Source organism: Sinohyriopsis cumingii, unplaced genomic scaffold (assembly GCF_028554795.1).
Source record: "Sinohyriopsis cumingii isolate HCF-2022 unplaced genomic scaffold, ASM2855479v2 utg002028l, whole genome shotgun sequence".
Lineage (NCBI taxonomy): Eukaryota > Metazoa > Mollusca > Bivalvia > Unionida > Unionidae > Sinohyriopsis > Sinohyriopsis cumingii.
Window position 1 is genome coordinate 298,510 of NW_028316110.1, and position 123,197 is coordinate 421,706.

General features: G+C 36.5%; 1 protein-coding gene across 2 annotated transcripts; it reads left to right on the forward strand.

The window, feature by feature from the left end:
• The first annotated feature begins 26,747 nt into the window (after positions 1-26,747).
• Positions 26,748-86,376, forward strand: LOC149771214 (uncharacterized). 2 transcript variants are annotated; one of them, XM_089948717.1, is made up of 17 exons: positions 26,748-26,902; positions 27,285-27,371; positions 32,108-32,268; positions 33,195-33,316; positions 34,288-34,358; positions 37,506-37,619; positions 41,451-41,507; positions 42,148-42,327; positions 43,116-43,207; positions 44,792-44,839; positions 45,425-45,704; positions 48,713-48,811; positions 52,180-52,296; positions 53,381-53,484; positions 58,034-58,104; positions 79,196-80,260; positions 82,977-86,376. In XM_089948717.1, the coding sequence occupies exons 2-17, from the start codon at positions 27,348-27,350 to the stop codon at positions 83,651-83,653; spliced, it is 3,282 nt and encodes a 1,093-aa protein (XP_089804843.1). In that variant the 5' UTR covers positions 26,748-26,902; positions 27,285-27,347; the 3' UTR covers positions 83,654-86,376. The 2 variants fall into 2 exon arrangements, with proteins under 2 accessions (XP_089804843.1, XP_089804844.1); XM_089948718.1 differs by having other exon boundaries at positions 26,749-26,819.
• The last annotated feature ends 36,821 nt before the right edge of the window (positions 86,377-123,197 follow it).

Below are 123,197 nucleotides of genomic sequence, written 5' to 3' on the forward strand. Positions count from 1 at the left end.
GAGTGTTCACAGGTCCAATACACGACAATGACAATTACTGTTTGTGTGCGTGCTGTTTTTTATATTCGTTTGGTTAATGTTAGAATAATATAAACAAGTAACTTAATGTTTGTAGTCATAGCAGGAGGGCAGTCAGGTGAAGGGGGTCGGGAGTGATTTACATGGTTCGATACTGGGAGTGCGAGAGGATATTTCATATGAAAAAGATCGTTATTATTATTATTATTATTTCAGAACATACAGTACTTTTTTCAATGTTTGATCATTGTTAGTGGAAGAGATGGGAGACCAAATTTATACAGGAGAGAAATCGGTAAAGACCCGATTAATAGAAATGTATTATTCGTCTACTGACAAAGAGACACGCGAATAAATTATTAATTCATATTTTTAGACCAGACAGCATAATTCGATGTCTTATTGCTACGGTGGCTTTCGCGATGAGGATACAAATAAGTGTTGTTGATATTGTTATTTGCTGGGATGCCCACAGAGGGTTTTGCGTTATTGGCAAGAAATTGGGAGATGTACCAGAGATGGGAGAAAAGGTTATGCTTGTCTCCTACCTTACAGAACAAGCATGATGAAGACAACAACAGATGAAACCATGATCAAAATTGCCAAAGATAAGAAGAAAATAATCTTGATGCATTGTAAATGGATAGACTTTACAGAAGTCTTAATAGAATGTCAGACAGAAAGCTTGTGCTACAAATGTAACTGTTGTAAAAATTGTTGTATTACTTGTAATGCATTGGAAACAAGGGAAAAATAACATTTTCTCTAATCCAAATATAAATTGCGCACATGTTATAATTTATTGTATAACGTTATGTATGTATGTATGTATGTATGTATGTATGTATGCATGTGCCTGCATGTATTTATATCTATGTATTTATTGATCTAATTAGAAGTTGTGTTAAGTACTAACATGTATCTAAGTAATTATGCATACATTATGTACATATGCTTGTATGTATGTGTGTATGACTGATATTTAATACCATTGTAAATATTATTAAACATCACTGAAAATACTGCTATTAATAACAATAACAAATATTATGTATGTATGTATGCATGTATGCATTATTATTATTATTAATATTATTATTTTTAGCATATATTTTCAACTCATTACAGTTTTGACCTTAAATTTTTTTTATTTATCGTTCTCACGATCACGAATTTCCGACACGTCTGTCTCTGTCTGTCGCTCTGTCTCTCAAAATACTGCCGTGACGGCCAGACTTAACCCCAGTTCCGTCCCAACCATTAGATAGTTCATAGTGATATGGAATTAGGTCAATATTAGTTCAGTACCCAGGAATGTAGTTCATGTCTATTTTTAGAACATTTTTTCCTCTCTCATTTTGGTGGTAATAGACGAGTTTTATTTATGCATTTTTGGTAGAGATTTAAATGGTAACTGTTTATTTTTGATAATATGAGCTCAGGGTGGTGTTGTCTGTGTGGATTTCGGCGACAGTGCACAGTGAGTAATAAGGCCTTGGTGATGATCCAGAAGTGAAATCTGTGTTCTGTTTACATGCTGCTATGTTGACAGTCCAGAACCCCCAGAAAAGAGCAGGTCAACATTTGACAACAACTTCACCGTGAAGTCATCTTTGAAGGTATTTTAGATTAACATATGATTTGCATGGATTGTCACACATTGGAAAAGTCAGTACTGAGAAACAAAAGTAGAGAACATGTGGTAAAATTAATTGTGTTCTATGTCCATATGCTCCACACTAGAAGGTTTCCCGACGTTTTCCTTGCCATGGGGTAATGCTGCTTTCCACGCATGAGTCAGCAATTTAAAAGTAATGTCAGTAATAGATGCATGCATAGCTGTTCAGTTCTGACAGGGATTATTACTAAAAAGTGAGTGTTCTGAAGGATTTTATGCCATGGGTCAAAAGAAGAGGGATTTTATTTACCATCCGCATACCAAGGTTAGTCGAAATAAATGTATTAATTACGATAGTCAGAACTAATGTGGAGGTTAAAACAACATAAAACATCAGTATGAAACACGGCCAGGCAACGTTGTTCTCCACTGTCAGGAACAAAGCGGAGATTTGCTTGTTGGTCTAGTATGGCAAGATCTAATTTTGGTGTAATATAACACCTTTTCAGATATGTATGTTATATACCGTTAGTGTATACGTTCCAATTTTTCCTTCTTGTATTTACATAATTGTTGAATCTAGAAGAATAGAGTTGAATAGAAAACACTCGAAACCAATGACTTACTTCGTCTAAAGTATCGTCACAGTCTTTTGCATCATTCCTCTAACAAACAAAGTCACTAAAGGTCTTCAAATTCATGTCAAGCCTCACATCATGGACAAGAGCTCAACCATATTCAACGCAAGATGAAATAAAATAACCCATGATGCGACCATGAAACAAATTTAAGGAAAACTTAAATCATCAGTATCTAGTCAAATCAGCTGCCATCGTTGAACTAAAAGGGCAGTTGAATTCAGTTTCCAAAGAGGAACAATTGCAAACTCTAAATTAAACAAGTATCAACAAAGACTCTATGGAGAGCAAACTAAAGGCATAAAAAGAAAACTTAGAAGGCATGCTCTGCACCCAAACCACTCTTGTGAAGAAACTTCAACTGAGTAAATTAGGAACAAAAGTAAGAATACAAATAGCCGTAAATGGAAGAATACTAAGCGCTCTACAGCAGAAACATAAGTCAACTGCTACTAGCAAAGCTTTCAATATATCAAAGGTAGAACTATTGCCTCTCACAGGATTCCTTGCAGGGGTTTGAGGTCAGGATTTTTTTTCTTCAGATGGCTTGCCAGTCATGACCGGGAGAGTTAGTAGAATAACGGAAACTAAAGCTAATATTTACTAAGCCTTTTGAACAGAATCTTGTGACATATTTTCAGCTTCATTCGCATGACTAAACTTGCCGAAGTTTTATTAATATATATATATATATATATATATATATATATATATATATATATATATATATATATATATATATATATATATATATATATATATTCGCAGTATGATTTCCATGCAAGGGTCATGCGAACCACCTTAAGCTATGCCGCTGGTGCCTATGGGGAGAACTTACGAAGGCAGAAATAAAACTTTTATCGCGGGGCTTGAGTTTCAGTTCCAGCCCAAGGACATACGACAGAGGTAAGATGAGAAGGACACACTAGAGTTCAGCCGAAGACTAAGACTCAAGGCTCATTTTGTCCTGCAGAAATAAATGAATCAGAATGAAATATAAGCTGCCACCATCCGAAATTCAGAAAGAAATGTAGTTGGACCCCACCATAAAGTTAAGTTCCCAGTCTAGAAGTTTTATCAACTCGGTTGAAAACGTTACCCCCAAAAACATTAACCGTATTAAAAGATACTCTAACGTGACAAAATATGAAAACAATGCCCTACAATTATCACAAAGCATAATAAATAAGCATGCAAATAAAGGTTCCGCTGTGGTTGTTATGAATAGGGATACATGCGTGCAGAGAAGCATGGAAACAATAACCGTAGATAAGCCATCATCACTTCCTAGCCCAACTCCTGGAACTGGTCCTAAAATTCAATAACTTTGAAATTGAGAAAATTACCTCCAAATCAACGGAACCGCAATGAGTACAAAAATGGCCAGTTCGTATGCTAATATTTTTATGGGAAAACTGGACGGTCAACTGTTAGCAACGGTGAAACAGCAGCAGAGGGGGCGAATCGGACATTTTGTCCAATCGTCATTTGGTTTAATTAATACTTTCCTGCACTCAGCGGATCCAGCGTCGTCAGCGCCCGGTAAAAAAAAAACGACGTCGTCGTCGGGGGGTAAATCGAACGTCATTTAGTTTAATTGATACTTTCTGCACTCAGCGATCCAGTGTCGTCAGCGTCGGGTAAAAAAGCGCGACGACCGCGTTGATGTCATCGCCCCCTCTGCTGCTAAGGGGCTATTTACAATGAGAGTCCTTATGATCTTACAAACAGAGTGATCACTAACTCCTCCTCTTGTAGATCAATTAGGTTATTTGACTGATCGGTAAGTCTGAAATTAATTCTCGTTAAAAACCGATTATGGCGTCTCATATAGACCGGATTAATCGGACTCTCAACGATTAAAAATCCCGGAGGGGCTGTTGGTGAAAATGAATAAAGGATATACCCCTGTTGAGCCTGGTTTGATTGCTTGGTATCCACCTGGTAACTCCCTTCGATAACATCACACACTAGATTGATTGCTATCACCGATGCAATATTTACGTTGTACGGGGCAATATGCCTACCACCCTCTCCGTTATCGTGTCTGAGAATAGTTGATGGACCGAGAAAATCATTAAGAGACTTTTTTAGTTCTGGCGCGTTGTATCCTGGAAACTTGAAATCGGGTAAATCGGCTTCTGTGATATTATACTCGGTTAGGAATTTTTGTTTATTATCATCGCTGTTAGCAGATATTGTTTTAACGATTCGCTCATTAATATATTCCATGTCTGATATAAGTTGATTTAACACCTCAACGTGTTTTCGTGCTTTTGTTTTCCGTAGCTGTTCTAGTTGCAATTGGTAATTACGATTAATCTCGATAAAAGCACTAGCGATATCATTTAAATTAACTGTGACCACGGCGGACGATTAAGGAGTTTCCTTATACGGAAAATACCATTGCATGGTATTCCTGTTTTGAAATATAAACCTGCTGGGTAATAACGTGTTTTTTATAATAGACAAATCATCTCGATAACTGGGATTAATCTCGTGATACGATTGCGCATTCGTGTGCAAGTCCGTGGCGATTTCATGAGGTGGATTCTTAGGCCATCCTAGTATGAACTGTTATAAATATCAACCATATACCCCGGTGTGCTTATTTCAATCGTCGACGATAACGTCGGTTCATGAACCGTAATATCTATTTTTGATTCTTTTCCTGTGATCGATTTTATCCTGCGTTGAAATTCTTTATTGATTTGTTCTATTTGGTATGACCCAGTTGGTATTGTAACCTCCTTCCAGTCTGGGGTCCCATTGGGTTTATTTGTCCATGCAAAAACCAGCGAGTTATTAGGTTGTTGTCCGTTAAATGCGTCCGCTCGGATATTAGGCCAACTGTGATATACTCGCAATTTTGCCAGCGCTATTTCCTTCACTGGAACCGATGATGGGAAGTTCACACTGAATTCGGGTTTTGTTGACGTTATTGATATCATACTTGTTTGTACCGGAGTGGTGTTCTCCGCGATCCGTTGAAGTAATTGAAACCCTTCGGGGTTCAGCGACATTATTATTATTCGCTGTTTTTAGTGTTCAATTTCAACACCGAATATTAACAACTTGCTTGTTTTCAGGAGAATGTTTTAAGCCCATTGAAGTGGTTTCAGCGACGTGGTTTCCAGCTTCCAGTTGAAAATCCTCGATTTTTGACATCGCGGAGTCATACAACTGGACCATCGTGGAGAATTCAACATCGGATATAAACGAATTATCGATCGACAACGAGATCAACCCGGATAATTTCGAGTACGCGTCGGATACTATTTGATGTTTTACTGTATACTCGTTGAGCTTTTTCTGAGAACACGATGATATCTTTCTGGTGATTGCGTTGGCGACTCCAGCAATTGTTGTCGCCGCGGAGATAGCGATTGGAACAGCGATCGGGGCCATCATGGTCACCGTGGATAAAATAACACCGGTACCAGCTACTATACCGGACACCGAGTACACGGCCGCGTCGATGGCGGTTATTTTTCGACGGTATTTTTTTATTTTTACACGGTATTGTTCGGAAAGCGTTTTCAAATTCGCGGAGAATTCTTTTACGGTATCGAATCGATATTGATGTGACGTCGGTGATACCTCTGATTCAATTACCTTGGTGGTCATTTTTATTTTAAAAGAGCTAGTGTTTTTAATTACTTAAATCCACTACAAATTCCACATACCATGTAATGTTTGCCCTGACTAAATTTCTATCAACGGCTCTAATTGTAAACGGTTCAGTTGCGTCCTTGTCTATAATTGTTGATATTGTATTGTTAAACCCGGATGAACTCGACGATGATATATTAAACTGCATCATTGAAACCAGTGTCAATCGATAAATGCCCTTAACGGTTGCGGTAATATTTACTATATTCTGTGTAGAAGATGTCCAAGTGAATGATCCATGCCGAATTGTGTATACCGAGTTGATGGTGTTTTCATGAGGGATTTTTATTTTTTCAAATTTCCTTGTCACCTCCGGTAGTCTGTCTTTGATATCTGTAACCTCATTGTCGACTGCTTTTATTTTCCGTTCGTGCACGTCTATATTAGTCCTGATCGCTGTAATATTATTGTCGACTGCTTTTATTTCCCGTTCATACACGTCTACACTATTCTTGATCGCTGCAACATCAGTTTTGATCGTTCTTATTTCCCCTGTATGCGCGTCTATATTCCCTTTGTTTGCTGCAACATCAGTTTTGATTGTTCTTATTTCCCCTGTATGCGCGTCTATATTCCCTTTGTTTGCTGCAACATCAGTTTTGATCGTTCTTATTTCCCCTGTATGCGCGTCTACATTATTTATGATCGATGCAACACTAACGCCGATTGTTTCTATTCTACGTCCATGCGCGTCTATATTCCCTTTGTTCGCTGCAACATCAGTTTTGATTGTTCTTATTTCCCCTGTATGCGCGTCTATATTCCCTTTGTTCGCTGCAACATCAGTTTTGATTGTTTTTATTTCCTGTCCATACGCAGTGATATCATTTATAGTTGTTGTAATTTCATCCAGCTTGGTATTTTTTTTACCAAAGAATTTATCAAAGTTGTCATCGATCCTGTTAACATTTTTTCGTAACGTGTAAAATTGGCCCGACAGCGTTGTAAACTCCGAAATAGTACTTTTTATCCCTGCAAGATTTGGTTCGGTTACCGGGGGGTGGGGGGGTCCCAAAAAAACTAGCGGTAGTGAGTTGCATACCTGTGACAGACTTTTCCACCTCGGCGAATTTATTCACCTGCGTGTCAAGTTCGGTCACCAATCTATCTAACCTTATAAAACCGTCTTGGATTAATGTTACCCTATTCGTTATCGTCAGGATGGATTCACCCGGTTTGAGTCGTCCGTCGCTGGTATACAACGCGATAGTGTCCTCGGCGGCATCACGCTGTCGTATTAAAACGTCATCCAGCGACACATTACTGGATTTTAATTTACCCTGGCGGTCTTGAAATACAACTATTTCGCCCGGGTCAACACTGGTTAGATTTAACGTATCAGCGATTTCATCCTCGATTAGTTTTTTTATGTCATCGGTGGCGAGCGTTTCCGTGGATTCTTTCAGCGCCGAAACCGGTCGTCCCCAGATATCAATCATTATTATTGTAAAAAAACACAGTGTTTTTAATTAACCCGCCGGGCCTCTACGACCCCACTAGTGTATTCGTTTACAACCACATGAGGTGGTTTCCGCGATGATGAAATCGCCGCGAGTACGTTCAATACCTCACGGCCACATATCGGTGGGTCACTTAATTGCTGTGTTGGCAGCGTGGAATAAAAACCCGGGGCTGAACACGCCCGGATATACCGCATGAACTCGTTCGGCGGGGCTAACCCGTATGAATCAAAATAGACGATCGCACGCGGATCAATCGCGTATGCAACCCAATGAGTTCCCGCTCCGGAGGATTTATCGAGGTTAATTATACCGGTTTCAATATTCCTTGGTTTTGTTGGTAATTGATCCCTCATAAAAACACCTCTGAAGTTTTTTATCGCTAACGCGTCTGCGGCATCTATTAAATCAAAATTGGATAACGGAACCATAGACTCTTGCGTTAATAAACGGTTCCCGGTAGTCTTAGACCCTTCCCCGAGTACCATGAATACGGGGTTCCCGGTAGTCTTAGACCCTTTCCGGCTACGGGTCGTCCTGGTTTTTTTTTTTATAGCCTTTCCCGGTTGCCTTCTTCAATGCCATTCCCGCCTTTGTACCAACGGCCCCCAACGCCGCCGCCTTCGCCACTGCTGGGGCCGCCGCGGCAATCAACGCCGGAATCGCAGCTAACAACGGAAATATTCCACCGGTCTTTTCCATGTTTTTAATCGCTGCGGCCGAAAAATCTATTTGAACACCCTTTTTATTACTCATCGCATCATTGAAATGTTTTATTTGACGCGCCGTCAACGATATCTTATGCTTGCCACCAGTCATTTGTGACGGCTTTAACGTTATTGTGGTTCCACATTGTTTAGCGGACTTTGATCGTAATTTCTTGACTTGACCATCGGTCAACTCTACACTGACAACACTATACGACATTTTATTGTAAACGCGTTTGTGTTTTCAATTGCATATTTTCCACTGACGCATCAACGATTCTCATTCGTCCACCGACACCTTCCAACAGCATTGATTTATCGCTGAGAATGACAGCAACCGCTCTATAATTAACACCACCCGGGGGGCTATACGAGCTCGGAAGTGTATATCAACGACGGACTGTCTCGTTAAATCAAGATGTTCCAACGAAAAGTAATAAATCGGATACAGGTTTTTAAAATCAAGTTGTGATATTTGCAAACCAGTGTCGACGTTTTGATCACGACCCATATATGACAGCAATCGATGGTACACACGTGCGATATGGTTGTCGCCGTAATTAAGTTGTATATCCTCGGATGGTTCCTGTTGTCCGTTTATTCTCAGCGAAACATCCCTGACTCCTAATTGATCAAATATCATATGGCTGCGTTCTTGATTGCCCAATCGATCCCTATTCTGTAGCGCTATAAATATATGACGCGGGGCTGAAACACCTTGTTTTGATGCCAAGTGCCATGTAAATGTATCAGCGACATTATCCTCTTTAGCATCAGTTGTTACCGCTAGCCAACTCAATAATGATTTCCCCCCCGTTCCATAAATGATAACAATCGTGCTTCCGAGGTAACTGATGGAGTCAACACCGGCATCCACAATGCTATTTTAGTTAAAACGACTTTACCGTTAGTGACGCCAACAGCACGCCATATTGCATTGTTATCATCGCCCCTTCGCGTTAGCGCGATTGTATGCTTGGCCCCATAGATAACTTTTCTGACGTTTCTACAAAATCCGAATATGTGATGGAGCGGAATCGCGCATGAAAAATGTCGGCGTTGTCCTTGCAACATCCCTACTCGTGTTGCGAATCCTAGATTGAAATCACTGTTAGTACTTTTTATAACAGTGAACTCAGCGCCTGGTCTTGCCCTGCGGTCTGGATTGGCTGCTTCAGCCTGTGGGTCAACTGCGTTATCTCTTCCCGTCAGCACGTTAATGTACTGAATATGATCAGCGTTATTAGTGGTGTCCTTTGCGAACATCATAGATGGGCCCGCCGATCTTGTATAATCATCTGAGTATCTTGCTAGCCCAATTATCGTTGTTGCAACATCAACCTCGCGTTCTATTGATTCAATTTCTCGCCCGTCAATAAGATATCTGGCACTCTCAAATAACGCCATGATACCGTTGTTGACAAAACCAACTCGAACACGAGGGTCATCTGCGTACGGTGCATTATCGGCAGCATTTGTTACAAGTTCCCCTTCGATTTCGATAAACGCGTCACACGGCAAAAAGTATCTACTGGTATCTTGGACTTGAAGTTCAATTCGCGATCGTAGGTCGGCTTGTGGTGGTTGATAGGAATAAAATTGATAATCACGGACAGAATCATCCTTGCGCACCGGGGCGTCCATATCAAACGCGGGATCAGCGGTTCGCGCAAACATTTTATTATTTATCATGCTGATGTTTTCAATTGAAATCGCTTTGCAATTCATCAGCGTCGTCTTCGTTTCGGTTTAAGACCACTTCCCGCTATCGCGTTCATGAGCGCGTTGGTTGTTGCATCAGTGGACGGCTCCGCCATCAACGACGACGGGGTCGTTGGCGAAGCCATCATCGGCGAGGCCATCATCGGCGAAGCCATCGACGCTAGTTTTTTTTCCACCGCGTTATTTATTACCCTGCTGACATTTGCAGGCATCACTGTTGTAGAACGCAGCGGCGTTTGTTTTTTTCTTCTCACCAACGACATTAGTTTGTCCTTTGCTGCAGAAAACGCCTTTCCGGCAACATCTCCAATAGCGCTGATTCCCTTATCACGAATAACATCAATGGCCTTCATCGATAATTGTTTAGCTAACGGCGCCACTTTTGGGGCCATTCTTGTAAATAACCCCGCAATGGTGCTAACGAGACCATCTCCGTACCACGCGCGGTATACAGGCAATCGTGAGTTTACCACGTAGACGCTGACTGGTTTATCATGGTTGTAGTGTATGATCATCTTTATTATAAAAACACCAGTGTTTTCCAATTAGTGATTGATCACCAGTGATTGATCAATCGCTGTGATAACCGTCCACGAGTTCGTCTATGATACCACCGGCAAATAACCGCCTGCAAATATCAGCGGCCTCATTGATTATTTCCGGAGAGTTATTTCCGGCTCGTTTTCCTCCGATTAGTACTTCCAGCCGTGATATATCACTGAGAATATTACCAGGACAAGTAACGAAACCGTAGGATTCTTTACCAACGGAGTATCCTTTTCCTTTTTTTGGTTTCCTACTTTTAACCTTATCGAGGAATGCGTCGTAATTGGTATCACCACGTGGTTTTGTATCCTTATATATACTTGCTAAATACACTATTCTTGCCCAATCCTTCAACTCCCCTACACTTTTCTTGTAACCGCTATTGACATGCTCATCTCGTAAGCCCTTAGCAAAATTTGCAACAGTGAAATCGATCAATTCTTCCTCGCTGTCGAGGGCTCTAATTTGATCTATTGTGCTCTTTTTAAGTACATTACGGGGTGTATTCTCCCTTTTCTTTTTTTCTTCCGGTATTTCTTCCGGTATTTCTTCCGGTATTTCTTCTTCTGGTTCTCTTGCGGTGGCACCTAGTTCTTCTTCATCGGCAATTGTAACATAAGGTTCTTGTGGTTCGGTTATAGCGAGTGGTGGCGGCCTCTCCCTCCGTTGGTGTGTTGTAGCAACCGCTATTTTCGCAGGAAGTGTTTCTAAAGACCTTTTTGTTTGTTCAGTCTAAGCCGCTATCTTTTCAAGCGCACCGAGGACGGGCACAGTTGCGCTTTTTACCGGGGCAAAGAGTTGTTCGCTTCCAACAGCAAAATCAGTTTGTAGTTGTTGCCGCGTTTGAAGTTGTTTTCGGACCCTGTCTCGTAACGGTATGAACTTTTTAAGCGCTGCTAGCCGCTCTCTGGCTAGCCGAGTAGTAAGTGATTCACCTACCATTATTGCAAATTGCTCCGCAATTTCTAATTTCCCTGTGGCAGGAATATACCCGAACACCTGTCGCGTCAGACGCAATCGTCTTACTATTTTAGTATCGTTACCACGACCTATCGGGGAAAAAAAATGTATACAACGATGTGTCACTTCCGTTACGCTGGGGGCTCCACGGAGTTTTCGTCTATAATCTTTCTAATGTTTTTAATTTTGCTAGAAATCTCCTGGCGTCGTTCATAAACACGTCCAAGTTTTTTTCGTACTGTTTCAACGGCAGTGAATAGTCCAATGAATGCATTTACGTCATTGAGGTACAGGTTTTCATTAATCGTATGTTGTAATCGTTTTATAAAAGCGTACTCGCGGGCCAGGGTAAAACGCCCCCGTTTCAATTGTTCGTTAATAATCTCATAATCGGATAATATTCTTTCGCTGTTGAGACCATCGGATAATTCAATTCCTTGATTTTTTAATTTTGAATTCTCGGATAATATATTATTGATGTCTTCGATATTCATATTCTTATAAACATCTTATTTCTAATAAAAAAAAATATTTTACAAAATGAACTCTGCGTATCAATCCCGAGGTGTGTTATTTATTACTATTGATAGTATTTAAACATAAAAGAGGTATTACAGTTGGTTAAAAAGACAATTCGTCACGGCGACTTCGTCACGGCGACTTCGTCACTCGCTGATATACCATCACGAGTTATTCCCCTTGATGTTACATACAAAAATCGAAATCTGTGTCCGGTCCTTTTTGAGATCGCTGTTTGATATATTCGTTCTGCAACAAATCGTACTGAGGCGATACAAATGTCGAAATATTTTCCTGCCTCATTCATCGACTGAAATATTTTTTCCTCGTGCGTTGATGTATCAAACGATTTGACCCCCCTTGCTTGCTTTGAGAACTTACCAGTTTGGCCTTTTTTAATATTTTCGCTCTGAGAGATAGCTTGCAAATTACACAGTCTGTTATCTCGATAATTAGAATTAATGTGATCAATAACGAGACCATCCTTGATCAATCCGTGGAAGCATTCATAGATAATTCTGTGACAGAGATGGTTTTTCCCTCCAGCATTAAATATCAAATACCCCTGATTATTTTTCCATCCAACTGGTTTTTTTAGTCTACAATTTCTAACAACGCCGTCGCGAGATGCCTCGTAATTAACGAGCACAGGGTGAGGTCTGAACTCTTGGTTCATTTGTATAATAATACTACTTGTATAATTCATTATTTGGTTTAATTATAAACCTTTCAATGTAGTCCTGAGGAGTTTTGATGATTTTGTCCTTGACGGAGTCAGCGGTGGGGTCAATGACGGCGTTTTTTATTCGCTTGTCGTAATAACGTTTTAGTTCTCTGTATCGCTTTCCGCAACAATTGATACACAACTGCGATTTTCCTCTTACACCAACATGGCAAACCAAGCACGGGAGGGGGCCAAGAGAACCATTACGAACGCTTTGTAAATGATACCCGCAGAATTCACCTCTACATGATTTATTGCACGGGGTTGTCGACCCAATCATCAACCATTTCCATTTATTCATTATACTATATTCTTTTATTTAAATACTTGTTTTAATTGTATGGAGGAGGAGTTCAAGAAACTAGCAGCAATTAAGCCCTGGAAAAATGTTAGGTTTAATCTCGATAGAGCCCTCAAGGACGCACCAAAAGCGTTAATAAACGATAAAACCCTGTTGAATAAAATACGTGATTGTATCAATGAATTCAAGCGTGATGGTGCATCTCATAGTTGGTCAACATTTCGAATTGATGGCGTTGTTGATGCTACCATGAACGACAAACGCGCAGCAACGATAATATCACAACTTGACGGTAAAAAGTATTTTTTCAGAGTAAAATTCATTGTCCGGGTGGAATCAGGCAATTGGATCATACGTGATAAATTTGAACCAGTTCTCAGCGACAAAAAAATAGTCATTGTTAGCCGCGACTCCAAGCCGGGGTTGTTAACCGGAATTGACAAACCATACTATGAACGAGCGTATCCTGAAACAGCAGTTGTTTATGGAATATACCCGTTAAATAAGAAACCTGATATCGGAAAACTAGCGCCGATGAAACAGTCAACGGGGATAAATTGTGTAGCAGAACGAGTAATAGAGCATTTTAAAAATGCATGTCGAGGAAACAAATTGACTGATTTACGACGTAGCAAAATCAACCAGTGGGAGGAGACAGTGCGCGAGCGAGGAGCAACCATCAGCGACATAGCGAGATTAGAAACGTCGTTGAGATTTCCAATAACCGTTACAATGATAACCGGTGAAGTATTATACGAATCAAAGTATAAATCAAAGGGAGCCCCAATCAAAATTATTGATCATAACGAACACGCGTGGACGTCCGCGATCACAGTATTTCCACGGGATAGAACAGTAAAGTATATCCAGGGGGAATTTATACAGGATAGTTTTCTCGCGGAGAGGAAACTATTTGATGCTATTGCTTGTTTGTGTAAAAACGACCCTGTGTCAGTGTGGTTACTTCGCAGCGCTGAAAACGATGCGGATACCTTTGATCAGTTTGTAAGACCAAACGGTGAATTATATCGCACTGAAGCGTTTCACAACAAGATGAAAAAAACCGCCATGGAATTTGAAGAGCATGATGAACAACTGCTAACAAATTGTTTTACGATTCCATCGGTTGCAGCTCATGTTGCAGCAAAGAAAAATGCGTGGGGACCAACGCGCAAGGAATTTCTAGCGGATATACAATCCAGTTGTTTGGAATACTATCACGGTGGACTATGGAACACTGAATACAACCGCGACGCTATGATTTCCGTTGATATGGTTGCCTGTTATCCAGCGAGTTTTCTCGGGTATGGATCCGCCGCTGAGTACTTTAAACGATTTGGACACCCCAGACATGAAATGACTCGTGTTGCTATTAATGGACCACTGCCTGATTTCGATTTAAGTGGATTCGCTCGCATAGTATCATTTGAATTTTCGGCAGGACTTCATCGCTGTTGCTATATTTGGATCGGTAGACACATGACTGAAAAGAAGTGGTTGCCAATAGCGCTGCTACGGTATATGATTGATTGTAAAATGCTAATTTCTTTGATTGTCAGTGACGCGATTATATCATACCGGGCGCAGACTGAAGTCTGGTTTCCAGAACCGGAGCGTCTAGATAGCATAATTGACGAGTTCAGAAAACAGATTGATGCCGACGAGGAATATATCGTCGAATGGTCCAAAAAGATATTCAACCAACGAAACCGCGAGGCAAAAGATCTCGGTAGAAGAATAATTGGTAGGTTCACACAAGGTGGAAAAAACTGCGACTACAAACGATATTGCTCACGGCTGATTATAGATGACGCAGAATATGATTTCGTAATCAAGGACGCAGTGGCGAAAAATAGATACGTGAACTGTAAAACAGCTTTCTTGTCCAATGGAACAAGGTTGGGTACAGTTGTTACTTACAGCGATGGAGACAGCCCAGCATACCCGCATTTGAGGGCGTCTATGCTGGGTTACGCCGCTATCAATTTATTCTCGATGATAAATAGATTTCCCGACACCGCAGTTAGAGTAGCCGTTGATTCATTTTACATAGACGTAAAGTATAAGGGAAACATAGCCGAGTTTACTAGTCCGGACGAGAGTTGGGGTACATGGAGAATTAAAAATGAAATATGACGCGATTATTCCCCGTCAGCAGATGTCACCGTTGAGAACAACTACTTACGCGGTGATAATCTATCAGAATGGTCTAATGCACCACCGTGTTCTGATCCAATTTGTAGACACAAAACAGTTTATTTAAGCGGCTGTGGCGGGTCAGGAAAGACGAATCGGGCAATTGAATTATTTCGAACGCAGGCAAATATAATCGTGCTTACACCGACCCATAGACTAGCGCGAGAGATAAAACAACGAAATGTTAACGCCGTTACTTATCACAGCTTTTTTCGATACAGCGGCGGTGCGTGGACTCCTGATCGAATGGGTGAAAAATTTATTCCTGAGGTTATCATTTGGGATGAGATATGTACTGTTTCGTTAGATGTTTTACAAATGTTTCTTGAGTGGTTGCTGCGCGCGAATACAGCGGTGATAATGTGCGGAGTTCATGGTCAGCCACCACCATTTGTCGGCGAGGGTCCACATGATTGGTTAAAGGGTTTTGTGGACTATTATGAAGAAACCGATACTGATTACCGAGCACTTGATGAACAACTGCGCGAGGTTAAAAAATTAATCAGATTACAGCCGGATAGAGTTCAATGTGAAATAGTCCGCGAGGTGATTCCGGAAACGCCGTTAAATGAATTCTGGGAAACATGGAGACCAAACGATTTGATTGTAGCGAGTAGAAAGATAGTCAGAGACACACTTCAGCAAAAGTTGTTTACGTTGCATAAGGAAAAGTTTCCAACGCGCCCAGTGCCGTTATGTTATAGACCCGCGGACACACGGCGGCAGAACATTGAAGTTGAAATTCCAGGCCCGACAGCGTCAGGGACAAAAAAACAAATTCTTGTGCTGAATGATATCGTGCTCGTTGATATCAGCGTCGTCGAGGACGCGCTACGTGCTGATAAATCCCCGTGGACGCTAGGATACGCAACAACAATACATTCCTCGCAGGGACTGACTATCACGGATACAATTGTTTGGATAGTTGATAATCGCATCGAATGGTCAAATCTAGTCTATCTTGCAGTGTCCAGAGTACGGAGGATAAATCAGCTTCGAAGAATTGTTATTGACGAAGCCAGTGACAAAGTCACCGACAAAGTCACCGACAACGACATCATCGATGCAAGCGTCATTGATAGAAAACTCTCGGGTTACCGCCAACAGGATAAAAAAAACAGCGGCGTTTTGATATTGATGCCGAATTAATAATTGCGTTACGACAACAACAGAATAATCACTGCGCGAGTTGTAATTGTGTAATGCGTTGGCGTTATTCGGATAAAGACGCTCGCCAATTTACCGTGGACAGGATCGATAACAGTCTCGGTCATGTCAAAAACAATGTGAGGTTGACCTGTCTTGAGTGCAATAGACGCAACGGCGCTAGTTAAGACCACGCGGGGGTAATTGAGTATCGTCAGGTATCACTTGTAGTTGCTCGCGTGTAAACCCCCGCTGTGGGGCAGTTGAATCCAGTCTATAGATCGGTGGTCTACCAGTTGATCGTGTTATCGTTGATATGTTATGTGTGGTAACACTCCAGATAGGATCAGTAGCTCTTTTTTTACCGCCTTCAAGCTCTCCTGGTTCATACAGATATCTAACAGTGACATCGCCGAGAATCGGCTTGGAAACGCTATTTTTTTTTGATCTTCCGGGTATATACTTTTTTTTAATCGCGTCGCTGGGCTTCATGTTGATTGCTCGGGTAATCTCGTTATTTAACGCTGCAATTACGCCTGGCAACCTTTTGACCCATTCACGAGATCGTTTTTCTTGGATGAATTCCTTCGCGTATTGATACCCAAATAACCGTTCAGCAAGAGTCCGATTGAATCGTTCAACAATTGCCTGATCACGATGTAGCGCAGTATGACCTCGTAGTATCGCGACGCTATGCTGTTTCAACGCTGATAAAACAGCGCCGCGAAATTCACTACCAGGATCAACTTGTAATAGATTTGGCCAGCGCAGAGGGCCCCTTCGATAAATCCGCTCAAACGCATCGGCTACTTCAGTTGCTGACTTTGTTTTTAACGGTTCCGCTTGTTTGTATCGACTCGCAACATACACTACGGTTAGCGCGTATTTGTAACCGTTGTCATGCGGCAGAAATAGTATATCAGCCTGATGAACTTCATTAGGTACGCTGACATCAAAGCGCGAGAAGTTGATTTGTTTAGGCGGTGGTAGATAGATTTGCCATATAGCCTGTTTGGATAACCAATTAGCCGCAGTGGCCCTCGTTACTTTTGCAGCGCTTGCAAGCTTACCAATTGCGGCCTTCCCCTTCCAGTATCCTCTCGGAGAATAATAGATGGATTCCATGTTGTTATTAATTACCAGCGCCCATCATTAATTTACCTTTCATAGCCGATTTTACCAACCATGAGGCCAATTTTTCTTTGAAGGATTCATCAGGAATAGCATTTAACGCGTGAATTAATTTTACGTCCGCGATATGACGCTGTTGCAGATCGCTACTTTTGTAGTAAGCAACATCATGAGCATGACACGCCTTATCGATAGCGTTTATTGGATACTCACCAGGTTTGGGCTGATTTTGATCATCGAGTCTGATATCTAATCGTGTTCCGGGGCCACAGTAGCTATATCCTGGGAGGTGCTTTTCTCCTGGATACTTTGCCCACGGTGTTCCGGGGAGTTTTGATAACTTGGCTGCAATATCACCTCCTCGTTTTTTTTTAAAACATCCCCGGGTCTAATATAAATAAATCTAAATTTCTTTGTACCGCATTGTACACACTTACCAGTAAGTGCCGATCTGTTATTTCTTGTTGTAACGGTTGTCATATCATTTGTGCCAGTACGCACTCTACACTTCACACAATATAGATCCATAATTTATGTATAGAGATATGAATATAATTGATTTTTCGGCGACTAAAACAAGAGAACCAGTTAAGCATGTTGCAGCGTTACCAAACTCGATCCGGATGATTATCATCGGACCATCTGGATCCGGCAAGACGCAATTGTTACTTAATTTAATAATGAGATGGATGAAGTGGGACAAGTTGTATTTAATCGCCCCTAGCGTAGATGATCAACGATGCTACGAGGTGTTGAAAGATTTTAACGAGAATGCATCAGCGATCACTGAAAAAAATGTTATTGAGTTTATTACAGATATCAATGATGCACCAGGTATTGATGATATTGATGACGACGTTAACAATTTAGTCGTGTACGATGATCTTATGTTAGACAATCAAAAAAACCCAGCTAGGATATTTTCCAGAGGCAGGCATAAAAACACTGACGTGATATATGTCACTCAACGATACACTCAGATTCCAAAAGTAATCAGAGATAACTGTAATATTCTTGCTGTGTTCAACGGCGTTGATACACACACGCTACGAAATATTTGGCAGACATGGTGCGGCGGTGACATGGACTTTAATGTTTTTCGAAACTTTTTTAGTGATGCTCAGTCGACCCCACATGGATTTGTAACGATAAATTTACATGATCCTCGGACACGATATCGTATCGGACTTGACCAAATATTCGGTTAAATTGTAAATAACTCCTTAGCAGCAGAGGGGGCGATGACATCAACGCGGTCGTCGCGCTTTTCTACCCGACGCTGACGACACTGGGATCGGCGCACAGAAAGTATATTAAACTAAATGACGTTCGATTTACCCCCCCGACGACGACGTCGTTTTTTATTTACCGGGCGCTGACGACGCTGGATCCGCTGAGTGCAGAAAAGTATTAATTAAACCAAATGACGATTGGACAAAATGTCCGATTCGCCCCCTCTGCTGCTGAAACTTACACCATACAAGGGGGTATGCTTCATCGATGATACAGAAATTAAGTGGCAACATGGAAGAGAAAATCTGGAACTTTTAATATATAAAGCAAACAAATTCCATCCTTCAATACAATTCGTGTCAGAATTCTCCAAAGCAAGCCACGTTTCATGGACAGAACAACCAGACTGGAACAAAACTATCTCCATATAGACAATGACTCAAAACCAACCGACAAACGCCAGCATCTCCTCCCAACCAGCTGTGATCCAAAACACTGCGTTCGTTACATCTCATATAACCAGGCAATGAGGATACGCATAATTTGCACCGACGATGAAACGTTCCAACAAAGGTCTGAATAACTATTAAAATATTTGATTAACCGAGGCTACGACAAAGACCTGACAGCGGAGGCAGCCCAAAAGGCCAAACAAACCGCAATGACCTACTAAATTATGGAGATAAGGAAAAGATAGGACACCATTTACCCTGACCTACCATCCAGACGACCCCAAAATAGGTAAACATCTGGAAACGCTGGCCAATCGTTCAATCGTGTGATGCACTAAAGTTAATCCTCCCAAACAAACCTGCAGTAGCCTACTTGAGACCATAAAATGTCTAGGACACCCTAGTCAGGGCGAAGCTAACGCCAATCACTAACCTAAAACACCCTAGCAAATCTGACCCTTGTGGCGAGAAAAGGCGCAAAACCTGTCAACATATGATATACATCAGGACATTCCCTAGCACAGTGATTAGAGAAAAGCTACACGTACATGGATCAAACAAAACGTGCAAAAACAGAATGTAATTTATCTCATCAGATGTAAGATCTGTAGCCTTCATTATGTCGGAGAAACTGAAAAGCTACAGAAAAGGATCAACTTTCATAGATATGACTGGATGACACAGAAGCTGTACAGTAGCTCTTTTCTTCAGACCTTCCATAAATGATCATGCCCGCAAATTCCGATAAGAGCAAATTGTTTCATAAATTTATAAAAATGGAATCTAATCTCTAAATAACCTTTTATTCGTTGACATCTTCTACTGCACTAGCTGCTACCTCTGTACCAAGAAAAGCTGCATCTCCTAAAAATATAGTACAAAAGCAGAATATGTGTATCACAACGTTTAGTTGATGTTTCCAAATAAGAACTGGCAAGATTTAGTCCGTTGAGAACAGGGGCCAACAATCAGTGGAGACTATTTTCAGTATATTAATAGGAATAATTATATAAAATTCGTTTCAGGTTTTACCTCCTGAACAAAGATGTGACAGAAGCCATGCCACACCACCTCCTTTCTAATTACGGAAACAATATCTCCCTCCACGTCTGGCTAAACAATGTGATATTTTGTCACAAAATGTACCCAATGCAGTTCTGTGATTCAAAAATAGATCATTCAAAAAACACCTAATTGCATCAGCTATATCGTCTGGTAATGATTTTCAAACATTTTAAATATACTATACCTTTGGTCAATACAGAAAATACAGCAAATAATATGACATCGTCGCGTTCTTTCCCAAAATCTAACATCAAATTACGAATCAATCGATAGAAAGACATGCCCATTGAACAAGGAGTATTTCTACCCATGCTGATGGAATCATTGTTAAAAGTGACTACTGTTTTGTTACTATCAATAGCGGGACCTCTTTTAAAACGAGTGATGAGGCATCAACGCATTTTCAAGACAGGGCAGTTCTCAAGACTCCTAAAACAAGTTCATAGTTAATGTGAGCTCTTAAATTCTACTTGACACAATGTGATCAACACTCTTTGAAGTGGTTAATAGACAAGGCTAAACATTTCGTAACCAATTTTTCAAAGCAATTAAACATACATACATTAAGTGAAATTCCTGAAGCAAAAGAAATGTGAAAGAACGTATATGAAAATGGGTTGCAGATCAGTATAATCTCAAATTTACCGTGTTACGTGTTACGATATCGAAGCTTACAATTAACCGCATCGAATGTGCACCAGAAGTGACACCTGAAAACGAAATATTTCTGTCCCATCAATTGTTTGGAACGTCAAAATGCAAACAAAGAAAGAACTTTCAAACACCAGGGATTGAGTTTGCAATGGAAAAAACCCACAATTTTGACATAGGTTATTTACACAACTGGACAACATAATTGTTTCGTGTTGCAAGGTAAGTACCTGGATGTAATCCCTCTTTCTATTAATTTGCAGATATGAACGGAAAAGTATTTAAAGGTATGTTTTTGCAATCCTGAGTTTCAATGAATGATCAAGAAAGAAGAGGATAACAGAGTAGGACAACATTGATTCAGGGTGGCGAAGGTTCGTTGGGAAGGATATCCACCAACTTTCGATTCATAGATTGCTGAACAGGTCATTGACTTATAGAAAGAAAATAACCGCATTCACCTGAAAGAGAGATAAACTCGCTAAGAATAGCCGATACGTTTGTAAGAGATGGAGCAAGTAATAAAGAGCAAGGCAACATCGGCTGAAGAGATGATATAAAAAGAGCGCCATAGGTGGGAGACAACATTGCATCACTTCAACTAGAACTGGATTAGGGTGAAAAAGAGGATGCGACAAGGAAACATGAGCTGCAGCGGCAGCATCACATACAACAACATTCAGAACCTAAACAAGTGGGTGAGATGGAAGCCAATGACTCTCCTTTTAAGATACATCTCTCTATTCGACGAATAAGACCTGATGTGTCCGTGTTGCAGAGCCCTTCATGGGAGGTGAAATTGTTCTGGATATATACATAGACATCAATTATACATGACAAAACCAAACGATCTTTTTCAGGACAACCCAAATCTCTTCAAAATGAGATGTGGTGCTCAAATCTTGACACTGGAACCCATCAGTTCCTTGCATGTGAATATGTCATTCGGAACAATTTCTGTTCGAGGTGACCACATACGTCTTCCAAAAGTATTTTAAAAAAACAGATTGCGTTAGATTTTTGGAGATAGCATTTTAAACGATAGCCATCCTTTTGCCGTATATATTGGATATATAATCTTTCTTTGAAGGTTATAAACAATTACAAGTGGTGAAGGTCCCGGTGCGGTTCTGGTTGTATGAGGCTATTGGGGATCTGACGGAAATTAGCATTACCCCATAGGTTTTCATGGTGAGGCAGTATGAATGTATGAGTCAAATGTACCCATTTTTACTTTCTACATTGTGAATTTGGGTCTGTAAGTCCAAGATATGCATCAATCTAGGATACCTACAGATCATCACATGGTACAGCACATATCCTGTACGGTCATGCTTTGTAGCAGTATAAGTAAGGATCAAATGATCAACAAAGGACTTCTAGTCCACTTTCTGTTTGTTCTCAATAGTTTCGGACACACTTGACATGATACACTTCTCACAAGCACGATAAACTCTACTGGAGATATGGATATGAATGCCAGTCTCATGTGCGCATTCAAAGTAAAAATGATAGAATCTGCTGGTTTATTTTTGTTCTTGTCCATGTCTTTCTTGAAGTTTGACTTCAGTTCATTCTCATCTTTTTCCATCGGTCATGTTAACCTCGTTATTGATGGAAAGTATCAAACGATCGTCATCTTTAGCTTGGCTTTCTCGTTCAATGAGTCCCACAAATCTGTAATGATAATTGCTGCTATTTCTGGTGTCACTTCAGACTTAAATACTTAAATTGCACCATGTATGTGTAACCAGTGTTTCTAAATGTTCTGGAAGTTACTTTGTATGTCTCTCACATACGAAGATAATCTTCAGAACGAACGAAATCTCCGGGTTTTATGTATTTCTGTACAATACAACATGTAAATTCAAGCGACACAGTTATGTGAATTAATTCCAAAATAGTCCCAAATGTCCTCTCACAAGTCCAAAAATATTGAATGTTTCGAGTGAATTAAAGTAGTCTTCAATGTTCACAATGATGCAATCCATAATGTCTTTGAATGCGTTCTCAATAATGTCGATGAATTTGTCCAAAAGTCAAGGAACACTTTGTAATTCTAATAAGTAATTAAATTCAATAAAGCCTCTCGAATTATATCTGAACACAACTGTAAGTTCTTATCTTTATTCCTAAGTACTGGAAGGAACTTCTAAGTTCTCAAAATTATCTTTGATGGTAACAACAGCCTGGGAAACAACATGATGATGAAAAAACAGGTCATGTGCATAATGAGCACATAGGATTTCTCGTTGGTCAGAAGCGTCCTTCTGCCGCAATGAGACTTGGCCGCCTGAAATAAAGTAAATTCAGGTCCACTCATCATAATGAAACAGTACTTTACATCACAACACTCATCTCTAGAAATGGGATGTTCTAATCATTCTGCCAGAACAAACTTATGGTTTATGTTTTGAGTGTGTTTATATATGTCGTTGTCTATAAATATATCAAGATTGATGTTCTTGTAAAATGTATTTCGCTGGGTATTGTGTCTGTTTGTATGGGTATAGAGTGTACTTATAAACACTCTCTTACCAGTCAGTAAACCTATGAAAATATTGAGAAAATGCGTTCTTTCAAGTCCGCGTAATTTATTTTTCCTTATGTATTTGTGGGATGGATGTTTGACTTCACATCTGTGCTTAAAGTGTAGAAAGGGCTGTGTTTGCCTCTCTTGCAAGAACGGCAAACGTTGGCATGCTGAATATGACCATCAGCTTAATGGAAATATTTCAGTATCTCCTGGATCGGGTGGAATAATTAGTTATCTACACACCCCAAGTGACACTTGAAGAGAGAAATCATTTGTCTGAGAGTTGCAGAAATGATCGTCAAGGATGCGATGAAAGAAGTACTGAAGTTCAAAGCGACGTGGCCTCAGAAAAAAGGATGAAGGAGCAGGGGAAGGGAGAGAGAGGCCATTCCATTGCCTCAGTACCAACTGGATGAAGATCTAGGAAATATTCCGCCGATTGGGCAATCCAGAATGGATGCCGGCAGAGGAGAAGGAAGACTGTGAACAGAAACAAACGAGCTTTTTCTAGGCCCGTGGTGTCCGCCAAGATATGGTGAAGGACAAATGGGAAGAACTGCTGTGAGATTTGAAATGTCAAAGCCAGGAGGTGTGACCACTAAGGGAGAGCAGTGGCAAAATTCAGAATCTCTTCTCAGAGCCATCGAAATCTCACAAAAGAAAGAAATATAAATCATATTTGCAAAATTGTATGGTTGTGTTTTTGTATGTCTTTTTCTTTCTCCTCAGAAAAGAAACTTAAAACAATGGCCATTTCTCTTCCAATATTATTTTTTTGGAAGGGCATACTAGTAGTAGTACTTGTAGTATATAAACATATCATACCTTTGTTTTTGATAGTATGCTATTGTTTTTGTCAGCACAGAGCGTTTGCATAGACATTTATACAATTTGCGATGAATATTAGTGGTATTTTTGGATTGCTGTAAAAGGCGAGTACTGGATAATATATGTGGTGTGTTTGGATTATAATCGGAAGCTTACACCGGATTATATGGTGTGTGATTGGATTGTAATCAAGATGTCGATACTTGATTATATATGTGAAGTGTAGGATAGCAAAAATAAATTTCACATTACCTTTTCCGCTTGGCCCCATAAACACATTTTACCCTATATAAACCTTTGGCCATATAAACACATTGTATGCCCATAATATCGTTTCACGTTAAACCTATGGGGAATTTTAACATAGTATTTTCTATATGGCCCCATACAGCCTAACAATATAAACCTACTGGGTAAAGTTGATTTAATTAGCCCATAATAGGTTCAATCAACTAGTTGTCATGTATATAGCATCAACCACATACCTTTATGATAATTTGTACACAACAACCAGTTTCAAAATTCCATAGTCTTGTTCGAGTAGTGGTCCCACTGCCACATTTGTAGCATAATATTTCTTTGGGTGAAGCACTGTTACTATTTAACCAGTGCTAATAAGTCAATTTACATGAACATTATGAATGATTTCTTTTATGTATGGTCAATCGTGATTAGGTGAAAATCATTTTTGGTAATACATACTGTGTTGGGTCCCAGAAACCTGATGCACAAATTCAGTTCTAATTAGATTTTCTGCTTGCGTGTTTGTATTAATACCTTCGACTCAAGGTCTGTTAGATTCCTCTGACAATTCTGTCGGTCTTTTGCTGCGTGCCCACTTCAGATGTCCACCTTTACTTTTCTAGCAGCATATCTTGGTTCTTGTTTGATTTCGTTAGTCACTCTCCTCAATCGTGGCCACATAATCCATGATATCATTTAATTTAGATTCGGAGCATTTCTACTCATTAGTATACTTGCTTCTTCTTCTGTTCATTGTCCCATTCTTAGCCCGCTAGGCATTGCAGTGCATATACCAGTACCCCTCTGAAAAGATTCTAATTCTGACAACAAATGTAGACCATCATCAATTTTCTGACTTAGCCCTGGTCACTTGCACATTGTAGTTCTTCACCATTTAAGGCATCAACAAAGCAGTCTCTTCGTAGTTGTTCGCAAATATCTTGAGATAGTTCTGACTTTTGTCGAACTCCATTTTTCATCCAAGCTCCGTAAAGCTCTGAATGGTTTCTGGGCTCAAAACTCGCTATTAAAGCAAGTACAAGAAGAGGAAAGCTTCGACGCATTTCTGATCTCAAATCACAGAGTATGTCTTGTGAAGTCTCCATTAGACTGGTGGCTTATATCGTTTCTGTGTTTGTCCATTTGTTTATTTCAGAAATTCTTGCAAAAGGCACCCTGTCGTTCTTGAATTTGTTCGACCATCATAGGTTGCATGGTACTTCCCAGGTCTGGTATTCTCTCTTATCTTTCATGTGTGACAGGCCGCCGGATAAAGCCTGTATTCTGCTTCCCCTAAAATTCTAATTGATTAACCCGACTGATTGCATACCTCCATTGAGCTCTGACTTTGGCTCTCGCTAAAAGGCAATGACAGTCAGATATATTTGCCACGTCATGTTGTTTTACATTGTTTGTCCTTCTTATATCATCTGAATCCAGCTGCTGCATTAAGTCAATCTTTGTATAATGAAGAAACCGGCACACATCAATGTCACCGTTGTACCATGTGTTACATCACATCATGTGCTGCCTCTGCAACCAAATTTGTAATTTGGCCTAGGTTATTTCTGTTTCGTTGCTTGATGGAAAGACATAAGAAGTTGATATCTACGGGAAAACCACAACACCATTTGAATATGATATTGTGAATTATGATTACAATGTTGAGTTTAATGTAATATTTGTGAGTGTGGACAAGCGAACTAGAGAGAGAGAGAGAGAGAGAGAGAGAGAGAGAGAGAGAGAGAGAGCGAGGGAGAAGAAAGAGAGAGAGAATGAATGTAAATATGTAAATTGGTGTATGCAATGAAAGTGAAGAGAAATAAATATAAATCTAACAAATATTTTTACATTGGGGCCCAGATAATTATACATAGAAATAAATATATACAAATAATTTGGAAGACTGTACAGTGGAAATGTAACACAAACAATAGGTCCTTACTAGTATTATGCTTATAAAACCTATCAAACTAATAATATAAGCAATTTGGACAGAAACTGCAAGGGAAGAAACTGGAACTTCAACGTAACCATTCTGGATTAGAACTTACTTCCCCTGAGAAGCGCACTGTGGCAGTGAAATGGAAGTTATGCTAAACACGTTTAATACTGGCAAATGCCAAAGCTGTGGCTATTGGCTAACAATGTACGATGACAGGGTGCAAAATAACTGGCAAACTCTATGGTCTCTTGATAGTCACATTAAGATAGCCGAAGCACAACTCTCCAAATGCCAGCTAAGAATCATCTTATACCTTCGGAAACCAAACGACCATAAACCGAAGGAACCAAATACATTGTTCGATTTCGGGCTTGATTATATAGAACTTAGATGAAAAGAACAGAATATATCCAAATGTTAACCCAACTGGTTACACCCCAAAATGGAGGCATATGTAATCAGCCGTGCTGCAAACAAAGGAGAAAATGAGATAGTTTGGCAGCTACAGGTATTACATTGAATTAAATGTACGCAGAATCCAATAACAAACATTCCTACAGAATGATAGCAGGATACAAAGTTCGACATAAGGTAAATAATGCGAGTTTTATGATTTGGTAAGTGGTTTGGTAAAATCCACTCTATACAACTATGTTCATGTACAATGACATGCACAGGCACATATATGTTAAAGGGCATTTTAGGACAGAAGACGCGATTTAATGTGTGGATATATAACCGTCTATTTTAGCAGCTGCTGTACCATAAAAGTTGTTCTTATATTATTTTATTATATAAAATACCTTGCTGAAATAGCGATGTTTGCAACTTTGACATTAAGCATACTATTGTTTACCTGAAGATTGCAGACGTAACAGTCTTCAAGCGGCGTATACTGATTTTCAATCTTAAACATTAATTGGTACACATCTACAGCTCTGTTACAAAGTGAAACTATATATTCAATTTTCAGGCTGCCAAAACATGCTAAAATCTGTTATATCTCTTGGGAAATATTGTTGACAACCAGTACGAAATGGCGGACCTAAGTAAATGGAAGGCAAGTACAAACTTTGGTACTATGTTTCATCATATTTCAACAGCTTCTTAAAGCCTGCCCATTCAAAACATCTGCATCTTCTTTGTTTTCTTCTTCAGTTACAGCTGGAATCAGTATCATAAAAAAAAATCAGCAAACATTTCAATCTAATTTTTTTTCTTCAAAATTGTGTTTTCTTTTTAAAATTATATCTGCAATAATTTTGATACTCTGATTACTATATCCTGATTTTTGTATTATTTCCAAAATATAACTGTTCCACTTATTGTATTTCTTGACAGAAAAATATTCACAACTATACTTGATTTCAAGATGAACAAAAATAATGATATTTCAGGTTGGATGAGCACAATAGAATAGTGATAGTGTATAGCTGGATTAAATTTTTATAATGGCCACATACAATGTTCTTTTCAAGTGATTTTGGCATTACTTTATGTGCGCGTTAGTGCACAATGGTAACTATAGCGAGACACTGGTATTTACTTACGCCGTATAGGCTGCACAGGTAAGTCGCCAAAATTTACATGTGTCATATCAGCTACGTGTTGAAAACGTACTGTCACTATCTTTGCTAAGAAACACAGCTATTAAATCGATATATACCGAATAAATATTGACAACAAAAAAAATCGCTGTCATTTCCATTCAGTGTACAAGCTGGAACATTTGGATTATATCGGTGGACTCACATTGCACTAGGGCAACATATACACATTGTTACTAAAAGTAAAATATTTAAACGATCTAGCCATGTCTCCAAATACGTACTTGTGCACCATTAGCAGCATAGTGAGACACCGATATTGACCAATGTACACAAGGCGTACCATGGGGTACGCTAACATTTAACTATGTTGTACCTTACGTACAATAAGCCAAATGGATAATGGCATTATTGAAATTTGCTTATTCAAAACTATGAATGTACCCTTAATCGTGGTCCTTAAAATTATTGCTCAAAATGTAGCAAAAAGCAAATCAAGGATAATTCCAGTTCAGACCGGTAGTACCTATTACCTATCTACACTTTTTCTAACTACAGTGCAGCGATGTTATACTTATTAACATAAGCAAACAGATACATACACCCTATATATGCTTACATACATACATACGCACATTTACTGCACCCATCCCTACCCTCTTCCCCACCTCTTTGGGCGGCAGTGTATAATGTTGTACCTCATTTATACAGCGAATATGTTGGCGTCATTATTTTAGCCCTAGGCGTATTCCGTGGGTAATATTGGACATAATATCAAAAGTCATGAAAAATGGATTCTTCTAAATTGATAAATAATTTAATAGGAAAAAGGTATACACAAAGGTATATGACGGCCTCTGGTGGCCTAGTGGTTATTCTGTCAGCCTCGGATGCTGGAGGTAGCGGTTTCGAACCCTTGCTGAGTACTTTTACCCTGCGATATCTTAAAAAGTACATCTCTCATCACCTTTAGGTATTGTTGTCATGTACCGCATTCTTTTAGCACGGTTCTAGACAGTTTCTTTCACCAATCTTATGTTATTTCCATAATGTATTCAATACCAACGTCGGTTATGCATTTTCTCGCGCAAATGGCGCAGTGTTAATAATTTCTATTTAAAGCAGGTTCTGACAGTAAGAAATATATATTTATGTTCAACCGATGAGTTACATTGTATCTGGGATTCGCCGACTTTCATGTTATTAACGAGTCTCCGGTAGTAGGATAGCTTGATCTAGTCTTGAGTACGAACCCAAACCTCAATTAATGATACCCTCCCTGTCTCTGTCTCCCTCTCTCTCTCTCTCTCTCTCTCACGCACATACATGCGCTTATTTTCAGTACTATTTATTTGAGACAGTTGTAGATATGAAACTTTTCGCACTACATGCGACTCGGAGAATCACCTTCCATTATTTGCTGGCATGGTTTCCTATTCATATGAGTTTCTGCTCATGTCGGCATATGGAATATGTAATACTTTGCAATTAATAAGCGTATAACAAGACTTCCAACGCACGCAATTAGCAAAATATGTGTTTAACAAGTACAGTATGCACCAATATGTTACTGGCTGGAACGAGTTTAGAATAAAATAATAATAATAATAATAATAATAATAATAAAAATAACTTTTAATTTATGGATAAGGTGGTTCATTCATGAAACAAATTTGTCAAACGTCTCATGGAACACAAATCAATTTTGATGCGTCATCCACCACCACGTATCCTTCTACAAACAGTGGTAATCCACTTACTTGCTGTACAAAGATAGTCAATGTGGACCCGCTTCGTTTGTGAACGAAATTCCTTGCGAAGACGGTAGAATCGTGTTTGACTATTATAAAAGTCATTTTGTCATCTTCGAAGAAATGTTTGAATAGGACGAAGAAGAAATTATACTTTGGTTTACACGAAAAGGACATCCTAGTAAAGCACGTATCATTTACATAAATACAAATTTATTCAACAATGTAGAGCAGTTCCCACTGTCAGTCTCAATGCTCATTGTGTTTCTCTTTATGGAAAATCAAAGACAAATCTCAAGTTCACGGCCTCGCTAAACGTTTATGAGCACCTTGATTGAATTATATTAATGACTATGCCACTCAATGGCCTTATGCGTATTTACTGGTCGATTGTAAACCTACCACTCCAAATTTTTGAGATTGGTACGCATTGATTCGCGACTGGTGTCACGACGCCGGTTCAGTTATTTAATATCGCCTCGGTAGCTTTTATCATTTTAAAAATGTATATTAAACACAACGGATACCGCACTGACGTCCTGATCCTGATCTCACAGAGATTTCAGTCATAACGACAGTTACAATGGATCGAACAGAGTTGTCAGAAAATGAAACATTGCAGCAGTTTGGGGAATTATTGCAACACCTTTCCTTCCTTTGAAGTGCGAAGTCTAGGCCCAAAAGATGATGTTAACACCCTTGTCAGCAGAAGAAACAAAAAAAAAAAAAAAAAAAAAAAAATAGGAAAAAGGAAATGTAAGAGAAATCAAGAAAAAGAATGTGTAAAGAAAAACAGATGACTTCTGTGGAAACTTCCTATTCTAGTCCTATTGCTCATCGGACACATCAAACATCGCAATCCATAACACTACGCGAATATATTTAACGGTAGGTAACGTATTGAACATCAACACTATGGATACAGGTTTTGTCAGCATTTACTACGAAACTGTTTATGGAGCTGGCTCCGAAGGAATTCAAAAGTTGCATCATGATTCCAGCACCAAACTGCAACTGCAACTGATTCTAATGCCCCTGCTATTACTATTACAATTACTCATATTGCTAAATTTCCTGCTGAAACTATTATGGTTATCACTGCTGCCAAATAAGACAGACTTTTGTATTACTATTGCCGCAACCATTGTTACTATCACTACCACTATGACAAATATAACTATTACTGCTTACACTGCTGCAAATACTACAACTACTACAACTACTACTTCTTCGTCAACTGCTACCACTTCTACCACTGCGACCGCTGATGCTACTATACCGCAATCGTCATCCTACCGCTTTTCATCTTCTTGCTGTAGCTGGAGCTCATGCTACGCCGTTTGTAAGTCAAAAGCAACTATGTTGCCATTTTAACATCGAAGTCCAAGCCAGTAAGTCGTGTTCTCTTCAAGTTCCAAACAATACTTTAATTAGACCCAAAACCATTGGAAGTTCAAACATTTCCTCGTGTGTTTATTGTATGCCTTATTTGCTACTGATATGTGTTTGCCCTCGAAAGGAAAGTGACATTGTTTAATTTTAAGCACAGTATATGGAAATAATTTCCAGGCTATATTCTATTGCAGGTAATTTATTTACTTTAGCCGTCACATTATTGCCGAATGTACATGCAATATATTTCAACGCTTTCGTGATTTTGCAGAATGCGAGATCTTTTAATTTGTAGACGTTATGTTGTGCAAAATTAAGAATGTCAAATAGCTCCAAATAGCTGGGTAAATTATTGTTTCTGTTTGAAAAGTTCATACTTTTGTGAAAAATAATATAACAATAGACGTACATATTTACGCATTTAGAAACTCCGATACAATCGTACAAATACTCGAATAGTTTAGAAATTGTCGTTTCCATGAACACTTGACAGTATGGAAAGCAACATGTATTCATAAAAATATTTTTTTAAAATTGCAATTTGTTGTCTACTAGTTGAAAACCTGTCTTAGTTTTAAACTAAATTTTGTGTATGAAGTACTTGCGACACAACTAGTATGCGAATCAATTTTCAAAATGGTACAAACTTTGTAGACTCCAGTAAATGTTGTGGCCTATAAGAAATATGCACCATATGGTCGGTATTTAGCTTTATCAATAAATGAAACTTCCAGAAATAATTTTGAATACCAGATAAAAAGACAGCAAAAATAGGAATCAATACTAACAGTTGTGCGATTAACAATTTCGGGATTGTTGGATATGTTCTTTTTAGCTTTTAATTATTTCAATGTCCATTTTCAGCAACAATTTGATAACTTACGATCAATTTTTTTTGTTATTATCAGTAAATTCAAAGTATGTTTTTTCCTTACAATAGTTAGCAATTGCATATGCTTTAGATTAAAACTCTTATGTTATCCAGACTTAGTTTAACTACAAAACATTCAGAATTTCATCTCGCATTTGTAAATGAATATGACATTTTTTCCATTGCTCACATTTTGGCACTGCTATAAGCGACTTTGTTCCTTTTGATTATTCAGAGTGTGTTGGATCCGGTACATGGTGTGATAGAGCTAGATCCATTAGCTGTCCAAATCATTGACACAAGAGAGTTTCAAAGACTGCGGTTTGTGAAACAACTTGGTTGCACAGAATATGTTTACCCCGGTGCAACTCATACACGATTTGTGCACAGTATAGGGTTTGTATAATACTATAACACTGCAAAAATATTTATTTCATATAAGGCTGTTGTGGGTTATAATTGACAGAATTTTGTGATCCATTTTGTTGTGCATAACTATTTTTGCAGGATATCGCACTCGAAATCTTATTTCTGTCAGATATATTTTTTCTTTAATGTTACTGTTTTAGAATATATTATCGATTTGAAATGTTGATCTGCCCTTGATGATATTACGCTTTTGTGATAGTAGTTATGGGAACTATACACTCAAATGTGCTCCCAGAAAGGAGCATTTCATTTTGGAAACGTTACTAGGTTGAAGATTGCAGGTCACAGAGAGTTTAACATATTTTTGGTTTCAGAGAACAGTGAATACGTTAACCTTGTGGGATGGACTGTGGTAAATGCGAAGAGAAAAAGGAGAATTCAAAAGATGGAGAGACAGAAAAATACATCAAAGCTAAGAAATATGACACTAGAAAAAACAAATGGACTAATAATAATTGTACAAGACAAATGCACTCATAGTTTCACGTGGTATTTTCGTGAACTCGTTTTGGAACTAAGCGTGGCATACTTGACTGAAATACTTGTTCACTTAGCTTTATCAATCGGTCTTGATTTATTACGATTTTACAGGATTATAATTGTACTTTTACTGCAATGCCAGCCATTCAAAGAATTAGAATATAGACACCATAATCCCAAATGACTAACATAAAACTATATTATAAATTAACAAATATTACAGATATCCGTAACAGTATACAGAGATATGCACTTTACTTAGACAGGACAACAAAAGCAATGCAGCTGTTTAGTTCTACTAGGAAATAGAATTGGATCCCATTTGATTAAAAGGTTTTTTAAGTATATGACGTTGTAATCATAGTCGTCAATGAAATTCATGTCTTTAAAGGTTTGATATTTTAACATTGTAGCGTTTATCATCTCGCCTGCAAAATGATAGAAGGGTTAAGGAGATGGACCCACGATACCGACATAATGATGGCTGATTGGGAAGAGGAGTGTATACGAATTGCAGCACTGTGTCATGACTTAGGTACGTTTTCAAAATGTACAATTTTTAAATGAGGCGAGAATTATATTTTGTAGAAGGAATCTTGTCATATTTTTAAATTATTAACCGAAAATAACGAAATGAACAGTGCTTAAACAATTAAAGCATGTATGTCTTTATATTATTAAGTAAATATGATGGTGTGGAGACCACCCATTACCTTTAGAACACAAACTTTATAGATTTAGCTCATTTTTGTACAGTACTATACAGTTTTTGCTACACGAATTCGAATGCTTTTTATGCTATCTAAATACAGCCAAATGATGATACACACATTGATCAATATACTGTTATCAGCTCTTTATGTAGAAAACTCGTAGACATTTTATAGGCAGATATCAGAAAAGAAACATCATCTTTACATAACATGAATACATTTAATCATGGACAAACTTTGAATACTTGAATAAGTTATATCAGATCTTTTATTCATAGTTTTGTAAAATCAAATGAAAATAATACACAGTGTCTCCAAAGTAATAGTATGAATCCGATACATTCATAGGGGTGCTTGCAACAAATTAATTTAGTTACTGGATAAGAAAAAGAAATATATTCATCATTTAACAAATGTATATTACTACAAAAACAAAAACAAATATTTCATATGTAAAGAATCCAACATAATAATTATCAAACAAAGCTGAATAATTGTATTGTATTTTATGCCTCTAGACAAGTAATTACTGGAAAAACTTAATTAGATACGTAGATAATCACTCGGAAAAATCTTCCATTGTAAACGATCTAAATAAAACACGAGATTCTATGAATTAGATATCATATTTTACTGCAAGTAAACCCTCAGCAATTTCGAGCTGAACACTAAGCTTCCTCACTGCATGTCCGTTAGTTGGCATCAGGACAAATTAAAACATATAACTGTTAACATCACAAATGCCACTAACACGCATCAGTATTGTTTAAATATTGCATCATTCTGTTTTTAGGTCATGGACCTTTCTCACACATATACAAGGAGATAAGTCAGGAAAGACTGGGAAAGAATTGGCGATGGAATGTGAGTTGGAAACCACATTCAATGTATACTTTTAAGTTATAATGCTTCTTATCGTACTTAAGTCACAACATACGCTCCAATGTCATAATGTTTATTATCATTTTGTTTCTTTTTTATTATTCATTGCGTTTTGTCTACCCGTCTAAATTAGATATGTGAATTTTCTTTTGATAGACCTGTAAATTGTATTAAATGACTCGAACAAAACATAACAGTTTCTTGAAATTTTGAATAAACTGTGAATTACGTCCTATTCGACTTGTTAAAACCAGATTTCAAATTATCGAAAGCAATATAGTGCTTACTGCGTACCAGTAAAAGAATTTATAAGAGTCATATAACGACTATTCAAGTGTTTGTTTTGGCTTTTAAGTGAGGAGATAAGGAAATATTGCAGAAGGTTTTTGTAATCAACGTCTCTCAGTTGGCGTACTGTCATTGCTGGTAAACTTACAATTACACCTTGATAATCAGCTTTGCTATCGAGGTAGTTATTGATCCACTTTGTGCTATTGGTATATATTGTTTAAGGTGACAATCAAGCCGGAGAGATCGGCTATGCTTAGAAGTCAACAATGGCGGAGGTGACATTCCATCACGTATACATCCGCAATTTTAGAAGTACAGCTGTATGATGTTTTAATTGAAAACCTGTGCATTACGTGAAATCGTCTACAATCTACCCACCCTTTCAAATCATTCCGTATCCTTTAGATAATCATTAATCGCGATTAGGTCTACCGGAGCATAAATTACTGTACACCCATACAAACAATCTACCAGGTTGACAATGCGGGGGTGGTGGTAGCAAGGGAATAATCCTTTGAGATGCACCATTTAGTTTACACCAAAATATTAGCTTTTATTTTGATATTGGTATTTAATTTCCTACCGACAAATATATGAACTGTTGGTGCTAGGCTATTTTATTTGGTGGAGAACAGTGGGTTACCCTATGCCTATTTCGTTGCACGGGGCTGAACAATATACACAGAACACCATCCTTCAAGGCTGAATAAAATGTTGCATAACATAATGAACGAAAAATTGTTTTTTTTTTTTTTATAAATGCCAATTTAATACACAATTTATTTTTGTTTGTTTTTAATATATATACAATAAGTTCCATCCATCGTAAATGAATAAGTGGTCTGATTCAAACTCGCTCTCTCTCTCGATATATATATATATATAAATATATATATATATATATATATATATATATATATATATATATATATATATATATATATATATATATATATATATGTAGCAATAGTTAAGGTGCGAAAAAGTTTCCTGGCGTTTGAACCTTATGAAACACTTAGGGTAACAATCAACTGCAGAGTAGAAACGCAAACAACGAAAACATGTTTGAATCTTACATTAAAGAATTATAAAATAAAAAAGAAGGACTGACACAGTATGGACATGTGTATATTACAAAAGTTTCTTTATTAGGGTCAGAAAATTTATTTATAAGCCTTGTAGGACAACGTTTTGTTCTTTTATTCCATTAAAGCAGCGTGCCCATCTCATAGTCACCACTCTTGATCCAAGTCAGAGATAATAATTCTTTGCAGCAAATCAGGATGAACTCCATTCACCAGCTGCATTGACACCTTGTACAATACACACACACACACACACAAATATATATATATATATATATATATATATATATATATATATATATATATATATATATATTATGTGCATTATTATTTTATTTTTATTATATGCACGCAGCAGTTAAACAATTTTTCTGCGCCTTTACCGTATCTGCCTTCCGAAAAGTATAACATAAATCTAATAGAGTCATTACATGATAACCATAAATTTGCTAATAGCTATCAATAACGTCTTAGCAACTGAGGTAAGCAGAGATTCGTTTTTCTGACACTAAAGTTGCCTAAATTATGTAAATAGTGTCAATGTAGGTTCATTTTTAAGCGTAAAATAGAAAAAAATGAAACGTTACTTGATATATTTCACAATTAATAACTATGAATAACTAAAAGTCATTTTACCTCACTTTGAAAGATAAATAGTTCCAAAAGGTTTCATTTCAATTGTAAGTCAGTTATATTTTTTAATTATTCCCGCATGACAAGAATTTAGTTACCATTCGAGTTAACATAATTTGTATTTATAACACAAATAAGGCTTGCACATTTGTTCAGTCAATTGTTCAGAACAAGTAATTTGGAAAGAATGATGTGTCCTCGCCATTTGGTTTGCTTTTGTCCCATTTTCCAAGTTCATATTTTCTACATTTTTCAGTGTCTAATGTCAATAATGCTATCAAATGGCATCATATGTAGTAGTGTGATTAAGACATTCCTGCATTCTGTATTCATACTGCTTGATTTTATACGGCAATGTAATGTTACAGTGTCTTTGGTGAGTGATGGGCGTATTTACGTCAAGTCTCTGATTGTAGAATGTCTAACATGCTCATCATTATCTGTTAGTTTTCAAATTGCTAAAAGTCAAGTATAGTGCGTTAACTAATGCAAGTCCAACACACACACACACACACACACACACACACACACACACCGACATTAACCGTTTCTGGTCAAAACAAATAATACATATAGTAATCGACAGGAACAAAAATTCTGTCCGGCGGGGATTATTCTACTATATTGTTACATCTAATTTAATTTACGAATGAAATTTGGGATTACCATTTTTGACAAAATACACTTGTCCGAGACTAACAATTCTTGCCGTCAGCATTTTTCTAGCAGGAAAGATAGACAGGTCCTACGCGTCGGGTGATCCAATTTTTACAGCCCTGTACATTTTGTTTAAAAATATCTATTTTTTGTCTCTGTGTGTATTCTAAAGGAAAGGTTTCGTAAATAAAAGTGTTAGGGCAAGTATTGTATTGGCAATTGGGATCTTTATATTGAATTTGTGAGTAAGGGTTTTAAGTTTAATTTCTAAACATATAATACGTTTTGCTAATATACGAATAATGTCTGTACAATGACTTCTGCTCTTATCTTGTAATACGAATTTTGCACGCAGCTTTCAGTTGTATTGTGTCATATGTCGAGTCATTTTTTTTATAAAGAATTAATATCAGATTAATATGTATGGTATATATAGTTCATGCAATAGCACTGGTCATTACAGCATCGAGATCTATCCTGCCTATTGGTCAAAAGGATCTTCAAAACCAACGAAAACATCAGAGAACAACTAAAGAAAGGAAATGCATCGATACGTCTTATCATGAGGTTGATAATGGTACGTATACTCCATGACTGAATTACAAGTTATACAGCATGAGGTTGATAATGTATCCTCCATGACTGAATTGCAAGTTATACAGCATGAGGTTGATAATGGTATGTATACTCCATGACTGAATTATAAGTTATACAGCATAAGGTTGATAATGGTACGTATACTCCATGACTGAATTACAAGTTATACAGCATGAGGTTGATAATGGTACGTATACTCCATGACTGAATTACAAGTTATCCAGCATGAGGTTGATAATGGTATGTATACTCCACGACTGAATTACAAGTTATACAGCATGAGGTTGATAATGGTACGTATACTCCATGACTGAATTACAAGTTATACTGCATGAGGTTCATAATGGTATGTATACTCCACGACTGAAATACAAGTTATACTGCATGAGGTTGATAAATTATACTCCATGACTGAATTACAAGTTATACAGCATAAGGTTGATAATGGTATGTATACTCCATGACTGAATTACAAGTTATACAGTATAAGGTTGATAATCGTACGTATACTCCATGACTGAATTACAGATTATACAGCATGAGGTTGATAATGGTACGTATACTCCATGACTGAATTACAAGTTATCCAGCATGAGGTTGATAATGGTATGTATACTCCATGACTGAATTACAAGTTATACTGCATGAGGTTGATAATATATACTCAATGACTGAATTACAAGTTACACAGCATAAGGTTGATAATGGTACGTATACTACATGACTGAATTACAAGTTATACAGCATGAGGTTGATAATGGTACGTATACTCCATGACTGAATTACAAGTTATCCAGCATGAGGTTGATAATGGTATGTATACTCCACGACTGAATTACAAGTTATACAGCATGAGGTTGATAATGGTACGTATACTCCATGACTGAATTACAAGTTATACTGCATGAGGTTGATAATGGTATGTATACTCCACGACTGAAATACAAGTTATACTGCATGAGGTTGATAATTTATACTCCATGACTGAATTACAAGTTATACAGCATGAGGTTGATAATGGTACGTATACTCCATAACTGAATTACAAGTTATACAGCATGAGGTTGATAATGGTATGTATACTCCACGACTGAATTACAAGTTATACAGCATGAGGTTGATAATGGTACGTATACTCCATGACTGAATTACAAGTTATACTGCATGAGGTTGATAATGGTATGTATACTCCACGACTGAAATACAAGTTATACTGCATGAGGTTGATAATGTATACTCCATGACTGAATTACAAGATATACAGCATGAGGTTGATAATGGTACGTATACTCCATGACTGAATTACAAGTTATACAGCATGAGGTTGATAATGGTACGTATACTCCACGACTGAAATACAAGTTATACTGTACGAGGTTGATAATGTATACTCCATGACTGAATTACAAGTTATACAGCATAAGGTTGATAATCGTACGCATACTCCATGACTGAATTACAAGTTATACAGCATGAGGTTGATAATGGTATGTATACTCCATGACTGAATTACAAGTTATCCAGCATGAGGTTGATAATGGTATGTATACTCCATGACTGAATTACAAGTTATACTGCATGAGGTTGATAATGTATACTCCATGACTGAATTACAAGTTATACAGCATGAGGTTGATAATGGTACGTATACTCCATGACTGAATTACAAGTTATACAACATGAGGTTGATAATGGTATGTATACTCCACGACTGAATTACAAGTTATACTGCATGAGGTTGATAATGTATACTCCATGACTGAATTACAAGTTATACAGCATGAGGTTGATAATGGTACGTATACTCCACGACTGAATTACAAGTTATCCAGCATGAGGTTGATAATGGTATGTATACTCCATGACTGAATTACAAGTTATACAGCATGAGGTTGATAATGGTATGTATACTCCATGACTGAATTACAAGTTATCCAGCATGAGGTTGATAATGGTATGTATACTCCATGACTGAATTACAAGTTATACAGCATGAGGTTGATAATGGTACGTATACTCCATGACTGAATTACAAGTTATACAGCATGAGGTTGATAATGGTACGTATACTCCATGACTGAATTACAAGTTATACAGCATGAGGTTGATAATGGTACGTATACTCCATGACTGAATTACAAGTTATACTGCATGAGGTTGATAATGGTATGTATACTCCACGACTGAAATACAAGTTATACTGCATGAGGTTGATAATGTATACTCCATGACTGAATTACAAGTTATACAGCATGAGGTTGATAATGGTACGTATACTCCATGACTGAATTACAAGTTATACAGCATGAGGTTGATAATGGTACGTATACTCCACGACTGAAATACAAGTTATACTGCATGAGGTTGATAATGTATACTCCATGACTGAATTACAAGTTATACAGCATGAGGTTGATAATGGTATGTATACTCCATGACTGAATTACAAGTTATCCAGCATAAGGTTGATAATGGTACGTATACTCCATGACTGAATTACAAGTTATCCAGCATGAGGTTGATAATGGTATGTATACTCCATGACTGAATCACAAGTTATACTGCATGAGGTTGATGATATATACTCCATGACTGAATTACAAGTTATACAGCATGAGGTTGATAATGGTACGTATACTCCATGACTGAATTACAAGTTATACAACATGAGGTTGATAATGGTATGTATACTCCACGACTGAATTACAAGTTATACTGCATGAGGTTGATAATGTATACTCCATGACTGAATTACAAGTTATACAGCATGAGGTTGATAATGGTACGTATACTCCACGACTGAATTACAAGTTATCCAGCATGAGGTTGATAATGGTATGTATACTCCATGACTGAATTACAAGTTATACAGCATGAGGTTGATAATGGTATGTATACTCCATGACTGAATTACAAGTTATCCAGCATGAGGTTGATAATGGTATGTATACTCCATGACTGAATGACAAGTTATACTGCATGAGGTTGATGATATATACTCCATGACTGAATTACAAGTTATACAGCATGAGGTTGATAATGGTACGTATACTCCATGACTGAATTACAAGTTATACAACATGAGGTTGATAATGGTATGTATACTCCACGACTGAATTACAAGTTATACTGCATGAGGTTGATAATGTATACTCCATGACTGAATTACAAGTTATACAGCATGAGGTTGATAATGGTACGTATACTCCACGACTGAATTACAAGTTATCCAGCATGAGGTTGATAATGGTATGTATACTCCATGACTGAATTACAAGTTAAACAGCATGAGGTTGATAATGGTATGTATACTCCATGACTGAATTACAAGTTATGCAGCATGAGGTTGATAATGGTACGTATACTCCATGACTGAATTACAAGTTATACAGAATATAAGGGGCGTCATGTTGGGCCACTTCAATAGAAGTAGGAATTCATTATCAGTATCACAGACTCAACATAAATATATTTAAATAAACATTTGAGTGTAGATAGATAATATTAAGGTATTCATTCCCACGTTCCGTCTTACGTATTTGAATCTGTATCTATTAACCACCTGTCTTGACATTTTTGTATAGTTGGGGGAGGGGGACAGTTACAACACATTGTTTTTTATGAAATGCCAAGTCCCGATAATAATGGAGAACACAGCAATGTGAATGTTCTTTTTACTGTTTCGAATGTCGAGAATAAATGGATATATTTTTTATGCAACATTTACATTCCTCATGCGGATGATAACCCCTATCTTCTTATTTTACTTTTATAAACTCAATACGTAATGAATCGTCTATATTTTCTTTAGGGCAAAAAGATCTCGGATATGAGCAGGGATGAGAAGAAGAAGGCATACTTGTACCAGGTTCTGTAATATACGTTAATATATACGTGATATATATATATATATATATATATATATATATATATATATATATATATATATATATATATATATATATATATATATATATATATATATATACATACATACATACATACATACATACACATATATACATATAAACATAATTTCAAAATATATACAATATACCTGTTTACATTGCATATAAAAAAAAGTTCTGCCACGTCTAAAGAAATATAAATATTAAAGAAAATAATGAATCAAAATAGTAAAGATATACTTTACTCAACAGCAGTAGTTCATATAACTCAGTCACAAGATATGGAAATCGAATTATATCTAATAAAATTAGACAGGTTCTTTACATATTTTGGGTAAAGGGAAACTGACTATGAGATTGTGCATCATATATTGAGCACGCAATGTTATAATTTTCCAGAAAATTTACTTCTTGTGAATGAAATCATAACAGTAAAAGTAGCTTTAAACGTTTTAGAGCAACGGGATACAACATTTTGGTGAACATCTACTGTGTGTTTATATAAGTGATGGATTGAACAAAAAAGTGTTCTCTTTACTATCTGATCAAATTACTTGAATTAGAATGTTATATGAATTATTATTTTTCTTTCGGTTTCAGATTGTATCAAATGAGGACAATTCCATTGACGTCGACAAGTGGGACTATTTATGCAGAGACGCCATTTGTTGTGGTATGAATGAGAGGTTCTTCAGCGAGAGAGCCATCTTGGGAGCAAGAGTGGTAATGACATCAAGGGAGGAAGAATCACAAGTCAATCAAATTGGATATCCAGAAAAGGTATTCCAGCATAGACGATAGTATAACGTTTTCGGCAAGATACACGGCACGAAAACGAATGAACGAACTTGAAACTGTATGACAATCAAATCGTTAGAAATCGTACGAAAACCGAACGAAGCGGTATCAGTAGACTGAAGTAGTTAAAATAATCTGGAAAATGCATAATCCGATACCCAATGTTATTCAAGTCAAACAAGTCCGTGCACATTATACAGAACAGCATTGTGCCACTGGAAAACAAACTATACTAAAAGAATGTAATTGTTACGTCATACAAGCGATACTAAAGAAATGTAATTGTTATGTAATTTGAAAGATGTCCGATACCTATTCAAAAAACCTAACAGTAGTCATAAAAGTCAATCTATTGTTGGATTGATTAATCAGACAATGCAAGCTAAATCATCGTTAAGCTATTCTCTTGATTAATGACGGTTCTGAAGCATTTTTGATTCTTGATAGTTGTTAGTCATTTACAAAATTACAACGCCTTACTTGTTTCTGGCTTTTAGTTTCGTTTGCTTGAAATAACATTGTTTGCTCAAAATCAAGACTAAAGCTTCTCAATTATGTCCTGTGTTTGTTTTTACTTTTTCTTTTTACAAGATATAAAGTTCCGCCTCGTTTTTTGATTGTATAGGAGACACGTTTCAAGTACAGTGTCAATATAGTGCATCAAACTTTAGACGAAAATTGGATGAAATCATACCACTATAAATATCTGACAACAGATAACACAGGATGTTATTTTTTACGATAATCGTGTGCCGTCTAATACATTTCAGGATGCCTTAATGTTCTACAATATGTTCCAAACAAGACACACCCTTGAGCGATACGTCTATAAGCACCGAGTGATCGTTGCTATGAATCTCATGTAAGTAACCGTGTTTACCTTTGCAATAAGTAACATCCGTAACAACTGTTACTAGCCACATAATGACTATAACGCATTTTATTGACATGAACATTCTTAAAGCCAACCAATGCTGGTTCAACGGCACTTGCACTTGCCTAAAATTAATTAAAGAGTCTACGGACATGCAGTTATTGCCTGTTGCTGCTGACCTTACATTAGAGGAGGCATGTTGTCCTTTCTTTAACGTGCATTTACTCCCGCGAATACGCCGGGTCGTCCAAACAAACTGTCGGGCTGCTTTAAATGACGTTAATTTATTCTAGATAGTTTAGAAAACAAACTATGGTGCTCACTGGTTGCTGTGAATAGAAAGCGTTTTGCTCCGGCTGGCACGAAACTTTTCTACTATTAAACCGAATTGACAGTAAATGTACCTCTATTCATCAACGACTGTCAGCAATATAGATATGATTAAAGCAAAGCAATATTAGTTTACGCAAAATATGAACTTTTGACATGTTTTAATCAAAATGGTGATCATTTATTGTTTATTTCCGATTTGTTTTAAAGAACAACTTGATCGCCAAGATTTACACCAGTTCTTAATCGATTCCCGTTTTCTGCTAAATATATGCATGAAAACAAAAATAGTTTGAAACATCCTCTTCTATCTGGAACGCTGGATAATTATGGTTATATGGCCTCATTGTTTTCTTGAAATAAAATTGCATCATATTCTGTAGATACACTTGATGTCAGAGAAATGAAGCCATTGCTTGTTTACAGAATACGTCATTTTTTGTTTACAGAGTTGTTTTTAAGACGTGATCGGATGAAATTGTTCAATTTCTTGTATTATTTGTCTTTCATCTGGTACGTAATTACTGTAAATTGTGTACAGCTATATAATATTAAGTAGCAGCCAGCGTTTGAATTGAACTCTAAGAATATGTTTATTGTATTCAACAACGGAAACTGAATACGGATAAAAACTACATATAACAAAGACAACTCGAGAAAATGCCACATTTGTTTAGTACATAAATATTAAACTTAATCAACTGCTATCGAAATATATACAACTGATTTTCAAAAGGGTAATAAACCATTAAAGCTGAGGGTGATATTACTCAATTTCGATTTCTTTGTTAACTTGTCAACATTTTATGAAACTTAAACATTCTGCCTGACAGAGTTGTCTCTGCCTATAAAGTATGTTGCAATCATAATGGATTTTTCGAATATAATGGGACAATATCAGTTCAGATCATTGAAACCTGACATCACTACATAAGATCATATCTTTAATACACAAAGGTGTGACCAACTGCTGTGAAAAGAAAGAAGTGCAACCCCCACAGTTAGCAGCATTTTACACGCCCTGACTTAGGTTTCAGACAGATTTGACCATATTACAAAAACACTTGAAATTTGAACCTTAGCTATGGCCGATTATGAGTTAGGATGATATGTTCAGTGTTGATTAGTGTATTCAGTTCTAATTGTTTCAAAACATATTTGTAATTCACGGCGATCTGTCTACATATAATAAACAACTGTCTGCATACCTCATGATTTTATATGTCAATGTATTGATTATAGGATCAAGGATATTTTCAAGGCCTCAGATATAGAATTCAATACAGAAGGGTAAGTAACCATTATGTTTATGTCTTCTTCGATTACTTGTATGTTAGGTTTGTTTCCATTATGCTATTTAGGTCACTGTTACAGATGAAAAGCTAATTTACACGATTTGAACATGACACAATGAAAAAACAAACTGGAATCGTTTAAATATATGCTAAAAGAGGTTGTTACTGTACAAATACATAGGTCTATTACCACAGTGTCAAACAATAAATATTTAAGCCTGCTTAAAATTGTACTTTGATGTTTCGATTTTACGTCAAAGTACACTGGAGAGATTTGATAAAATACATATATACACATAATCCCATTGTTATACAACGAGTTACAAACTTCGCTCTCATTCCAGGACATATGTACACCCAAATATTCTTTACCTTACATAAAATGCTCTAATTAATCTAATTAACGGATAAACAAGCAAATCAGTTTTACAAAATAAACCAATATCACATTTTTTCTGTCGATATTAAAGATATGTGATACAAACGTTATGAGATGTATTTGTTTTTCAGCTTTTTTGAGATTTTAGCGTAGTTGATTCTTTTAATACTTTTGACACGTATCGGAGGGTTCTGATTTCAGATGCAGAGTCTTCAATTTTGAACTGTACCCAATGGTTAAAATAAGCCAAATCCCGGACAATGATGATGATCTAGATACATTCATTGATTCCTTCACTGACGAAGAAAGGAAACAGACCGATAAGTACATAAGACTTACCGATGAGATTATCTCTCGCATTCGCTACATCAATGATAAAAATGGTTACAGCCGTGGCCGCCCGATCGCTGATGCAATTAAAACACTAGACCGTATAGACGCAAGGGACTTCTACTGGATGTATCGAGAAATCCATCTTAAGGTAAATGAAAAATTAAACATGAATAGGTGTGTCCGTTATTGTGTCTGATTAGTGCAAATAGCTCTCTCTACTGAAAGGGCCCCGAGTGGCCGAGTGTTCTAAAGTCCTGTCCGTTACGGATCACTGCCATCTCACCTCTGTCTGCGTGGGTTCGAGTCTCCGAATCGGCCGATGAGGGTATGTGAGAAAGCTTGCCAGTAGTTTCTCGAGGGTCGGATTCTTTCCGGGGATTTCCCGGGGTTTTCCTCCACTTTTTAATACTGGCCATCATGTATAGGCTATCGTGTGCTGAAAAATGGCGTTAAACCCTACAACAACAACAACAACAATCTCCCTACTGAAAGATCAAATTATTCATAATTGAAACTTACCAAAAGTATAATTTTTCAATTGTGACAGTAAAGTCCACTTTAAAATGCTTATGTTAAACATGTGCTCATATTAGTTGCTTATTCAAGACATTGGCGTTATCGAGTAAGACATCAGCAAAGATTTGTTTGTATTTACGCTAATGATATTGCGAGGCCTCGTATAAAGTTACATCAGCAGGTGTCCTCACTGAGTCAAGAAGACAGAATTAAAACACATTTGTCATATTATTTAAAATTTGCTTTAAATCTTTACTGAAGTAACAGTTTGAGTAGTTTTAATGGCGAGTACATTCTGTGCATAAAATTCACGAATGTCTTATCATAATCATTCCCAATGCATTACCTTGGAAACACTCTAGCTTAGAAATGTATTGAAATATTTTAACTATATTTGTTGTAAAGTTTCATCTCAATAAAATTATTATAGCAATGAATACCTTCTGCATATAGTGCCTTGATCTATGGTCTCTGTTCCTATATGCTTAGATATTGCCATGGCATGAACGGTAAGATTGTAACCAAACTGCATTAGAGGCTTTATCACAATAAGTACTCGGAAGAGTTCGATGATGATCTCAGTCTGATAATAATAAGTACTCGGAAGAGTTCGATGATGATCTCAGTCTGATAATATTTGGCAGATGTATGGTCCATTACACAGCATAGCAAACACTTTAGTTGTTACCTTTATAATTAGAGTTCAACTTCATCTCAACATCAGCGCGATCAAATTTTGTTACAGAATATTTAGTTCTTGGTATTTGATAATCTCATCAAATTCATTGCAAATAGACCATTATAACATTGACATATTTAATGTGATTTAGACAAGGGACTGAAATGATGTCGATGATGAGCAGATCTGATTCATATTTCTTTGAGAGATTGGCCTCCATCGATCATGCATAGGCTTTCTTGTGGGTTGTAAACACTCAAGCAATCATAAAATTGATTTGATTTTAATCAACTTCTCAATGAAGTTTGAGCTTCTCAAGGCTTACATAAGTTCGATGTTGAGAAGTTCCTATTGCTTGCGGAAGTGTGGCACTTGCTCAGCATACAATTCGCATCCCTATGGATTCTGCACACTCTAGCTGTTGAATTCCAATAACGTTTGTAATGAAACATGCCTTTCAAAAGACGTTGGGCGATCTTTAAGATGAGATTTTGATTGTCCTCCAAAACATTATTGTACTCAAGAGACAAAAACTTACGTTTTACTCGATTGGAACACTGGCATTCACACGAACCAATTTATTAACTCCGTAACTTCATATTATTCTGATGACATTATTAATAATTACCTGGTAGTGTTATAATCACTAAGATACTTAGGTACCTCACTGGCTTATGAACACATCAGCTTTCACATTTGAGGTTGGTTTGGGGTGATTTAACTCACATTTTCTACATAAATCCTCCTAAGCAAGCTACAGGATGGAATTGATAAGTGTAAGATTGCAGCAGTACTTTACAGCATTATGCCCACTGCCCAACGTAATTTTGACATTAAGTGTCCTCATCCTTCCTTTGATTGCAACTATATTTCATGAAGAGCTTTATATCGGCAATACACTCAGATCTGTGTGACAATTATTAGATTTGGACCCCATTAAGCGACATTATGGAGCTTGATTGACATATCATATTTGAAAAGCTTGTACAAATTATTTAGTTTTATAATTACGTTAGCTACGAAGTCTAATATTTAGTAAGTGCGTTGATTACCTCAGTTTCGATAAATATTTTAACTATATGTTGGTGAATTAGTGCGTATGACTAGTTTTCAGTACTGCACACAACTTCCAGTTCTCTAACGTTTTAGTTATACTTGCAGGAATTATTGTTCATTTCTTGTCAACATAAATAAAACTATTTAGATATAACTTGCTAATTCTGTATGTATAATGCATCCTTCGTGCACAGCTAAATGTTTTTTCTGTTACTTTGATATTTTAAGTGTCAGTGTATGTTTATTTAAGAATAAATGTCAAGATCTCAGGCTCCACCTCTCAAAAAATCAAATAGAAAATTGAGCTTTGATCCAGTAAAGCCCGTGCAACTCTTCTGCATTTCTACCTATTCAAAGACATGACTTGGTCATTATATTGGAATTTCATGATGACCTTTTTATTTCTTCTGTTGAGATACTTCTGCATGTGTCCGACATTATGGCAATGGCTTTATGATTTGTCAGCCAGTTTAGATACTATTTTAGCTTTAATACGATTTAGTATATTCGACATACAGCGGTGCGCTAGTCAAGAGGTGCTCATTTTACCGTATATTTGCCTCCATAAAGTCCTTGACCATTTGGAAATTATCTAATGACCTAAAAGTGATCAGTATGCAATCTGAATCTGGCGGCATTCTAATATTGCTTCACTACCTTTTAATGTTTAAAAAGACCAACACCAGCTTCCTTGCCATAAGTAAATTTAAGAATGCTTAGTTATACGGTATCAAGAACAGCCACCTCCAGCCGATATAATTATTGACGAAAGTTAGAAAGCTTAAACTTCATTGGATTAAGTGTCTGGCAGAAAGAATGAAATATTAAACAACCTTTTATATCCGTGTTAATAAAGACGCAAGATATATCAAAATACAATATGGGAGCATGTTCATTATTTTCAGTGTGGAACCACATATAAGACTGCACTACAAGCAAAGAATGAATGCATACAAAGACTCAGACAGGTGGATGAGAGGTTTTCTGAATTTGTCGCGGTTGAGGTAATCATCAGTATGAGACAGTTGTAAAGCAATGACATCGAACTGTTTACACATTAAGTAAAGGTTGGATTTGTACTGATTGTCACTTGCAATTTGTAGACCAACGACAAACGTCTTCACTACCATTCATGTATTAATCTTTTATATCTTCTAATACTATCAGGTTCTAGAAGTAGATATTGTTACAATCTTTGTTTTTAGATCTTACAAAAGAGGTATTTATCCTCCTTTTCCATTCCAATACATTACTCGTGTGAACTTGCTCTTTATCCATGGAGAGTGTTTTAATCCCTGTGTGTGACTACAGTGGATTAGTTCTATCAAATGGATATTTAAAGTAGTTAGGACAAATTAAATTAATCCCTCATTAGGTCGTCTGATTTTCATATAGTATTGCGGAGACCTTATATATATTTGCTACCAAGTCTTAACCGCGTCGTAAATGGCTATTTTAAACGTACCCAGCATAAAGTACATAATAAATCATCTTGCACGAAGGACTGAAGTTAACATAAAAGCAAAGACCTAAATAAATGTATTCATTTATTTTTAAACAAATGTCTTCAATTGCAATTTGAAGTTCTCATACTAGTTTATTTGTACAAATCTGTTCATGCTATATTTCAAAAGATATTTTAAATGTGCTGGTTTTTAGTATAGCTTTTTATCTATTCGAATATTAGGCACTTGTTGCTCACGAATCGTAAAGTTAATACAAAATAGTTTGTATAGTCTGCCCAACGCATTTCGCTATCATTTCGAGAGGGATTATTCATCCAATCCATGTACATATGAAGACTGAAGAACAACATTTTGTCCATGTATATTTTAGAAATATATTAGATAAAATAGCTTTAATCTGTTCAACATGGTCCACACTGGAGAGGATTTTAAACCCTATGTGATTAGTCCTATCAAATGAATATTCAAAGTATTAAGAACAAATTAAATCAATCCCTTATTAGCTTGTCTGATTTTCATATAGTTTTGCGGAGAACTTATATATATATATATATATATATATATATATATATATATATATATATTTGCTACCAATGTTTTTATCAAGTTTTACCCACGGCGTAAGTGGCTATTTTTAACGTGCCCAGCAGAAAGAACAAAATAAATTGTCTTGAACGAAAGATTGAAGTTAACATAAAAGCAATGACCTAAATAATAGTATTCATTTATTTTTAAACAAATGTCTTCAATTACAATTTGAAATTCTCATACTAGTTTTTTTTGTACTTTAAACAAATCTTTTCATGCTATATTTTTAAAGATATTCTTACCATTGGTTGTTCATTTGTATTCCCTTTGTTAATATTATGCCCATATAGTTTTAATATTATGTTTTCTCTCCTTACAACAGTTCGATCATGTTATAATTAACATTTTCGATTCAAAATATCCTGGTTTGGAGTATAGCTTTTCATCTATGCTAATATCAGGCACTTGTTGCTCATGAATCGAATAATCAATACAAAATAGTTTGTATAATCTTCCCAACGCATATCGCTCTCATGTCTAGATGGATTATTCATCCAATCTGGGTACATATGCAGACTGAAGAACATCATTTTGTCCATGTAAATATTAGGAATATATTAGATAAAATACGTTTAATATTGTCCACACTGATACATCAATTCCATCAGAAATTTTCGAAGAGACAAATGCTCCAGAACCCATCCAAAAGGTGTGAAATCAATTATGTGTTGATACTGGCGAAATGTCTGCATGATAATATACGTTCCTAAAGGTAGCTATGATGATGATGAAAACCATGACTATATGCAATCCTCTCGAAAATGTTTGCAAAGCAGCTTCAAACAGATATTATGTATTGATTGCTTAAATCACTTTCGCATTTTGTTTTGCACATGTATCACGTTGGCAAGTCTCCTCTGAGAAGGAAACTGAGAAATATATGCAGCATAATTATGTGAGAGGTTTTCAAATCTGATGCTTTGATTCTTTCAATAGTTTAGGACGGATAAAGTCGGAACCTGATGCTTCTTGAATAACAAAGGTACACAGCACCTTCTGACTTTATCCACGGTTATAACGACCGAATAAAGAACAATATTTCGTATCCGATGTTCTTCTATAATCTCTCGCGCATTATCATGCATTGATGAATATGTTAAAACATTAATAAAAAAGTCTGCTCAATTCGTTCTCGTCATAGTACTATTTGAGTTATAAATTTGGCAGATAATTTAATGACGGCATGTCACGAAAGTTTCAATAAGGGTTGCTGACTTGAGAAAGAGTTACAAGTTTTCAGATATCCTTACTATTTGATTGAATAAATTGAGGCAATTGTATTTGAAATCATCATTTATAATAATATAATTCTAATCAGTGTCAATTGTGTCTGATGTTCGAGTACTTTGTGAGATTTCAAACGTAAATTTGTGAATCTCGATGACGATGAAATGTACTTATCAGAATTGATTTAGAGATAAGAATAATTTCAATCCATACGAACTCAAGGGATTTAATTTTCAGATCATGTTTTCTGAGTAAAGTATATTTTCATCAGCATAAACCACTAATCCTCTATGTGACTATGAGACGAAGCAGAATAAAACAGTAATAATATCTCCCGGTCAAATTGTTAAATGCTGTAAAGTGGTTTGCAGTCAGGGCCCGGAATTGATTTAAAAGCTCATGCTGGTAAATAAATGCTCTTGGTTCATTGAGTCAAAAGACCAAATCGGAAATATAAAAGGTACATGCGCATGAGCCAAGATACTCGCGTATGAAATCATTAATGTAGTAAGTTGGCACGAGTAAATGCAACAGTTACATAATTTATGCAACCGGAAAAAACCCAATGTAAAATATTCTTTAAAGCTTAAAGTAATGTCTACAACCGTCTAACCAATATAATTACCCAAATAATACTTAGTTCCATAAAACAAAATTTGGGATTCAGAGAATTCAAAATAGTAATTTAGCACCCTTGACACACAGGACTATTGCACCCCGTTCATGAACACTCACCACTTGTATTATTATTATTATTATTATTATTATTATTATTATTATATAGATTTAATAAAGAAGTGTGTTTGGTCCTAAAATGAAATCAGCTTATTGACCATTGAGGAATTTATTATGTGATGTATACAAATATAACAGCTAATGCCATTGTTGTCTACTTTTTCTACATGAATATAGTTTTAATGGTTTTACCTGCTGATGTATCATTTGTCCTATTTACCTGTTTCTCGAATCACGTGTAGACGATTCCGTTGTTGTTCCTGTGGATCTTTGAACTCCCATAAAATACGGTATTATGAGGATTGTCATATCTGGCAAAGAGTGTTCCGACATCAGTTATGTATTTTCTCTTGCAGTTGATTTCTTTTACCTATGGCATGGGTGACGAAAATCCGATGGACAGGGTGATTTTCTACAACAAAAGAGACCCTGTTTCTGGACGTTTTAAAGGCATCACAGTGCCAAAACAAAAGGTATGTCCATTCTAAATCGTCCATGCAGAGTGAGCAAAATTATATAGCATAGAGCCTAGCAATATGCTTGTTGTTTAATTAACATCACATGTTAAAAATTTATATATTTATAACAAACCCTATTGCAGCAGTAGAGCCTATACAATAATTTAATTTCTGTGTGTCCACTAACCTCTTAGTTTTAATGGTTAATCTGAGAAATATTTATTATAGTGGAGAAATCGATGTTATATTTTATAATTTAAACATTCATATAATCATCTTTTTTGTAGGACAAATCCACCCTAGAGGAAAGCTGAATCAATTATTGTTTCATAATTGTTTGTCTGTCATGACTTTTCGTATGGATAAAACTAAACTTAATTTGTACTTATTCACTATTGTATTCAAGCTATATCTAAAGGTCAGGAAATTTTCAATAGGTGGTATTCTGTTTGAAAGTTATAGATGTATTCACAATCAGCCTCTTTAATTCTCTCCTCATTTTGCGTTCAGAAATGTCAAAAGCAATATCAGTCATTATGCTTAGTGTAGAATTGGAAACTTCATCTCGGGATCAAACTGCGGCGTACAGCCTAGTATTTGATGAAAAGGTCTTACCCTCGGGCAGAAGTTTTGTATCATACACCAATGCATAAGATCAATTTTATTAATCCTAAAGGTGATAATGCGCATTCTCTGCTGATGAGTAAGATTGTAAATAACCATGTTGCTGTTATCATCGAAGGCACTTACTAAATCAAGAATTGTAAGTTCGTATACTGGATATTTTACTCATTGAGTCCTGACAATTCAAGACAACTGCCTTTTTACCTATATCTTTTATCAAAACGCAACATCATTATTTTCACAGCCACAATCGCATTATATAGATTGTTTCCGAATGTATCTAAAATTCGTTAATAAAGTAACTTATTTGATTATATTGGCGGCTTCCATATTAATAATGCCAATTTGTCAGTTTCACTAAAAGTCACATTTTAGGGCATGTTAAGTAACTACCGAGGGTTTTCAGTGTTCATATATACAATTTGCAATACATTCGTGTCTGAAAGACATAACTAAATTTAAGAACTTTTTTCAGGTGTCACACCTACTGACCGAAGAGTTTTCAGACTATTACATTCGAATCTATGTTAAAGAACGTGCTTACGAAGAAACTATAAAACAGACTGTGGAAGAATTGGCGTAAGTTTTAGAATTTAAATTAATTTAAAGTTGCATTTACTATAATGAAAAAATGTCAAATTTAGATCTCATCTCGTCTCCGTCGGCGTGGGTTCGAGTGTCTGGTTCGGCTAATATGGTTGTGTGAGAAAGCTTGCCCATTCTTTTTCGTGGGTCGGTGGTTCTTTCCGGGGTTTTCCCGGGTTCTTCCTCCACCATTAATACTGACGCCATGTATAGCCTATCTTGTACAGAAAAAGGCGTTAAAACCTACAACTACAAAAACAACAAATTTAGATCCCTGTTTGAACCATCGTCGCAGCAGAAGATACCAAAGAATATGGATTGTAAAAGTAAATTTTGAAAAGTTACATACATATGAAAACCAATAGTTCATTGCTATTAGTCAGCATCCTATATTTTAATAAAAAAATTAATAATTCAACAGTTACATAAATTTTAATAGCAAGATATATCGGGTAATATTAACACAGAACTGGGTGATTTGAGGTTCTATGTTGATGGACGTATCAGAGTGGCAAATCCAGATCACAACGTTGGATACTTGTAGAAGTTAAAAAAGGAACATTCAGTCAGTCAGCTTGGATTTTAATGTCACTAATAAATTATCACAATAAATACTAACTCACCCTTTTATAAAAAAATATATCACGAGAGTTTTCCAGTTGGAGATTAAACCAACCAGATAGTTACGTTTGTATTTCTCCCAATCAAGAAGCATTAAATCGTTTTAGAGAGAGACCTAGCAACGGGCTTAGCAAATTATTTTGTCCTCAGAATAGCAAATGTTCATTTCCTTCCTTAATGATAAGAAGCATGAAATGCCAACGAAGATCTAGTTTTCTCTCTACCACCAGATATTGCATGTCATCAAGGGATCAAACATACCACCCAATATAATCGCATTTGTCTTTCATGGTTATACTAGACATTGAACAGTATCTTCATAAACACTATACAAAAATTCACATGCCAAAGTTCTACTGATGAAAGTATATGTCCTTTCTGAGATAATATATTTCTATTGTTTTCTGATGCATGTTTCAACCATGCTCGTATTCTGCCAACATATTTAAAAAAGGCACACGAGACTTTCACCTTTAAGACAAATGGTTTTGATGTACATGGTTAATAGGTTCGGCAAAACTAAATTATAAACATGAAACCATTTCATTTCATCATGAGCAACCTCACAAGCACACACACACAATATATGACGGAGAAGAATGACATTGTATCTCTTTCACACATGCATACACAAAAGTAAAAACACTTTTAATCAACCTAATGCATGCCATTTGCCTTGTACAGATGTATAAAGCTTTTTCATAGCAGACCACACACATCAACCAATCAAATTAAAGAATCTAATACAAAGATACAATAGAAAAGAGTAGAAATATCCGTGAACACTATAATAACCGTATTGCTAACTTAAAGGTCGCTATAATAATATTGAGAGTGAACCTCCTTGTCAGCTCGTTGTTGCCACTAATACACAGGCATGTGTTTGCAAAGTCAAAGTGATCTATGTTTCTCGAAGCAGATGATCCAGTGAAATTAGATTTACTTTCCTGGTGTTAAGGTCTGCAATTATTGCCTCTTTTCATTTTATGTGGTCTCCTAGTCTCATTTACCATTTTAAGGGATCAAGAATCAAGTATTACAAACTAGCTATGGTATATCAAAGGTGTCTTTTACTGTTGACGAAGGACAATATACGTAAAACAGAGTGCTACATACAAACGGACAGTCTCAGATTGGTGGATAACGAAGATGTCTACAATTTAAATCCCTTGTTCCGCCAAAAACACCCACTATTTTAGTCAACTCAGTATTTATACACAAACTGATCCATCCTTTGTGAATTGTTCAAGGGACTGGCAACTATTAAATAAGATTCTTTTGTAACTGCATGTGTGGTGTACTTTTGCATTTATATTCATTTACGTAACATGTTCAGAATTTCAACATATTCTGGTAGTAACAGATAATTCATGGAAGAGAACAAGTTGTAGCGTGCAAACCGAATAAGTTCTCGAAGTAGGCCTTTATAAATAATGAAGGGTGAAAAGAGTCTAATTACAGATAAAATAAGAACTATATATACAGCTAAAGTAACAGTAAAAGGTCACTCTAATAGGAAGGTCACTCTAATAAGGAAGGTCAACCTAATAGCGAAATCTATTTTGCAAATCCAATTGATAACATAAATTGTTAATTGTTGATTTCATTACAGAGAATCAGTGTTTCTACTAAAATATTTAAAATGTTGACAGGCAACTCATTCTGTTACATTACGGATACCCCCGAAATTAAAATATTTTAATTTCAAGATGGGTTATATAATCTTGTAATTAACGTTCAAAGACGTAATAATTACTAATAAAACCAATGCAGAAAATATTTCTATTGCAGTTGTTTCAAATCCAGCAATGGCGTTTTAGTGAATCCAGCTAATAACTATATAAAGTATAAGAAAACTATATAAACACGACTTAAAAGTCAAACGTGATACTGTTTGTGGATTCTTCTAAATGTTATTTAAGTATAAATTACAGATGTTTCTTGCTTATTAAGTAGCTCTAGAGAATCTGAAAATGAAGTACTCAATCTAATATGACAAAGAATAAAAGAAACAAGACTAATTTATATTGAAAGGAACACTATTGTATTTCATAATACGCCAAGGGTCGATTATATTAAAGACATTCATTCTAAGTTTACCTGGGATACATTGATAACTATAATCGGTCTTAATCATTTATATATATATACATACATACATATATATATATATATATATATATATATATATATATATATATATATATATATATATATATATATATATATATATATATATATATATATATATATATATATATAAAGTTCATTTGATCATCTCTGTACACGGAATAATTCAACTGTAGGCGAATTAATATTATAACCTGTGAATTTATATAAATATCAACAATAAGACGCACTATAAAATTACCATAGCTAGTATACCTTACAACTTATACAGACTATGTGCCTATCCATACTTTTATCAATAGTCTTCAGTTATGAACCATATATAAATAAATAAATAAAAGGATATGTGTACAATTAATGAATTCAATTGCTTTTGTAATATGACCATGAATGTTCTTCTGATATGTACATTTTAAGTTTAATGTATGTTTGTCAAAAAATCTACAAAAATGTATTCTCACAAATACTTTAAATGTATAACATAACTTCACGAAGAGCATTTATGAGGATGAAGCGAAAGCATTTGAAAGAATAAATTAGGAACACACTACTGATTTCTTGTAGATTTAACAGTATTCTCTGTAATCAAAGGGGCACTTGAAACGTTCTGTTTTCAGATATATATATATATATATATATATATATATATATATATATATATATATATATATATATATATATATATATATTCATTTGTTTATTTATATCTGCATTGATATAAAGCAATAACAACAACATATAATAATTCCTCTGGAGACATGAATCAAAATACATGTGTATCTATTTCCGTGGCTTCAAGGCCAATAGCGCTGGCATATATTATAGGTTTCATGGAATCTTGTAAATCTATTGATTGTTATGTATATTTAATTTAATTATTTGTTTGTTAGTTTTAAATGTTTCATTCCATTACAAATTAGTATAATGTAATATTGTTTACTGGACTTTTTCAAAGTTTAGTTCAGTTCTGTTTAACTTGATTAGTTTTATTTAATTGACTGATGTAAATACTTTTCAATAGAAACATTGTATCTATTTGCTGACCTTAAAATCTGTGACAGTTTAGGTAAACAACTTCTATTTTAATTCTTTCTCATGGTAAGAATCATTTAGTTGAGTCAAGGTCATACCTGGACAACGTAACGTGAGGCACGTGTTAATTCGTAAACAAACTTCTATTTTTTCCAAAAGGATGAAGTCTTGACCGCCATCCGGAAATATGTTTTGCGTTTTATTTAGTGTTGTAACTGATGTTATGATAATAATTGTATAAGTCTTGCCTTAAGACTTGAGACGTCAAGTTGTATTATGTTGTGTCCAGTTTGGGACTGAATTTTTTCGTCAAACTATTGAATTCATGTGATTGTTATCCGTGGAAATACAAAAGTGTTCTAAATTAATTCTTGGACAAAGACATTTACTGGCTTTTATACAGAATTCAGAAACTGGACTAATCTTTTAAGAGATTCAACAAGATGCTGTTGACACATCAGTACAACGCTGACTATTGCATCTGTCATCGCCTTCAATCTTCGATTTTGATGGAGATTTGATCTGTGATTCACTTAGAACATTTCATTGATTTGACTTTTGTTTTAACTTTTGGATTACAAGTTGGATTTAATTCGCAATACCGTCGGTTCTCTTTTTTTAATTGTAGTCTAGGGAAATGTTACATTTTACTGTTACACATTTTAAGAGCATATACTCCTAACATGATATTCTGTTAATTTATATTGGTGTGCAAATTTCGTTTTCGCTTTTTGAATTATTCATTCATTGTTACTTCCAGTCAAATTTGTGATTCTTGTTTGGAGGAGGGAGAGAAAGTGTGTCAAAATACTGAGGACTCTGCAAGCTTAGGTAAACTAATTTAATAATAATAATAATAATAATAATAATAATAATAATAATAATAATAATAATAACGCGTCCATTGCATAGTTTAAACTAAAATAGATGTTTTCAATCATATGTGTGTGCAATTTGATTCGATAAATATTCTAAATGTACTTTGCATAAATGGATTCATGCATGAATAACATCTTACATATATGCAACATCTTTCAAATTTGAAATTTGCCTATCCTTATTCCCAGAAAACTTAAAACCAATATCAATTATCTACGATTAGTCTATAAGTTACAATCAACCGGATTAAGTAGAAAGAATTGTTTATCCATTGAGTCATTTACGGTCCTAATACAACTTATGTTAATAAATCGGTAATTGTTACTAGTTTGAAAGTTTATTTATCCCGATGTGTTGTTGATATCTGGTACAAACTAAGTTTTTGATATATCCGAAAGTCGTATGAGTTTTATCTGTGTATATTGTCAAGTATTATACATATTTACAAACTTCATTGATGTTAGTTTCATTTACGCTACAGGTATACTTGCTTGTATGCATTTAAACAAATTTCACATGGATTCTTTTGTCTGTTTGACTAAATAAATTGTTTACCATTACTATATCTTGGCTACTAATACTAACTGTTTTTTAAGACAAATTTTATTGATTTTATAATGTAACCATACTTTCTTAATATTCTTTTCAGTATGACTTCTTATAGCACAGGATTAAAACTGATGATATTTTGTTTATCAGAAAACGGCTAGCAATATTTACAAGATCATCAAGTCCGTTTGAATTTACGTTTCTGAAAATGTTCTAGCTCCTACACATTATATTACTGAAATCCAAAAATGTAAATGTTGTACATGAAAAAAAAAAGGATTAGAGTTCACCTCAAGTCACTATTCAAGTTTTAACACAGACACAAATAGATTTATGTATCTCCAATAGTGTCTGGAACTAACAAAGTACTTTCCAAAGCATGGAAAATAAGACGCTGAAAATACTCATTAATACCAGCGAAAATATCCAAATAATTTTCGAATGTTGAAATTTAAACTGAGACATCATTAATCAGTAAGTTTCTTCCAATCAACAATTTCGACATTTTACAAAATGAATTGAAAGATAAGTATAGGTCAATATAAGTAACTATTACACCGGATATTTGTCATTTAACTTGGACTCGCCTATACTCGCGTTTGTTGCTAATTATATAATATTCGAACTTAGATTTCAGCAACAGCACAGAAAACCACGTGATATCAAAGATTATGAAGAAAATTATTGACAATTTAAAACTAGTAGCATATACGAAGGATACGTGTTTATGTTGCTTCGTTGTTGAAGTCTCTAACCACATTAGTTACAGTCGTTGCCATTACAGCAGTAACTATTTGCTTTGCATTGAAGTTGTACAGGAACAATAGATTATACCGTACAGTTCAGGATCCAAGTAATGATGAATAAGAGACGGAATGATTTAACTTATTTCTGATGTCATTCACTCATTTCTGTAATGGCAGTTTCTCATTTTTAAACCTGGATAGAATGTAACGAAGGATTTCAAATGAGACGTTGTCTGTACTAATTATTATTGGACAAATAATTTGAGGTATATGTTATGACGTGTTCAACGTCTTCTTCATATCCACTTCCACATTCGTGTTTTGCTGATTTAGTCATCTACGGTAAAAGTCAATTCATCGCACATCTGGTATCTGTACAATTGTATCAGATTTGACGTAATCTCCTTAAGATTCCAAATGTCTGTTTCCAGTTCGTACGAAGTCCTCTGTATTTCTCATTGTTGTATCTTTGTTTAGTGTGCCTTATGTAGTACTCATACCAGTGATCTTTATTTTTGTACCAACTCTGTATTTTTTAAGACTTTTTCTTTTACTCCTTTCTGCAAGCGCTGCAATAATCATCACCTCTCTTAAACTCAATTATATCTTTTTCTTCTCCACACATAATTCATGTTTTGGAATCCACCCTTTAATTGCCACAATTCTATTTCCTGGTATTTTCACTACCCATTAGTGCACTGTATGCCATCTTTCAATTGCCTTTTGCTTTAACCTTGAAATCGTGTTCATGTAGCACCAACATTTCTTCACTAATTTTGTTTTTGGGGGATTTTAACGGCACTTCTAATTTTTTCTTGATATATGAAGCCGAGAAAATAGGGGCTTAGTGCCTTTCCAAGTACACACTTAGACAACCGACTCGGGTTTATCTAGGTGGATACCAACAGGCCACGTTTGCATTACAAGTCAAATGTTCAACCTTCTGAGTTTTTATAAATGGAAGGAAGATGAAATACAATTTAGTAGTTATCAATTAAATTAAGTTTGCAAAGGCCATAAGAACCAAACAGAGTTGAACTTGAACGGAAGCTTGAGAAACGCTAACAGGGATTTAGTGGAGCACAAGCCAAAGGCTTAAAGAGTGCGCAAGATGCCAGAACAGTATCTAAAGTAGCATAAAATCAAAATAAATCAACAGATCGCAAAAATCATTACTAATATTATTTACTGGGTAGTGGAAAAGATATTTTTTAATTTTGTTTTAGCGCTCAAAATGAATTGGTTCTGTAGATATTTCATCATCTAATTTTTAACCCACTGTTTAAACGTCTGCCTTATGAACCAAAAGCATCCTACACAACTCATATTTCCTTTAAATTGCATGTTCTTGCTATCTTCATATACCTGCAATAAATATCCTGACTGAAAGGAAATGTATTTTTCATCGTTACATGGTATGGGGTTTTACCACATCATTTAAAAACCGTATTTTGACGATGATTTTGTTGGCATTGTTCTCATGCGTATCGAATCTTTATGGGTGAAGAAGACTTTGCTAAAGCAACTTAAAATGTTTATCAAACACTCTTCGAGAAGAAACCGAAACAACCTTTCATTATCTCTGATTTATTTAGGCAGAGATTATTTTATCTAGTCATTGTTACTAAAACGTTTAAGGTGTCTGTAAAACTATATATTTACAATCAAGTTTAGGAAAGTCATTACCTTACGTCTCTATCCTATTTGGTAGTAGTGGGTAGTAAAGAAGCACATATAATCCACAGAGGAATACACAATTCCTATTTGCGTCTCTAATTTGACCTCAGTTAGGTCGTTTAGCATGAGAATGTCTTACGCGGTTCCTTAGAAAGCCATACTTTTTCTGGTTGACCTGGGCTACTTCATTTGGAGATGCACTGTGGCTTATATTTCCGTTTGTTAAATGATTTAGTTTCCATTTTGTCGTGAGGTACATTGCATATAACCACTGCTTCTTTTCGGACGGAACTGGTTGCTATATGTAGCTCTTACGTAGCAACTTATATTTTCAATTTTAATAATACCATTCAGGAATTAGTGTAGCTTATTTCATACATGACAAACAGGAAGTACTAACCAAACAACATAGAAACATCGCGCAAAAGTCATTGATATGTCTGGTACTTAAATATAAATTATATAAGGGTGTGTGAATCGTGCAATTCGCACATTTGGAGAACAGTGATGAAATTAGTTGAAAGTCACGAATATGGGAATAGCAGCAGAGCGGGCGAATCGGACATTTTGTCCAATCGTCATTTGGTTTAATTAATACTTTCTGCACTCAGCGGATCCGGTGTCGTCAGCGCCTGGTAAAAAAAAAAACGACGTCGTCGTCTGGGGGATCGTCCAAACGTCATTTGGTTTAATTAATACCTTCTGCGCGCCGATCCCCAGCGTCGTCAGCGTCCGGTAAAAAGCGCGACGACCGCGTCGATGTCATCGCCCCCTCTGCTGCTAAGTGGCTACAATGATCTTACAAACAGAGTGATCACTAACTCCTCCTCTTGTAGATCAATCAGGTTATTCGACTGATCGGTAAGTCTGAAATTAATTCTTGTTAAAAGCCGATTATGGCATCGCATATAGACCGGATTAATCGGACTCTCAACGATTAAAAACCCAGGAGGGGCTGTTGGTGAAAACGAATAAAGGATATACCCCTGTTGAGCCTGATTTGATTGCTTGGTATCCACCTGGTAACTCCCTTCGATAACATCACACACTAGATTGATTGCTATCACCGATGCGATATTTACGTTGTATGGAGCAATATGCCTACCACCCTCTCCGTTATCGTGTCTAAGGATAGTTGATGGACCGAGAAAATCATTAAGAAATTTTCTTAGTTCTGGCGCGTTATATCCTGGAAACTTGAAATCGGGTAAATCGGCTTCTGTGATATTATACTCGGTTAGGAATTTTTGTTTATTATCATCGCTGTTAGCGGATATTATTTTAACGATTCGTTCATTAATATGTTCCATGTCTGATATAAGTTGATTTAACACCTCAACGTGTTTTCGTGCTTTTGTTTTTCGTAGCTGTTTTAGTTGCAATTGGTAATCACGATTAATCTCGATAAAAAAACTATTGATATTATTTAAATTAATTTCGAGTATGGTGAGCGATTCAGGAGTTTCCCCATACTGAAAATACCATTGCATGGTATTCCTGTTTTGAAATATAAACCTACTGGGTAATGACGTGTTTTTTATAGTGGACAAATTATCTCGATACCGGGGGTTAATCTCATGATACGATTGCACATTCGTGTGCAAGTCCTCGGGGATTCCATGAGGTGGATTCTTAGGCCATCCTAGTATGGTTCTTATTGAACTGTTATAAATATCAACCATATACCCCGGTGTGCTTATTTCAATCGTCGACGATAACGTCGGTTCATGAACCGTAATAGCGATTTTTGATTCTTTTCCTGTGATCGATTTTATCCTGCGTTGAAATTCTTTATTGATTTGTTCTATTTGGTATGACCCAGTTGGTATTGTAACCTCCTTCCAGTTTGGGGGCTCATCGGGTTTATTTGTCCATGCAAAAACCAGCGAGTTATTAGGTTGTTGTCCGTTAAATGCGTGCGCTCGGATATTAGGCCAACTGTGATATACTCGCAATTTTGCCAGTGCTATTTCCTTTACTGGAACCGGTGATGGGAAGTTTACACTGAATTCGGGTTTCGTTGACGTTATCGATATCATACTTGTTTGTACCGGAGTGGTGTTCTCCGCGATCCGTTGAAGTAACTGAAACCCTTCGGGGGTCAGTGACATTATTATTATTCGTTGTTTTTAGTGTCTAATTTTGACACCGAATATTAACAACCTGTTTGTTTTCAGAGCCCATTGAAGTGTTTCCGGCTTCCAGTTGAAAATTTTCGATTTTTGACATCGCGGAGCCATACAACTGGACCATCGTGGAGAATTCAACATCGGATATGAACGAATTATCGATCGATAACGAGATTAACCCGGATAATTTCGAGTACGCGTCGGATACTATTTGATGTTTTACTGTATACTCGTTGAGTTTTTTCTGAGAACACGATGATATCGTTCTAGTGATCGCGTTGGCGACTCCAGCAATTGTTGTCGCCGCGGAGATAGCGATTGGAACAGCGATCGGGGCCATCATGGTCACCGTGGATAAAATGACACCGGTACCGGCTACTATACCGGACACCGAGTACACGGCCACGTCGATGGCGGTTATTTTACGACGGTATTTTTTTATTTTTGCACGGTATTGTTCGGAAAGCGTTTTCAAGTTCGCGGAGAATTCTTTTGCGGTATCGAATCGATATTGATGTGACGTCGGTGATACCTCTGATTCAATTACCCTGGTGGTCATTTTTATTTAAAAGAACCAGTGTTTTAAATTACTTACTTAGATCCACTACGAATTCCACATACCATGTGATGTTTGCCCTAAATAGACTGCTATCAACGGCTCTAATTATAAACCGTTCGGTTGTATCCTTGTCAACGATTGTTGATATTGTATTGTTAAACCCGGATGAACTCGACGATGATATACTGAACTGCATCGCCGAAATCAATGTCAATCGATAAATGCCCTTAACAGTCGCGGTGATATTTACTGTATTATTCGTAGGAGTCCAATCGAATGATCCATGCCGAATTGTGTACACTGTGTTGATGGCGTTCTCATGAGGGATTTTTATTTTTTCGAGTTGCTCTGTCATTCTCGGTAGTCTGTCTTTAATCGCTTCAACATCAGTTATAACTATTCCTACTTCCCGCCAACTCGCGTCTATATTATTCTTGTTCGCTGCAACATTAGTTTTGATTGTTTCTATTTCCCGTGTATTCTCGGTCATACTTTTTTTGTTCGCTGCAACATCAAGTTTTATTGTTCCTATTTCATATGTATGCACGTCTATACTTTTTTTGTTCGCTGCAACATCAGTTTTGATTATTCCTATTCCCCGCCAATACGCGTCTACATTTTTTTGTTCGCTTCAATATCAGTTTTGATTGTTCCTATTTCCTGTGTATGCGCGTCTACATTATTTATGATCGTTGCAACATTAGCGCCGATTATTTCTATTTCCCGTTCATGCACGTTTACATTATTTATGATCGTTGCAACACTAACGCCGACTGTTTCTATTCTCCGTCCATGCGCGTCTACATTATTTATGATCATTGCAACATCAGTTTTGATTGTTTTTATTTCCTGTCCATACGCAGTGATATCATTTACAGTTGTTGTAATCTCATCCGGTTTGACATTTTTTTTACCAAGGAATTTATCAAAGTTGTCATCGATCCTGTTAACATTTTTTCGTAACGAGATAAATTGGCCCGACAGCGTCGTAAACTCCAAAATAGTATTTTTTATTGTTGCAAGATTCGGTTCGGTTACCGTCGGGGTCCCAAAAAAAACTAGCGGTAGTGAGTTGTATATCGGTGACAGATTTTTTCACCTCGGTGACAGATTTTTTCACCTCGGTGACAGATTTTTTCACCTGCATGTCAAGTTCGGTCACCGATCTATCCAACCTTATAAAACCGTCCTGGGCTAATGTTATCGCCGATACATGTTCACCCGGTTTGAGTCGTCCGCTGCTGGTATACAGCGCGATAGTGTTCTCGGCGGCATCACGCTGTCGTGTTAAAACGTCATCCAGCGACACATTACTGGATTTCAATTTACCCTGGCGGTCTTGAAATACAACTATTTCACCTGGGTCAACACTGGTTAGATTCAACGTATCGGCGATTTCATCCTCGATTAGTTTTTTTATGTCATCGGTGGCGGGCGTTTCCGTGGATTTTTTCAGCGCCGAAACCGGTCGCCCCCAAATATCAATCATGGTTATTGTAAAAAAAACGGTGTTTTTAATTAACCCGCCGGGCCTCTACGACCCCACTAGTGTATTCGTTTACAACCACATGAGGTGGTTTCCGCGATGATGAAATCTCCGCGAGTACGTTCAATACCTCACGGCCACATATCGGTGGGTCGCTTAATCGCTGTGTTGGCAGCGTGGAATAAAAAACCGGGGCTGAACACGCCCGGATATACCGCATGAACTCGTTCGGCGGGGCTAACCCGTATGAATCAAAATAGACGATCGCACGCTGATCAATCGCGTACGCAACCCAATGAGTTCCCGCTCCGGAGGACCCATCGAGGTTAATTATGCCTGTTTCAATATTCCTTGGGGCCGCCGGTAATTGATCCCTCATAAAAACACCTCTGAAGTTTTTTATCGCTAACGCGTCGGCGGCATCTATTAAATCGAAATTAGACATAGGAGTCATTAAACGGTTCCCGGTAGTCTTAGACCCTTTCCCGAGTACCATGAATACGGGGTTCCCGGTAGTCTTAGACCCTTTCCGGCCACGGATCGTTTTTTTTATAGCCTTTCCCGGTTTCCTTCTTCAATGCCATCCCCGCCGCGGTTCCAACGGCCCCCAACGCCGCCGCCTTAGCCACTGCTGGTGCGGCCGCGGCAATCAACGCCGGAATCGCAGCTAACAGCGGAAATATCCCACCGGTCTTTTCCATGTTTTTAATCGCTGCGGCCGAAAAATCTATTTGAACACCCTTTTTATTCTTCATCGCATCATTGAAATGTTTTACTTGACGCGCGGTCTGGGTTAGCTGCTTCAGCTTGATTAGCAACTGAAGTATCTTGTGGTGTTAGCACGTTAATGTACTGAAGATGATCAGCGTTATTAGTGGTGTCCTTTGCGAACATCATAGATGGCCCCGCCGATCTTGTATAATCATCCGAGTATCTCGCTAACCCAATTATCGTTGTTGCAACATCAACCTCGCGTTCTATTGATTCCATTTCTCGCCCGTCAATAAGATATCTGGCACTCTCAAATAACGCCATGATACCGTTGTTGACAAAACCAACTCGAACACGACCGTCATTTGCGTATGGTGCATTATCGGCAGCATTTGTTACAAGTTCCCCTTCGATTTCGATAAACGCTTCACACGGCAAAAAGTATTTACTGGTATCTTGGACTTGAAGTTCAATTCGCGATCGTAGGTCGGCTTGTGGTGGTTGATAGGAATAAAATTGATAATCACGGACAGAATCATCCCTGCGCACTGGGGCATCCATATCAAACGCGGGATCAGCGATTCGCGCAAACATTTTTATTATTTATCATGTTGATGTTTTCAATTGCGATTTTTTCGTCGTAAATTCTTTGAATTCTGTTTAAGGCCACTTCCCGCTATTGCGTTCATGAGCGCGTTGGTGGATGACTGAGCCGCCAGCGACTCTAATTTTTCTTCCACGGCGTTATTTATTACTTTACTGACATTCGCAGGCATCACTGTCGTTGATGGCATCACCGGTGGTTTCTGTTTTCTTTTTCTCACCAACGACATTAGTTTGTCCTTTGCTGCAGAAAACGCCTTTCCGGCAACATCTCCAATAGCGCTGATTCCCTTATCACGAATAACATCAATAGCCTTCATTCTTAATTGTTTGGCTAACGGCGCCACTTTTGGAGCCATTCTTGTAAATAACCCCGCAATGGTGCTACCGAGACCATCTCCATAGTACGCGCGGTAAACAGGCAATCGCGAGTTTACCACGTAGACGAGTACTGGTTTATCATGGTTGTAATGTATGATCATTTTTATTATAAAAACACCGGTTTTCCAATTAGTGATTGATCACCCCCCCCCCTCCCCACCACCGAATTATAAATTTTGTCAAAAACATCGATTTTCTCTAAATGATTTCCTGGGGTTTTCATAGGCGGCAAAAATCCGCGTTTTTTGTCAATTTTTGTCAATTTTTGTCGTTTTTTGGTCGTTTTTGGTCGGTTTTTGCCGGTTTTTGGTAAAAAACATCGATTTTCTCTAAATGATTTCCTGGGGTTTTCACCCGTAAAAACCGACCAAAAACGACCAAAAACGACCAAAAAACGACCAAAAAACGACCAAAAACGACAATTTTATAATTTTTTTAATCATCCACAAGTTCGTCTATGAGCGTTCGATATGCATTAATGTCCATGATACCGCCCGCAAATAAACGCCTGCAAATATCAGCGGCCTCATTGATTATTTCCCGAGAGTTATTTCCGGCTCGTTTTCCTCCGATTAGTACTTCCAGCCGTGATATATCACTGAGAACACTACCAGGACAAGCGTTTTCAACCACACCGCTGTATCCTTTTCCTTTTTTGGTTTTGCACTTTTTACTTTCTCAAGGAATGCTTTGTAATCGGGATCACCACGACGTGGTATTTCGTCCTTGTGTATACTCGCTAAATACACTATTCTTGCCCAGTTCTCCGTCGAGGTTATTTTTTTCTTGTAACCTTCATTGATATGCTCATCTCGAAGGCTCTTAGGTAATGTTGTAACAACAAAATCAATTAATTCTTCATCGCTGTCGATGGCTCTAATTTTATCTATTGCGGACTTTTTAAGTACATTACGGGGTATATTTTCCCCTTTCTCTTTTTTTTCCTGTATTTCTTCCGGTATTTCTTCCGGTATTTCTTCTTCTGGTTCTCTTGCAGTAGCACCTGGTTCTTCTTCGTCGGCCATTGTAACATAAGGTTCTTGTGGGTCCATTATAGCGAGTGGTGGTGGCCTCCGTGTTGTAGCAGGAGGTGTTTCTAAAGATTCGGTCCGAGCCGCTATCTTTTCAAGTACGCCAAGCAGTGGCGCCTTTTTCTTTCTTTCTTCGTCAGGAATATCCCCGTATATCGCTGTTTTCACATCCCTAGTCGCTTTAGTTACCGGAGCAAAGAGTTGTTCACTTCCAACAGTAAAATCAGTTTGTAGTTGCTGCCGCGTTTGAAGTTGTTCTCGGACCCTGTCTCGTAACGGTATGAACTTTTTAAGCGCCGCTAGCCGCTCTCTGGCTAGCCGAGTAGTGAGTGATTCGCCTACCATTATTGCAATTGCTCCGCAATTTCTAATTTCCCGCCGAGTGTACCATCGGGGGCTCCACGGAGTTTTCGTCTATAATCCTTCTAATGTTTTTGATCTTACTAGAAATCTCCCGGCGTCGTTCATAAACACGTCCAAGTTTTTTTCGTATTATTTCAACGGCAGTAAATAGTCCAATGAATGCATTTACGTCATTGTGGTACAGGTTCTCATTAATCGTATGTTGTAATCGTTTTATAAAAAAGTACTCGCGGGCCAGGGTAAAACGCCCCCGTTTCGATTGTTCGTTAATAATCTCATAATCGGATAATATTCTTTCGCTGTTGAGAGCATCAGATAATTCAATTCCTTGATTTTTTAATTTTGAAATCTCGGTTAATATATTATTGATGTCTTCGATATTCATATTCTTATAAAACATCTTATTTTTAAATAAAAAAAAATTATTTTACAAAATGAACTCTGCGCAGTGTGTTAACATTCGATGAAACCGTAGGATAATTCGTTTTCTTTGAAACAGACAATTTATTGTAGCGTTCGCACTGTCATGGTGACTTCGTCACTCGCTGATATTTATATATGAAAATCGAATTCTGTGCCCAGTCTTTTTTGAGATCGCTGTTTGATATACTCGTTGTGCAACAAATCGTATTGAGGCGACACAAATGTCAAAGTATTCACCGGCTTCATTCATTGACCGAAATATTTTTTCTTCGTGCGTTATTGTATCAAACGATTTGACGCCCCTTGCTTGCTTTGAGCACTTACCAGTTTGGCCTTTTTTACTGTTTTCACTCTGAGAGATAGCTTGCAAATTACACAGTCTGTTATCTTGATAATTAGAATTAATGTGATCAATAACGAGACCGTCGTTGATCAATCCGTTAAACGCTTCATAGATTATTCTATGAACGTAATAGCTTTTTCCCCCTGCACCAAACCTCAAGTATCCGTGATTATTTACAGTACCAACCGGCTTCTTCAGTCTACGGTTTCTAACAACGCCGTCGCGAGATGCCTCGTAATTAGCGAGCACAGGGTGAGGTCTGAACTCTTGGTCCATTTGTATAATAATACTACTTGTCTAATTCATTATTTGGTTTAATTATAAATCTTTCAATGTAGTCTTGAGGAGTTTTGATGATTTTGTCCTTGACGGAGTCAGCGGTGGGGTCAATGACGGCATTTTTTATTCGTTTATCGTAATAACGTTTTAACTCTCTGTATCGCTTTCCGCCACAATTGATACACAACTGCGATTTTCCTCTTACACCAACGCGGCAAACCAAGCACGGGAGGGGACCAAGAGAACCATTACGAACGCTTTGTAAATGATACCCGCAGAATTCACCTCTACATGATTTATTGCACGGGGTTGACGACCCAATCATCAACCATTTGCAGTGATTCATTATACTATATTCTTTTATTTAAATACTTGTTTTAATTATATGGAGGAGTTCAAAAAATTAGCAGCAATTAAGCCCTGGAAAAATATTAGGTTTAATCTCGATAGAGTTCTCAAGGACGCACCAAAAGCGTTAATAAACGATAGAACCCTGTTGAATAAAATACGCGATTGTATCAATGAATTCAAGCGTGATGGTGCATCTCATAGTTGGTCAACATTTCGAATTGATGGCGTTGTTGATGCTACCATGAACGACAACCGCGCAGCAACGATAATATCACAACTTGACGGTAAAAAGTATTTCTTCAGAGTAAAATTCATTGTCCGGGTGGAATCAGGTAATTGGATCATACGTGATAAATTTGAACCGGTTTTCAGCGACAAGAAAACAGTCATTGTTAGCCGCGACTCCAAGCCAGGGCTGTTAACCGGAGTTGACAGACCATACTATGAACGAGCGTATCCTGAAACAGCAGTTGTCTATGGAATATACCCGTTAAATAAGAAACCTGATATCGGAAAACTAGCGCCGATGAAACAGTCAACGGGGATAAATTGTGTAGCAGAACGAGTAATAGAGCATTTTACAAATGCGTGTCGAGGAAACAAATTGACTGATTTACGACGTAGCAAAATCAACCAGTGGGAGGAGACAGTGCGCGAGCGAGGAGCATCCATCAGCGACATAGCGAGATTAGAAACGTCGTTAAGATTTCCAATAACCGTTACAACGATAACCGGTGAAGTATTACACGAATCAAAGTATAAATCAAAGGGAGCCCCAATTAAAATTATTGATCATAACGAACACGCGTGGACGCCCGCGATCACAATATTTCCACGGGATAGAACAGTAAAGTATATACCTGAAGAATTCCTGGGAGAGGACGGTTTTCTCGCGGAGAGGAAACTATTTGATGCTATTGCTTGTTTGTGTAAAAACGACCCTGTATCAGTGTGGTTACTTCGCAGCGCTGAAAACGATGCGGATACCTTTGATCAGTTTGTAAGACCAAATGGTGAATTATACCGCACTGAAGCGTTTCACAACAAGATGAAAAAAACCGCCATGGAATTTGAAGAGCATGATGAACAACTGCCAACAAATTGTTTTACGATTCCATCGGTTGCGGCTCATGTTGCAGCAAGGAAAAATGCGTGGAGTCCAACACGCAAGGAATTTCTACCGGATGTACAATCCAGTTGTTTGGAATACTATCACGGTGGACTATGGAACACTGAATACAACCGCGACGCTATGATTTCCGTTGATATGGTTGCCTGTTATCCAGCGAGTTTTCTCGGGTATGGATCCGCCGCTGAGTACTTTAAACGATTTGGACACCCCAGACATGAAATGACTCGTGTTGCTATTAATGGACCACTGCCTGATTTTGATTTAACCGGATTCGCTCGCATAGTATCATTTGAGTTCGCGGCAGGACTTCATCGCTGTTGCTATATTTGGATCGGTAGACACATGTCTGAAAAGAAGTGGCTGCCAATAGCGCTGCTACGGTATATGATTGATTGTAAAATGCTAATTTCGTTGATTGTCAGTGACGCGATTATATCATATCGGGCGCAGACTGAAGTCTGGTTACCAGAACCGGAGCGTCTAGATAGCATAATTGACGAGTCCAGAAAACACATTGATGCCGACGAGGAATATATCATCGAATGGTCCAAAAAGATATTCAACCAACGAAACAGAGAGGCAAAAGATCTCGGTAGAAAAATAATCGGTAAGTTTACACAAGGTGGAAAAAACCGCGACTACAAACGATATTGCTCACGGCTGATTATAGATAACGCAGAATATGATTTCGTAATCAAGGACGCAGTGGCGAAAAATAGATACGTGAACTGTAAAACAGCTTTCTTGTCCAATGGAACAAAGTTGGGTACAGTTGTTACTTACAGCGATGGAGACAGCCCAGCGTACCCGCATTTGAGGGCGTCTATGCTGGGTTACGCCGCTATCAATTTATTTTCGATGATAAATAGATTTCCCGACACCGCGGTTAGAGTAGCCGTTGATTCATTTTATATTAACGTAAAGTATAAGGGAAACATAGCCGAGTTTACTAGTTCGGACGAGAGTTGGGGCACATGGAGAATTAAAAAAGAAATACGACGCGATTATTCCCCGTCAGCGGATGTCACCGTTGAAAATAATTACTTACGCGGTGATAATCTATCAGAATGGTCTAATGCACCACCGTGTTCTGATCCAATTTGTAGACACAAAACTGTTTATTTAAGCGGCTGTGGCGGGTCAGGAAAGACGACTCGGGCAATTGAATTATTTCGAACGCGGGCAAGTATAATCGTGCTTACACCGACCCATAGACTAGCGCGAGAGATAAAACAACGAAATGTTGACGCCGTTACTTATCACAGCTTTTTTCGATACAGCGGCGGTGAGTGGACTCCTGATCGAATGGGTGAAAAATTTATTCCTGAGGTTATCATTTGGGATGAGATATGCACTGTTTCGTTAGATGTTTTACAAATGTTTCTTGATTGGTTGCTGCTCGCGAATACAGCGGTGATCATGTGTGGCGACCATGGCCAACCACCACCATTTGTCGGCGAGGGTCCACATGATTGGTTAAAGGGTTTTGTGGACTATTATGAAGAAACCGATACTGATTACCGAGCACTTGATGAACAACTGCGCGAGGTTAAAAAATTAATCAGATTACAGCCGGATAGAGTTCAATGTGAAATAATCCGCGAGGTGATTCCGGAAACGCCGTTAAATGAATTCTGGGAAACATGGAGACCAAACGACTTGATTGTAGCGAGTAGAAAGATAGTCAGAGACACACTTCAGCGGAAGTTGTTTACGTTGCATAAGGAAAAGTTTCCAACGCGCCCAGTGCCGTTATGTTATAGACCCGCGGACACACGGCGGCAGAACATTGAAGTTGAAATCCCGACCCCGACAGCGTCAGGGACAAAAAAACAAATTCTCGTGCTGAATGATATCGTGCTCGTTGATATCAGCGTCGTCGAGGACGCGCTACGTGCTGACAAATCCCCGTGGACGCTAGGATACGCAACGACAATACATTCCTAGCAGGGACTGACTATCACGGACACAATTGTTTGGATAGTTGATAATCGCATCGAATGGTCAAATTTAGTCTATCTTGCAGTGTCCCGAGTACGGAGGATAAATCAGCTTCGAAGAATTGTTATTGACGGAGTCAGTGACGGAGTCACCAACGACAACGACATCATCGACGCAAGCGTCATTGATAAAAAACTCTCGGGTTACCGCCAACAGGATAAAACAAACAGCGGCGTTTTGATATTGATGCCGAATTAATAATTGCGTTACGACAACAACAGAATAATCACTGCGCGAGTTGTAATTGTATAATGCGTTGGCGTTATTCGGATAAAGACGCTCGCCAATTTACCGTGGACAGGATCGATAACAGTCTCGGTCATGTCAAAACCAATGTGAGGTTGACCTGTCTTGAGTGCAATAGACGCAACGGCGCTAGTTAAGACCACGCGGGGGCAATTGAGTATCGTCAGGTATCACTTGTAGTTGCTCGCGTGTAAACCCCCGCTGCGGGGCAGTTGAATCCAGTCAAAAGATCGGTGGTCTATTAGTTGATCGTGTTATCGTTGATATGTTATGTGTGGTAACACTCCAAATAGGATCAGTAGCTCTTTTTTTACCGCCTTCAAGCTCTCCTGGTTCATACAGATATCTCACGGTAACATCGCCGAGAATCGGCTTGGAAACGCTATCTATTTTTGATCTTCCGGGTATATACTCGTATTTAATCGCGTCGCTGGGCTTCATGTTGATTGCTCGGGTAATCTCGTTATTTAACGCTGCAATTACGCCTGGCAACCTTTTGACCCATTCACGAGATCGTTTTTCTTGGATGAATTCCTTCGCGTATTGATATCCAAATAACCGTTCAGCAAGAGTCCGATTGAATCGTTCAACAATTGCCTGATCACGATGTAGCGCAGTATGACCTCGTCGTACCGCGACGCTATGATGTTTCAGCGTTGATAAAACAGCGCCGCGAAATTCACTACCAGGATCAACTTGTAATAGATTTGGCCAGCGCAGAGGACCTCTTCGATAAATCCGCTCAAACGCATCGGCTACTTCAGTTGCTGACTTTGTTTTTAACGGCTCCGCTTGTTTGTATCGACTCGCAACATCAACTACGGTTAGCGCGTATCTGTAACCGTTGTCATGCGGCAGAAATAGTATATCAGCCTGATGAACTTCATTAGGTACGCCGACATCAAAGCGCGAGAAGTTGATTTGTTTAGGCGGTGGTAGATAAATTTGCCATATAGCCTGTTTAAATAACCAATTAGCCGCAGTGGCCCTCGTTACTTTTGCAGCGCTTGCGAGTTTACCAATTGCGGCCTTCCCCCTCCAGTATCCTCTCGGAGAATAATAGATGGATTCCATGTTGTTATTAATTACCACCTCCAATCATTAATTTACCTTTCATAGCCGATTTTACCAACCATGAGGCCAATTTTTCCCTGAAGGATTTATCAGGAATAGCATTTAACGCGTGAATTAATTTTACGTCCGCAATGTGACGCTGTTGCAGATCGCTACTTTTGTAGTAAGCAACATCATGAGCATGACACGCCTTATCGATAGCGTTTATTGGATACTCACCGGGTTTGGGCTGATTTTGATCATCGAGTCTGATATCTAATCGTGTTCCGGGGCCACAGTAGCTATATCCTGGGAGGTGCTTTTCTCCTGGATACTTTGCCCACGGTGTTCCGGGGAGTTTTGATAACTTGGCTGCAATATCACCTCCTCGCTTTTTTTTAAAACATCTCCGGGTCTAATAGAAATAAATCTAAATTTCTTTATACCGCATTGTACACACTTACCAGTAAGGGCCGATCTGTTATTTCTTGTTGTAACGGTTGTCATATCATTTGTGCCAGTACGTACTCTACACTTCACACAATATAGATCCATAATTTATGTATAGAGATATGAATATAATTGACTTTTCAGCGACTAAAACAAGAGAACCAGTTAAGCATGTTGCAGCGTTACCAAACTCGATCCGGATGATTATCATCGGACCATCTGGATCCGGCAAGACGCAATTGTTACTCAATTTAATAATGAGATGGATGAAGTGGGATAAGTTGTATTTAATCGCCCCTAGCGTAGATGATCAACGATGCTACGAGGTGTTGAAAGATTTCAACGAGAATGCATCAGCGATCGCTGAAAAAAATGTTATTGAGTTTATTACAGATATCAATGATGCACCAGGTATCGATGATATTGATGGCGACGTTAACAATCTAGTCGTGTACGATGATGTTATGTTAGACAATCAAAAAAACCCAGCTAGGATATTTTCCAGAGGCAGGCATAAAAACACTGACGTGATATATGTCACTCAACGATACACTCAGATTCCAAAAGTAATCAGAGACAACTGTAATATTCTTGCTGTATTCAACGGCGTTGATACACACACGCTACGAAATATTTGGCAGACATGGTGCGGCGGTGACATGGACTTTAATATTTTTCGAAACTTTTTTAGTCATGCTCAGTCGACCCCACATGGATTCGTAACGATAAATTTACATGATCCTCGGACACGATATCGTATCGGACTTGACCAAATATTCGGTTAAATTGTGAGTAGCCTCTTAGCAGCAGAGGGGGCGATGACATCGACGCGGTCGTCGCGCTTTTTTACCGGACGCTGACGACGCTGGGGATCGGCGCGCAGAAGGTATTAATTAAACCAAATGACGTTTGGACGATCCCCCAGACGACGACGTCGTTTTGTTTTTACCAGGCGCTGACGACACCGGATCCGCTGAGTGCAGAAAGTATTAATTAAACCAAATGACGATTGGACAAAATGTCCGATTCGCCCCCTCTGCTGCTGGAATGTGCTTGGCGAAGTATACATTTTTATTTAACCGTTCCTATCGCAACATCTGTTTTTCGGTTTCACACACCTGTGTTATATTAGCAAGACATGAATGGTTGTTAAACTAAATTTGATGGGCACATTGTGCCCTGGAATAAGCATTATGGCGTATTTGGAACCTTCCATAAAGGAAGTTTTAAAAATGCATGTTTAAAACACAGGCAACGTAGAAAACCCAAAATGTCTGACTTGCGGCGTGGTTCATCACGTTTTTTTTAGCAAATACTGTCTGGGGATAATGACGATGACATTAATTTTGTAAGTTTTTATGTATATTGTATCTTTGGAGCTGGGACAGTAAGTGACGTTCAGCCCGAAAATGGTGTTAAATACAAGTCAAATTTACTTGTTGCATGGACAAAAATAGAAGGCATGAAGTTCAATCGGCCTTTGAGCGGTATTTCGAAATTATATGTAGAAAGGGCAGAATAATGAAAATAACTAAAATACAGGTAATTTAAGAGTAGAATGCAATTTGTATCAATCAATTTAGCACTGCGGATAATTTGCTACAAACATCCATATCAGGATTAAGATAAATTGAATAAATAATGATGAAAAATTAAATTAAGAAATAAATATATTTACTAAGATAAATCTGTACACACAAGCAGACTATGGCATAGATGGACCAAAAACCCTAATACAGCTTTATGGAGCAGATAAGAAAGATGGCATGGTAGTCAGTAAACTACTGATTCAAGAAAGGAATCGCAGATTATGTATCGTGAATCGTATAGATATGTTGCACAAGTGTATCGTTTCATCCCCAGTTTTTTTCACCAGTCCAAATTAGCTCAACTCAGTGAAGAAGTACAAACTCGTCTGTGGAAGGGTGCTGTCAGTTTTGTGCAAAGGACCAAAGGGATCAAACTCTACATTTCTTTTCCAAGATCGTTCTTGTATTGCGTAAAAATAGAAAGTTTTGGCTCATAATCGACATATACATGTTTAAAATATTTTGTTTTGGAAGAACTCTTGTTACAAATTATATATGTTCCTTTGACTGGACGGACGCCATCGAACTTCATAATTAATACCTACCCTTCCCCATCGTATTGTCAGAGAGAAATACCTCCAATTTTGTCTTAACCAAGAGTTATTACAAAGTCAAGCTCTTTTATTCGGCCCCGCCTTATACCCATAGCTTTTACCAGAGTGATAGGGATAACACCAGCCCACTTGAGATCTTAATATTCATAAAGATCCATCTCTTAATGGGTCGATACTAACTCGTCTTATTCTTATCTTCAACCTTGACCACTCGGATCATATATCTTCTCAGGATTTTGTATATTTGTGGAAGCATATCCTCACCAACTTTGGGAAGATTTAAGTTCTTCCAGACCGTACGAACAAAATCTTGCTCCTTGTAACGGGTCGAATGGTCGAACCCAAGTTGTCAGCTCGACTTTACCTCTCTGTCCTAGGAACTCTGAATGCGAGTATTTTATTAATTTTGCTAAGAAGACTTTACTTGCACTCACTCAACGTTCTGCTTCTAGCAAATTGGAGATCACATAAGGACACCTTATCTGCTCAGAATCACCTGGCTTCCAACTTTCACTACTGTCTGCTCTATCGGCTAAGTGGGGACAGATTTCTACCTTGAGGCCCAATTTAAACCCTAATCCATACTACTTTCTGTACATAAGCTCATCAAATTCGAGAGCTAAAATGGGTAGTTATTTTTAGGAATTTAGTAATACACGCTAGCGGCCCATCATTTAACTGACTAAGAAATGAAACCAGTGTTATTTGCCCTTCAGTGTTTTCTAAGCTTCTTGAAGTGTCTTTGTGTTATTGCTGCTTCTGACAACACGTCAGTAGTACCGTACTTCTGGTGTCATGGCTGTACACATGCATGGAAATCTAAATTTTCTTCCGATGGGCAGGTTTGAAGGAGATAATTCTCAAACTCCGCCATGTTCCTTGTAAAAGGAATTTTCCGGTAGACAGTCTGTCCAGAAAGGGTCGCGTACGATCCTTCGGAATAGCCTGTAAACCAGAAGATGCCAGAGTCACTCTTCCAACTGTTGGGAGACGGTTAGTGGATTTGTTGGTTGTAATCTGACGTATTGATGACACTACGATAATGAACTACTAGTTCCGTCTTTATGTCTCTCCTCTACCAGATCAAAAAGAATGGGCTGTGGACGCGTATCGTCTAAAGTGACATCGTGTTTACGTCTTTAAACCCACTGAACAGAACTAGAACAATTTCCTATAATCATACTGGAAATTATATCTCAATTCAATGCAGATTATGCGGGTTCGCCACAGTCATTCTTGCTAAAAATATAAATGTTTGAAAAATGAATAATCAAAATCCACTCAACATCATTTGACCAAATTTCACTAAACCAGCGAAAGAATTTAAAGGCTCTAAGACGAATAATCCTTTTAATGAGGCAATAGAACACGTCTCTAATCCAAGAAATTGATCTTCAATGCCAAAACAATGACTTATAGTAACCCCAGAAAATAAATGATTTCAAAACAATGTTGTAAATGGAACGGAACAAACTCATAATACACTAAAATCTAAAACAATCATGTTCACTACAGTCTAAACAATTTGCCAAAATAATTACTTAAATGAAAAGGTTATCTGACACAAAGCTATTGGAGTAATGGATATGATTTTCTGATGAAATAATTTGCAAAGTGCAAAGTACGGATTGAACGTCATTCATAAATATGTCACTTCTGGGTTTGAGAATATGCAGACAGTATGTTTCAGCGGCCGTATGGAACGAGGTCCTTAAATATTGTTAAATCAGATCTTATGGCGATAAAGAGCTATGCATGTATAGATTTGTCCTCTTTTAGCGGAAAGATTACGGGGGAAATTTACCGAGGAGAGGGGGTGGGGGCAGACGTGGAAAACTTCTTCATTTATGAATGCCAATTTCAAGCAATCATCTTTAGCTCATAAATTTCAGAAGTTATATCCTTATGGGGGGGAGGTACCTGACCTTTGTTATTGCGAGTTTAAAGATACAAGAAAGAATAAAACATATGTTGAAACAATAGGACTCCTTAGTCTAATCCAAAAAAACAGGACCCCTTTGCTGATCCACATATATATGTGGAAACAATATTACACATTGCATAATCCCAATTAAGACCCATTTGTGTAATCCACAAAGTGAAAATCAAATTTAACAAAATCATGAATATTTATTCCCATGAGAATAAATGAATTCAGTATAGTTCCCCATTAATTTACAAATTAAATATATACTTTTTAATTTGGCTGTATTGTAGCTTGATGTAAAGTCTATATTTTCATCATTTGTTGTTATTTAGTTCTTTTCGTTCAGTTTACATACAAAAAAAGAAGAAAGGGTAGGTAGATTCGAGAAAATATAATAAGTATATTTCATGCAGCAAATGCAATATTCCATTGTTATAACTAATTGGTCTCTTCATTTCAGATCTGCAAGATGGTGAGTTTTTAGAGGCAATCAGAAATAATCATCAGAAGGTAGAAGAAATGTTAAGGAATAAAATATTTCCAAAACAAGGTATTATGAGGGTTGCCATGAAACAAAGTGGATTTACCAAGGGTGTCCAGCTAGCCCTGAGTGCAATGTCGAAGCAGCTCAGGGAGTTTATTTCCCAGGCTGCAGGCGTCTGGTGTGGATATAAAATAGACGATCCTTATACACCAGTCTTTGTGGTCACTCTTCAGGACCAGAAATGTATATTTATGAAGAAAGAGATCCCAGAACCTTTTATTGATTACGACATTATCGTTCGACATAAGTATGTACCTAACGATGAAGAAAGAAATATTGTTGAATTGTATGGTGACAAGCATGTCAGATCAGAAGATATAGCTTTTGCGAACCACTGTATAGCAACACACACAGAACAACTTATGAGAGAACATAGCAATCTGAGTATAATTAAATCATGCCCAGTTAAAGCACGTAATTACTTGAAAAGAGAATTGAAGGTAGTAGAGGACATGTGCATAGTTTTCTATGTTCCTGTGAAGGGTATCATACCAGTTGGGGAAAGAGAATTTCCAAAAGATATTGATGGAATAGTTACTGATGTCAGAGAAGGAGAGTTTTTATTATTTGGAGGCCACAACGCAATGGTATACCACCCAAAACTACGTATAGGTTGCTGTATAACAACAGGAGACAAAATTGGGAGTTTGGGTGGATTTGTAGACCTCCCTAATGAAAAGGTCGGTTGCCTGACAGCTGCTCATGTTGTTTTAACAGAAGATGATATTAAGACCTACATTACAAAGGGAGACGAAGAAAAGAGGAATGTGAACTATTGCCTTGCACAAGGTTCACCACCAATAGAAATTCACCAACCACAACCAATACCAGGTTATAAACCTTTTGGGAGAGTACACACTTTAGCATTGGAAGAGGGAAACATTTATACTCCCTCTGTTGATGCAGCTCTAATACAGATTACTGACGAAGATAGGATACCAGAAGCGGGAAATTTTCCTGATGGTGATTTCGAAAGATTAGGTAATGATATAACATTATAATGTATTTTTGAATCATCAGCAGTATTCACTGCTAGACAATCTGATTCACAATCTTTCTGAAAATATAATGAAATAACTTATATTTTCTACATACGTTTTTTCAATTCATTTTACTAGCTTTTCTCGTTTCTCAACACAAACACTATCATCACAAGCACTAGTAATGTATAATATTTGATACATTAAAGATGAACTAAGACTAGCTGATCTGAATAGTCATGATATTATTTTGTAGTGATGGATTGCAATCCATGTGTAAAATTAACTTGCTTATTAGTCTCGTTCGACTAGGCTTTAGCTCGACTCCAATGGATCAATGCTTTTGGAGTCCGAGAAATATCTGTATAAATGATTTCAACTGATAGGTGCTGCTCGTGCTTTAGGGTCAAATGCTGCAAGTTGACAGCATCTTGTGACAAATTAGGACGAAATAAAAATAATCAAATACGATGTTTTTACTGGTTCCACCTTTTTTTAATCAAAATACAAATATTGCATAATGACGCATGTGTATTTGTTTACAAGAAAGATATGGTACCGAAATGAAATAATAGTAGGACAATCTACATACTAGTCACAATATTCTGTTAAAAATGGTTGTTTATAAATCAAATATCTATAATACATCTTCTTTAACTCTGTACTTATGGGTGTTCTCTTAGTTTAGGATCCAGTGAATATATAGTTATCAGATCTTTGACCTGTGTATATCTTTTAATCAATGAAGACAGTTTGCCTGATATATATATATATATATATATATATATATATATATATATATATATATATATATATATATATATATATATATATATATATATATATATTCAGCTCACCTTGTGGATGATACGATTGGTTAAAGACACGTAATACACACAATCATGAAATCATTTTCATTCAATTATTAGCATTTGTGTGCATGTGCGTAGCCTTGTGATGGTTATGACGTACGACGAACATGGATAAAAGTTTGGACAAATTTTGAATAGGCCAATATATCAAGGAATCTATGTACCTTTTGCATAAGTATTATTTAATCATCCATCCATCAAGTGCTCCTTGAATCTCTTTATTCAAGAATTTGTTTAAATGTATTTCTCTATTATTGATGACTAATTCCTTAATGTCAGTCTCTTCATTCAAGAGTCAGTTTTGGAGTTTTGATCTGTTACTATCCGATCATCCTTTATTCAAGAGTTCATTTTCAAGGTTTTGTATTGGTACTTATCCATTCATCTTTCCATTAAGTTGCCATCCGTTCCTTCATTCAAGAGTTATTCTGAATGTTTTGCTCTAGTACTAATAAATCATCCCTTGAAAAATCTCTCTATCAATTCCTTGATTCAATCGTTGGTTGTAATGGTTTGTTTTAGCAATATCCATTTATCCATTCACCAAAATTCCCTATCAATTCCTTCATTCAAGAATTGGATTAAAGCGTTTGTTCTAGCACTGTCCAATCCTTTCTTTATCAAGCTAGTTATCAATCCCTTTATTCAAGAGCTGGGTTGAACGACGTTGCCTATAACCATTGAATTATTCCTCCATTTATGTTTTGAGGGTTTTTCCTGCAGTACCATTAGTTTATCCCTGCACCAAACTATCCATCAATCACTTAATTCAATCTTTAGTTTAAAGGTTTTGTTCTAGATCTGCCGGTTATTCCTGCATCAAAGTTTTTATCAATCACTTCATCCAAGCGTATGTAGCTTTTCTTCTAGTGCTAACCGGTTATCCCACACTCAAACTCAATCCATTTCTTCAAGATTTAGCTTGAAGATTTTATTCTACTACCATCGAATCACACCATTTTAACGTTTTTCATCAATCCTTCTATTCCGAGGTTGTTTTGAAGGATTTGTTCTAGTACTATCAAATGATCCATTCATTAAGCTCTCAATCAGTCCGTTCATTCCATGCAAGGGTCTATGTGAAAGTCCCTTCATTCCAAAGTTCTTTTGTAGGTATTTTGTTAGTTCTATGATCTCTTCATCTGGGTCGCCATCAGTCCTTTCATTGAAGGGTTGATTTAAATGGATCATCATTCAAATGTGTTTTAGCAGATTTGAATCTAGCACTATTCAATGATCCCTTCATCAAGTTCGACAATGATTAAGCTTGCCAATAATTCCGTTATTCAAGAATTATATTGCAGGTTTGATTCTAGCATTACTCAATCGTCCATACACTAAGTTTTCCATCAATCTCTTCATTCAAGAGTTGACTTGAAGTTTTTGTTTTATTCCAGTTCAAATATTCTTTAAATGTGCTCTTCAGCAATGCCTTAATTCATTTCAGCGTTTGTTCTGGTGTTGTCCAATCAATAAATCAATAACCGTCATTCAGTAGTTGGTCTGAGGAAATATACGCTTATGACTGCTATTGGACTTTAACGTCTGTCGAAATTATTGCATAATATTTTAAAAGAAATATAATAATACCTAGGCTAAGAATAAATTAATTATTTGCACTTCATGTAGGGACAGAAATTAAATACCTTTTGAATGGGACATATTTGAATGATGGAACATGTTTTGTATTGTTTTCATCACAACTTGAAGTCAGGCGAAATTTGTCAAAAGTAAGCAATATGACACAAAATAAAAGGGGCAATTGTACTCCAATTTATTTTTAAAATCTGACACGAAAGGTTGGTTATTTGCTGACTAAGTTATCATTTGTCTTATATATTATAGGCTTTACAAAGGAAGATCCCATCCTCTTCACTAGTGGGGAGATTCTGGATGTCATAGAGACTTCTCAAAAGGAATCATTGGTGATGAAATTCGGATGCTCTACGGGCATAACACAAGGACTTTTGAGATGTAATGAGGGTTCTGTTCGACCGGTGGATGTGTGTGGAAACTATTGTTTTCAGGTCATGTTTAAACAGTTGGAAGTACAAACGAGTGATTTTGCAGAAGAGGGTGACTCCGGAGCTTTGGTTTTCCTTTGTGTCGGTAGAAATGTTCGAAATTTACGTGCAGTTGGGATGGTTATTGGTGGAACGTCTACGGGATGCTCATGTTTTATCACGCCTATTAAAGCTATCTTTGAAAAGCTTGGAGTAGATAATAACAGGTTCAAAATGTTTCCTGCCAGGCAACTGTCACTATTTGAACATATCGACATTCAAACACGTGCACTTTCCGAGCACCATGAAATCTTAAACCAGCTATCGCAGAAAATTGACACCGTAGAACAAACGTTCAGTAGAATGGATACCTTAGAAGAAAAAGTGAATTCTCTGGAAGAAAAGATGAACCGACTAGACCAGAATATGAAGGAAGGCTTTAGTAACACTGCTAATAATGTAAATGAAAGTTTCAAGAATATACAGGATATATTGAAGCAAATGATCAACAGACCCTAAAATCGCAATTTATTTGGTCAACATATTTTAGAACATTTTCTTTTTCAAGACAAATTGTGACCCACTGCTCATTAGCTGCTGCAACAATGTCGGACTTCATCAGTGAATTATGGTAGTCAAGAATACCTAAGTATGAATATTTATAGCTTGTCCTTAGCTTGATCCCGGTACTCTTTATGGTTTGAATAACCCTTTAGTAACGCCAGTCTAATTTAGTTTAATAATAACAATTATCCTTTATTTGTTTTTAAGACTTCTTATCTGAATATACTTTCTGAGATAGCCTGGGTGGCTCATGTACTCTTTGTTGTTCCATATGAACACACTACTTTAAGTGTATGTCGTTGGCATTCTGGTCAGTCGTATGACATAAATTTTGCAATGTTCAAAATAACCATATGAACAACCGTATCTAAGTCTCAGTAACGTGCGGAAATGTGTCTGGGAGAAATTAGCAACATAAATTTCCTATCTTGATTTAAGAAGAATAAGAATCTCACATTGTGTGAAATATACATGTATGAGGTACAATGTTTAAAAGATGTATTTGTTTTCGTGTGGACCAGATACTATATCCTTCTTACCGATTTCATCCAGGCAGAGCTTCAAGTAAGTGCAATTCATGGTGATATACTTTACACGAATCTGCTATACTATGTTAATACTGTGTGATTTTGGTCTGATTCTTCAAGTAGCCATTTGTAGGATTAACATCAGCTCTTTTCATTTTATTCGAAACTAATACATCATGTATATATGGGTAAAGCAGAGCACGCCGAGTGCACTTGCAGCATGTATACAGGTTTGGCAAATGGTTTTCCTACCGATTACTAATATAGTTACCATTATCATCGCAAAATATTCATTGGAATGAGCATGATTTTAGATTTGTAATTACGTGTTTAGTTTTGGATTCTTCTTGATATCTGTCAACTGTTCCACAAATTTATAGGATTCTAGTTTTCTCTGTCACTTCACTTCAGGAACAGGGGCCCCGAGTGGCCGAGTGGTCTAAAGCGCTCACCTTTATGAATCACAGCCATCTCACCTCTGTCTGCGTGAGTTAGAGTCTCAATCTCGGCTAACGTTGGTACGTGAGAAAGCCTGCAAATAGCTTCTCATGGGTCGGTGGTTCTTCCCGGGGTTTTCCAGGGTTCTTCCTCCACAAATTATACTGGCCACCATGTGTAGCCTATCTTGTGCTGAAAAAATGGCGTTAAACCCTACAACGACAACAACAACAACAAAAACAATACTTCAGGAACATGTCTGGTACTGAGTGTTTGAGATGCATTTTAGACGTTACCAAAAAATGGTAATGATAATGGCATTGTTCAAAACGTGGCTGAATGAATTAGCAATACTCTGTTACTATTATTTTGTCAAAACAGTAATATGAACACTGTCTAATTCTAATATGCAATTTAAATAAATGACTTCTCGAAAAATTACATCTGAACACAACATTAAATACTTCTGCAAACTGAAAACAAAATGAGAAAAGGAACAGGAATGAACATTCGAAACAGTATTCCTCATTATATAATTCACCACGACTCTATTACGACTCAGTAAGTTCCTGCTTGATCTATTTCGCAATACCTACCCACCTGACTTACGTCAAAATACAACCCTACCTGAATAATGTCGCAATACACAACCATTCATTCGGAAATTTGTCCAAACTGCAAATAAATTCATTATTAAGAGTGTATGTATGCATGTATGTATGCATGTATGTATGTATGTATGTATGTATGTATGTATGTATGTATGTATGTATGTATGTATGTATGTATGTAAATACTATGTATGTATGTATGTGTATCTCTCTCTCTCTCTCTCTCTCTCTATATATATATATAGATATATATATATATATATATATATATATATATATATATATATATATATATATATATATATATATATATCAAGATAGATAGATATATAAAGAAGGTACAAGACAACAAAGAATGTTGCTGATGCGCGATATCTTTAAAACATCAAGACATTAACATTACTAAACTTGGAATTGTGTTTGTTTTTAAGCGAACTGCCTTTCTTCACACAGAAGCTTACGTTTGTGAGATGCACATTCGAGTCAGTTATGGCATCTCAATCGGTAATACCATTTATCTATCAAGAAGTAGACAAACATTATCTGGCTATTTTCGTTTAAACAAAGTTGTCTAGACGTCTGGGAAAATATCAAGCAGAGATTCTAGTTCGAATTCCCTCGCTGGTATCGGTCATGAGAGTGTCCCATCTAATATAATAGATATGTAGGTAAGGGCAAGACGATTTATTGACAACATGGATAATTTCAACTTGCGGACGAAAGAATCCACCAGCCAGGGGAAACATTGATAATGTATCTGATAGCTTATAAGCATATTTAATTTGCATTGTTTTTTGTTTTAATAATGATTTTATGTTATGTTTACCTGTATTTTGTACTTGAAAATTGACTTAGACCCGATTAATGGTGTACCTGACCAGTGACATTTATTTGGTAAACAAATTAATACATGGCTAATAGTTCCAATGATTTGTATTAAATCTTCAGATCATTATTTTAATTTTAAGCATGTTTACATTAATTTATTGCACTATACATACTCGGTGCAGGTCCAATCACTGCAAACAATGATTATAACATTCACAAGTGTGATAGTTTGTTACATCTTCTTGATAACATCAATAAATCATTTTACTCTGAATGTGATTCATGACTTTTGTACCGGCTTACCATCTTTCTTGTAAAATAAATCTGTCCATACTGACAGATGTCAGACCATAGTCTTTGATTACATTTGATATAACCCTAACAATTATTACCGATCGTAAATTTACGTTTCTTATGTACAAAGTAAACAATTGAAGCTTCTGTTCAAGATACTCTATTTCTGTTCAGGTGACGCCATTTGGCCGTCAATATAAATAATTACGGAAGAAACGTATTCAAAGTTGAAGATCTTTATCGATTATTAATAATCTCAGTTGATGCGCCAGAAATTTCGAGATCTTCATAGAATTTTTGTTGATGCCTTTCACAAGAGCGTCCCCAAGTAATAACTATCTCTTCTCTGGTAGACTTGGGTGCCCTAGGAATATTACTGTCGTTGTTTTCTCTCTCCCTGTTTGTTTGTACACTGTTTCGTTTTGATTCCTTTATCTTTTCGATACCAGACATCCTTTGCATTTACCAGTTTGCAACTCACACGAGCTGTAGATTTCGCAAGAACACGGTCGAGGGATTACTTGTGACGTTAGCGTAACTATGTTGATCGTGTTTATGTTGATCGACGATAATAGGTGGTAACTGTTAGGTTCTCTGCAGCTGCTTCCATAGAAGTCTCTTTTCTTCATTTTAATACGATGATATATGAGAATCATTGACCTACCATTCAGTGACGATGTTTGGAAAGAGCGACAGTTAATTATAGCTATCAGATTGGACACTGATGTTCCTGGGACTGGGTTATTCCTCCAGTTACAGGTAGTTGTTTTACAGCAGTTAGTAAAGGAACAGCAATGTGTTTGGACTAAGCGGTGTTCAAAATTAGAGTGCTTCAAATCTAGACTGCAGAATATATGTTTTCTATTCAGCAGAAAATCGTAATGCTTTACTTGATTTGTTAACTGCTAATGTACACTTATTCTCATTACATATGACCACGTTCATGTAGGTGGGTCCACAATATTTATCACCTTCAGGTTTATTATAAAAAAAATTTTTTTAAATATCTCCGGAAGAGCATTCTGAAAAAGGGTTATTATTACTTGAAGTACATGATATAAAAAAATAGAAAAATATCTCCGGAAGAGCATTCTGAAAAAAGAGTTATTATTACTTGAAGTGCATGATATAAACAGAAGACTAGGCTAGGTGGAATTTTTTGAAAAATATTGTATCTATATTTCTTTGCTGATTTAAATAAACATAAGGTATGGTACAGAAAGTCAAACAAAATGAAGCAAATATATGTTTTACACTACACTGCAATTATAGTCCAGGTTATAGGGGGACATGCTATCACTGCTGTTGTACATACAAACCATTGGATTAAAGCATATATACACCTCATCTGAACACAATGAAAGCTTAATGTTTCCTTGAAGTTACATTAATAATCCACATTAATGAGTTAGAAACTTGAGTTACTGCTGGAAAAGGTATTCTCTGTTTTTGTATCAGACACATTGCACGAAAAGGCCTTGAGCCATTTAAAAGCTGTATTTTGCGAAAAGCACACGTTAGCACAGCCATTAAACACATTCATATATTGATATGAAGGAAATAAGTCTTAATGTGGTTTTATTTTGTAACCAAGTCGATCTGTAAGCGAATTGCGGTATTGTATTTGCTTTTTGCTTTTCTCCCGAAGGTAGTCATGCACGTATTGTATTTGTGTCCACCACACTTTAATATCCACTCTGTACCTTCTAGAATGCAATATGGTATTCGTATATATCATTACTGGAGGGTATAGAAGATATCACATTGGGGATCTCATCCTCAAGATCAAGGTTCCTTTTCATTAGTTTGTTTTCTCGCTTAATGCTGTCCAAAAATGGATGAATGCCAGTTAAAATAATTACTTAAAGCGGGGTGTTTATTTCCTCGTACTTTCATATTGTAAAATCATATGGAATAAACGAGTCCCAGGAGGAGACAATTCGAAAGAAACTTGGTGTAGTTGTTTTCTCAAAATGAGAATCGAGCCATATTTTGATTATTATATTCAAGTTAAAGGTCATTAGTCATTATTTTAATTTTTTATTGTGCTTTGCATATTTTCTACAACCAGTTGAATTTGATGAATACCACAATGATGATCTTAAAGGTCTAGGTCATAGTTCTTAGCTCCTAGTTTGCAATGCTACCGGTAAGTTGGAAGCAGAATGTTTTATTTAAAGCTATTTAAGTTTGTGAATATTAAGCAAGCTTGTGGTAAAACAATGAATTTTAGCGGCCACTTTACTGCTCCGGTGGCCTAGTGGTTAGAGCGTCCGCCTCGAATCCGGGAGGTCGTGGGTTCGAACCTCGGCCGAGTCATATCAAACACTTACAAAAAATGGTACTAACAGCTGCCTCGCTAGGCGCTCAGCATTAAGAGGTTAGTGTTAGGACTGGTCAGTCTAGTGTCCGGATAATGTGATTGGGTAGGACATCATGCTACGTGTCTGCGGCATGATGCCCCAGTGCGAGACATTACTATAAACTGCCACATTGCAGACATCGTAGCGATTGCACAGAAAAATTGTCAAAGCTGCGTTAAAAATCCTAATCACACACACACACACACGACAGAAAGAATATGTAACTGAGTCTTAAATGAACTGATTGTGAGTAAAATATACCGAAGTATTACCGGAATGTTGGTTGAGGTACAGGTGATATATGAATCATTTTGGTGCCTGCCCTTAGCATATTAAGGCAAGGAGTGTGGGCTGGTCATATAGGATGGTTATCCCATAGTCAGCACCTTATCGTTGTCTTTTCTTATTCTAATTATTCTAAAGGAATTAAGGGTGTAGTAAACATGTATTCAAAAATGAACAACATAGATAGCTGTGATTTGTACATTGCATAGATGTTGTAGATTCTGTCACGTCTTTAAAATGTATATTCATATCTCTACAAGTGAGATCAAGTTCATCTACCAACTGGATCATGTTTTGTATCTTTTATGACTTTTATGATTGTTGGGATGTGAGGCACACATCCGTAAAAAGGTTATTGTTTGTAACAGAATCATTCTTACCCCCATCTAGTTCAGACAGAGTTGTCTCAATCTAACGTTGTTCTTACGTTGTCGTCATATTGTCATGCTAAAACAGCTTTCTCTGACACACTGTGTCACTCATTCTGAAGTATTTTTAGTTCATCAAATGTTTGTTTTGAGGTTGGAATCCCGAGTAATTCTCCATAACTGTAATCTTTCCGGTACAGAGACGCATCATATTCGGATATGGTTCGCACTTGGACTAAGAAGGGGTTGTCCTTCAGAGACTTGGGAAGAGACTAACTTTTGTATAAAAGTCTTGCAATGCGGACAGTGTTTATAGTTTAAATGGGTGCATCAGCCTCATAAGTTGTCGGTTCGTTATGGTCGCCTCAGAGAACATGTCATTAGTAGCGTAGGTCATACATGAAGAAGGTACCTATGACCCCTCTCCTTGCGTGGAAGTCCAGAACATTATCTTATTGGCATTCCCAAACGATACCACGCTTAGAATCCGCCATATTCTAGGTAAAAGGAATATATTCGTAAACTGCTTTTCCAGACGGGGCCATGTGGTTCGCACAGAATGGTTTCTGCACCAGTCGCTCGAATGAGTTACGAGACCGAGCAATAGACGCCTTCTTGATGTATACACGTTTGCAGATTAGAGAGCCTGATCGGTGAAATCTTTCAGTCTGAGACAGTGTTATATATTATCTTCCCACTTTCCCGCATTCAATCACAAGTTCTCCACCAAGTAATTGTCTCTATGCTTTGGCTCATTCTAATTCCCTTACCCAACCCCACCCCAGTCCGTGACCTTAATGGTCGTGTTTCAACCCGATTTGTTTATAGACGAACTCAGGAGAGCAGGCTGTCACAGGACATAATCTCTTCTACATAACAACCCACATCCCCACAGATTCGCCACCTTCACGTTTGTTTCATCTTAAGATTTCAAAGCACTAGCTGAAGCTATTTTCTTTTTAAGTTAATGTGTTGAACCCATACATGCATCTTTATATTAAAATTATATACCTTCATAGTTTGCATTGGATTGCTCACTGTTTCGCTTTTGATTGCCCTTGGTTCTATGGATCATTAACTTCAAATATTTGTGTAACATAAAGCTATCAGACATTTTCTGCTCAATTTTCTCATTTGATTCCTTTATTATAAGATATGTATCAATTTTAAATGTGCAATTTCCTTCTGTTTTAATTTCCAATAGACTTGCTATACCTAAAATGTTTCCAGGGCATTTCAATTTATTATTATTATTTCGAAGCATTGCATTCAAATGAAAAATGCGTGCTTAAAAGCTGTGATCTGCAATAGGTTGGTGACAGCGTGGCTTTATGTCTGAATATTTTTCACTACACGACGGATGGTGGCTTTCTTTGTATGTCACATAGAAGATGCAGGAGGATTTCCTGTGTACAAGGACTGGGTTAATGACCACTTGTATAGACAGTCTATTAAAAATGTCGAAATCTTATACTTTGTACTGATTCATGTTTATCTGTTCCTGTCATTGCTTTCTGTGTCTAAAACACACACAAAATATCGCGAGAAAATATTCTATACAGCGATAATTCAACAAAATGTATTGTTTTTATAACATTTGGTTAGATTCAAAGGACACAATATTATGGATTAAATCGCAAATAATCCTAAACGTTCTATCGCATGTTAAAAAATAGAGAATATTCCAAATGAATTCCAAAAGGATGATGTACCACAGTGATACAATCCAGAATATCTTTGAATGTTTGGTCAATAACCCCAAAGAAGGGTTTTAGCCCAAAACGGGAATGAACCCTCTGAAATTGCAATGACAAAGTTAAATAAATAATTCCTCTTAAATTATAACTGAACACTATTTTAATGTCTGATAACATATTCCCAAAGACTGATATTAATACAGGAATGAAGACTTTGTTTACAAAAACTCCTTTATATACATAACAACTTGAGCTATGACACAAAACCATTTTATGAAGCACTATTGCAACATTCCAAAATATTGTCAACAAGTTCGCTTTTAACAACATACCAAACTCGTAAAAAAGGTTAGGCCTTTTAGCAAATGTCTTTTTTAAAAATGACCAATGCCAGTTAGACCAAAACAGTTCGTTCATCGATGATTGTAGCACCACAATTTAAGTATACTCTAGAGTTGGATGTAGAAAAAGATGACCAGCCAAAAATCGACAAATATATAAGCAAAACATATTATGAGGTTTTCCCCAGCAAAATGGCTGGAAAATTACGAAATCCGAACGTAGCTGTGTCATTGTCCTTCTTCTGCCGCATATCAGATATGTATATCAAAAATTGTCGTATCTCTGCAAGAAGGGTGGCAATAAAATCATTGTACTAAATTTACTAGGTGCGAAGGACATTATCTATCTACTCAATAAGTCATGTTGAAACTGTCATCTACAATGTGTGCACCAGAAAGCTCCTCGTCGTGCATTTTGGTCCTTCTGTTAGGAATAGAAACAGTAGATTAAAGAAAATCAATGCTATTCACACATTTACATGAACAAATAAATGTATCACCTCTTATCGTGTATTAATTGTCTCTATAACAAAAAGTGCAATCTAAAGATTGCCGACTTTTGTGAAATATTTCAGAAATTAAGAAACAATCAAGGAGAACCTGCTAAGTCACAACGACTTCGTCTCAGTTTCAAGTCACTTTTGTGGACTGAACAATTTTGGCCAATATATTCTTCGACAATCTGGGAGAAAAATAGCCTTGGTCTAAGTCTGGCCAAAGCAGATAAGTTCTTTGTTGATCCTCAAACAATAATATTCCGGCGTTTGAATTCCGAATAAAATTTCAATAAATGTCTTTGTCCAAGAATTCGGAATGAGCACTTAAATATTCACAGGGTAAAGAATTAATCTCTTAGAATCCAAATAATTTGAAGATCTTTTTTTAAAACTCCAACTGGTCACAACAAAAACAAAGACATTGTTATCTAAGTGTTTAAAAAAATGAAATGAGATTATTTCTCAAAACAATAGTATAAAACCTGGCTACTGCGCAAAACAGATGCCCAGATGTAGGTCAGTCCACTGAGAAACTCTAATTGATACATGTTATTTCTTCACGTACTCTCAGGTTGGCCTTGACTAAAACCAATGATTTTTTACTATGGGAAAGAATTAAAAAATATTACAAAGTTGTTTACAAGAACCCATACTGATTCTAAATGCAAGTCAGGAACTCGGTCTGCATAAAGTTACAAAGTTATATTTTAGGTGTTTAAGACAAAACAGTCAGGTCAAACTAAATTCTGGAAAATGTCAAATTCGAGTAAACAATATTACATTACTATAACAGGTAATTGAATAAAAAATTAAAACTAACAAACAAACAATTAAATTAAATCAAATATAATTATATCAAATATACATAACAGAGGAGTTTAGTATTACATTGAATATATAGATAGATGCTTCCGAATAATAATCTTGATAACAAGACTGATATGGCGCTTATGGCATAATTTCTCATTTCCTGATGGCGTTTCGACGTTTCTATAATAATTATGTAACTACCGATTGGTTGGGCTATGTCACCTTAATAAACCATTTCGACGTCATATCAGTAGTGTATTCTGTCATGTGGGGTCTAAAAATAGCCGCAATAGACAGTGTATATAAAGAGAGAACTGAGCAATCAGATTCATTATGGAGTCCTTCATATTTCTTGTATTCATGTTTTAAGTCTGTAGGCGTGTTTTATATTGTACATAGGTATTATTCAAGAGGAAAAACAATTGTCTCGAAAATTCAGTTGAAAGAGCACTCATTGTTTGAGCTAAAATATTATTGTGGAAATGTTAGAAGTCATTCGAAGAAATTCTGAATAACGTCATCTTGTGAATGTCACGGTGAAGGATCAGTAAATTTCCGGCTTTAAAATTTATAAGGAACTTTTTATTTATTCAGAACTTTCAGACATTTTTATAAGAATTAGTTTGGATTTGCTTCATAATACAGTATGTTTCTCTCATATTTTCATTTCTAACTTTGATAATTAAATTGTGTCGTAAGTTTTACAACACATTCGTGGTTTTTCCTATTTTCTGTTACTTAATTTGTGACCATAGAGTCATAACAGTATTATCTATGATTCAAACATTTGCGAATCCATTTTCAAGTGGTAAAACCATATTACTTATCAAAGGACGCATTCAATTCTCTAAAAAGTGTTTCGGTTTTATTTTCCTTTTTGTCAACACTACAAAGAAGGTGAGATATATTGTACCACCCAATGCCTTTATGTTAATGCTTTTCATCGTCTTTGTAAAGATTCGTCCATCTATGTTATTATTTTGTGTAGTTTGAATGTATTATTTTTATTTTATATTTTACGTAGCCAACATGGAAAACTTTGTAAAAGTTTGCTTCTGATTTCTGAAGATTCAACTTCGGCTGAAGTGACGTCAATATAGATGTCGCCTTAAAAATGGGTGGGATTTATGGTTATCTCTCTCTCTCTCCTGCTCTATGTAATAGTGATACAAGCCATTTCGAGAAGGAAAGTTTGATACGTTTATCGAATTTTCCGTGGCCTAATTTATCCGTAGAAGACATTGACGTAACTCCCCATATTGATTCCGTGGAAATAATAATCAGGTCATGCAAAATTCAAGCCATACTTTCTCCAACATTTTAACTCATTCTATACACGTTTTTCACATAGGTTAGTACTGTGATTCCTAGCAACGTTAAAGTTCTATACAGTGACTGGATTCTGTTTAATATATGGAACCAACATCAGCTAATTATAATGTTGTACTTGCATACTTGAAAGCATGCGCTAACCTGATCAATTGCGATTGGCTATTTCGATTGAGGTACAGTGGCTTCTATAAGGAATATGGTTAACAGTGGACAGTATCCTCGTTTTATTTTACACGTCGTTCAGACATTTATTATGATGCTCTTAAAGGAATGGAACTTAATGCTAAGTTTTACATCTAGGTGAATGACGTAGTTTTGTGAGCAACGTCGAGGAATTTGTGGCAGTTATTTAAGCACACATACCTTAGTAACTGTTCAAAACGTCTTTATATCTGCTTTTTCACAAGAAGTTCTTGCCATTGACAGCAGTTGTAGTATTGAGTCCGGAACAACACAGAACAACCCATATTTGAACTGTGAATTTCTACAAAACAACTTCTCCTCGAATCGCTTCTTTTCACGGAGCGACATATATTCTAGTTGAGGATTTTAGCAAACGAAGCTGTGCTCGAACTGGGGATTTCCACATAACAAACCATACTCGAACCGGGGATTTCATATATAATCCAAACTCGAGCTTGGAATTTTTGTATGGACAACCCATGCTCGTACTGTGCATTTTCGAGTCTCATGTATAGGAAGACAGCGCCCTTTCAAAATTGGTCTTAAACTGTATATAGCACAGTTAGTTCAGTCTGCGCCGATAGGACAAGATGTAACTTTGCTGACTCAAGCTTTTATTCAATAACTTAATATCTTAAATGATATGGGTAATTAGCTCTCCCTTCTACAAATCATAGCACCTAAAGTTAAAATGTTTGTCTTTTGACCACATACAATACTTCAAGTTAAACTATGCACAAGATATTAGAATGCCTCTGACATTGCCACAGGTAGGGAACTGATTGAATGACAACATCACTAAACAGCAAGACGAAATTGCATCCAACAAACAATACAAATTAAATATGCATAACATGTCCCCTCATAAATTAGAAGAAAGGCTTAGAGAATAAAGATTTCTATTAAATATTAGAAAATGTACACGTGATTAAAAATTGCATAAGATGAAGTCTTACAATGACAAAGGGTATACTTGAAGCAATATAATATTTCTATGCACATGAAAGCGCATCAGCAGTCAGATTATTTTTCCTTGATTAGCCTAAAGGTTAAAAACTACATGACGAACCTTTCATACCAAACAGCATCACTTTATACTAATAAAGTCTATCTGGAATAACAACTGCCGAAATTTCCTTTTCCTTTTCCGTCAGTGGAATTTGTCAAAATTCTTTCAAAGGGTCCAATTTGAAGACATATTTTGCATTCCCAGTTTTGTCAATGCCGTCATCAATTCTTTGTAATAGAAACGAATCCATTTTTTGTCACACTGTTCACTAATCTGTAGTCTGTGCACTTGTGATAAGTATCATCTAGTTTTGGAACAAGATAACATGGTGAACTCAACTCCAGTAACGTTTTCTGGTTCAATGAAATCATTCTCCTGCAAATAGTGAATTTCTTTTTTCCAGTATTCCTGTTTGAGAGGATTCATGCAGTTTCACAGGTGTAAGTTTCACTGTCATGGTAGATTTTATTAATTTTTCTAGAAACAACAGGAAATAAGTGCTCAAATTCAAATAATAGCTTCTTGTGGAGGCAGATGTGAATGTTTCTGGTCCAGATTATCCAATGTTTCTCAATTTAGAATATTGGTTACCACAGTCTGACATAATTTCATCACTTATATCCTCACTCTGTAGAGCAGGTACAGTTAAACTGACTGCATGGTTCAAACGGCTATCACTATCAACATACTTCTTTAACATTAGCATCCCACAAGCATTATTGATGTAATTTCAGTAACCCACCTTCTTTCTAACTTTATAAGAACCTTAGTAATTAGCTTGAAGAGGATTTTGAGGTATGGGTAAGAGAGCGAGAACTCTGTCATCAGGCTGAAAACCTCTTTCCCATGGATTTCTGTCATACCATAGTTTCATTTTTGAATTGGTCTCAGGGAAGGGACCGATACAATCTACCATTTCTCCGCTAAATGATTCGTCAAATACAGGAACATAGTGCATATGAACCTTAGTTATTATCTGATTGGGGTTTCTTACCATTTGACAAGTATAACAAGGTCTATGGTATTTACAAAGATCATTTTTAATTGTTGGCAAATAAAAATGATTAAAGATATAGTGATGATTCTTATTGATCCCTATATAACCAGCCAAAGTCATTTTATTGGCTATACTAAGTATACCCTATCTATTTTGACATAGGAACACCAATTTTGTAGCTCATCGTAACCTTGTCAGCAGCGGGTACCTCAAATGGAATCCATTTTTAAGAAAATAACAAAAAAGTGGCTTCAGTTTCGCATGTACTTTCTGCAACAAACAGATCTCTGTTTATATTTGACACTGAGTGGTTTTTCTTTGTCACCACGATTAGAATATAAGGAACGAGTTTGTATTTTCTTTGCCATAGCTCTAACTGCACAAGTTGGGTATAAATCAGGGATTTCTTTTTCAATCGGATCGACGTTCTCAGCCACATAGGACTTGCCAGGTACAAGTGGAGTAACTATAACATGGTCTTTAGCTAGGTCTTCCCAAGTACTAAATGAATACCATTGATAGATAAAGACGTCACTGTCATGGGTCCAGATACTAAATCTGGTGACGAAGTTACATAATGGAGCGAAACATAGACAAAATCACACTCTAGTCCATGAATAAGAACACTTTCATTGAAGAAGACTTCGACCTAATAATAAAAGACTCTGAGAAGCTCATGTGTACCTTTAAAAGTTAATAGGAGTAGGCTTGACAGAATCACTACTACGTGATAAAGGCTGTTCCAACAAAAATGGTTCATAAATATACTTAACACAATCAGACATTAGGTTTGTTTGACTCAGAAAATGTACTGCTTTCAATACGTGACAGTGACATTGACCTCTTAGAAATGAAAGCATGTTGAATAGCTCTGTATTCTTCATGTTGCTTATTTTTCTATATGTAGCAATCGGAAATAGCTTGCACTTTCTTCTTTCAATCCGTGCACGTAGAACGAGTAAAGGATTCCTAATCAGTCTTATCAGAAACTTAGTCCCCTAAAGTTGCGCTATATTGAGATGTGTAGGTGCTCGAATGAAACTGAAATGACATTTTACTACTAAACTGCTGAGTCCAAGACGTACTCATACAATAAAGGAAAAATCGTCATCTATACGAGCAGAATTTTCTAACCTTTCTATTTTTTGCTCATCAAGGTATGTCTTAACGTCACTGTGGACACAATTCTTGAACTCTTCAATTAATGTGAGTTGTCTGACGTCAACTTTTATCGCTGAGCACCACCTATCAAATAAGTGTTCTGTATTGCTTGCAAATGCGACATCGTTCAATTCAGTTTCGTTTTTACAGTTCCTAAACCTCTGTCGATATGCCTCAGGTACCAACTCATAATCAATTAAAATGCATTACTTAATTACATAGTAATCAGCACTTTGCTGTACTGACAGTAAAGTAATGACTTGACAAGCTTTACTAATAAGTGACCTTTGTACAAAATAGAGTAAAACTGGACATCTCAAATTTTCAAGATTGATTTTTTCAAAGTGATGAAATATTTACCTACTTTTTCGTTAGCAAGGGGTACTAGTCTGATATAATTGGTAACATAAAAACTGAACTTGTATGTAAGGGCTGTGTTTTCCATTTGCCAGTCCTAATTCTTTAAATTTAAATTGAAATTCCCTTTCTTTATCTATGTATCTGTATTTCCCTCTTTTTTCGCTCTCCCCATTTGCATTAAGTTATCTTCTCTTTATCCTTCTCTAATTTTCTCTTTCTGCAACTGATGTTCTCGTTCTTCTTTTTGTAGCTGTAATTGTCACTCCTTTTGCTGTTTTCGGCAACTGCATTTCTCCTTCTTCTGTTTATAGCTCCATTGGTCTCTGACTCTTTTCTCTTTATCCAATTGCATTTTTCTTTCTTCTTCCTCTGTCTGAATCTGAAACTTTCCTAACTATATTTCCATCTTGAGTTTTGATTTAAATGATATTACTTTCATGTTGGAGCAAGGTAGAGACGAACCCAAATCACTTTTATACAAAAAAAATTAATCAAGAAATTGGGGTTTAAATTCCTGGTCAGTATAACACGGACTAATTAATTTCCACCAAATATTGGACAAATCTTTTTTTCTTGCTTCGTTAAAGAATACTTCGCCTCAAAATGAATTCTTCACGAAGTTTTCATTGAGAAGAATCAGCGAAGCATGTGGCAATTCATGGATACCGGATATGAAAGCCAGGTACAATGTGGGTAAATTCGATCATCATTTTGCACCAAAAAAAACCCTACCTAAAGGATATTTATTGCTTTGACAGTTTTTGATAGAAATGAACTCCAACGATATTGGAAACTTTAAGAAAATTGGTCTTGCCATTTTTGAGAAATAGGGAGTTAAATACCTGATAAGTATAACAAAGCACATGCTAGCGTTATATTTTAAGTCCATACACATACCCTACAGCCCACCCCTAAAAGAAGGTTTTGATTTCGATAGGTCTTTACTCTTTTATGCCTCGGGATATGTTTGACCCTATAAGAAGTGTTAAGGAAACTAGGTCAGATAAATCCGATAAACAGGTGGATCCTTATGGACACCGGCAGCATTAAACTGATAAGGTGTGGGCAGAGTATATCCAGATTCTGCATTCGTGAATCCATATTTAGAGAATTTTGATTTCAACAAATGCTTGACAGTATTAAATCTTATGCATAAATGTGGGATCTAACAACCACTCCTTAAAGAATTTTGGCATAGACCCCTACTTAGATGATTCTGATTTAAATGCCTCTTTGACAGGTTTGGTTAATGTATCTGATACACAATTCTTCAATGCAATCGCCAGAAAAAGGGAACTAAATATATGGTAGGTATAACAAAACCCATGATGATATTATCTCTTTAGTAGAAGTAGGCAACATTAAACCGGTAGATTCTGGACCAATTGTATTAAACATTTTGAATGCGTGGATATCTACTTAGATAATTTTGATATTAATCCGTATGTGAAAGTTGCTAGTTACGCATCTATCCCAAGAGGAGCAAATGATTTGAGAACATTCGTCCAGCCGACGTCAAGAAATTGGGGTTTAAATTCCTGGTCAGTATAACACGGACTGTGAGGGGATTGACTATTGTTTTATACATATGTGCCCTAACATCCACTTCTTAACAGATGTTTACACAAATTGCTTACCTACAACCGCAGAACAACTTGATAACTGTCTGCTTTTATTGCTTGACAAACATGCTCTAGCTACCAAGTGAAGAGTATCAATTCAAAAGTGTTCCCATGGTATAGCAGTGTTAGGGACCAGCTTCGCACTGCTAAAAGAGACCGCCGTAAAGCTGAGAGGCTCTGGCTTTCCACCAGACTCACTATTCAAAAGCAAATCTATGAAGCCGCTAAGAAGAATGTCACAAATATAGCCCATGCAGCGAAATCAGCCCACTACACTACTAAGATCATGGAAAGTTGCAGCTGCAAAGAGCTCTAAGAGATTACTAACAAGCTAATGTCAAGGAATAAATCTACACCACTTCCAACTACCTTCTCTCCAGTTGACCTTCCGGACATGTTTGCAAATTTCTTCCGTGACAAAGTACAAACCATTAGAGATAGGCTTGGCTCCACAGTTTCAATTGACTCGTCGTCACCATACAGTTGGGATACATAATTTGAGCGGCAACCATTGGTAGCATTTGAACCTGTCTCTATGGATTTCGTACGTACAATAGTGATGAAGAGTGCACCAAAGTCATGTGAACTTGATCCAATTCCAACATCACTGCTGCTTGAGTGCTTAGATCCAGTATTGCCTTCACTAACTAATGTTATTAATACCTCTCTCTCATCCGTGGAATTCCCATCATTTTTCAAAACTGCCATTGTATAGCCTCTGCTGAAGAAACCAACACTAGACCATAACGATTTAAAGAACTACCGCTAGTTTCTAATCTCCTATTCATATAAAAAAAATCTTAGAAAAAGTTGTTCTATCCCAGCTTGTATCTTATCTAAATTCAACGTCTTTTTAGCAATGTACAATCTGAATATCGCCCTTGTCACATTACTGAAACTACTCTTCTAAAAGTAGTTAATGACATTCTCTCTGTGTTGGAAAGCGGAAAGATCACAGTCTTCACCCTCCTTGATTTGTCTGCAGCATTTGACACAATAGACCATGATATATTGCTTCACCGTCTCCAGCGTGTATTTGGCATTCATGATACAGCCTTACTGTGGTTCAAGTCCTACTTGGTCAACAGGACACAAATTATAGCTGCAAATGGAATACACTCAAGCATAGTTGATCTATGTTGTGGTGTTCCACAGGGGTCTGTCATTGGACCTGTTCTCTTTATTCTGTACACTCAGTCGCTCTCAAGTGTCATAGATCATCATCCAGTGTCTCGCCAATTGTACGTTGATGACACCCAAATATACAAATCTAGCCAGCCAACTGAAGTTGCTGCTACCATCCAGTGTGTAGAGAGGTGCATTGCTGATGTGAAATCATGAATGACATGTAACAAGCTGCAGTTGAATGATGATAAAACTGAGGCCATTCTGATCACAACACAAAGACTTTCTCATTCACATCCTTTACCTCAAACAATACATATCAGCAACACAAACTTTAAATTCACACAATCAGTACGAAACCATGGTGTTCCTCTGGACAGTACTCTCACATTGTACCAACATGTCATGAACATATGCAAGGCTGCATATCTTGAGCTGACAATCGTATACTCATTATTCCCACTATGAAAACAAAGTCATATGGACAGCGTTCGTTTGCATACCAGGGCCCAGCAACGTGAAATGAATTGCCCACTGAACTTAGACACAAAGACACAGTGATCCCGTTGAAGAGGGCTCTCAAAACTCACTCATTTCGACTGCAGGAACAAACTTAAAAACCTAATAATGTTTCCTACTTTAAATGTTCTCAGCATATGTTTTCTAATTTCATGGTGTTTGTTTTTGTAATCATATCATTATATGTTTTTTAATCTTATAGGTGTTGTCTAATGTTATAATGCGCTTAGAGCTTCTAACGATTAATCGCTATACAAAGTCCTCATTATTATGAGTATTATTATTATAAACCCTTTTTACAGGCTTTATCTCCAGGAATATGTTTATTCCAAATAATAAGTATTGAAAAACGTCGCCCAGCGGAAGGAGCAAAATAATAAGCATCATATGGGTGACGGCTACCTATAGTAGGTACATTTTGGATCAATTCTAATAATAAATTGTATAATTAGAGGCTTTTAATTTCAACGCCTCCTTGCAAGTTTCTGGCTATGGATCTGTTCCAACGGTAGGCAAAGTGTAAAGAAAATTCAAATTACTCTAGTCGATTTAAATGAATAGTATGCTATATATAGAGGATGGTTGGGTATAATAACGATCATGAGATGATAGAATCTTACAGTGGTCACATGCTCCAAAATATCCCTCCTTAAATGATTTTATTATGGTCTTATCTGTGAAATACTCTATGAAGGGATGCTTTCATCCACCATCATATGTATTGACATAGTATGCTAATTATTATAACATATTGCACCAACTGAACTCCTATATACAACCCCTCTTTCCAAGTTTACTGTTACGTATCTGCTCCAAAATTGATTAAAGTTTACGAAACATTCGTCGATTTTTAGAAATAGCGTGCTGAATACATGGAACCAATAATATAGTCCGTAAATGGAGTATATCTTGCCTCCATATATGGACTCTAAACTCCGCTAATCTACTAATTTGACATGCACCCTTCGTTGAGATTTTGTCCCAAGAGTTGTGTCCATCTCCTAGAAGAAACGTTGAGAAAATTCGTCTTGAAATCGGACAAATAGGAGGGTTCTTTTCTGTACTAAGTAAAATTTGCAAAGTGTGGATCGAATCTATCAATATTCTTCACTACTTATAAATCTAATTAGGGAATGTTTATTTCCATCCCTGTGTGACAGTTACGAGAGTGATCCGTTCCCACAACTGCAAAGGTTTAGAGCGATTAAAGTCGTGCCGATTTCGAGATGGATGCATAACAGTGGTCGTAAGAATATTTAAATTTACGTCGATATATGGCCCGTAAGAAAAATAAAATGGTCATTAATGTTAAAGGAGCTATAAATCCAGTAAAGGGTGTGACCGATTGTATGGACTCGCAAAGGAACGTTAAGCCCTCGGAGCGTGTCCATTTAGAATTCTTCTTTTACAGTTCTTAGTCGTATATCGTCTCCAATAGTAGAAAAATTTCAGACGAAATTAGTCGCTAACTCTTTCCTTATGCTGGAATACATTCATAATTCGAAATTTTCAATCAGGGTTTGATAAGAAAGTACCTTAAGGAAATGGACGTGTTATCAAACTTTTAATAGGGTTGAAACCAACAGGATTACCACTGTTTCTCGACTAATTGTTTTGTCTCAACATATTACAAGGGTCTACATGGGCTAACAAATATGAATGCCCTGAAGAGTGTTCAAGTTATCAGTCAGGGATACGTAACTGGTTACTCATTTTTTAGTGAACCGGTACTAAGAAATAATGAACACGTAACCAACTCGATGTCTCGACAAAGACTGGTACAGACTTAGAGCCTTCCAGACCTATTTAAGGCTTCTGTCCAGGTCACAAAGCCAATATATCATTTTTCACAACGTCAGTGCTGTCAGCTAATTACACTGCCAATGTGGGTTCTTCACATTGTATATGTTTTGCTATATGACATATTTCTCTATTGCTTTAGAGAGCTGGAATTTGTATTAAGGAATATAAGTACCCTGCTGCAGTCATATTAACAGTATAAAAAATTAACATTAAAAGAGATTAAAAGTGTTCATATCTTGACTTCAAATATTATAAAAGAGACATATACTATAGTGTTTCAGAGACGATGCAGATTTACATTTTTCTTCCATTGATAATAACATTAAAATAAACACCAGCCACTTTGAAAGCACAATGGTTAAAACGGTACACTATGAAGGCGGAATAAACTACATATTTGATGTGGGTAAATACATTCAGTTTATTATATTAAACATACAGTGGAACTTCGCGGTGCCGTACATTTTAAAAGTCTGTTGTTAATAATTCTGAACAAGCACAGACATAAAAGATACAATAGTGATTCAATAACAGAAGTAGATGTTTTGGAAACGGCAGTATGAATGAAAAACGAAATTAATATTATTTATATAATTGAACAAGCGTAGCACATTATTGAAAATAAATTAACGTTTTAAACGGTTTCCCGATAACACGGAAAAACATTTGGTCTAATATACTTGTTCTCTTTGAAGTCTTAAATCATTTCAAATGATAGGCAAATAACAATATTCAAGACATTTTTACGAAGGTCTTAAATGTCATGTTGCTGCAGTGAGTATCAATTAATTGTTGGAGCAAATTATTTGTGAAAATAGAAACAAAACGGCATTGAAGTGAAATAGTGGTTAATAGAAAAGGCTACCTACACTATTCAACCAAGCGAAATAAAAGATTCCCTTTACAAAACCTGGTCAGTCTTTTGGGTGTCCTGTGGTAGACAGGCATTGGATTCACAAACTATATGAAAACTACAACCTGGTATATACATACTGTTACGACTCTATGGTCGTAAATTAATTAAAAGAAAGACGCGAAACCAACACGTTTTGTAAAAATTAATAAATAATGTAATTATGAAAGTTTAAAATGAAACTTTAGGAGGAAAATACAGTACTATGAATTACATCCAAAAACATAATTACAAAGGTTCTATCACAAGTCCTAAAGAATCGAATGTTCCGAATTAATCCCAAATCCTCGAACATACATACATACATACATACATACATGCATACATACATACATACATACATACATACATACATACATACATGCATGCATGCTTGCATGCATGCATGCATGCATACATACTTACATACATACATACATACATACATGCATATATACATACATACACACGACAATAAAGTCAGTAGATATATACACAGTACTAATAAAACCTGAGTACATAAACAGAGAGATATATTAATATAATTAGGCATGGATATATTGTTAGTTGCAAAGGGTCAGTAGTGGAAGAATTTGACTAACTGAATCATTTTGGACAAAAATAAGTGACAATTAATTCCTTACATAAATATTTCACATTTACTTCCACAAATTGCGATTTTTGAATCTCTTCCTTCTTACCTTGTTGCGACAATTAATATTTCATGGAATATTCAGCAGGCTATAATGATCACAAAAATGTGTAGAATTAAGCTGAAAAAAGTCTCATTCAAACGGTTTTAGTACTGAAGAAACTTCTTTTTTTTAAATTTTAAGACTTCCTATTGTTGTTTTTTGTGACTGAAAATGTTCACAAGTGTAAAAATTAAAAACTTTCTTGCTATTTTTCATCCTTTGTTATATGTCTCCCGCAAGAATAGCGTTGACTAATGTATCATCAGCAATTCACAGCTCCGATGGCCTAGAAGTTAGAGCGTCTGCCTCGGATGCTGGAGATCGCAGGTTCGATGCCCGGCCGAGTCATGCCAAAAGCTTATCAAAAGGTACTAACAACAGCCTCGCTTGGCGCTCATCATTAGGTTAGTGTTAGGACTGGTCGACCTTTTTTCAGGATAATGTGACTGGATGGGACATGATGCTACATGTTTGCGGCATGATGCCCAATTGCCAGACATCACTATAAACTGCCACACTGCAGACATCTTAACTATATGACTGAAATACTTTTAAAGCTATGTTAAAACACACACACACACACACACACACACACACACACACACACACACATCAGAAATTCCACGTAAACTATCAATGGGAGGGAGGATCTTGAGAAATATAGTGAAGCCAGGACTTTGATCTTTGTAAGAGACCTTGATTGCTTATAACATTTAGCTCAATTCTTCAAACTTGTAAGTCTTATTACTTAATGATTTTTCCTCTTACCTGTCATTTTATGTCAGATATAATAGAAACAGCCAGCATCATTTCAGATGCAATAGTCCTGTTAATTTTAGAAAAAGATACGTGGCATAATTAAGGCAGAGCCGGAAAATATTTAAAACAACCTGAAACTGATTCGAGGAAACTGTTATCAGTTTTCTGTATTATCAGAAATGAACCACACACAGTAATCTGTATGTAATACCCCTTGATATGATCAGTCAATAGATTCTTATACGCAAACAGGGAAGTAAGGAAAGTAAATACTTCACGGGGCACGTCATCGTTTTATGCTACTCTTGGAACAACTCTCACACTATACCGACTCGTCAAGCAATCGTTTCAAAATTTAATTAAATCTATATGTTATAACCATATAATTGCGTATATTTTGTCAGCTGAATGCTTATCGCCCTTTTCGTCTTCAAAGTATACAATTATGATATAGAAATAAGGTTAACACCCTGCAAAGTTTAGGTACCGCGGTTTGAGTTTTAATAATTGCTGTTTATTTCGGCTATTATAATTAGATATACTTACACTGGTAGATGAAATGCTACAATATATTAAGTGAGACCAGTGTCCGTAGACATGGAAATTGACAAAATGACACGCTTTTTTTTTAAACGTACATCAGTAATAATGTATCACAGGTAATGGATTACATGGGGTTTTGGGGTGAAGCAAATTCTTTGTCTTTAGTTTATACACAGGTATTACATAAATTGTATTCGCATATTGAATTTGATTTGTTTATTTCTCAGATTGTTATATTAATTTCGTATACTGATGTACATTCGGTTAAAACCTTTAGGTAAACAGGGCACACACACACACACACTTTCATGATTTACTACAAGTATGTATGCATGCATGCATGCATGCACGCACGCACGCACGCACTCACGCGCGCTCGTACGTATGTATGTATGTATCTTTGTATGTATGTATGTATGTATGTATGTATGTATATATGTATGCATGTATGTATGCAATGTTTAGAAATATAAGCTTACAAACCGAAAGGCATGTATATAAACTCCAAAGATCTCAGCATGAACATCAAAATGGGACGATCCCAAGTCAATCAAGTTGCCTCCATTAATTGCCTATTGCTGGAGGACCTATTTTTTATTACTTACCCTGCATATAGATCGCACAAAAAAACAATACAATGTCAAGCTCCCTTCGTAATAATTTGCTCTATGATCCTACATTAAAAATATTTGCGACATTCTGCTTCCTTTCTCTTATTATATAATTCGTGGTAGAAATACTATACTTATATAATCAGGCCAGTTGAGACTGTATACTGGTCATTACTGCCCGCTTTATCGTCAGTGCGCATATTGCCTTTGGGTTGGGGGAGATATTATAAAGTATGGCACATGACTATGTTATTACATGAGCAAGACAATGCTTTTGGTCAAAATACTAGGACAACCATACGTGTATGGCCACATCGCACACGCACACCATTTTTGACGAGGTAGTAAAAAGTGTGGGATAGAAGAGAACACTATATTTGTCCATCTAACAGTCCAGCTCTCTGTTTTTATATCAATTTAGGTGCTGCACTGGGTGAGTGATTCGAGTCCCGCTGTCGCAACTAGTACAGTGCGGCTTCAAATCGTGCCATTAAATTCCCCCAGGCTGACTGCCGTATCTCTGGTAAGTCACGTTATACCAGTTGGCTCACCATAAGCTAACATCATGAGTTGATGTGACGTAAAACATAAACACACATATTTAATAACTAGGTTAAATGGCCGTCATCGGACGGATATAAAAAAAAGTTTTAAAAAATAATAATATGGCTGAGCGAGTTTTAAAGAAAATTTGAACGTGCAAGTACAAAAAGTAATAAACAATGGAATCTCGCAGCGAGTTTATTACTCGTGACCTCTTGTTTGGCAAGCGTTACACACAACATGAAAGACAAATGTTAGTGTTTATATGCAAGAAAAATAAGTTGAACTCGTTATATTTGTTAAATTTGTTATATTTGTTAAATTTCATTTTATCTACTGTGTCATTTCCTTGTTTTCCAGTCTAAATATAAATCCACGTATTTGCTTTTCTTGCTCACAGCGCACACTTTATCTGATGTATACAGTTTGATCTATTTTGATAAAATCCCTGATGTTCTTAACTTCCTTAACTCGTCATGAAATTTACCTGCCTTTTTCGTGGATTACGTCATCTTATTTTTTTTTTCTTTTCCATTCACTTCACATGTTTATTTTCTTGATACAATCCTGTAAATATTTTTTCTCACAAGTGTGTGTGTGTGTGTGTGTGTGTGTGCGCGCGGGTGTTTGTGTGTGTGCTTCTATGTGTACTTTGTCCCATTAACTGTTTAGCACAGTTCGAAACGTTGAGCTACTACTAGTATCAAGATGCACAGAGAAGAAATACTATAATAGGGATTATAAGGTCTTTGTGCCTGATTGCGAATTTAAATCTGGGTCAGCGAGTTACTATATCAGTCTCGTATCTAATCCCATACTCTATCGATTAAGTGTAACACCAGAAATAACCCGACGGAACTTAATTGTGAATAATGGCATTCTTACGTAACATACTCTCTCTCTCTCTCTCTCTCTCCCTCTCTTCAACATCTAATTGAATGATAACCCAAGATATATATCTGCACTCGCCGCCGCAACGTACGGATTAGTTGGTATTTTCTGGTCTGTTTGATGACATGAAGCTACTTTTTATGTAACACAGATATTTTTGGCAGATGTTTCATATGTTTTCCATAAATCTGTCAGAAAATTGAGGGTATGCAGTTCACACACACACACACATATATATGTGAGTGTGTGTGTGTGTGTGTGTGTGTGTGTGTATGTTTGTGTGAAAACAGTAAAGCCTAATTCAGCGGCAAATTACAAAGAGCATTTTAAAAAACAAAGATTATGTCAGATTATGTCAGATAAGATAAAATGCTACCGATGCTGAACGCCAACATTATCCCATTACAATTACTAGGTGGGCTGAATTTTGTGTGACTTTTACAAAGTTAATCATTGGCAAGCATGCGCGGTTCACGTAATGCCTAAAGTCATCTATTAGTGATAACAACTTGTTCAATAAACATTCTTTATATTAATCCAATTTGACACTATACGATGGTATCACCGTCTCACGATAACAACATATTGCGGGCCGATTTTCCCAGCAGAAATAGATAACACTATGTTTAGCGTGTATGTGGGACTTTATTGATTCACAGTCTCGTTGACGCATGTATAGATCCTTTTACTGTTAATACGCAATACACAATTTCTTGTTCAGTCACCGACATCACGAGTCTAATTAATCTCTAAATATGCAGGTATGCTGTAGTCGTCAGCTTTGAAATTAAGATGTGTTTTTCTACTATTAAGGCTGGTTACAAATTGTACCAGAGCAGAAGGTGTTATTTGTGGTGACTCCAGTTATTGGTTATTGAATGAAAGGAAATTATATCAGTATGACAATGATTTTACCAAGAAACTTCGAAAATTAATTTGACCTACCTCGTGTATGAGAGGGAGAGGGGGGGGGGACTTTCTTATAATCTTTATGGTACAAGATTGTACCAATCACAGGGACCAAAGACAGATCCCTTAACTAAGTTGGATAATAGCAAAATTTGACAAACATCTGTGAATCATGATTTCTTTTCACATTACCGTCTTAAACCTCCCTTTCAGAGATATGGTATTCACAATCCTTCATTTCATTTCTTTTTTCAGCGAGAAACAAAACTTTGATACGGAAGTGATTGAAAATCATTGAAGTCTAACATATAAATCATAATGTCTTGGCTCTGATATTATCGCACAGCTTTGTTAGAGACACAACTCCTCACAAGGTTTCAAGACGCTATCCTGAAACGTGGTTTACAAAGAATTAAAATAGCAAAATTTACAAAATAAATGAAACGTGACTTCTAGGTTGCAATATCCAACTATTTATGATGTGCTTACTTGAAAGACACGATTAATCAAGTCTCAAAATGCTACCATTAGTTATGCACGAGAACAATGATTGATTGCCGAAATTATTCATAGTCAGTACATCATGAAATACAAGTCACGTGTGACGTGCTTTCAAGTTGATAAAATGCGTTTCCTACTCAAGTTTCTGGACTTTACTATCAATAATGCAAGGAAGTGCACTTAAATGCATAGCAAACCCAAGATCAAACGTGAAATATAGGCTACGTTTGCTATGTTTTAAATTGATAATATATTTTACTCAGAGATATCTATTCCTTTGCCTTGTGTCATGATTCGACTATCAAATCAGAGTTGTCAGAAAATATGCAATAGTTTTACTTAAAATAATACAATTTTCATTACAGTGCACTAATGAGTGTAAAAAGGAGCGGGTACATCAAAATGGTCACCCTACTGTGAAAATAAAGTAAATACACCTAGTATGATAACTTGACTCAAACATTAACCATCTTAGATGTCGACGGCATGGCAAAAATTTATACAACATATTTTCCATAAATTTTAAATCACTGTGTAACAACATGGATGCTCCAACATGCATTGATTTCTTCTATTTCAGATCTGAAAGACTATCCTCTGTATGAAACAGCGCATCTTGATGAGATTTCAACAAGCGGTACACTTTTTACGATTTAACTAAAACCTACTCAAAAAGATTGCATGAAACTGACCTTAATAAACCGAATATCGGTCGGTGGTTGTTCCCCGGGGTTTTCTGGTCTCTTCCTCCCCATAAATACTGTCCGCCATGCATAGCCTATCGTGTGCTGAAAAATGGCGTTAATCCCCACAACAGCAACAGTAATTGTAGCAGACACATGTAAATACGTAAGCCAAGTCAGATGCTAATTTGCAGCCCAAGTTACGCATTTGATCTCTAATGCTCATCTAACTGTGACAGGCAGTCACCAACAAGCCAAACGATTTCCAAGCCTAACTCAAAGTTAATCTCAACCACATTTCAGATTTGCCTTCTGTGTGAATTTGTAAATGCTAGGCTTGTGATAATTAGGTTCATGCCTTCTACATTAAAAATTAGGGGTGTGTCAAAATACGAAACTATCCCGTGAGACCTAAATATAAATACTCAACTATGCATCACTTGACCGGTTGCAACCACTGCTGGAACAGTTCCTTCGCCCAGCTGAGGGCTTCTGACTGGCTTCTGTAATGCATATATAAAATGACGTCTTGTTTAATTTTTTTTTAAAAATATGTTAATATTCAAAGCGATAGGTTTCGGGTATAAAACGGACAGTGTTGTCGCCGGCTAAACGGCATTTGCTCCACTTTGGTCCTACCACCAAAACAATAACATGCATGTCAAAGCTAAACGAGCACTAATCATAAGTGACTCAGGTAATCTGTTCCCTATTGATAAGTCAGATGCTTCCCGTTGTACACATATTATACAACTTTTCGATAGATGTGATGTGATTTGGATTTTCAACGTAGCTTCAACAATTTGTCAGTCATATCGCTACGATGTCTGCAGTGTGGCAGTTGACAGTGATGTCTAGCACTGGGGCATCATGCCGTAGACATTTAGTATGAAGTCCCACCGAGTCACATTATCCTGACACCAGGCCGACCAGTCCATACACTACCCTGTTAATGCTGAACGCCCATTGAGGCAGCTGTTAGTACCATTTTTGTAAGTCTTTGGCATGACTCGGCCGGTGATTGAACCCACGAACTACCGCATCCGAGGCGGACGCTCTAACCACTGGGCCACTGGAGCTGTACTCTTCGATAGAAGTATGGTTGGTAAGTAGATGACCTTCAAAAGGGACAGGGGTATAAATGCGAATATATATTAAAAATGTACTAGTCTTTCAACATCTTGTAAATAAAATGCTGCATGTCATCAGCGGGATGGAATTTTTATCAGGAAAATTAGATTGTCTTTCCGCCTAGCCCGATGGACACTTCACTTGGAATACACGAAGGGCCCGCTCTGAAATTCAAGGGGTCCTGAGCATCGTGCTATCGGATCTTTATAGCAATGACCGCCATTGTTTACTCGGTTTCGGAACATCAAGTGATACAAACTTTATAACTGAGCTAATTCTCAGGCGGACCACCACATAAACGTTGTAACAAAGGAAATTTAAAACAAAGTCTTTGGAATGCGTAGTTATGTATTTGGCCGGGGAATATTAAAATTAAGAATTTATAACAAGGAAACTTTGTATCGAAGAACGTAATAAATGATAGTTACTATATATATTATTAACTTTACCTACAGGTATAGAAAGGATTTTTGCTAGTTTCACCTTTGATCCGAAGTGTAGTTTTATCAGAATTTTTTTCAGAAATGTGTTCAAGTTTTTCCATTATTTTTTTAAATACATGATATCATTTAGGGCTCAATCCTGCTTCTTCAAATTAGTTATCAATTAATTGGTATTTACAATTATATGTGCTCCAACCAGGAAATAGTGGATATCTGCGTATAGTTCTTAGGATATGTTAAAATCATATGGCAGTATTTGGCATTAAGTTTGGTAATTAAACTTGCTAAAGATGTTACCTCTTTTCATGGTTAAAAGAATATAAAAAATGAAACGAAAGATAAACGCTGGTAAGAAGGTTTGTTTGTAAGTATAGTCGTTGAACTATCGCTGATTATGGATAAATACTTATACAGCTGCCCAAACGTTAATAAAAAGGAAAGAAAACTCAGGACGTTGATAATTGTGTACATAAAGGAGAAATAGACGTGTTATAGTTGTACATTACAGTTTGCATTCAACTTTTATTGGTACAATGGAGAAATGCTCGCCAACATGATGTTCAGTGCAATAAGTTCCCTCTTTGCTACTGCGAATATATTTCATAACAAACATTTCATACAACAGTTGCTGTTTATTCTTACGAGTCATGCTCAAACTGTTTATCTGGACAGGAAGTTCTAGAAGGAATATGAACGTAACGGTCCCCTGGATCAAAGGGTAAAAAATTGAAAGGAAACGACTTCATGTCCCAGTCTTACGGTATTTGAATTTAAATTTGATTTCCGTCATTGAGTGTTTAAAATTGGCATCTTCCTATCTGTATGTGATCGATTTAATGTTCCTTATATTAAGTTTCGTTTTTTAAAAAGAAGACACGCTGTTTTCTCATTTCAGCTGAAGGGACAACACCTGAATATGTGAATTATACTGGTATGCTATTGTTAATTCTATTACAAATAAATTTTTTAAATGCCATTTACGATACATTGATAGTATACATGACACATGAAAAAAGTGATGGCAAGTTTGATTTGCCAACAGCTGACAAGTATGGCATCAATCTATGATCTCTCGATGTCATTATATGTATATATATATATATATATATATATATATATATATATATATATATATGTGTGTGTGTGTGTGTGTGTGTGTGATTGAGTAATGAGCAAAAGTGAATGAATTTTTTAATTTTAAAATATTGGCTTTAAAAAACTGAGGATTTTATTTAGGTGTGGTAGCCGTGTGCTTTGCTTGTTCCAAGGTGGCATATCCAGTTCGATTCATTTTCTTTCCTGAATATGGAGGAAATTCAATTACAGTTGTGAGCAGTTTCAGCTAGTATTATATTACTGAATGTGTGGTCAGGGGAAGAAAAGTGATTTGCAACTGGCCTTCTGTCAAGCTTCTTTGTCATTTAATCAGATCTGCGAAGACTTTGGTCAATATTTTCAGTTTTGCTGAGATACTGAGAGCAAATTATCAATGCCTTTTCACGCTCTCTCGTTGCTGTGCTAGAGAATGTGTTTGGTCTCTATCAAGTGTTGACACGTTTTGCACCTTTCGTCACCACGGGGCCCAAATGTTCTGTATATTCTAAGAATTTAATTTACGTTAGCTTAACACAGACTTTGATGTCTTTGAGATAGCTGGTTCTGCCGTAGACTACTGATGTATTATTCGGGAGAATTAGATTTAGTCTGCACAAGATTCCACGGTGAATTAGTGTTTTAGGATGATCAAACCTTCTTCGGGGTGGTTGAATAGTTGGTCAGGAGGTTATATGATATCAGAGCAGTCTTTTCCTTTAGTTCATAATTTACTTGGTTATTGTGCTTTGTTTCTTTAGCTATTTGTGCTGCCTCCGCTATCCTGTCATTCTCGTAGCTTTGATTCATCCATTTAGATAACTCATCAGACCTTCTTTTGGGATATTTCATTATCGGAGCAAACTAAGCGTCTTCTCAATGCACGTCTTTACGAGATTGTCTAATGCAATCCTCGGATAACAGCTGCTTGGGAGACTATATTCGTGTTTATCAGTTAGATTTCGATGTTTGTGTCGTGTTTGTTTTCTAATTATGAATTTTACTGAACGATGTAATGTGTTAATTTTTTATATGAAATTATTCATATTTTCTATTCTACGTTGCTACTTCCAAATTAGAGAAAGGACGCTCAAATGTCTCAACATGCAACCAATTAACTGTCTTTTATATTTATTATGTGTCTTGCCTGTTTTATCTTTGCCTTCTACAACGACTCTGTAACTAACTTTTTCAGACAGATGCTACAAAAACGGAAGCAACATTGATTTGATAAAAGTGCACACGACAAGTTCGAGCTTCTTGTGGAACGTTTCATCGTCGGAAGATTAGAACTTGAATGAGAAAGTGACTAATAATTTTTAATAAATAAAAAACATTTAATATTTTATTTCAGCCTGATCTCATAATGAAGGAAGATTTCAGGATCCCAAAAGCCAAACAAAAACAAGTACGGGTAAGTGGATGACATATATACATACATCAAGTTATATCAAACTGTTCCAAGATGCAGTAAGTAGCCTATCTTATTTTTATTTCTTGCATGATGTTATTTTAAGCCTCAGATTTATTTTATTTTTGTTTTAAAAGCTTCTAGTAGGTTACAAGATGATGGTGGTTATGGTACAGTACGAAATTATGAAATCCTTCATTGGCAATAAAAGGCAGATGAGAACATCTTTTTATTCTTTATGAAGGGATCTCAATGGTAAATATTCGAATGATGCGATTCAGGAGACTTCGGAATTATAAAGTAATCTTATAATTGGTTGATTGATTTGACCTCTGTACGTTAAAGTATCTAAACCCAAACAAACCAGCCGACACACTAATCGATCAATCAGTCAGTTCAGTAAAATCGGAAGAGTATTTAACAATGAGCACGAAGTACGAACAAATTGTACCATTTTTTATTTGTTTCTGTTGGACCCACTTTAATACTTACTCTCTTCACGATATTAAAGAATATTATGATGATCATGCTAAGTTAACCTCCACAAACGCCGTATACTTCGCTCTTAGTAGTTGTCTTGGCATCCTTTATAGACAAATTCAGTGGTTCTAGTTTTATAGTTGCTTATGTACCCCAGTTTTCTCCTTTTTCTTACTTGTCTACGGGAATCTAGAAAAGTGTCCCTTATAATGCTCTGCTGACCTTTTTTCTCGTAACATGGTCATGATAGCTATTGCCTTTCTCCGCCATCGTTTACTTAACATGAATAAATAGGTATACATTTGTGATGATATTTTGGATTCATGCCGGCCTAATAGTTGAAATGTTAAGTATAAGCCTTTTCATTTTAAATCTGTATACTATTTTAAATTGTTTTCTAAGGTATTCGTTCATTGAGATGACTATCAGTGCTATGTATTCCATGCTATTTGGTCGAATTGCCAGTATTCAGAAAGTTAATATCCAGTGAATTTTGTATCAGAACGGATGAACAGATGTAATAACATGTGTCCTTTTTCAGAATTTTAGGTATTATTGGGATTCTGTATGGCTGTTAGTTGGGATTATTTCTTGTAGAGTGTTCATCTTCTTCATGATTCCTTCAAAAATTACAAAGAATAAATTTCATCTTGACGCAAATCAGATAGGTTTTTAACCAAAAAAACAATTTTGTTCCAGACGATGGTGCAGAATATCGATCGTCTACGACATACATGAATCTGAGATTTCTGAGAGAACAGGGACACATGCCAAAATTAAAGACATCAGGTAAACATCCTTCACATGTGTGCTACAACTTTATGACAGGGAACTAGTTGGAATTCAATATTTTATCTTCATCTGAAAATATGTTAGATAAATAAAAATTGTCTTTACCTTTTGAAGATAATACATTTATCTGGGTTGATTTCTTAAATTGAGCAGAATCTAACTGTAACCCTGTATAAATATAGCTCTACATCTTACATGTTTCTTCGGTTCAATGCTTATGAAAGACTTGTATTCTGCGTACCCGCTCTCCATTACGCTCAGTTTTATATACATTATTGGTGCGCTTTGGTGCAGCTCTCAATTTATATATTATTTATGCTACACTTTGTGTCAGTGGTAACATAAAAAGTGAATGCTGACAATTTTAAGTAGCATATACCTTTACGCAACTTGCTTAAGATGTGTGTACTCCGGAAACAAGATGTGTATGGACCATCATGCAGATCATCATAACTAAAACTATATCCCCTATATCGTAAGCATTAAAAGAAAAGAAAAGCAAGAAGACAAAGTCTACATCTCAGGTCTCAGACTCGATCGACATGTCAGACTGAATGGTATCCAGAAGAATCTATCGGAATGAAGTACATATATGCAAGTATACAAAAATGTGATAAGCATCATGTGGTCTGCTCCAGAAATGAAAGCTTGAATTGTGATTGGATGATAAACAGACAAACGGACAAAAACCTTTAACAATATTGAAACTGAAATGTTGTGAATAGTAAAAGGTACATCTCATTATTAATTTAATGTGTACTAATTTCGTTAAGATAACATAAACTGTTACGTTGTTTTGCCTCGAAAATGAATGCATGTATAACGAATTCAAGATGAAAAAACAGTCAAACACATAAAATACTGAAAGTAAAGAACTGTGAATAGGAAAAGACACATCTGAATCACTAACCTGTGCGCTAAAATTCATCGAGATTTCATGGAGGGTTTTGTAATTAACATCCGGAACGAAAATGTGAATAATGGGTAGTTACATGAAAGACAAAATATTAACACAAACAATATTGAAACTAAAAGATTGTGAATAACTGTTATTTACATTTAATTCATGTGTGCTTGATCTTTGTCCATGATTGAGGTTAGAGGTCTGGTCTACCAGACTATTTTTATTTTTAAGATGTTGTTTTGTTTGAGTTCAGGACCTAGCCTTGATTAGGGCCTTAGAATGTTCATAATGTGAACTTGTTGACAATATTTTATGGAATTGTCCAGGACAAAAACCTACATCCAGGGAATTTCGTTTTGTCATGGGCCCAGTGACACTCTGTATATTACGGACTAAAGGAACATGGTCAACATGTATTCATTCCTTTTTTAATACGAGTCGCTATCGTCACTTTTAGTTAAGTTCATTTACAGTTTGAACGAATTATCTTTTTAATTTATTCATTGGAAATACAATAGAACTGTGTTTGACCTTATACACTTGAAAATGTTTACTACCAGCAGATAATCAAACATATAACTATTGATCCGACCACCCTACTCCCCCCACACACATCAAGAGGATAAAAGCTTAACATGAAATAAACCATGTTAATATATTTCATAGTCCACATTTTCAATATTGTCATCATCTAAGATTAAAAAAATAGAATTCTACTTAAGACACCTCGATAACCACAGACCATAAATTGAATATTACTTATGTGCAACTGTAATATAGACTCAGCTATTTAACACACATATACATACAAACACTATATATATATATATATATATATATATATATATATATATATATATATATATATATATATATATATATATATATATATTACGTAGGACGTCACATATGTGAAGCAGCATTGTCATCCTTTCGTCAACATTATCGGAAACTAAAAAGAAGAGTCTGCATTCAGAGTATCTGCGATCACTTTATTCAAGATGGTGTTTGGGCGGAATTTGATTTGGAGAATATAAGGCGAGGCTTATATCCAAGACACACACGTGTTGACATACTTCTCCAAATAATGCTCCGAAAAAAGAGAAGGAAACACTTTCAAGCTTTTAATCGTGCACTTCGTAACACAGGTTGTGAAGATTTGGCAGATAAACTTGAGAACACTGAAGGAGTAGTACCAGGTAACATGCGCTCTCCATTCCTCTCCTCTACATCTCTATATGCATACCTTGTGAAATTATTTACGCCCGCACATGTGTGCGTGTGCGTGTGTGTGTGTTTGTCAGATAGCGAACGAGCTTATAAACCCGGCGATTGATTGTATTAATTATACTTCTTCTCAATACGATTTGTACAAAACACACTAACAAATGTTATGAATATCGCCATGAGATATGTTCATGAATGTTCAATGTCAGAATGAACATAGGTTCTAAACAGTTTCGTACAAAGACTGGAATACTTAATACTTTAATGATTTTTATTATATAAACCATTCGAATTTCACGTTGACAGCCTTATAACGGACACGTGTACATTTACATTCCAGACAAGCCATATATGCGTCAATGGAGCTCAAAAGAAGTTTTGAACCCTTGGCCAGAAATAGAAGAACTTTAGATGGACGAGCTCCAGCCTGAGTATATATTAGATTTCTTTATGCAAGAAAATATATTCTCTGTAGACGAGTATGAAGCAGTATTTTGGTCTTTGGGAAGAAGAGTGGAGATGACGAGGACGCTGTTGGGAATAATGAAGAAACACCTACCAGGGGCATTGTTTGTTCTTCTCTATGCCCTCGAAGAAGTCAACAAGGACAGTAAAAACATGGTCGAGGAATTGGAGAAACTTTTTGACGAAGGAACAATGAGAAAAGAAACACCTGAAAGCTGTCGTAAGCTTCTTTATTACAATAGAATTCATCTGCAGTTTTATAATTGTTTATATATATATATATATCTAGTGGAATGTGTCATCGCTCTAAAGATATACAAGGAAGTGCTTGGACAGATATCTTTTCGCGAAAAGAATGGATAAGAAAACATTAAAATGAAGTTCTGTGATATTGAAAGAAAGGAAAGGTTTTTTGGCAAAATACATATAACATAAGGTATAACGGTAGAAAATCCTTACATGATAAATAGCTTTACCTCTAATCCAAATAGTGTGCTGTCTTAGACGTCACACATATAAAAGTACATACTTGTCTACGGCTTCACAGCCTCATGCATATTCCTCATGCAAGAACTTCCTCCTGGGGCTAACTTTGTTCATGTATGCAAATTGTTTTATCATTCTTCGTTAGTCATTTGCGTTTACCTGGGCTTTGTAGACCCTGTATGCTTACTGTTATTCCTGGAATTGTACCTGGTAAGAGGATGCATATTGATTAATAAAAATAACCTAGTAATAAAACCAGTTTAGTGTGACCATTAATTCACGCTTCATGGACCTTTGTTACATATGTTGTTTAAACTGTACATGTTTGAATCATTAAACTAGATACATATGTATTAGTACCACATCGGTACAAAAGGTCGCTGTGCCCGACATTTCACATTTAACTAGATTCGATTCTTGCGTTTAGCATGCTATGCACATACCATCCTGTCTAGAACCATGGAATTTGATAAGGTGATTCAGTCTGATGGGCATTCACTCATTTCAAAAGTAGGTCAGTATAGCCCAGAATTTCCGTTTCACTGGGTTTAATGTTCTGAAGTTTGTTGTTATGTCTCCATTGCTCGTATTGTTCCAAGTGTAATGCATATGCAGATTTATATCAAATTTGAAATTACTGTAAGGAATCTCCCATTCGCAAACCGATGACTGCAGGGCAACTACGGCTGCTTTATCTGACCTTTATTGCCCTTTATGCTAATGTGGTTAGACTGTCCACGATACAGTATACTTTTCCCAGATTCCATGAGAATATGTTTCTGTAATATCTGGATTGTTAAATTTCAATTTCTGCAAGGCTCTGAATGTGGAAATTAAATCCAAAAAGATGATGTAATTTGTTTCTTAAGATGTTTCACCAAGTTCCGAGATTCGGGTATGGCTGTATTTCTGCAGTAAAACCTGAGCCTTTATTCGTTAACCGTTTCGAAATGGTTCCACAAAATTGGAAGCTACAAAATTGCCTCCAAATTTAGAGACCCCCTGTATAGATGGACACAAGTCTGCAGTAAGAGACTCTGAGATTCTTGAATTCACTATGAAAAAGGAGAGGATTTACTGAGGACATTTTGAATTCATGAAACATTTTTGGGAGATTCTGATAAACGCGTTTGTAATTTGGGAATAGATAGGATTGCAATAATTTCAACACTGATTTGTTCTGTTCCTAAATAGGGACGAATACCAAAAAAGAGAAATGAAGTTTGGTTTCTGAATGTGTGTGTGTGTTATCAATTATGCCTGAACACAATATCATATACTGAGTTAGGTGATTACCAAATAGTTTGGTAGAATCTTGAAGAGCTGATGTCGTTCCTCTTAGATGAAGTGATGGCTCATTTGTATCAACATAGAAGCTTTCTCACAGGGAAGTTCTAAATGCATCTATATAAAGTGTTTAAGTCCAAGACCAGAAGCAATATCTTCGTCTTTGCTTCCCATTCTGTATTGTCCACGACTCGCGTTAAATACCCGTCTTTTTCATTTATCCATGATGCACATAATATCTGAAAGAAAAGTTAGTTTACGGCAAAAAGTAAGCAGTAATTCATTGCTCTCCTCCACAGCAGAAAAAAGACAACCGACAAGATAAAGTTTTGGGTCATCATGATTACGGTGTAATTTGTAGAAATGCATACATATAGTATTTTTTTAAGTTAAAACATCTGAAGTCGTGTTATTCTGCCCATTCTGAACTTTGCTTCTGTTGCTGACGTACAGTAGTATAAAAGATCCAAACAATGTCAACGTATAATGTGTAGTAAGTTCCTGAATATAGTCATTTCACTATGCAATTGATTTCGATATTCAACAGAATGACTGACAATTTGCTACAGTGAAGTATATCCATCTCTTGTGTATAATTTCAGAAAGGTTATTTCCTACGTTAGCTCTGGGGTTTCTATGTTTTAAGCAATTGTGGAATACATTTTGTTAGTTGACCCCTTATACAAAAGTTGAATAATTCATTATGCCGTACGCACGTGTGATGTTATAACCTTTATCCAAGTCGAATAAAACGATAAATATATGTTTTTTTTTATGAATGTTTCTATAATAAATCCTTCAAGCCTTAAAATATAGTATATTCTACTTCCCTTACGCCTGAACGTGCAGTGAACCCCTGATAGTATTTAATTAAATTCGAATAACCAAAATAGACTATCTTTTGTCTTCCGTTCCTTCATTTTACAAATGCAGTTTGTTAATAATGTGCGACGATAGTTGGAAGAGTCTGCCCCTTTCCTGGGCACCGATTTCCCATGTTGTAGTGAAAAAGTTAGTGGTGTCATTTAGAGCTGTATCATTCAAATGTTTTAGATATTGATAATGGATATGAACAGGTTCTGCCGAATTATCATGAACACCATTATGAATCTTGTATCCCTCTGTGAGAGAAAGGTTCAGTGCAATCTTAAGCATTAGCAGAATTTAGATGAACCTTTTCTTTAAGGTTATTGACATCTTGGCAGCTTCTAAAATAATTTGCTAACAAGGATATCTACGAGAATGTTTCGGTCAATGTATTTGAGATTTCTAGTATGGATGTGGCCATTGTATCACATTTGTTTAAATGTTTGATACGGTTATTCTGATATCTGCCCATGTTTAGTCTTCCCGTATGCCATACCGATATAATAGTGAAACTAAAGTTCAGCCTAGAAGAAAGGGATCTAAACGTTTACATCAAGTTACCTAAAATGGTGAGACAAAAGAAATAATTCAAATTGCATACTAGAACACGCAATAACAAATGCATTCATATTTGGTTTAATGCGTCGAATCAGAGTTTAAAAATGAAATGTGCATAAAAAAAGTCCAATGGAATCTTCTGCAACGAGAATAGAAAAACACTATCCTCAGTCGGAAGAAAGCACAAATTGCCACCGTTTGAACTATGTACGTAGACGATACTGCACGAATTGCCACCCCTCGAACTGTGTATGTAGACTGTACTGCCAGTTACAATCATATAACATAACTTTGTATTACTATTATCAAATTCAAAGTGTCGTTTAACTGAGAAGAATACCCTACAGATGCAAATAGTTTAAGGTATAAATGCTCCATTATAGGTAAGAATCCGTCAAACACTGATGTCCATCTGGTTGATGTTCATGAAGCTTCTTTTTCTGTCACAGGTATGTATGTATGTATGTATGTATAGATGTATGTATGTATGTATGTATGTATGTATGTATGTATGTGTGTGAGTATATGTGTGTGTGTGTATGTATGTATGTATGTATGTATGTATGTATGTATGTATGTATGTGTGTGTATGTATGTATGTGTGTATGTACTAGAGAGAGGGCGAGAGAGCGGATTACGTTACGAGCAGGCAATTTGCTCAGAATCGGTTAGATGTGGGTGCTTTAGCTCTAAAGGCCGATCTTTCAGTGTTTTATGAGTTACTAAAGAGAGTTAGTATAAGGTACAGAGTAAATTATTTAGTGTGACTGTACAAATTATTTTGAGGCACTAAATGAAGGTTTATCGTCAATGTGTGCTCTTGAATTAAACATTTTAATGAGAAATGTTATATAAATTTCTGAATATATAAATAGTGCAAATTGTAATTAAATAATTGGTGTCTTTTTATTGATTCATGTTTTTCGTAGTATATTATTGGGGTGTTTTTTAAGACCTCGTGTATAAAGACCTCTTTTTCAGATAATCATGATTTGGCATTCCGTCAAACACAGGTCAATGTTGTCTTGTGATTGAATGTAAAATTAATTGATGAAACAAAGATATACATGTGTTTATTTTAAAAAATGTGACACCAAACATAGAATGAAAAATTCATATATTTTATTAGTTCTGATCATAGAACAAAAACAATATAAATAAGAAAAAGTGTTTTACATACAACCACTCGGAAAGTACAAGCAATAGTCTTTTCTCATTGCAGTGTCATTGTCCCCAACGCCTGTCAGTACCTTCAGGTTGACTGTGGAGAAAGAAGGCATTGTAATGGAAAATGTAGAAATTGAAATCAACAAATATGTGAACAATACCGATAATGCATGCCTGCCCCAAGTTTTCTTACCACCAACTGGCTGTGAAATAATGAAGTCAGAACGTGGATGTGTCACTATGTATCTTCGTCCTCATAGCAAATATGCATTTGACAAATTACCAATGTTCTGCCAGAGTGGGGGATTGATCGATTTTGTGTTAAACTTAATGCGTGAGACAGCCATTTTCTCATCTCTTCCTGACGGTGAATTGTCCGTTAATATCCAAGTACAATACCACGTGGGAGAATTGGAACCCGAAGGTACAGTTATTAATGAAAACGTAGTGTTACGTGTTTAAGCTCTTATAAAACGTAACAAAAAATGTGAAGACAACAAGCTTTGCAACAATTTAATAACTAATTTATTTCCCTAGAAAAACAAATTGAGGAAACGAATTTACGGTTCTACGAATCAAATCCAAGAATAATACAAGAATCGAAAAATGAAAGTCCTAGTAATAGAAAGTCCTAATAAAACTGAGTTCAAATCCGATGAAATCCAAACTGGAAGTTGATTACGTATGATGTGGTCAGCGTCGAACTGATGTGTTAACGGTTCTTTGTTGAATCACAGAAAATGATATTCCAGTGTTTGGATTCTGTGCAAATTTCGATAGCTGTCCATGTCCAAGAATAAATCTGAAGCACTAGTATTTCCCGGTTAAACAAACTTGTAGTCCAAATAATTTGATGAAAACAAAATAATTTGCCCAAAAACTGATCACAACATAAAACACTTTAACTTCTCAAGTGTTACGTCATTAATGACTATTCTTTCTTAAAACATCAATAATAATTCTAGGTACAACGCAGAACAGATTCCTGGATG

What these genes read in the sequence shown, in the direction of transcription:
- LOC149771214 (XM_089948717.1), top strand. Translation starts at nt 27,348, where the DNA reads ATGGCGGACCTAAGTAAATGGAAG. An exon ending in CAGACTGTGGAAGAATTGGC is followed by an intron (nt 53,485 to 58,033) that starts GTAAGTTTTAGA and finishes TGTTACTTCCAG; the next exon opens with TCAAATTTGTGATTCTTGTT. An exon ending in TGAGGACTCTGCAAGCTTAG is followed by an intron (nt 58,105 to 79,195) that starts GTAAACTAATTT and finishes TCTTCATTTCAG; the next exon opens with ATCTGCAAGATGGTGAGTTT.